Here is a 101,519-nt window from a genome sequence, read left to right on the forward strand (position 1 = left end):
ACACCGAAATCCCCAGTCGCTTCTACTCCTGCTGCTAACGGCAAAGTTGCCCACCCAAACAGCGTGCGTTAAGCGTGGCTTTAGCGTCCACCGCATTATCAAGAGCAGGCTGCGTAACTGGCTGTCTGTCCCATCCATTGATTCCCTTCTGCATGTTGGATTATTCGGTCCAACAGTGGATATCCCACCATCCACCATTACCACGCTGTACTACGCCATACGAATTGCAAGTCTAAGGCGATGATCCAGAAGACATCTAAGATCCCTCCTCATCCAATCTTCCGCACATCCTCAGAGACAGAGGATACAGCAATTGCCGCCGATCCAGGGTGTGCATCTGGGTGCATCAACTGAGGCCTCGAGCTCAACATCATACCTCAGCAGCCCCTACGCTCTCGACAATGTCGGGGGTCTGTGTTACAAAGAACTTTCATAGCGCCACTATTATACTCCTTGTATGATAGGAACTTACCAGATGCCTTAATGGAGCCGCGAATCCCGAGGGAGATGGGGGGCACCTTGGTTGAGCGCTGACTCATCATCCGCTGACTCGGGCATGTTTAATTATGGATATGCTTAGATGTGGGATATGGATATTGCTTAGATGTGTGAAAGTGTGTGCGATACTGCTGCAATGCACATTTGTACTTGTTGTTTGACTGGTGACCAAGCGGGCCTTATACTGCAAGCCCGCGTGCTTGGCCGGTTTCCTGGCCGGTTCCCAGGCCCGTTCCGCGCCCGGAAACATGCAAATCTACGCAGGAATATCGCTCGGTTTTCTCCGAAAATGCCTTCGGGAAGCTTCGGTGGGGCCCCCGAAGAAATGCTTCAAAAGGCCCCAAATCCGTTCGGGATGCTCCGGGGCGCACTATTTTTCCTTTCGGGCAAAACGGAAAAATCTCAAAAATGTTCGAGCCCGAATCGGGGTGAAGAATCCTGGTGTAGTAAGCTACATTTCCCTTATAATATTTCAACGATTACTGTTAACGATAACTGTTGACTCGTTAACGATCTGACTCGAGTTTCGTACATGTTACGAGTATCGTCACATGCCTCGAACATGGCCGTTGTTCGTAGCGAACCTAACGGGCTGGGGCCCCGGGCCCCACCGACATCATCCTAATACGGCAGGACCGTGGTAGGGAATCTCCGGCAGGTAGGCCGAGATATAAGCTACCCGGGCGGAGTGCTCTCGGCTGCGGGTACTGTGGTGCGGACCCGCAGGACCCGCCTTATTTGCCGACCGTCAGATCGATGGATTCAGGGCGATGACCAGGATCCACTTCGCCTCGCACTTTTTGATACTGGGCGATGGATGACGTACAACAAAGCAGGTTTTGGACTGCTGCTGTTCCGACAGCACACCCATGCACGCCACGCAGTCTGGGCCGTGCGATTCATTGCACAAGCACTGCCGATGGCAGGTTGTGAAGGTAGCGGCGTAGGATTGGAAGTAACTGTGGGGCAGGCGGGGATGAGGAGGTGGCAGAGGCCCGGGCCCTACACCCCTGGGTACGCACACTGTCCGCCTACCTGGAGCTCACCCACCCTGCACTCCAGCCTTGGGCTCTGACAACCACCCGGCCCACGGGACCATGGCTCGGTGGCAGAGACCTCCCTGCAGACATCAGCCGGATCGTGGGGGCACTAGGACACCTGCCGTCAGTGGAGGACATTGGCAGAACCCTACTAAAACCTGGAGATTGGTGCTGGGCGGCAGTGCTATGGGGCAACCCACTGCTGCCCAATGCAGCCAATGATGCAAACACCGAGGGCCCCAGCCGTCGACCAGGCCTGGAAGCATACCACACGGCACTGACACCATACAGGAAACTGCACACAGTGGGGGATCTGGTACGGTGAGGGAAGGGGCAAACAACGACCCAACCACCACCCTCCAGGGAGCAGCCTGGCACTCGTGGGCCCGTGAGCACCTCGACCCAGCCACAGTCCCCGCCCAGCTGCAGGACAAGGACACCACCTTTGCGGCTCTTGGCGCCCTACACAGCGACATCAGCCCGGCCTGGCTGGAGGCAGCACGTGCAGCGGAGATCAGACTGCGACAGCGGCAGCAGGTGGAGGAGGAGGGGCCCCAGCAGCAACCACCAGCATCAGCATCGACCCTGCCAGACTGCACACAAGTGATGACCATGATCATCGGGCGCCTGGGGTGGCGCCTCCCCGGGGGGACGGACACTGTGCCGCTCTGCCGTCTAACGGTCAGTCAAGTGACACAGGTACAGAACGGGCATGCCAACAAGCGGTGCATACACCTGATGAACGACTTCATGCAAGAGGCCCTGAACATGCCCTAGAACCGGGCTCAGCCAACCCCATTGCCGAGCTTAGCCGCTTTCAGACAGCTTTGGCATGCTTATGGCATGGGGTGCGCTGGGAGAATGAGAACAAGGAGACCTTGTGGCATCTTGCGGTGGATGGCGTGCCCCTACCTGGCAACACGCACCTAGCCTGGGTGCCCACTGAGCCATGCAGATGTGGGAGATATGGGGGCACCGCCGGCCGACCCTGCCCACCACGACTGCACCACTTCTGGGAATGCCCAGTCGCGCGAGCTGTGCGGGAACAGATTGACAGGCACCTGCCACACGCTCAGACAACAATAGGGACCACCACCACCCGGCAGCAGCTCTGGCCCACCCAAGCGCCATCCGGATGTGAGCAGGCCCCCTGGGATGTGATCACCCTAGCGGTGCTGTCCACCATGGAAGTAGGCACGTTCTGCCTCCGAGCAGTAACTTGGTGACAGGGAGGGGTGGGGGTGATAGCGACAGTGGGACAGCAGCAGCAGCGGCGACAGCAACCGCAGCAGGTGCAGACCATGATGGGGCAGCCCCAGCAGCAGAGATCCCGCCAGTGGGCCATCACAGACTTCTTCACCCTGGCGAGAGGTGCGGTGACAAGAGGGACCCACCCTAAACACCCAGTGGATAATGGGCCAACACAGAAAGCAGGGGCAGGAGGGGGCGAGGCGGTGGCAGCAACAGCAACAGGGGGCGCAGCAGGAGCCTCACCGCTGGCCTGCACACACGCCCGGGTTGTGGCAGACTTCTGGGCGCGCCTGCGCTCATTCACAATGCTGGAGACCCCCAGACACGGCTGGGACAGAGTCAGGCCGCAGCACCCCATCCTGGCGGTCGTGGAGGAACGGATGCGTGTGCAGCACCGGTGGAAATCACGGCCTAAATAGCCGTACTAGTGTCGGGTCAGGGGCGTTTTTTGTAGGAAGCAGGGAGAGCGAGGGAGAGGGGGAGAGAGCCAGGAGTAGGGATAGGTGGGAAGGGCGAGGGGGTGAGGAGAGCAGGGAGGCTCTGGGCAGGTGGAGGGCTGGGGGAGAGGGCAGTGACCTGGCCTAGGGTCGTGTGATGCAAATTATGGTTTTTCAAAATGTGTATTGGTCTAGCAGGGGGAGTTGCAGAGCCGGCCTGTGTGTGCTCATGTGTTCGTGTGTAAGCCCTATCCCTGGGAATTGGGGCCCGTCGAAGAGAGGGGAATAGGTTCTGTGCTGTCTGACATCAGAGTAGAGACGGTGTAGGTGGCTTGTGGGAGTGGAGAGGAGGTGGGAAAGCGGTGGCGGAGAGTGGCTTGAAGAGGGAGAGTAGGTGATGCCGGCCAGGGTCAGGAAGGGAAAGATCTCAGTGTGGTAAGCGGGAGCAGGCAGCGTCTGTGGGGCGTGCCTTCTTCGGGCTTTGTAGGGGGGCGCCGTGCTGGCTTGTCATCCCCCCCGCAGCAATAGGTGTTTTTGCTTTGTCTTGCGCTGGGCTGCGCCCGGGAGCTGGCAACCCTCAGGAGGAGGAGGTTGCCATGCGGACAAGTTTTTTGCCTCGGTTGTACGTGGACCGGTGGGGTAGTGGTGGCCGCCCTTGGGAGGTGTACGTTGCTCATGGTAGTTGAACAGCTGGCCTTCAAGGACCAGTGTGTGAGTACTCGCTTGTGTTTGCCTTGTTTGTGCAGCCGTGTCTCGGCTTATGTGGTTTGGCATCTCAGGCCTGTGGTCCTCCGTGTATCTCTTGCCTCGCTGGCTGCGTGGGTGACCTGGACTAGGAGAGCCTTCTGAGGGACCGCGCCTGATGTGGGTAGGTCTTCCCTTGCCTCGGTTTTTTGAGTGTGTAGTGGAGCCCCCTGCGTAGAGCCCCTGCCCCCGGTGGTGTTTTCTGTTTGTTCTTGTTTTGGCGGTCAAGAGGGACGAGAGTGTGCGAATAGGCTGGCCAGGCGAAGTGGGGCCATGTTGGCGATGCAAGACAGCGGCAAGTGTGAAGGCCGGAATTAGGATTAGGATTAGAATTAAAATGTGTAGGTCGACCAAAATTTTTTTTTGTGAGTTTTAGGCCATCACAGGCTTTTACCTTTGTCGCCTCTGCGTAAATACTGACAGACGGTGTGCCGTTGGCTTTCCGAGCGAACGTTGCCGTGTCTAGCTACCGCAGGACCGCTGACCGTTGCAGCTGGAGTTATCCTTCATCCATCTTTCATGTAATCTTCTTCTCCAACTACGATCCCTCAACCATATCCTCGTTAGTGCACTGCCTACGTTGCCGCTTTCGTTGGGGTTCATTGACGCCTGCTGAGGGGCTTTGCGCTTGGCCGTGCGTACGTACTCACGCAACCGGAATAGTCACTAAGTGATGGTGCTACGAGCACTTTGAGATTTACTTAGGAATCCATTGTATAATATATAAGTTTATTGAAAACTCGCGCTGCACGCAAATGTTTTGGACGGTTGATTTATAACTAACTCTTCTGAAACCATAACCACCGCTGCTGTTGCCACTTGCGGAAGCCATGCTTGCAACTGCTCCTGTGCTCTGGATGCGTTTTATGGTAGTAAATACATGTACGAGGCTGGGTTGAACTTCTTCCACCCGCATTATCGCGGCTTTTAGAACGCGAGTTCGGATACAGTTACCTGATTTCATCCCGGTACGAAAATAGTTAAGAGTTGGTTTACAAGAGATGTCCACGCACTTCCATGTGACACATGCGTTGACTCGTGGCCTTGCGCGGACTTTTGAAGACGCGCTTGCCTTGGAGCCCCCAGCCGAGCCCATTGATGTAAAAGTGGCTTATAATCAGCATGAAAAATACAACGAACTCTTGAAATCGATCATTCCAAACGTACTTGAGATTCCAGCGGATGATAGCTGCCCGGACTGCGTGTTTATAGAGGATACTGCCCTCGTCATCAGCGAGTCGCATGCAGTGATCACACGCCCAGGTAAAGCCCGCACGATCTCGTATATCTCTCGGTGTGACGTGCAAGATCCACTAAACATTTTGGGGTTTGCTTCTGGGTTCAAACCCTCGCCCCGTCCCCTTCCTCCAATCTAGGCGTGGCTTGATGACCTGTATCATTCTGCCCAATGTGAAACCGTAGACCCCAGGTGTGAACCCAAACTCGTATGCACTCCCTTACGAATGCGCTACAAGCCTCCCTCCGCGATCTTCGCGCCCCGTCTTTGTGTTTTACCACCACCGTGGCTTGGCAGCATAACTACAAGCAACAAACTCCCCCACCCACATACATACATATGTACATACATACAGGTGCACCTTCACGCCAGCGGGAGCCTGACCCTGTTGTGGAGGCGCTGCAGTCACTCGGCATTTCCCATATTGACAGACTCTGCGACCCCGCAACACTTGACGGCGGCGATGTGCTCGTACTGCCCTGGGCCGTACTTGTGGGCACCAGCCGCCGTACGAACAAGGAGGCAGTAGCGCAGCTCGAAGCGCTGCTGAAGGCCGCCGGTGGCCCGCCGCTGTACGTCTTTTCCGTACAGGATGCCGCTATCGCTGCGGCCACCACAGCCATAATGCCTGCAGCTACGGCGGCGGATGGCAAGGTCGTAAGCTCCCCTGGTCCCGACGCGAACGCCGCCGCAGTCGCTGCCCACAACAACAATACACTGCACTTCAAAAGCGTCTTGTCAGCTCTGGTGCGCCCCAAGCGGTAGTGATTTTATTCATTTAATGTAATTGTTTCCTACAGACAGATGAATTAATCAATTCCTACGGTCGGTTAATAATTCCTTCATATACAACCCCCCCACACAAATACCCCCCCGGCCCCACTCCACAGGACCCGCACACACTGCTGGTGGCCGACAGCCCCATGGGTCATGCCCTAGCAGATCAAATCCGCGCGGTCCTCCCACATCATCATCAGTTTCATCATCAGCAGCAACAACAACAACAAGAGACCCCTTCTTCCTCCTCCTTGTCCTCCCCATCACTATCGGCACCGGCACCAGCTACTGCTGCGGGTGCCGGTACGACACCTTTGGATCTCATTTTTGTACCGGACACCCTGGCGGCCAACGTGCTGAGCGCAGGCGCCCACGTGGTTATGCAGGCGGGGTTCCCCGCCAGCGAGGCCATTGTACGGGCTGCGTGTGAGGCCCGAGGCATGACGTTGCACACGCTGTCCATGAGCGAGCTGGCCAAGGCTGATGGGGCACTAACCTGCTGTAGCCTGCTGTTCAGAGCGCCGCGGAAGGCGGAGCAGTAGGAGGTGGAGGTGCTGGTGTAGGCGGAGCAGTAGGAGGTGTTCTCAGGCGGCGGCAGTGAAGCAAGGGAGGAAGATGGTTGGAGAGTTTGGAGTTGAACTTACCCGGGTAGTGGTGGAGGTGGAGGAGGAGGTGGAGAGGCACATGAACTATAGGGGTGGCGTGTGATGCGTGCACTCATGCGTTGGTGGGAGATATATGGGTAGGACGCGCGCGTGCACGGCAGGCATAGATCTGGGGAGTGTTCACACCCTCACTGTTTGTGGTGTGAAGGCGGCCTTATATAGATTCGGCAGTAAGGGGGATGTGCGTGACGCGGAATATGCATGCGGCGTTAGAAGGGGCAGTGAACGGAGGTGTCCAGTCGCGTATGTGTCGTATTGTAACGAACTGAGCCTCATCGTGCTACGTGTGCACGAGTGTAATTGTTGCCGCGTGCTACGGCACGCAGGCGGCCGGTTCCACCAGAGTCAGCATCGTGGGGATGGGGTGAGGGCATGCGTGTTTTTCTCGTCTCGGCTGTGTTGCCTCTCCACACACCTCACTCTTTGCTCGTAGCACTTTTCCGGTTCTGCTAGCCTCCCTTGCTCGCGACTACACCACAAAATATTTCGGGCCCACAAATTTGTGTGCTTCGCAAAGAGGCTTTACTTCCGGAACCTTGACTGGGTGACTTCATCGCTTAGGACTTCCACTATTTGGAACTTTGGATGCCCGTTTTCTTGTAGGTGTAGGTAGGTGGGTGGGTGGGTAGGTAGGTAGGTAGGTAGGTGGGTGGGTGGGTAGGTAGGTAGGTAGATAGGTGGGTGGGTAGGTAGGTAGGTGGGTGGGTGGGTAGACTCAACCACTCAGGGGATGAGAGCACCTGGTCGCCATCTTAACAAGCGCATGCCAGGATAATGCCGAGCGCGTCATGCCGTCATTAAAAAACACAAAAACAAACAAAAGATGAAACACAAGCGTCAAGTGAAACGTGAATCAAGAGCTGTTAGGTGATTCTGTCTAAAGAGTCGCTCATCAACCTGTCACAGACGCAACGCCGTACGGCCATGTACAGCTATCCTTGTCGAAAGTCGCAACCAACCCACTAACGGCACCGTGACGCACAGTCGTCCGGTTAGGACCTTTAGTCGGCTCAGGTGAAAATTGGTCCCGAAGGAAAATTTCCTGGGGAATTCGCGAAAGTAAAGGAAGTACCCATCAACACCATATAGCCTCGAAGAATATGACGCATGCCTGCCATGCCGGTTACACAATCTGCGCGATGGGCGCCATTCGTTTGCTAGGTTTCATTGCTTGGGTTCAGTTGGCTCTCTTGATACGCGAGGAGCAAGTAATTAGAAAACGCCATAAATGCGCACAGACAAACGAGAAGCCGTTTGCTGCTGTTTTGACCAACAGATCTATTTCATACGGTAGCCGGATTCCGTTGCCGGTGCCACCATCGCAATCCACACCTCAACAAAACCGCACTGCTTTCCTGCTCTGTACGTCGAGTACGCTACGATATGCATAAATCTCATATGTTTATTTGCACACACCGCTGCGGCCAATCTCATCGCTTTCGCTCCTCATGAATTGCTAGGTTCTTATTAACCGCCTGCCCACCGCACTTCTTCAATGCCCGGGGGAAAATGAAATCACGTTAATTTATTCCCGCAGAGTTCATTTTCCCAGGCCGAGTTCCCAGGCCATCCAAGATTGGTCATGAGTCTCTTAAGCAATATACCGCCCATCACGTTCATTCACTTTCATCAGAAGTAGCCCTTCCACGGTTGCTTTAATCTTTTTGGGACACCTTTCCCACCCAGCGCAATGCATGCGCACGCACAAAAAGCAGCACAGCACAGCACTGTAATAACTACACACACAGCACGCCGCTTTCCCCACCAGCCTTACACAACTTCGCCTGTGGGGCGCAGACGCACTACCTCCGGGCTCTCGACTCCACTCAGGCTCTTCGTACATCTGCCGTACGCACTACAACACCTATGCCGTGCACATGTTCCGTCGTGGAAAACAGGATATTTACAACAAACAACTGACAATCATCGGAACAGACAACTTCCTAAGATCCTACTGTTTATTATTCAGGCCAGCTGATACCCGACAACTGGCAACTCCCAAGCAAAGCAAAGGTTCCTGACAGCCTCGTTTTTGCAGCCAGTCAGCCCGACTTGGCCATCGCCACCGCGACTGACGTAGCTTTTAGCCGGTTACCGCCTTCCATTGTACGGCAGATTGACGACGTCGGCCCCGCTTCGCTCCTTGAGGAAATCTGCCCACAGCAGCGGCGGTCGGGCGTATCCTTGCTGGTTGCGTAGGGCCCAGCTAGGCTTGTCGTGGTGCATGAGCTCCACCGCGAAGCCCGAGTTCAGCGCTACCTGCGCACGTCGTGGAAGCTCAGTATTTAAAACAGCCTGTATGTATTTTAAGACAGTCTGTATGTATTAGAAACATTTGCATTAAAAGTCTGGGACATCGTAGGAAACCTCAGAGACACAGACACAGACACAGAGAGAGACACACACACGCAGGCACAAGGATGGCGCTGGTTAAGTTGGTTGTCATGCATACACATATATACAGGTTCAAGGGAACCCCCTCATCTGCTCAGCCTACCCTGCAATACACCGCGAGTATCTCCCGCGTCCTAAGCCCCAATGGAAGTTCCATTACATACATACATACGCCAAAAACACACACAGGTGCGTTTGGACATACGCACGCACATGTATGTGGCAGGTCCCGTACGAACCTGTACAGGCTCCAGAAAGTCCTCGTCACCGCTGAGTAGAACCACCGTGAGCTGCCCCGGATACAGCCGCGCGATGTGCGCATGCTCCGACACGAAGCGGTACAACTCCTGTGGTGCACATGCGGAACATGGATGCCCTTGGAGATGCCGTACTACATGCCAGAGCTTCCGGATGACTGAAGGAATGTTCTCCGATATCACATCACCCTAGTCCACATCACCCTAGCCCACATCACCCTGGCCATTTTAACAAGCCCCATCCACCGCCCACCTTTTTGAGCATGACGTCCGCATTTCGCTTGGGCTCCTGGGCACTTGCCACCAACAGAGTTAGCTCCGGAACCATTTGCTCCACAAAACCCGCATATCGCTTCTGGACAATGCTGAGGCTCTTGGGCGTCACAGCCGCCACAGTGCGGTACTCGACGCGCCCAGGTTCGTAAATGAAATGCTGTTTAATGTACCTGCAGCCGTTAGGTAGAGCGTAGGATAGGGCTCAATTCGTGCGGTCCGTACAGCTTGTGCGGAATGTCTGTCTCCATATTTTGTGATGTCGCTAAGTCTGCTGTCGTTTCACATGTAATCCGTGCTCAACTGCACGAATGCATGCAAAGATACGTGTAAAGTTGAATCGCGGTCGCCGTGCATCAAAATGGGGCGTGTTTCAGACGGGGCTGAGGAAGGTCCGAAAGTAAAGCAAGCCGGGACGGTGAGGAGAAGAGATGACAAGGAGGCGAGACCAGGGCGGTGAGGAGGGGAGGGCAGGCAGGGGAGCTAATGTCCCCTCCTCGAGCAACCTTCTGCCGTACTCTAGCTCCTGAACCACGCCGGCCTCTGCCCCGTCGACAGCCCCGGCCTCTGCCCCCATGCACGACGTACCCCAAAACTTTGGCCGGTGTTAGCACGGAGTCCCAGGGCCCGTTGCCCCTGGGGCATCGCACGTTCTCTATGTCCCACACAATGAGCACCAGCATACGGTGGTCCATTGGGGGCCCCGCAGGCTGTAGCTGGTGCTGCTGCAACTGCTGCCGTTGCTGTTGTGCCGGCCAAGAGCCGAGTTCCTGAGAAGGGGGAACCAGCTGCTGGTCTTTCAACCTTCCTACTGGCTGTATCAGCGCCGTCTGGCGGTCCACGTCCGCGGCTGGCTTACCGAGCCGCTGTTGTTGCTGCTCATGCTGCTGCTGTAGCAGCGTTGGTGGATGTTGTAGCGGCGGTAGCAGCGCACGCTGTGCGGCACCCGCCTGGGATGCAGCAGGCGGCAAGGCTGCACGAGCTGGAGGTGGAGTTGGGATCGTGTTGACAGCAGCTAGCTGATGTATTTTTTGGGGTTGTAAGGAGGGTGAAGGTCCATTCCCAAGAAGGGGGCCTGATGTGGGTATGCCATTTGGCTGGGCTGGGCTGCAGATGCATCCAGGTGGTTGTGTTCCGCTATCTGGAACTGACGCATCGACTAAGGCAGTAATGCCCAAGCCATCGGCCGAAGCGCTTAGGCTGGATCTGGAGTTGTTTCGAGATCCTTGTATTTGGTGATTCATCTCGTGATTTGAGCTGCGTTGTGGCCTTGAGCATTCGTCGCTCGAAGATGCTGCGGCGAGCCCGTCCGGGACGATAATTGGACGCTGCAGGTTGGTGTTCCATGTGTTCGATGTGTTAAGAATTTGAATGGGTTGGTCCTGTTGGGTTATATCGGCAGTGCCGGGCAACCTTGCTGGATTTGCTAGCTCATCGGAAGTGGTTGCCGAGTCCACCGCTTCAAGGGATGACTGTGCACAGCCCATTCTTTAATTATAAGCCTTCATATCCAAAGAGTGGCACGGACACATCCGGAGGACTTGAGGGGAGCGTCTCCAGCAGAAGGACCCGCAACCGCCATCTTTGCACTGTCATCTGCCGTAGCGTTATTCAATGAACCAATCGCATTAGTCTATTTTGCTTCTGCAAATCCAGCAATTTGAAGGCAAGCTTGTAGTACACGTTCTGAACCCAAAAAAAGGTGTTATTCTGTCCTCACAAATTTTCACCAGATTTTTTTAATGATTGGACATTTTCCACGTTGTTTAAGGTGTTACACGCGATACGATTGGTTTAGTAAGTCGAACAACCAATTTGACATGGCAGCTCAGACGGGAGAATACGCACCGGAACTAGAAGCGAAATGCCGTATAAAAAAGCAGCAAACAGATTTTTAGTGGAGTCTATCCTTAACCGTCACTGGAGCCTGATGAGGCGAACACGACGTGTCATCTCCTTCCCAGAATTCTGTTGAGATTACCAATGCCTTGAAGTCTGGAAAATACAAATTTCATACTGATATGGAAGAAGCCGCGTCACGGCCACGTGACCTTTGGTTCCCAAACCGACACAGGCACGCGTCTCGGAGTGTCGTCCGATACGTTAAAGACGGCTCGTTACGAATACTGTGAAGTAAGGATATTTCATTCTTCTATGTGAAGCCTATAACTTCATTTCTTCCAGGTTTCTTAGGAGACCTGAGAAACCCCTGACAGTGTCAAGGTTTTAAGCTTTCGTAAGGCAAGGCCACGCGCCCTTGATGCCACGCGCGCACCTCACAGTTATGCTCCCCCCCATCACGCCACGCAATAAGCGGAACGCTTTGACTGCTGCCCGATTTTGCGCCAACCCACTTACCCAAACTAACCCAAAAGATGGCTGTCTGCTCACTGCTCGTCTGACCGCTCTACATTACCTGAGCCCTTACCTAACCCCAGGGCTAATAGCCCTCGTAACGTAGCACCCGCGGACAATCTCCCCATAACCTAATCTCGATGGGTATACTTCGATACCCTTATCTGTATCACCCAACGCATCCTTTTCCCCACACACGTACACATACTCGTGATAACGTGTGCCCAGTCGCAGCCTCTGTTTTACTCTAGGCAAAGCACAAGCAGTCACGCACGCACCTTATTTGATCAGCATCACGGTCTGCTGGCCACTGTGATGGCGCAGAAACTCCACCCAACGGCACTGCGGCAACAGCTCCACAAAAAAGCCGCCCTCCGCAGCCTCCTACATGCATGCATTTACAAATAATAGGCAAAGCAAAGCAAGGCGCGCGGTGATGCTGATGTAATGCCAAGCCGGTGCAAATGTGTGGCAGAGGTGTTGTGAAGAAGGATGAAATAGCTGATAAGAGGAATCGATACAAAAACGATCATGATGATCAAAAAGTCATGCACAAACCGTAGGCATCGCCATATCCCATAACACGTAATATCGCTCAAGTTACTTCTTTCCGGCCCCAGTCACCTGCCGAATGTCCTGGAAGTGGTCATCCCGGGCCACCAGCGCGATGGTCACTTGGCCAGGGTTCTGCCGGGCGAGCTGCGCGTGCTGAGCCATGAAGCTGCGGACCTCCTATACGGGTACGTGCGAGCGTCCGCGGCGGCAACGGTGCCGGCAGTGAGTGGCAAGGGAGCGCGGCGGATAATTAATAAATGATGACTGCGCGTGGATGGGCTTAAGAAATAAATAAATAAATAAGTAAACAATAAATAAATAAAGGCAAGACACGGACCTGGACACGCGCGTGGCGACTGAAGTTCCATGTTACCTGGCCTCCCCGGGCTATAATTCCCCTGCGATCACTTAAGTTCATTCCCAAGCGAAAGCTCCATTCCCCGCTAGGCGCCAGTTACGTAGCCGGTCCCCCGCCTTGGTGGAGTTGGTCAATGGTCACCTACCATGCAAGGCTCATGCATGCTCAGATCAAATCCATTTGCACGGTTGGCTGCTGGTCCGTCGGTTGCCCGGTCCTACCCAGCAGGTACGGAACCCTAGAACGGCGTCGGTGGCCCCTACCGATCATATGTCTACCGACTGCCTGAGTGCCTGGCTGGCTGGCTGGCTGCCTACCTGGCCTCCCCCTCACCTACTTCCTGTCCTCCTCACACAGATACGTGCCCACCCCACGCCATCCTTTACCCCTGCACGCACTCACAAACAAAAAGTCAACAGCAGGGCCCTTCCCCCCCCCCCTCCCCACTATCAGCCTATCCTTGGCATCCGCTTCACTCGTTCGAGGTTCGTCTCCCCCCTTCCCCCCTCCACCTAACGCATTCAATTGTACCTTGGCAAGTACCGTGCTGGTCTTGTCCTTCGCCGCCAACATCAGACTCACATTGGGGACCGCCTGCGGGGGCCCGGAATCAACGGAGACGCCATTGGGGCGCATATTGCATGGGGCGTTCAGGGATGGTTGATCTGGCAAACAGGAAAGAAAACATAGAGCAACGCCGGACGTCGGTTTTACTGGAGTAGTGCAGCTGTGTAGTCACAAGGCCTTACAATTTCTCCCAAAAGCCCGGATCCCGGGATCTACCTCCCTCCCCGTCCTGCCCTGAACAAGTGCTTAACCGCCATCACCATACATATCAAACATATTACCAGGTAGTTTCGGGCCGCGGTTGTCGGGCCTTGGTGGAAGAATAACAGTGCTTGTAACAATGCGTGCTTAACAAGTCGATAGACACGGCACATGAAAGGTACGACACAGAAAGCACATGAGAACTGACGCACCAGCTCTACAAAGCGCTCGTGGAACCTTAGCAGCGTGCGCAGGGTCGCCGCCGAGAGTGCTGCAACCGTGCGATACTCGATGCGGCCCTTGCTGTACACAAAGTGCTGCTTCAGGTACCTGGTGCAGTGCAGGGGCCCGGGGAGGGGAGGGGAGGGCGTTCCGGGGTCGAGCTCGCAAGGCGGCAGGATAGTAGGGGCATGGCGAGGGGAGGTTGTAGGTTGTATCATGAGAGGCTGAAGGATGTCGGCTTTATAGCACGACGGGGAGCATGGCGGCCAGCCCGTAGGCGCGGAAGCGCATGTACTCGGCAGCATGCGGGTTTCAAAACACAAAAGGGTTCACTTCTCCACTATAGCCCTTTCCTAATAAATTCCTTTATTTGATTCCCTTATACCACGTGCAGCTCGTGGGGCCCGTGCAGAGTCCCTCATCCATCTGGGACAGGGTGTCCCGCTCCGCTTCCAAGCCCCCCACTCACCCTAGGACGTGCTGGGGGGACAGAGGGTGTTTCCAGGGCGGCTGTTGTTGCTGTTGCTGTTGTTGCTGTTGCTGCTGTTGTTGCTGCTGCTGTTGCTGCTGTTGCTGCTGCTGTTGCTGCAGCTGCTTGGGGACGCTGTTGCTGCCGCCGTTGTTGGTATTGCTGTTGTTGGGGTTTCCCTGGACCGTGCCTCTTGTCTCTTTCCTCTTTTTATTTTTCTTCGTCTTCTTCTTCTTCTTCCCCATGCTGTTTCCCCCCAGCATGGGGCAGCGCACGTGCTCGATGTCCCAGACGATAAGAACTAGCTTGCGGCCATCTGCCAAAGTTACGGGTGACGCCGAAAGGGACGCACCGGCGCGGGAGAGAGGTGCTTCAAATTCCGCAACACGCTCAACTTGGATTGTGGTAGCTTCCTCTCCGGGCAGCTGCGGCTCAAGTCTCCTCAAGCCAGGGGATGCCGGTCCGCTGGATAGAGTTTGGGATCCACCATCAGACTGTGAGTCCGTGGCTTTGGCGCGCTTTGACGCCGATTGATGCAGAACGCCTGATTTTTGCTGGCTCGATAGGATGGGTGACGCGAAGGCTCCCAAATGCTCCTCTTTGCGGGCTGGTTGCGGCAAGATGGCTGGTTCAAGTGCGCCAACCGAAGCAACGCCCGGAACAGTGTTCGGGAGGTCTACAACAACAAGGTCCCATCCTGCCAGGCTGATGGGATGCTTAACTTGCGCCAATCCTCGAGAGGAGCCGTTGGGAGGCCGAGCACGCAAATGGTTCGATGTTGCTGCGTCGGACTGTCCAGCGCTGGTAGTGCCTGGAAGCTGGCCAGTACAGTTACTACCACTGATATCAACTTGTTCCGACCCGAGGGGCAAACGCGTCTCAGCGCCTACTGTAGGGGTATCCAATCGTTCAGGAACCGAGCTCGCGCAACCCATCTTACAGAATAAGTTGATAATACGAATAAATGATTGGGTAACATGCCAAGATCATTTGCATTATTCAAGAACAGTACAGCGAGATGAATACGACTCACATGTTATCATCAATATAGCATGGTAACCATATGGTGAATTCACAATATAAATAAAACTGTAAGTACAGTAGGGAGAACAACTGCGCCAAAACGACACAGTACTCGTACGGCGTAACGGTACCACGACTTTTGGAAGCGGCTCTTCAAAGAAAGCAGGTAAATCTGCAGGCGATCATTTACTAAAATGACCTTATCTGCAAGATTATGTTTATATTCTATGCATTACGTGGCTGGGTGTCACACCTTCACTTTGCTTGAAAACAGGCACATGGCAAGGACAACAGCAAGGGATGGATCAAGATTTTAGTATTTGATACGTAAGGCCCTATTTTGTGCGGATTGTACTTGCTCCCTGGTATGCGGGACATCTAGCTGCTCGTAACTTGGCTAGATTTGCGTCATATGTTTTTTGCTGTCCTGACATTTACAAGTGCGGCTATCTCGAATCTTGACTTTATTGTCTTGCAGTTTTTCAACTCCACTGACATTTGCAGCGATTCCCCGAGGCATGCAATGGAGGCCGCCTGCTGCGCAGGGCCACCTCTCGCCGCCGCGATGGTGGCTCCCACCGATGCGGCAAGGAACTTACCCTGGCGCAAAGCCCAGAACGCATGCCGCGCCAGTGCCTCAACTTATGGCTCCTGGTGTCGAAGTGTTTAAAAATGCCGTGCCCGGACGTGCCCGTACACTTGTTTGGCGTAACAGGAATAGCTTCGCTGTTCTCTTTCGTCTTCTGCAAAGCCCACACGTTGCTTAGTTATCCATTTGGGGCACCGCGAATTTTCTGTTTTGCTTTAAGGCGTTGGGCTTGGCAGGAAAGCTTTCTCAAGCGCTACAGGGCGCTACCATCTACATTACAAACATCTCACGCCTGCCTCCTGCGAAACAACCAGAAATGAAGGCAGCTGACGGGTTTGCGGGGTCACCGGGCCGCACTACCTTGCTGGTTCAGGACTTGGCCAGCTTGGGGCTTTCAGCAGACAGCATGAACCGATCCGCAGGACCTGTAAGCTTGGCATGTTTTCGTCTGTGGCCTGTGGCAATCTCCTGGCAACCGTCCTCTGTCCGCTCTCTGTCGACGAAAATTTTCCCACTGTGCGTCGTTCTGCACTTGCAGGACTTCTGTGAGGTCCTTATTGGTTTCCTGGAGCCCTCCGATAGGCCCCAGCTTCAGGTAAGGTTCCTGTTGTTATCCGTGCACTTTTGTCCCGTATTGACAGTTTGCGATGATGGGAGAGCTTGCGATTGACCAGCGCAGGCTGAGGCTGCTCTGAGGCTGGCAAGTCTTGCGTTCAGCTTATCCGACGATGTAAAGCTTCGCGTCTACCGTAAGGTGGTGCCCATCTGCGTCAGTCTCATAAGTTCAGCCCCTGGTTCGACCGACCCTGACCTTCAGGAGCAGGTATGGATCAGGCAATTAGGAACTTCCATGCATGCTGACCAGTACTAACTTTGGGTGACTGTTTTCTCACAGGCAGTTGGGGCGTTGGGTGAAATCGCCAATGACTCGCCCAAGTGGCGCGACTACGCGCTCGATAGCAACGTTCTGCCGCCACTGCTAGACCTGCTCAAGCGCGACGTGAAGCTGTCCACGCTTCGCGTCGCATCGCGAACGCTTTTTTTGTTTTGTAAGGGAGGGCCATCTCCTCGTTTGCTGGTAAGTTTGGGGATGGGTTGACTACCTGTTGCAGCGGTTTGCACTCTTCCCACTCCCAGTATCACAGCCTCCTTGTCGGGTCAGCCGTTTAATTTGTCATGCCTACAGGATAAGCAAACGCTGCCGGCAATTGCTCGCCTCGTCGACCACAGCGACGGAGAAGTTATCACCGAAGCGTGTTGGGCCTTGGCGGACCTTTCTAAAGGCAACTATGCGAGTAGCTACGTCGACGAAATTATTGAATTAGGAATCTGTCGCCGCCTTCCTGAGCTCCTAAAGTAAGGTGGATTGCTTGTTGCTGCGTGATTTGGGTCCCGGACAGTTTGCAGAGCAATGCTTGTTGCGCGGGGGGACTTGCAGCTTGCGTCTCGGAAAAAGCCGCTGGATGGAACCGCGAAAACATGTGCTTGAAAACATGTGCGACTACCTTGAGCAGTATATACATTTGACTTTTGTTTCACCGCAGACATCCGTCGCCGTATGTGGTCCTCGCGGCGCTAAGCCTCGCGAGCCACATCGCGGCTGGCAGCGCCAAGCAGACCCAAGCGGTGATCGACTGCGGCGCGCTAAGCTGCCTAGTTGTCCTCTTTGCCAACCCCAAGGACAGCATCAAAGAGGAGGTGGGTCTATTAATTCAGCTGCTTTTTTTCTCATTTCGGTTCGCTACAGCAGTAGCATTAGCCACGGAAGCTCCAGTCCTGCTTTAACAATCATCGCCTCTTAAATTTTGGGACTTACGTGTTCCTGCTGGGGTCGTCAAGTACGGACGCGTACGACACTTGCCCTGCATGCAGCGGATCGTGGTATCATATATCTTTGCCCAATTGCATAGTTTCCACGCGGGCCACTCGTATGCGTGTTGAAGCACAAACAACGATTTTCCTTAAATGGGATGACCTGAGTTGACCCCGATGCACTTAGGTAGCTTAAATCTGAAGTGTTGGTATTTGATATTGATACGCGGATACTGCCTGGGCGGTAGGGAGGGAGGGAGGTATGGCATTCTGCCTATGTTTTTAGCAGGGGCTCTGCGATGGCTGTTTGCACCATGGCAAGCTCTTTAGTGCGCGCGTGTTCGGACTCGTGACTCCAATGCTTGATTAAGAGTAAATGGGTTTTGCTACAGACGGGAAAGATTTCCACAACTAAAACCCCCGGTTTTGCCTGCTCCGAGTCTTCTCCTGTACGGCTGGAAGAATTGAGCTGGTACGTATCCTGCGCTGCATCCGCATTCGCATCCGAATTCACATCCGAATTCACATCCGCATCCGCATCCGCATGGTAAAAGAGTCCTATGATCCTGCGATACTTGTTTCTAGTTGGTAGTTGCATTGAAGCGATGTATTGAAAAGCCAACCTGCCACATGGTGGCTGCTCGCAGGCATGCTTTGCCGTGTCCAACATCATGGCCGGCACCAAGGATCAAATCCAGTCGGCCATCGATGCAGGGCTTATTCCGCCGCTCGTTGAACTGATGTCGAACCCGAACATCAACGTCAGAAGGGAGGCAGCTATCGCGCTGTGCAACGCGACGCCGGCCAGCAGCATGGCGCAGATCGCGTTTCTGGTGCAGAATGGTGCGATCAGTGCGTTTTGTGATTTGCTCGCTGTCGCGGACGAGGTCATTGTCAGGACCGCTCTAGAGGGCTTGGAAAACATCCTCAAGGCCGGTCAACAGCAGGCGAGCAGCAACTCGTCGGGCGGCGCGGAGGTAACAAACCCCTTCGCTCAGTTAATCCTGGACGCGGAAGATCTCTGCACTAAGATCGAGCACGCACAAGACCACCCGAACGAGGACCTGTACTTGAAAGCGCACGGCATCGCCATAACGTATTTGAGCGCGGAGAGTGACTAACCTGCTTGGGGGTTAGACGGATCCGGTTATGCAAATCCCGCCATGCAGTAATCCGAACCTCATCGGCAAAAGCCAGAAAGCAGGCAGCTACGCAGGTCGGCAGGCAGCAGGCAGCCTGGCAGGAGAACCTAACGTGAGCAGATTAGATTACTTGCATTTTTAAAACGTTTCCTATTTCTATCAAGTTTGGCCAGAAATGTTTTAGTGTTCAATATTAGGCTTTGTGCACTGACAGGTTGCAAAAGTAATGATTTCTAATGGTATACCTCCAGATCTGGATCTATCTGGTGTCTATCTGCTAGTTCTGCCAGATCTTCTTGCGACATACCAAAACCATTAACATATTATTAAATATTAGGTCATTTCCGGCTTCTCCTAAGGCTGGTGCGTGATGGTGGTGATAGTCCCGTCCGTGAGGGTGGAGCTGGGATGGGAATCTCTCCTGGATGGATTACATCGTTCGAAGGCAGCAGGCGGAACGAGGAGTGTCTTTGGGAGAAGAAGACGTAGGGGTGAAAACGAAGGGGTAAGTGCATTTCGTTCTCATTCCTTGATGAAGAGTCTTAGCAGGATGGATTGCCCGCGTCAGCCTTTTGCACAAGTTTTGCAAGTTCCGCACAAATGTGAGGTCCATCCGTAAAGGCCAGGGGGGGACCCAAGGACGGTCAATAGCCATTATTGTGGGCCACCGAGTCAGTGGGCCACGTGTTGACGCCCTTTCCCGCTCGCCTGGGCTCATTCATGAGCTTTAACGTAGGCATAAGGAAAGGTCCATAAGGAAATTTATTCAATTTAGGCTTTCGATGATATTTAAGCAAGTTACATGTAATTCCTCGTGCATGCACCTGCCGCTTTCATTTGTATCCCTCCGGTGGTTCGTCTGCATGATTTGCCTGGTGATGAGCCTGGGGTACATGGGATTCTGTGCAGATTTCCTTCGTCGTAGGGGAATGCACGTGGTGGCCCCAACCCATCCACCATCACCACCACCACATCTACCCACAACGGAGGCACGTGGTGTCGGATGGATTGTGCGGCTTGCCATGTCCTCCCATGAACCGTTCGCCCTTTCCTGCCTGGCAGGTGTGTCAGGTAATGTCAGGTGTGGCCATGCCTTGCCAGGCTGCAATCTTACGTATGTCTATATTAAGCAGCTCCTATGGATTTCTTTTGTAATTTTTATACAGTTACGGGTTTACGCACGTGCACATCTAGTTAGTTCCTTTCCAGGCGTGAAACGTTGCTCTCTGGCTGTTCCTAACAGCAGGGGGCTGCGAGAACGGTATACACGTACACAAAGCTGTCGGTAGCATTCACTTGGCAACAAAGCCGTTGCCGTACCTACATTTCCGAAGCCCGTCAACATATCTATACCTACAGTGATAGCAGACAGCGCTGGATTCAGTGCAGCAAAAGATGAGGCAAAGACTGGAAAGCTGCATGCTGCGTGTGCTATCGCCGTAAGATGGCTAGGAGATTAATGAAGCAGATTAAGAAAGTGGGTTTTGGATGTGTTGAACGGTTCCAAGAGTCGCTACAGGTTAGGATTTCAGTACATCCTATATCTACTTGCCTTTCGTCTCCTTACAAAAACAATAGCGCATAGGTTGGATGTTGGCACCCGGTCCCGAAACCCAACCTTGCATGGCGCGAATACGAGAATATAGCCCATGCCACAGGTTAGTTATGCTTGCGCGACGTGGCGCGTATGGCGATTGAACCTGAAGCCGAACGTATAGCCGCATTCCCGCGCACCCAGCCAAGAACAGTAGCAAGCAACGGCAAGCATCCCACAAAATATGCGTCTGCAGTTGCGATAAGTAATCGCAAGCCCTAGAAAAAGACGCTTGGCTTGGCGGCCCAGGGCGGGACTGCCAAGCAGATAGAGCTATGGTACATGCCGGGCCCCACCGTTGTGCGTCAGTCTTGATGCGAGAGAGATCAATCATTGCGCGAGAACGCTCGCCTCCCGAAATCGCCGTCCTCGACAGCTAATTAAAGGCCACGCTGACAGACCACGTGACACGTACAAGCTTGTCATGTCATTAATTTGAGTTCAAGCACGGCGTTATTTAGGGACATCAGCAAAATTCACTCACTCACAACTCACTCACTTACTCACCTTCAGGCAAAACACCCTCCAGCACTATCGGCAACGTCTCGTAATCCATCCTCACAAAAGCTGGCCAATCATGTAATGCAAGCACGGCAATACGGAGGAAAAGTGTACACCGCAACCCTTGGGCTTGCAGAATGCCGTACATGCACTCCAGGGATCTGCAACTGACTCACTCCATTCAGTACGGCATAATACGGCATTCCGGTGTTTAACCATCTCAGATTTCGACTACTAAGAAATATCACGACATTGCAACGAGAAAAGTTAATAATTGCGCTCACTTAGGGAAAGTGCCCCAAGCGAGGCAAACCCAAATTAAAGAAAGGAGCGCTCTTTTAAATCACATCAGACACCGATGGCGGCAGCTGCCTTCCAGACATCCCATTCATCACCCTGGCCTTCGATGCAGCACAGTCGGTTCCTCACACGCTATAAATGTCACGACCTGACTCAACATGCAGCACACCAGTAAAGTATGTGCAGCAGTACGGCCGGTCTCCTCTTCCAGCATCGGCCCCCGCTCCAAGGGGGATATGATAATGCAAGGTCTACCGGCGGATTGCCCAAGTGGCAAACACCCGTACGCCCGCCCGCGAAACTGCCCCTACCCGCGTATACAAGACAACCCAATTCAAATTCAAAACAAGGGCGAGTCCAATGAAAACTCTCTTCGCGACTCTTCCGCTGGGTGGGTCTCTCTCTCACATCACTAAAAGTACACGACGCGACTGCAGGCAAGCAATCAATAAGCTGCCACGCGGAGCCATCGCGGCCTCATCTGTTTAAGGATGCGGGTTCGCTTTTCAGTTGCAGTAAAGCAAAAACTCCTCCTTCCTTCCTCACCATGTGCCACACAAGACAATTATTAGACGATTAGACAATAACACATACGATATTACGAAAAGGAAAAAGAAAGGAATGGGAAAACTGCGTCGCCAAATATAGCGCGAAGATCGGCGCCGCGCGCATTCTTGCAAAATCTAAAACAGAGCGAGGCGCTCATCCGCCGCGTCACTCAGCGCGCTCCTCACATCCCCTCTCCTCACACGCGGCCGCAACCCCTACCCACTCCCCCCTCTTTACACGCCCCCCTCCCTTTGCTGCCCCAGAAAAGCCTTGACCAGCTGCCGTACACCCCCACCCTGCCTTCTCAGCTGCGGCCGCTGAAAATGACTTTCAGCTGCGGCCGCTCCACCTCTAGCTGCCGTACACCCGCCCGGCTGAGACGCCAGCAGTGGCTGAGATCCAGCCACGTCAGCGAGCGAGACACTGTCAGCAGCCGCAGCGACTCGTCGGTCACGCCGCAAAGAGACAGACTCAGCCATTGCAGTGCGGGTAGCCACGACAGCGCTTCAACAGTCCTGGGGGTCAAACACGAATGATGATGATGCGCGAACATGGATGTATATGGCCGCTCGTTAATAATTATCAAAATCATGTATGTCACGATCATGTATATCCGTCAATTGACCGTCCATACGTGGATAAATTATTAGCATACATCTATGACAGCAAAAACGACGCGAAAAAACGCGTGCCAAGTATAATGAAGGCATCACGGCATCAAGGAGAGATGGACGATATAATGATCGCCAGAACAACGAGTGTGCGCACGTGCATCAGCCTTAAAGAACGGTTGTGGTTCCGTGCATTGTGGTTGGGTACGTGGGTAAAAGGTCTTATGGGCCTTATGTTGTTGAGGTCGGTTGTTACCATTCCCACCCTCCTCCTCCACTTCCCCTTCCTCCTTCTTGTGGTCCCCCTCCTCCTTACCTGTCGGAGCATTTGGAGTTGCTTCGCAGTGACAGCCGCGAGAGGCGCACCAGCGACCCCAGGGCCACCGTGCCGACATCCGTGAGCCGGTTGCAGCCGCTGACGTCGAGCACCCTCAGGGAGGCGACGGTGGCGGCCGCCGCCAGGCCGCTGTCTGTGAGGCTCACGCAGTTGCCCAGCAGCAGCGTCTGCAACGACCCGTGGGTCGCGAAGGCGCCCAGGGTACGGCCCGAGACACGGTTGCAGCCGCCCAGGTCTAGAAGCTCGAGCCGGGGCAGCCTGGCAAGGCGAGCCACACCCTCATCGGTCACGTGGTTGCAGGCTGCGGAACAAGCAGGGGTAACAAGGATACGTGTAATAAGGAAGGACAAAACGCAGATAGATCGATAAGTAGGTAGGTAGATAAGTAAGTAGGTAGGTAGGTAGGTGGGTAGGTAGATGGGTAAGTAGGTAGGTAGGTAGATGGGTAGGCAGGCATTTGAGGTGAGGTAGGTTACCTGAGCACTGGCAGGTCGGTCAACGGGGGGCAGCTAGACATGAGGATCAGCTGCTGGTCGGAGGACGAGGGAAAGAGGCGCCTTCATTTCCTTCTCCAGTTCGGCACTGGCCTGCCACGATAGTACGCTCTCGTCCGTCGTACAGCCGTACCTTCCAGGTGGATCTCAGCCAGGGCTGTAAGGCCCGTCAGATGCCCTAGCGCGCCATCCAGGCCCGGTCGCGGTGTAAGAGGCGTTGGCGGCAGGTCGTACAACAGCCCCATCCGTGCCGCCACTGACCCAGCCGCCGCAGCCTCTGCCAGGCAAGGCAACGGCGCCGCCACCGGCGGCACCGCCGCAAGTATGCTCTCGAAGCTGCTGGGGCCCCCGCCGCCGCCGCCGCCGCCGCCGCCAGCAGCCACCGTCGACGACGCCGCCACAGCGGCTGCCGCCGCGACAACTCCAACAACAGCGGCGGGGGTACAGCAGCAGCGGCCGCCGCTGCCGCAGCGACCCCCATCGCCAGAGCAGCTTGAGATACGCATTGCCTTCACCATGCTGGATAACGCCTCCACCTCCACTGTCGGCGTCACCGCAGCGCCGCAGCGCACACTGATCGGCTGCGAGGAGTACGACGACGACGACGACAACGACGATGGCCCGGTTGGCGTGTCGTACTCGGCAGAAGGCGACGACACCTGCAGCTGAGAAGCATCCGATGAGCTGCTGGGGGATGCAGAGAAAGAGCATGTAGCCGCGACGGTATCGCCGCTGCTGCTGCTGTTGCAGCTGCTGCTGCTCGAGTAGCTGATTCCACCAGGGCTACCTACAGGCGGTTAGGGAGTCGGTTAATTTAGTTGTTTGTTTAGTGTTGCTGTTCTGTGTGCGTGGGATAGAACCTGGGAGGCAGTGTGATTTTGTGCGAGTCTGGCGTTACGGGAAGAAGCCGTGAAATCTTCAATGCTTTTGGGTCCGGGGTTAGTGTTGGCTCCGGACATTGGTGAGAAAGCGCGCTAAACGCGAAAGTGCCGTACAACGGAAGGACAGCGTCCGTACCTGCACTGTACGGCATGGCAGCATGGAAAAATGGCACATTGCTGACGGCACGGCACGCCCCGCGGATTCACAACAACAACAACACCAGCGCACACCACGCGACGCAACGTAACGCCCAAAACACACACCCTGCCCCGTTCCGAGGACGCCACGGGACATGGTTACATACACCCCTTCGCTATGCCGGCCGACGTGGGTTCAAACTTCCTTTTACTCTCTCACACAATCGCACCTTGCATCAGGTCCTCCGAGCCTGCCGTAATTGCCGCCCCGCATGCAAACATCCCCGCCTCCTCCTCCTCCTCCACCTCCGCCTCCTCCACCTCCTCAACATCAGCCGCTGCATTGATTGCCGCCCCGCATGCGCGCGCCATACCTGCTAACCCGTCACGCGCCTCCGCCGCCGCCGCCGCAGCAGCTGCTGCTGCCGCGAGCGTCGGCTGCGGCTGCGGCTGTGCTGCTGCCGCCATCTCGGTGGCGAACGGTGGGCTGGTTTCGGTGCTCCGCGGGCTGCTGCAGGGACTTGGGTAGAGTGACGACGTCGCGGAGCCGCTGCAGTCGCAGCCTTCGAAGCAGGCGTTGGCGTGGCGGTTGCCCAACCGAGAAACGACCAACCGCCGCAACGCGGTGGCGCCCGCCAAGCAGGACAGCTCCTGGGGGTCCACTTCCTGCGAGTTGTAGTACGATTTCAGTACGATGTTTAACATACGATCATCAGTTAGAACGATACATGGTATACGACAGTGAGCTGTTGCCTGAAAGTCGGCAACATCAGCGCCATCCCCCGAGGCGGATGTGCATATCGCGACGACTATTGACTGGGGAAGGGCGCTAAAAAAACAAAAAACACAAACGGCGCACGGACAGGCATTTAAAAGATGATAAGGTTCCCGTGCTCGGACCAGACTCGGATTGACGGCCTCCTGCCCCGCCCCGCCTCATGGCCCGCGGGTCGCCCCCTGCCAAACCACACACCTGCAAAAACCCAGCTGCGAAGACACCGTTACAGACCACCCCACCCCCCACCCTCCGCCCCACCTGCCAGGAACCAAGGTCCAAATCCTGGAGGTGGCGCAGCCCACTGAGGAAGCCCAGACCGCTGCGTGCCTCGCGACGGTGCCCAGCACCAGTAGACCCTGACGCCGCCGCCGCCACCGCGCCGCCGGGGCCGCCGCACCCCGCCAGGTTCAACCTGGTCAGCCGTGTGAGGGCCGCCACGGCGTCCAGGAGGCCTGACGGCACGCCGCCCTGGCTGCTCATGTACGACAAATCTAAGGACTGGAGTTGATCCAGGAAAGCGAGCGAGGCGAGCTGGTTCGCCGCCGCCGTACTTGCTGTCGTACCTGCCGCACCTGGCACGGCAGGTGCCAGGGGAGTGGAGTGGTTTCGCAAGTGGCTTGCCTGGGGAGGAGGGGAGAAGGAAAGCGGGTTGGGTGGGTTTTAGCGGCATGGGGGGGTTTATTCCCGGGGTGGGGTGCGGAGGGGTAGGGCGGGGTGGGTGGATATTCTAGAGCAGCTATGAATGTACAACATGCTGAGTGTTCGTACCGCAGCGCTGGCGTACCTCTGCTTCTTTTTCCGCATCCTGCTGCCGTACTGCGGCTATACTGCTGCTGCTGCTAGTTGTTGCCGGTTGTTGGGTCCAATCCCTGGCGCTCGATGTGGGCCCCCCTGCAGCCAACCTCCCAACCTCCCGATCTCACCCGCACTTCCGTCAACCTGCTCAGCGCCGTGAGCGCCGTAATGCTCGTCGGACTGAGCTTGCTGCAGTGCGACACGTCCAGGCGTTGTAGTCCGGGCAAGCAGCGCAGCGGCTCCAAGCTGCTAAAGGCCGCGCAGTGCGACACGTTGAGGACTGACAAGGACTTGCAAGGGGCTAGAGAGCTCAGACACGAACCTACATTTTGGGGCCGGAGGGGGGGGGGAAAGAAGGGAAATACAGTTGTTGGAGTTTTGTACTGTGTGATAATGCCCTGAATTGTGACAATTAACAATTTGGGTGTCGTACAAAATCACGGACATCATTCGTCCGAATGGGAAATTCAAGCACTCGAGCACTCAAGGAGAAGCTCCTAAACGTGTAAGAGAGAACACCTGCAGGCACAGAGAAAAAACCTAACTCGCGAATGTTTAATTAATCGCTATCACACCTCCGGGGATGGTGATGTAATAATGGTTTTGTGATGGCTCAGCGCCGCGCTGCTGTACGGGTACGGGTAGGTACGGAAACAGCGATAATCCGAGAACGCGCGGCAACATACCAGTAATGGAGGTGCAGCCCTGCAGATTGAGCTCCTGCAGGCAGCTAAGCCCGGAGAGCCCGGCAGCCAGGCCCGTGTCGTTCAGCTGCAGACAGCCCCGAAGATTAAGGGCCCGCAGCGCGGGCAGGCGGCTCAGCTCCGGCATGGAGCCGTTGGTTAGTCTAACACAGGACTGCAGACTGAGGCTTGTGAGGCCGGGGATGGCGCAACACAGCTCATGGACGGCTGTGGGAGGGCAGGCAGGATGAGAGGAAGTGTGGGGAAAGCGAGAAAGTTTTGAGAGAGGAAGGTGGGGGAGGAGGAATGAAGATGTGATGTGTATGGGGGCAATGGCATGCAAGAAGCAAAGATGGTGCAAGATCAGCGGATGGTGCAATGGATACGGGAGAAGAACTGGGAGAGAGGCATTTTCACCAGTGTGAGACCAAACGAGACGTAAAAGGAGGGTTACGTGCTGGTGCAGCCGAAATACAGTCCCCTGCATTTCCCGCCACCTCAGTGGCTGTCGACGCACCCCAATCCGTCAGATCAATGCATCCGCTGAGGTCCAGGTGAGTCAGTCGAGCGGGTCGAACAGCCGCCAGCTCCTCCACCACCATTCGATCCGCAATGAAGGACAGCGCCATGGGGTCACCCAGTGTGAGGCTCTCAAGGCGCTGGAGAAGTTCAGACAGCACGGGGCCGGCAGCGGACCCGCCACCCGCAGCGGCCGCCGGCGGCGCATGTGCGTGTGCATGCACATTTTGGAGGTGGCCGTGGCCGGCGGCGACAGCAGCAGACCCGGGTGGCTTTATGCCCGCGATGTTGAGGGTGGTGAGTTTGGGGAAGTTTGACAGTTCGCGCAAGCCGGTCCAAGTTATCTGCGGGGGGAGGCGACATTTGGGTGGTGACTGCTAGGCGAGTGGCGATGTAAGATGTGCATCGAAGTATTAAATTTGCGCTTTTATCTTGTGCTCCTGGTCGGAAGGCTGCAAATCGAAACTCGATGGTCGACCCCGGGGTGCAATACACAAGATGGCGTTGCGAGAACAGTGCATAATGGCGAGGTGTCGTCATACACATATTTCCAAAATATTTGATTAGAAAAGGATTTAAGGTGGGTGCAAAGGAGGACCTGGAACTGGGGAGTCAACAATCCACATGCCACGGGGTCGCGGGCGGTCGCCTCACCTGTGAGCAGTTCCTCAAGCTGAGAGATTGAATATTTTTGTTCAATTGCTTAAGCCCGTCGCTGGTTATGTGCTTGCATCCGTCGAGCACGACTCCACGGAGATGCCGCATTTTTGAGCATGAAGCTAGACATTCATCTCGCACCAGGCCATTTACACTATTTAGGTTGAGAGTTTCCACCTGTGGGAATCTGCATGGGCCAGCCAGGGGTTGGGCGCAGTTTCCTTTAAGGCAGGCTCAACGAACCGCGCGAACAAACGAAGGCAAGCCCGTTCAGTGACGCGATTGTATTTGTTGCTGCAATTCCACCTTTCAGCGAGCATTTCCAAATCCAGCGCGCCTCCGTTTTGTCCGGCGCGAGGCCGCAAATGCCGCACCCTTTTCGTTGCAAGACCTTTCCATTCTCTGGACACCCCACGAAGTGATTTAATGGTCGCATCGCATTGCATTAATTGGGTGATCTGTTCTGCAATGTCGAATTGCAATGTCGGGCTGTCTTCTGGGTCCATTGCTGCGGGCGCCTACTCGCGACTCAAAGTGTTAATCTAAATCAGTATGCCTGGCAAAACGTTTCATGTAATTTCGGATTTTACTTACTGGCGGCCTGTTCCATACGCAAGAGACAAGGTTGGTAAAGGGTTTGCTGCTGCCGCACGTGTACGACAGCTTGCTTTGCTGCTGCTGCTAACGGTTACACTTAATCCCAGTTACAGATCTTAATATAATGTAATGTCAATGGATTTGTCTATTGGCATTAGGGTTGTAAGCACGCAGTGGGACTTAATCTCGCAGATCTTCTGTGGGTGGGATGAGGGTCCCTGAACCCAGCCACTTTCACTGGCGTTCTGCTGTTACCCATGTTTGGGTAGTGTTGCCCAAACAGCATAGTCATTTATCGCTATTTGACACTGTATTGGCTTATGGAGTAGGCGCCGACGTCCTGGTGACGCAATCGTGATGCTACCAATCGTACCTGGAATCGCACGCAAGCATTGTTGGGCCGTTATGTCGCTTGTTTTTCTTGTTTGTGCTGAGTAACTAACGAGCAGTGCGGCAACGAAGGACGCGGTAGAATAACCCCAGGCGCTGGCAACAACAAAACACCATACACTACACCAAAACACCATATACTTACAAAAAGATCAAATCCTAAAGCCGGGTGCGGCTTGTTTCATTGGTACCCAAACAGTAGTTTGCGTCTCGGCTTGCTTGGCCCCGTCCAATCGTATCCTTGTTGGCAGCTTGGACCGTGCGTGTGTGGTGTCCAGGCGGCTTAGCTACCTGGACACAAACGGATTTCCCGGAGGATTGCAAAAAGGGTCTAATCCCCAATCCTGGGGGTGGATGCTGGTCAGCCATCCTGCCATCCTGGCAGGGGCAACCGTCCCCCATCCCCCATCTTAAGGGCCGGTGCAAATCCCATCCTCATCCTACAGCTGGACCCCCCAATTCCATCCTGCCAGCCAGGGTCCCATCCCCAATCCCTTCGGCCAGGGTCCTTGGTCAAGGATTTAAACCCCATCCCTCTGGCTGGGTTCCCATCCCCACCCTCACCCCGACAGCAATCCCCATCCTAAAAGTAGTGTAGCACGCCTAATCCCCAATCCTTGCCGTGGCCCCTAAACCCAACCTGACGTCGTCACCCTACTCCCCATCCCGCCTGACCAGTACCTGCCCCCAATCCCCAATCTTTGCAACCCTCTGGACTTCCTGTCGTCTACATCTAGCAGTGGGACTCTGAGAGATAGGCCAGACAATGTCCGCGTTATGTTCACTGTTCCCTGCGTGCCTGCCACCTAGACGTGTCGGCCATAGAGGTATGTATTCATGTATGTATGTACCTCCGGTTAATGATGGGCTGGACCTGGATATCCGTTTGTGGCCTCGGTCAGATTCAAGGGACCTAGGACGTGTGTACGTAATTGTCATGTGATTGTCATCACAATACTTGCTTAGGTGCTTTATACGGCGTTATATACCTGCCTGGTGCTAGGCAAGCTTTGGTCCTATTCAGGCCTCCAGGCATGATGCCCAAGCGCCTGGATCCTAACTAAACAGGCGTGGAATCGATCAGAAAGCTACGTGCGCGGAGCCGCTGAGCGGCCAGCCAACCAAGTGGCATGGACACCGTGTTCCACAGAAATATAAAGGAAACAAGTTTTACGAAGAGCAGGTCTAGGTTACAATAAGACAATGGCCCGATGAGACATGTGAGGTCTGCGTAATCAGCACTTCAGAAAGCAAAAAGCAAAGACTTAATAACAAGCGCACCTTTTCGCAAACATGGCCCGGTAAGGGACACATGGGGCAATACTGTACTGGTGCCGCAACACACCTGGCGGGACCAAGTGAGGTGCACGTGGCCGGTCGAGGGGCAACAGTCGCGTTCGTGTGAACCTACAGCTTTTTCGCTTACAACATTGTGCATAACTTGATAGGCCGATTCTGATTCCGATGCGTTTTATGTCGCTGTGATTGGCGTACTGTACTGACGAAGCGTGTCCGAGAACCTGTTGCGCCCAATCCGCGGCTTCTGGTATGCTTGATTTTCGCTCTATTGTGTACTATTGTGCCACCGCAAACATGCTGACTTCTAAAGTCGTTTTTTAGGCATTGATGGCGCGTTGAGTCACGCTCTGAAGTAGAAAGAAGAACAATAGAGAGGGAACCGCCATCGCAGCCTTCGGGATCACATAAACATGAATAGAGGACATCAAAAGCCCTTATGGGCTAAGCCATGGCAGCAGATGCATAGCGGACGTCCATTAGACTTGCTTCGGCCCCTGTCGGCAAGACCGCTTGCATCAACCGCAGCGCGCTCACAGACCATACCTATTGGCTCAGCACCAGCAACGATCCCTACTCACCACCGGCTAGCCGCACCAACAGTGCAAGCAATGGACTGCCTGGCGGCGTTGTTCGCCTCACACATCCGTCCTGGAGATTGTTATTGCCTCTTCGGAGCCGTGGGAGCCGGTAAAAGTGTCTTCAGTCGCGCTTTCATTCGCGCGGTGGCGGAGGATGACTTCCTTCCGGTACCATCTCCTACATTCCTGCTTCAAAACACATACGACGAGCACCAGGGCCCTCCCATCCACCATTTCGACTTCTACCGGCTAACATCAGTCCAGGACTTTAACCGGCTCGACCTCGAGGGTTCCCTAACGCGCGCGGTGTGTCTCATGGAGTGGCCCGAGCGCCTGCCCGCACTCCCGTTGCAGTGCCTTGCGGTACAAATCGAAGTCGTGGATGAGGACGCGATATCAACGCTGCAGGCGCCAGCCAGTGCTGCTGCTGCCCACCTCTCCTCACCCAACGGAGGGTCCCACCGCAAACGCTCGACCACTCCGGCTCGCGGGCGCGCCTTCGCCGTCGACGGCAGCTGCGACAGCGACTGCGAAACCAGCTACATGCCGCCCGTCGCATACTCCCCTGAAGACGTCGAGACTGAGGAGGATGCAGACGACTATCGGGACCGCCGGCCGCGGCTCGTGACGCTGACCCCGTACGGCAGCTACTGGGAGAGCCGTGCTCGAAGGATTATAAGTTATATCTCGGCGCACAGCCATGCGTGTGACGGGCTGGTGGTACTGGGGGTGGAAGAGCCTGCTCTACCCGCGGCCGCGACCGTGCCTGCCGACTCCTCCTCCGGGGTGCCCAGTGCCTCCTAGGCTGTAGCGGCGGTAGAGCGGCGATAGAGCGGCAGTACCCAGCCCTCAGCTTTGTGATGTGCGTCGTCAGCAGCAGCAGCAGCAGCAGCAGCGCAGTACCACCAGCAGCGAAGGCCGCAACCTCAGATGCCACCGCGGTGTGGGCCTCAGCCACCATAGCAGCCACCGCAGCAGCAGCCACCGCAGCAGCCGCAGCCGCAACAGGCAGTAACAGCCACAACATTTTTTCAGTAACAGCGAAATGTAGCACGAGCCCCCAGCGGGCTGGCAGGTCGGCACCGCGGCACTTCCCCAGTATACAATACAAATTGATGAAGGCCTCCTTTCCTGTAAAAAGGGTCAGGGCCCCTCTCTCTTTCATTTAACACGCACGACATCATGGGTAGTCACAGCTCAGGCCCGCGCCCGCCTTCAGGGGTGCGTTTCCCGCCAGCCCCCCCACCCCTCCCCGCTGGGGCCCTACCACCACCCCCGGCCAAATATCCCCATAACGACCACCAAGGGGTAGACGTACGACCACCCGTACGGCGACCTTCCGGGAACATCTCCTCCCTGGAGCCGCCACCCCAACCCCCGATAAGCAGCCGCCATCATCACCCGGTTGGGGGGGGGAGGGGAACGAGGGGGCGGGGTGAGGCGGGAGAAAGAGGTGGGGCGAGCGGCGGCCGCGCCGGGACACAGGGGGTCGGGTCGGGAAGCATTGCAGGAGATCTGGCCTAGGCGGCCGAAGAGGCCGTGGTGGGTTCGGCCGTTGCGGATGTAGGAGCGGCAGCAGCAGCAGGAGCAGGGGAAAAGCAGAGCCCCAGGGATGATATAGTCGCGCGGTCGCAATCGCAATGTCAACGCACACACCGAAAAAGCCACAACAACAACAACAACAACAACAACAACAACAACAACAACCCCCAGGCCAGGACGCACCAAAGTGTGAGCCGCGCGCTACCCGCACAGCCTATCGACCCTCGCCGGCAGCCAACAACCCCAGTGCCGCCATCCGTCCCCAGCCCCCGACATAACCCCAATCCCCACCTTTGCCTCACACCTACCCCCGGCCAGCCCCGACAGCCCCCCAGCACTTCCCCAACCCCATGCGCGGTCTTCCCCCCAGCCAAAGTCCCCTCCCCCAGCCCGTGCACAGCCCACCTCACCTCACGATCTCAAAGACCTGTTGGGACAGTTCCGTGAGCTGCTCGGGCAGCCAGCTGCTCGGGCTGCCGTCTCCTCGGCTGTGGATGTATACTGTGGCCTTCCAGCCCACTTGCTCAGCTGCCGCCATCAGATCGGAGATAAAGTGCGGGTCGGTGGAAACTTCCCCCATGCAGTCGGCCAGCAGCCGGGATACGGCACCGCCCTGGTGGAGTTGATGAGGATTGGGGGAAAGCGGGGGGAATGGCGGGGAGTGAGTAGTGGAGAATGGAGATGGGCGGCGTGCATGGACGTGTGAGATCTTCCTGTGAAAGACGATTTGTTGTGAGTGGCAGTGAAGTGGGGTGCGGTCCCGTAAGGGCGAAGCGACCAGGGGGCCAGGGCTGGGAGATGGGGAGAGGGGGCCGCTAAAGGAAAAGGATGCGGGCGGGAGGGAGGGATTGGGGGATGGGGGAAGGACGGGTGAGGGTGACCGGGGGCTGACTAGATTGAAGTGGCTGCGCGGCGGGATGCGTGTGTCGGGGTTCCTTCGCGCCGGCGTTATTTGGGGAGTTAATAGGAAAGAGAGTGCCTTAAAAGAGCTGGATGGGCTAAGAGGGTGCGTAGCTGGAGGTGCGAAGGTGGGTGCGCTGCGTTGTGTGTCTGGCGGCAGTGGAGTCCGGATGGGCAGTCCGGATGGACACAGGACTGGCGGCCTGTGGGCTTTATGTGGCGGGGGGGACTCTATGTATGTATGACTTGGATTACACTGTGGGCCGCGAGAGCCGGGGGCCGAAGCCGAAACACAGCGCAAGGGTCGGGAGCACACAGCACAAGTCGGTTAGTCTATGTATGTATGTATGTATGTATGTATGTATGTATGTATGTATGTATGTGGTGTGTGTCGTGATGGTGGTGGGTGCGGTGGAGGTTGACTGGCTTTATGGTGGAGTAATGTGTGGGGGTGGGGTGGGGTGGGGGTGGAGGGTGCTGCTGGTGATGATGTTTGCCTGCTGTATACATGATGTGGGTCGTCACCCCACAGAGCTCGACTACCTGAACAGCAACTGAGCTTGAAGTCTTTCGAGGCGGGCTAGAAGATGGACTGGGTTCACTGCTGTGTGGCATGAACTGTGCTTTTCGGGGGGGTTGCATCGGTTTGGGGGAAGGGGGGAGGGTGGGAGGAGGAGAAAGGGCCTGTTGATGATGCACCCTCTCAGATCACACCTTTTAGCATATCTCTGCGTCATTTCCCTGGGAGTAGTACGGTGTACGGTGTACGACTATGTACGTTCTAAATTCTGTGTAATGAGCGTGTGTTGCCATGCTGGAACATATCTTCTCAGCGTGTTTGGGTATACAAATGTATGTATGTGTGTATGTATGTGTGTGCATCTGTATGTATGTACGTATGTATGTATGTATGTATGTAGATGTGCAAAGATGCATGTACCCAAAGAACTGCCTACGTGCCCTTGCTGACTTTGCCGGGGTTTTCCCGAGCAGCCCTAGCAGCGAAAGGACTCTTGGATTTGCTCGCACTTGCAGGTATGTACGGATTGGTTTGGACTTGCAAATGTGTACGGACAGAAGTGTACGGATATACAGTACGTGAAACTTTTTCGCTGTGGAAAAACCTCGCCGCAGCGAAGCTGGCCGCGTATGCTGGGGGACGAAATACTGGAGCGCACCAGCTACGGTAGCCGTCTTTGAACGCAAGTCCTTAGATTAACCTGGCCGCGTGAATGTGCCCGAACGTGGGATCACGCTGAATACATCGATACGTGTGTAACCTCAGCGCAAGGCACCACGCGGCGGGGCACAATTCACGTGCCGTCGCCGGCGTTGGTGACGCGCGCGCGCGCGTGTGTGTGTGTGTGTGTATTGCCGTACTTATATACTGCTGACTGGGTAATTCGGCTCCTGACGGTGCCTTTTATGTGTATATCCGTGAGATCGCCCCTGGGTCACATGTCCTCTGACAGCCACTTTTGTATAGTTGGATTTCTCTTCGCACAAACGCTGCATTGATTATCGAAATCTGTTAATTGAGCGGTGGGGGCGGGGGTGGGGGCGGGGGTGGGGGTGAGGGTGGGGGTGAGGGTTGGGGTGGGGGTGGGTGCTTTGTGATGAAAAGTCAGGGAGGGGCAGAAGTCAATACAGTGCTCGAAGGAAAACTCAACGGTGAGTATATGTGAGCGTTTGGAGGATGTTTTTGCGTATGTATGTATGTATGTACCATATGCTTGCGGCCTGTTTGGGGCCTGTCTGTGTGCGCAGCTTTTGCCTTTCCCCTTCTCCTCCCGCCCCTCCTTAACGTCCCTGGGGACGGCTTTCCCGGGTGTTTTTTTTTGAGGGGTGGCTGCGAGGAAGTGGCGCGGATTTCACAGGACCAACCTACCTTCTTGGTGTTTGTATGTATGTACGTATGTATGTATGAAAACATGGTGTGACGTTGGGGCGCCAGAGGAGGCGGGTCTTTGACAGGAGCCAGAACCCGATAGCGGGAAGATAACGGGCCGACGCGAGAAACAAACATACATACCCGCATACATACACACACACTTTTTCTCTCTCTTTTAGCTGAAGATGCGGTCTCGGCTGAGGAGGTGCGCGTGTCAATTCGCTTAATTTGGCGGCGGCCTTACCGTTTTTGGAGCCCTTGGGGTGGCCCCCGAGTGAGGGGGAGCAGGGGGAGGGGGGGATTTTGCCGCGGGAATGTACGACAAGAGAAAGCCCTAGGGTGAGAGACAGGGAGCGATGAAGTGAGGTATTTCCAGACTCACTGATTGGCAGTACGGAACAGCAACACAGCGTCAGAAAGGCCCGGGGGCTGTGTTTTCTCTCTGTTTTTTTTCAAAAAAGCGTTGAAGATGTTAAAACGTCCTTGTACTTTTTGCAGGAGCAATGGTGGTGGTGATAGTAGCAATGGCGGTTAAATGACTACGATGGTTTTGGTAAAGGTGATGGTGATGGTGATGGCTATTAATCGTTCAGGGTCAAGCGGCTTTGTGTGGATGACTTTAGGGCAGCTATTTAATTTAGATACTGCCGCTGGCGGCTAGCAGAGGCTATGGGCGCATGTATGTATGTATGACTTGGATTACACTGTGGGCCGTGAGAGCCGGGGGCCGAAGCCGAAACACAGCGCAAGGGTCGGGAGCACACAACACAAATCGGTTAATCTTGTGTGCTCCCGACCCCGATGTATGTATGTATGTATGTAGGCATGTATGTATGTAGAAAAGTGTTTATATATTATGACCGGTGCCGCAAGACGTAATAGCTATTCGTGTGTGTTGGGGGGGGGGGAGAGAGAGGGAGGGGGTAAAACACGTCGGCAACCCCCTAAGCTGACAGGCTCAGACACTGGGATCCCAACTCCGGTGTGAATGAATGAATGAATGAATGGCATTGATGAAATAAATGGATATTGTGGTGTTGCAGCGGATTCGAACGGACGACTTCACCAATGGTGGTGATGGTGGTAGTGGTAGTGGTGATGTGGATCTTTACTGTCCCTACACTAACATCTAAACAACGAAACTCCTTACACCTATCCCAGCCAGCCAGCCAGCCAACCAGTGAAGACTGATTCGACGGTGGTGTGTCGTGTCTTCCTCTCGCCCGCCTGATGCTGCCCGGGCGCCGTTCTCGTGTCCCCTAACTGCAACCCGAAAACTGCCCTTAGGGGGTCACCGCGTTTTACTTCCTGTTATTGCATCACTCACTTATTGCTGCTACTGCTGCTGCTACTGCTGTTGTTACTGCGACTGATGCTGATTTTGTTGTAATAGCACACGTGTGGGGTTCTGTTATGGTTGTTGTTGTTGGTGGTGGTGGTGGTTACCTGGGGTGTGCGGCACAGGGTGCGTGGTGACACCAGGAATCACCCTTCCTGGTTATATGCCGTACACGCGCAATCACATACATACATACATATCTGTACGACCGCGCATATGTATGTAAAGAGTATGTATGCGCTTTTCTGTCGTTTGTGAGCAGTACTGACCGCATGCAAACCTAAAAGTCGCCAAATAGCCGATCAGCTAGCCGATCGTTTCCTTTCCTAGTCGAATCCGTTGTATGTCCGTCTGTCCGCCTTTACCTCCACTTTAAACTCACCTTGAACGCCTTTCGGACCTTTCGCAGCGTCTGCCGTACCCATTGTAGTACTGCATCCGGGTTGGCCGCCAGCAGCTCCGGAACCACATCCCAGCCTCGGCCCGCTGTGGACCCCGGGTGCGTGCTCCAGGGGGGCCCACGGGGTTGGGGGGAGGAGGGAGGTGGTGTGGGTTGGGCGCAGCCCAAGTAGAACGGAGGAGGACAAGGGAAAAAGGGACGGAGGCGTGAGGTAACAATGAGGGAGGCAGGAGAGGCGGTTGCTTGCAGAGCAAAAGGGAGATTGGCTCTGATGGGAACGTACAGCGCAGCGACAAGCTCGTAGCGAGGAGCGGAAGCGGGGAGACTCAGGGCCCCGGCCTGTTCCACCTTTTTCTTTTCCCGCGAACCGGCGCATGCGGGTGCACGTGCGGGTTCAGGTGCTCCCCGTCTATTCCCCGGGCACCTCACCGAGCCCACCACCCGGCGCAGCCGTGACCTTGTCCAGCAGCTGAGTCCAGTCCCGGTACACCTCCCTTGCCAGACTGGAGGCAGTGCATGGGGGATGGGGGATGGGGGGAGTTGGGGGGCCCAGGAGCAACGTCAGCGAAGCCGGGAGAGGAGTACAGCACGGTTTGCAGTACTCAAAAACCCACATACAACAACCCTTTCCAAAGTTCCCCTATCTTTTTCTTGGTTTGAAGCCCCATGAAGACATCCTCCAACCTCTGGAGAACCAAACCCACTGACCTCTTGTGGCGGTAGAGGTCCATGCCGAGTGCGGGTAACCCGCGATACAGCCCGAAGAAGCTGAACCACTGCCTCAGGGAGTCCACTCGGGCGGCTCCCGCATGGTCGCCTCGCGCAAGCCGCAACTCCTTGAGCACGTCCAGAAGGTTACCTGGGAAGTAGGAGGGAGGGAAGGTGGGGAGTTGGGGTGCGCGGGTGGGGGCGTGTAGGTGTCGGCTGGGTTGGAGGAGGTGGAGCTGAAGGGAGATAGGAGGGGAGTTGATGGGATGCGAAGAAAAACGATGTGGGTGAACGGGATTAAAAGGGGAAAGCTGCGGTCTAGGTGGTGACTCAGGAGGACGTTACCATTAAACAATGTAGGGATTACTCCAGGGAAGCCTGAGGAGCTGGCGGAGCCTCTTGATGGGCGAGATGGCGGTGCGGCATGGGCGACGGGCTGCGACTGGAGGAGAGTCAATGCCACAACGATCGTCAGAAGCAATGCATTAAATCGCCACGATGTTAGTCTTGGTAAGTCGCTTGATCGCTTCATTTCCGGTCGAGGAAAAAGACTGGGTGACTGTAACGTCGTGCGCGTGCAGTTTGATTACTCCAATCGTCTGTATATCCAGATAATTAAATTAAAATTAAAAAGAACAAGATATAATTGTGGAAATGTGGGCCCTAAGCGGGGCAAACCTACTGAAATATTTATGAAATCGGACTGCTGGACACCTTAGCATCCGTACTGGTTTCAGGCTACGCTCATTAATTAACTACAAGGCTCCACACAAGCCTAGCGTACTCAGAATTTTGGTCGTCATCGCGCTTGTAAACCTGGACCGTGATCGTCGTACAGCCTGAGTAACCTAAGCGTGGTCGGTACTATAGCCACCTGAAAGCCACCGTTTCTGCCGTAAAATGGTGCATTGTGCTTCTGCTTTGGTATCAAATTTAACAAGTGTACTTCATTGCCAAAGGATTAGGTGACTAAACATCTGGCCATTGCAACACCTGTCGCCGCTTGCGTCCAGACCAGCTCTAAATAAGATATCCTCATCATAAGACAGGTCAAATTGCGCTAACTATTAGAGTATTACTGCTTGCGCGTGTTGTAGTATTATGTCAGCTCACGCTCCCAGCACCTCAGGAAGAGTCGTCATGCGCGCCTTTCAAGGACCCGCAGCAAACCTGCGACGACGGACACCGCCTTTATCTAATCCACCGTCGCGGAGATTCTCTACAACAAAAGGGTGAGCTTTCTCAGACCCCGCACTAATCACATCGCCACCAGAAACATCGCCACCCACAAACAAGCCTCAGTACTGAACCCCAGAACGTCCTGTGGGACTGTACATTTGGGCAGTCACGAATGGCGTATTGGCAGATAATCAACAACATGGTTACGAGACCGTAATGAGACACAAACATGGTCGGAGCCCAGTCACAAGCCCCTTCATAACATTGATCCCTTCCCTTCCCTACTTCCAGCGCCAGTGCCAGTGGTGGCAGTGGCGGTGGAGGTGGCGGTGGCGGTGCGGTGCTCCGGGAGGTCCTCTCTCGTCCTGAGCGAACCAAACTGGACGGAGGGGACGACCTGGCCTTCTACGGTGGGTCGGTGGGTCGGCGTGTCAGTCGGCTTCCCCGCCATAGCCACCTCATATCCCTTCCAACTCCTGTCCGATGCAGACACATACACCCAATGCCGCACCTCTCCCTCTCTCCCTTCCCCCTTGTCCGAGTCCGTTTCCCTTTCCTTTAATTTCCTTACCTTTCCACGCGACGTCGCCGTCGCAGATGTTCCCCGCTTCGTAAAACACGTGGATGCGGACTTTTTGGACAAGGTCACGGAACTGTACCGCCAACGTATTCCGGAAGGCGCTGCCGTATTGGTATGTGCGCCGTACATCGTCTTCCTCCATTTTCCTTTCCCTCACCACCCCACTGCCCCACTCCGCTCCCACACATAGCTTTTAAAAGCTGTGTCCATTACTTATCTTTGATAACCAGCTAAGAGTCATGTTGAGTGCCGCCCCGCCTCCCTGCCGTACTTTTGTCGTACCACTGCTGTGCTGTCCTTCCCTTACATCACATCACAATTTCCCAACAGGACCTTTGCAGCAGCTGGGTGTCACACTTACCACCGGAGGTGTACTACAGCAAGGTACGACAGTAAGACCACTCTCGTTGTCGACCCCTATTTTTATTTGTCTGTACGGCATGTCTGCCTATCTGCCGGTCCGTGGTCGGCCTGTATGTTTGCCTGAGACCTTTTCTGTCTGTTTGTTTGTCTATCTGTCTGTCTGTTTGTCAGGTAGTGGGTCACGGAATGAACCCCTCGGAGTTAGCTCGCAACCCCCGACTGACAGCCGCCTTCGTTCGGGACCTGAACAAGGAGCCGGAGGGCTGGCCACTGGAGGACAGGAGCCTGGATGCGGTGGTGTGCTGCGTCAGGTGGGGGGGTAGGGGCTCAGGGATTTCTTTATTTACGGGTTTAGGGTTAGGGTAAAACAGAAGGGGTGAAGACGAACCACAGACGAATGATGCTGATACCAAGAGGTAGAAACATACAGAAGGGGTAGTGGAAAGTGGAGGGATGGAAAGTGGAGGGAAGTGGAGGGATGGAAAGTGGGGTTTCAGCCGGCCAGCAGGTTCGGGTCTCGAAACCCGCCTTCAAATGTAACACCCTCTTCGTGTCTTTATCAGTCTTGCTTTCCTGTAACCTTGCAACACGCTTCGTAATCACGTGTTTTCCTGTGTCTCCCTTTCTCATCTCTGACCGGTGCCGTACGTACGGCACGCAGCGTGCAGTACCTCCAGCAGCCGGAGCGCGTCTTTGCCGAGATTTACCGAGTTCTCAAACCGGGGGGTGTCTGCATCATCACATTCTCTAACCGCATGTTTTATTCCAAGGTACGTTCGACACCAAGGCAAATGACGTACGTTGCCGTACTGTACGAATCAGTTGCCGTAATCGAAGGGCCAAGGTCGTAAAGGAGGCATTGCATCCTCCAAGGAAGCAGGGTTCGACACTGACCTTCCTGAAACTTGCGGGCTCCCCCGTACCTCCCAAATTTTCCTTACGGAGGGGCCCCCGTACCAGGCTCCTGTACCGGCCGAAAACCTTACGGGGGCCCCCATAACCCCCGCAAAACCTTTACGGGGGCGCTGTCCTTGGCTGAAACGCTGTGGAAAGTGACGCTTTGCATTTTTTTGCCCTGTAAATCGTTATTTTCGTTATTTTCTCGTGAACCATTACACTCGGGGACACGGCACACTCAGTGAAAGCCAAGCGCCTTGGCCGCCACGGCCGCCCATCCCTTCTGCTCCTCAACATGATCTTCACCCGATACGTCCGTACTGCTATCTGACATAATACTAAAGAATGGGCTTTCACGGATTCGAACAAGCTGGGCGGCAAGGATGACTTCGCTCAGAGCGCGCATAGCCGTGACGAAATAGCGGTACTGGTTGTACTTGAAGTGGATGCCCGGAAGCCCAGACGCCGTTAGCATGAGAAGCATGCTCGGCAGCTTAAGCATGGGAATATGTACCGTACGGCCTCTTATAAATCCTTACGGGAGCCACCGAAAAGTCCTACGGGCCCTGACGGGGATACCGAAAAAAAGGCCATTTTCTTACGGGCCCCGTACGGGGTGTCGAACCCTGCAAGGAAGATATAAAGCCCAAGTTAGCTAGCGACAACATGCTATGTTATTGGTAATGTCGCAAACCAGCAAGGAGAGCTGTTCTAGTTCTCCTCACATGTTTTGATCTTTAGTCAAGACAACCTCCCAACACCACACTGGGTAACACAGCAAAGGTGGAACCCGGGATGCTCAGGTTGGCTTTTTGCGTCGTTACACACACATACGTAGTTCCCTCGCTCATTTCGCCGACTCGCAGGCGATAGCAGCATGGAGGGATGCCTCAGGCTACGCCCGGTGCCAGCTGGTACGGCAGTATTTCCAGGTAGGGTTTGTCGTATTGCACCTCGGGTGGCTGGTGCCGCTGGTGCGGGCTGAAGGGGGACGTGGGTACGCGTGTCCCGGCGGTCCAAGATGTGAGAGTATGGTATGGCTGCGTTTGTGCCCCGCGGGGATGAACGACACGAGATGACAACCCTGAAACCCCTAAAACGCTGACACGCTAAGCACTACACTTAAGGACGATAACGGGCCCTCACACCGTACACTTGATTGGATTTCAGTTTCATCCTCACCGCCCTGCACTCAATGCTTACCCTATTCAAACCCTCAGTACTACTAGTACTACTATTGCACTGTTGCCACTGCTGCCCGTACACTCTGCCGTACAGGCTGTGTCGGGTTTCACGGAGCCTCAGGTGCTGACGGAGGTGACCCAAGCGACCGGGACCGGGGCCAAGTCCAGAGAGACCCTGGGAGAGGCCGGTAGCCTAGTGGGCCGCTTGTTAGGTCCCTTGACCCGGCTGCTGCAGCGCAGCAGCTCCGACCCCTTCTATGCAGTGGTGAGCTACCGCAACTTCCGGCCCGAGTGAACCGTCCCCTCTTCCCGCCGTGCGCGCGAAGAGATGAAAGTAAGGAAAGTAGTGTAGTTCCTAGTAGTGGTAATGGAGTTGAATCTAGCAGGGATTGACCGCCTGCGTTCTGCGGCAGGGAAGCGGCTTGGGCAGTCTTGGGCGCGTGCGCGGCATCGGCAGAGGATGCCAGGCAGCTGCGAGGTTTGCTCAAGAGGTCGGTTGGTGCGCTTGTTGGTGATGGAGACGAGACGAATAGCGGGATAGAGGCAGGAAAGTGCAGACGGGGATGTGGAGATGGAGGAAATTGAGTTTGTTTATGGTGGTGGCTCTGCGGTGCTCTGTGGTTTGCTGGCCGCTGTTCTCCAACAGTTTCGCCATCGCAGACCCCTGGCCTCCAAAAGGATAGGAGGTTCTGTCACGAAAACTAACCAAATCGCAGAACCATGTAAGCAATCCACATTATGGAAGACGCGATTGGGCGCACTGAAAATGGCGATCGTGTTGATTTATTCGAGTATCGAGAAGAATTCCGAGACATGGCTGCCGTCGCGCAAGAGAGGGCTCGCTCTGCAGCAGGGATGGCCGCCTGCTGGGGTCCTACAGCTCTGTGGGCGATTTCGCGATGTGCAGGTTGCTTTGACAATAGTTTGTGGTAATTTTTATTATCTTTCGAAAAGTTGCATGGAAGGCTCCGATCGCCAGACCTTTCTGGGGCAGGAAGAGAATGTGTAAAACAGAGTAAAACCTAGGCGCTGCTCGTGTCAACCTCCGATACGCGGAATTTCTGATCCAACGCGATTCACAGTCTTTTGTTCACGCTTTCACAGTCTTTTGTCGGCAGACCGGTAAGCATGCATGCGTTGACCAGCAGGGTCTGCCCACAACCATCACGAGAGTGGAAAACGAGATGCCGGTCCCGATTGCAACTTTAGGAGACATTTCTAGAAGTCAGGCTTTACCCATTCCGAGCAAGAATGTGATCCATGCAGGCGATGTCGACGCAGGGCCCCCTGAAACGCTCCATGCAGGCTGATGCCAACAGATAAAAGCCGCGGTCGTCCCAACTTTTCGGTATTAGCTTATTTTTGGTAGGCCTCTGCTGTTGTTCTCGCGATCCTTATTTTATTTTTGCTCAAGTGTTCCAATAGCATCACCCACTTTGGACGTGGCCACCTGCTAAAGCCTGCAGCGCGGATTTCGGCCGCTCAGGACGCAAAGCAGGTAATGCGTAGCTTGTTTTGCTGCAAGGGATAGATCGCTTTGTGCTACGAGTAAAATTGGCGGTCAAGAGACTTAGGACAGCTGGTACGCACACTGTCGCGCACCGACTATTGAACTTCCTTTTTCAAAAACATCCAGAGCTTAATCCGTGCCTGTCCCTACGCCAACGGGTATCGCAGGAGTTCATGAACCAAGGAACATTGTCAGGCAGCAGCCGACAAAAAATGCCGACCCTGAACCGCAGTTCCGCGCAGCAGCAGCACCACCAACAGCACCATCAGCCATCGCGAGCGGCGCCCCTCCATCATCATCACCGTCAAAAACATAGCCGGGATCGCTCCGGGCCGCTCAACGTGGCTACTGGCTCCCGCATTTCGCAGCATTCCAACCGCACCGCCGACAACTCTTCCATTATAAATACTACGCCCTCATACTCTTCCTCTTCTTCTTCTTCTTCTTCTTCTTCTTCTTCTTCTTCTTCTTCTTCATCATCATCATCCATACGTGCAGCACCATCCGCGCCCTCGCCCCTAAGCTCGACCCCTTCTCTTCCCGCTGTGCTCGCCGGCGTCAGCGGCTGCTTGCTCTTGGGCGCCGCTGCGTTGAGCGCATACGGCCCAGACCAGACCCCCCTCGCGTTCGGAGCCGTGGATTCCTTAATGGACCTCGGAACTGCTGACGTCATTGTTCAGGGCTTTGCCCCCTCGCGGCCACTCTGGTCAGCACTGCTCGCGCATCACCAAACCGAACACGCGGCCACAGCTGTGACATCACTTGAGCCGCACAGCACGGTGCTACCACATGCACATGACGTTGCGGAGGGCGCTGCGTTGGCGGTGCGCGGCGCCGTGGGCGGCCTGTGTGACGACTACAACCGGTGGCTGAAGGTGAGGGCGGGCGGGAGCCCCGCACCCAGCTGGTAACCCAGCAACCATTGCGGCTTCACGGATATGGTTCAGGAGAGTGTCCCAACATCTGGGTCATGACGATTCTTGTACAGGATGGGATCCTGGATTTTTGGATCAGGACATGCTCTTCCCACGGGGCCCAGGGGGGACCTGATCGAAAGCGTGAAAGCTAGATATAAAGATTAAAGCTTCGGGCGGCAGGAGGCCTTCCTTGTGAGGATTCCATTCTGAGTTGCTCTGCTCCTTGTTTGAATTGCGTACTGGGATTCGGAGCTGGGGTTTGGTAGCCGGTAGGTTCAGGCCCAAGAACCTCCGTCGGACCTTAGTTAGATCTTGTTAGTTGGTTCGTTGGTTCGTTGGCTGACGATGACGATCTGGGTTTTCCTTGACCAAGAGCTATCATTATGTTTGTTGCTTTGGTTCGACAGTTTGCACACGTGAGGTAGGCAACACCTAGGTAATGCTGCATGATGGCGGCAGTCAGGTGCTTAGAATTTTATTTCGCCAGTTTCGCCAGATGGGGCTTAAACCCAACATCATAGCTAATACGCCTTTGATAACTGCATGCGCGTTACGTTTATAATATGCAGGAGAGTCCGCTCCTTTGCAAGATCGTGACGGGCAATTTCTTCACCGTTGCCGGTGACATGCTGGCCCAGCTGGGTCTGGGTGGCTGCGGCGGCCATGGCGGCGAGGCGACGGCCAACGGTGGTGGCGAAGATCGTCGCAAAGTGGACCTGGCGCGCACCGGGCGGCTGTGCCTGGAGACGTCCGCAATCGGCACTCCACTGGGACACTGGTGGTGAGCTACGTAAATGCATTAGATAAGATTTTAATAATAGTCGACCCACATGGTGTTTCATTAACAGTCCTAACGATTTCCCGCTGCTTCCGCTACTTATTTTATTTTCAGGTTCAACTTGTTGGATTCCAACATCATGCCCGACAACCCGCACTGCCCCACGGCCGTGTTGACCAAGATGCTGGCGGACCAGGTTCTGTTCGCGCCGCTGGGGCTGCTCATGTTCTTTGCCGTCATCAAGTGTCTCGAGGGCAAGCCACGAGACCTGCCGCACACGCTGCGAAACAGGTACATAGCGGACTTTAGCAAGGGTCATGTCCTAAGAGGATGCACGACGTGTCCGTTATTTAGGCTTACTTACTTTTCCTTCCATTTGTGCTGTTTGCAGCTACGTGAAGACTCTGCTTGGCGGCTACCTTTTGTGGCCTCTGGCCGGCATTCTCAACTTCGCTTTGCTGCCCAACGAGTACCGCCTGCTGTTCAACAATTGCGTCAACATCATCTGGACGTGCTTTCTGTCAATAGTGAGTAGGGCAATAATGTTTGATGTGGCAGGGCAAGGGTGCTGGCTGGGGAGCACTGGGAATATTGGTGCACGGAGGCTACGGAGCTGGATTGTGTTGCTAGTGAGTAGGGCATCAATGTTTGCTGTGGCAGGGTAAGGGTGCTGACTGGGGGAGCAGGTACCACGGCCGGGTGCAGAGACGCAGTGGTGCGCCTCGGTTGCCCCCGGGGAGGAGGCGAGCTGCAGACACGCACACGCACAGGCGCATACACGCGCACATGCATACAAAAAAGAGATACGCGGGTATGGGGCGGGAGAGCAGGATAGCCTGATGAGGGCCCTGTCACGTGAGACTGCGACGACGTAGCTCCGGCAAATGTAGCCTGCGGTTGAGCGCGTCAAACAGTCACGACATGGATGCAGGTGGAGGGGGCCAAAGTAGACGGTTGGGCAAAGACTTCCCGTTTTCCTTAGCCTGCCCTGCTTTGGCTGTGCTACCCTTCTGCTGTTCCCTGTAATGCCAGATGTCGACCAGCGGCGCGGGATCCTCGTCCTCGGACACCGTTGACAGGGCCACTGTGAAGAAGGCGGAGGTGCTCAGTTCGGCACCCGCCAGCGGTGATGCCGCCGCTGCCGTCGTTGCCTCGCCGACCCTCAGCTCCGAGCCCTCCTCATCTGCTACTGTATCGCTGAAATCTGGCAGCGTCAGCGTCACCGCGGCAGCACCGCCGGCGCTGGCGCCTGTGTCACCATCCTCAGCAGCATCGTCCGGTTGCGTCACATCGGGTGTCGCACATGACTTGACCACGGCAGCCGTGGCGGCCGCCGCCATCAGTGCCGCCGCTGGTGACCGGCCCGCGTTTGGCTGCGTGGCCGGGCTTGCCGTGGCAGCTGTGGGGGTGTCTTTGGAGGCTCATCAAGGGGCGTTGCTACAACAAAAGGCTGTTGCGTCGGCGCTGCCAACGGCGCAACAGAAGCAGTTCCTGGTTGAGCGTGGGGGAAGTGGCTTTGGAGATTTCGCCGGCAACGTGATCTGAGCGTTTTTAACTAAAATTATAGCCCCTTTGGATAGGGCTGCCTTCTACTTGTGGCAGCGTAGGCTTTTTTCTTTTGGAGGGGGACGTGCCTTCCTGTCGATTCGTTCCCCTGTGGATGCCTGAACACGTTACTTGGAACCGTTGAAAAGCTGGGAGAATTTTTTTTCGAGCGTGGACAGATAATCCGCCCGTTTTCTCCAACCGTTATTCGTTCGCGAACGAATAATGGTTAGCCGATCGGCTAGCTACTGCTAGCTCGAGGAGCGGTGTTTGCTTGCTGGGGAAGTCGGAATGGAGGGTCAAATGTCCATAGATAAAGCGTTTTTTCCTCGGCGAAGATTAAAAAAATTGCAGGAGGACGTTACTACTAAGTTTCTATCCGTTAGTAAGCTAGGCACGTTCATGTACTGCGTTCGAAATCGTTCGAATCACAACTTTTGCTCACCTTGCCCAAGTTTGGTAACGGTATATTGCCAGATTTTGTGTATGCGATACGACATATGGGGAAAGGCTGCAAAATTAAGCGGCAGTCCTCTTTAAACGGACGGGACGCTGTCGGAAAGTGGAAACGATGTGCGAGATATTGGACGGTTGTCCGAATGAGCCCGTGTCGTGACACGTCCGACTGAGGCGGTGCGAAATGGTCTTTCGAAAGGTTCACTCTGCATGGGTTTTAAAGAATATTGCATATTTGCAACAGGCCTGCTTTATAACCTTGGTTACCTTGGTTACCGTCGTCTTTTAACGACGTCTACACCTTCCTCCAGCTGCTGATGTCGTAAGAAAATGTAGTACCTATATCGCGCGGTAGGATGCCGGCTATGCACGGGGCACGATGGATGGTTTTGTTATAACGGAGCGGGTGGGAGCGGTTGATCTGCGCGCGCAGCGCCCGGGCTGATGCAGCCTTTCGTTGCAAACAGACAGCATGGCACAGGATTGTACGACTATTATATATAGAGGTAGAGTCGCTTACGAAAGCAAGGCGTAGCTTGCCGTGGGATGTGCCGGGTGGGATGTCGTAGAGTGTATTGCCTCGGATCATGTGTGAGATCTTTTCCCTGAGACAAAGCACCAAGAATAAATGCATTAGAATAATATGGGGGCTGCGGGCCCCTCTTCTCTCCAGCATCCCTCTTGACGTGGAAGAATAAGGATTAAGGGTGCGGGGAGCGCGGGGAGTGTTGCATGGCATGCTGGCGGATTGTCGTGTGCCAATAAAACCTTGGCTTGTGTTAAAGGAATAATCTTGTCCATCGACGTCCATCGGCTTTATTTGTCTCGCGTAAAAGAACGGTTTAGGCTTAAGAGTATGGAAGAAGAGACGAGACGAACGAAATCCATCCGTGGGGCAATCAGTACAGCAGCAAGGAAATAATGTGGAACAGATCCCCAAATAGGGGGGTCCTTGTGAAGCAGCTGCCCGCGTTTCCAAAGCCCGTATGGTGTTGGATTGTAAGTTGCCCAAGTACGTTTGCGAGGAAGAGAATGTGGCCAGGCTGGAGAGGAAAGTGCAGTGGCATATTGGAATGTGAGATTAGCGTAAGCGAGTTACAGGGCGTTTTATTGCACGGGCGAATTTACGTGCAAATCTTTCACCGTAGCATCAGTCCTCAGTTCACTTCTTGGAACGAACATCAGCATAGGTCCAAGCCCTCTCGCTTGGAGGGATATGCAAACAAACATCCTGATAGGGGTAAACTCGCACGCTACCGAGCATTCAACCGAGCACATGCATGCTTAGTTGAATGGTGAGATGCGACCCCCCCTTCATTTCGTGCTCGGCAAGCCTGCCACCGCGTACCGGATATGTTGGCGATGTTACAGAACGCTGCACCTTGGTTTCTGTGCGCATTGCGTACGTTGCTCGACCCCGCCGACCAAAATTACACGTGCCCAACTGAAGACATTCCCGGTGGTTGTGCAGCAGCTCTTGAGGCTGTTGCTGGCTGAAATCCATCCTGAGCTGTTGCAACACGGTTAACGCGGGCACGTCCCTATGCACAGCAAATAGCTGTTCCAAGCCAACAGCGGCGTCCTTGTCACCGACAAGGCTCTAAACGTCTTATCTGTTCTTATGTTTAATTAAGTTTATGTATGTTATACTTTGCGCAACTTTGTAATTTCACTTTACTCTGAACAAGGTGCTGCATACAACTGCCTCTTCGCCAGCGCTTCATCTTCCGCGGCAGTTTCAAGAGCCCAGAGTTGCAAGCTACGACGTTGGCTTTCGGTGCTTTTATTTACTGCAAAGCATCCACGCAATAGTCCAGCGTGCGGCTATGGCCAACATGCTCACCTGCGCAACGCGCTGGCGCACCTCGTCCTCATCCGCCAAGAAATTTTATATACACTTGTACAGGCGCATTTTGCGAATCGCACGCGCGCATCTGCGCGGCAAAATTCGCTCCTGACTTTTGGGACGAGATGTACGGATTCTCTATTCGCGAAGTACGACCGGACACATTTGTGCGAGAGGCTGCTTAACAAGCGCAACGTTGCCCCGTCTTGATGCATATGGTTGAGCAAATCGTCTTGATACTTTGGTAAATCGAGTAACGGAGGTCCGGAAAGGCGGCAGCTTTCCCTGACATGTCTGTGTACGCGCACACCTAAGTTCAGCTCCTCTAATCGTCAAGCCAAGGAGCTGCAATTCCAATCGTGGACCTCGGTTCTGGAACACGTGCGTATACCATAGAGGGCACTAGCGTAGATAGAGGATGAGTTCCTGGGTATTGTGGATAGTATGTATGTAAGCTCTCATCGGCTTCGCCACCGGCCACATCGTTGGTGAGGACAGCGCACGCCAGCAAAAGTAAAGGTTTATGCGTCCGTACGGCACCGCAAAACCCAACCAGTAGTGCTAGGGTAATGTTTACGGCAGTCTACTACCTACAGTGCATCCTATGGATCGTCCTCTTCTACAGGGGGCACATACTGCATACCGTATTGAACTCGACACGCGCCGATTTGCGATAATCTATAACCATAAAATGTTTTTGTGCATTCCCGGCTATCTGATACATCATGTCCCACTGCGTTGTATCGATTCCCTAAAACTCGTTTTGATGCACCCAACACCGCGTCCTGCTTTTTATTAGGCTCTGCTACGGCTATATATATATTATATATAATATATTATATAATATATATAATATAATATAATAATATATATAATATAATATATATAATATATATATAATATAATATATAATATATATATTGCAACGTAATCAGCGGGGCGAACATCTTGTACGGCATCGTGGATGCTGTGGTGGTTTCAAAGGAATGGTCAGTTCCCAACCCTGCAAAAGCTATACACCAACCCTCGCACTTTATCCCGAATGACACAAATATGCCCCCATGGAATTTGCGCAGCAGCTTTTACTACCCTAACCTAGGTGGTAAACCAACGGCAACAGACCTACAGCAGGTAGAGCCATAATCCTTGCTCCAGTTCGGGATGGCGCATAACGGAGTAACCAGTAATTTACAAAATGAAATGGACTTCCCCTGCGGATGAGTCTAAGCAGAAGTAGCCTCAATGCGCACAAAGTAATAGATGCTTCACCGCACCGGTGATTGTTGTGGTCCCTGCTGGTCGCGACGCACATCAGGCCTGGCGGATTAAAGTACAGTGCGCCACGTCACGTTTTTGCCTACCCAAACCCAACCTCGCTCTCCCAAATGCGCCTATATCTCCTTTCCCCCTCCGGGCTCCCCTCCAAGGCTTCCCCTCCTAGACCCCTCGCAGAACACACTTACACAAGGGAAGACGAGACATCTGCCGGCCGGGTGGTCGCCTCCGCCACCATCACCGCCACCCCCTCCTCCGCATCCCCAGGGGCTGAAGACCCGGCGACGGCCTCGCGACCCTCCGGAACCATAACAGGAGCAACCGCCGGCAGCTCCCCCGCCGGATCATACGGCACGGCTTTCGCCGGCGCTACCGTATCGTACAACGCCAGCGCGGCGTCGACGGCAGCGGAGGCACCCAATTCCGGCCCTGCGCCCGCCGGCAGCTCACCCGCCCTCCCGCCATCTACACACCCTTCGGGTCCACTACCCCCATTCCAGCCGCCGCTGCCGCCGCCGCCGCCGTCACCGTCCCCGCCTCCAGACCCCAACAACTGCTGCAACAACGCATCTAATCGGGCTTGCCGCTCCTCATCCGTCTCCTGGAGATTCCCCCCCCCGCCACCGCTGCTGACGTCACCGACGTCGCCGAAACCCAAAGCCCCGCCGCCGTCTCCGCCGCGTCCTCCGTCGCCGCTGCCGGCCGCAGCATCCTCCGGCGCCGCCGCGACCTGCGGCTCCGCGGCAGTTGCCGCCGCCGCCGCCGCCGTTGACACTGGCAGGCCCCCCTGCGTGCCTGGACTGCTCGTCGACGACTGCACCACCAGCTCCGGCGCCACTGAGACGAGCGCAGCTGCGGGGTCCGCCGTCGCCGCCGTTGACGGCGATGATGACGTGTCCAACTCCGCCGCCGGGCTGATGGTCGCCAAGTGGTCGCCAAGCGAGAACGACGGCAGAGAGGCCCCTGCGCCCGCATCGTCGTCCCGCAACTCCCCCGGGGCGTCAGGCAGTAAACACAAACTGAAGTCCTCTGGCGCCGCAGCCGCCGCCGTCGCCACCGCCGTCGCCGCCAGCGACGATGCAACGGCAGCGGGGCCCTCGCCGGCGCCGCCAGCAGCAGCGGCGTCGGTGGGCATCGCCTCTTCCTGATGTGTGGGGCTGTACGCTGGCGACACCAGCGCCAATGCTGACGGCAGCGTTAGTGGCTCCAGCGGCGGCGGTGGCGGTGGCTGTGGCGGGGACAGAGTCGCCTCTAGAAAGAGCGACGGCGCAGCGGCGCCACCGTTGTCAGTTGGACCTTGTCCGTCTGTAGAGAATGACGCGGGTGCGCCATCCGACAGGAGGGACGCAGCGGCGTCGCCGCCGCCGGCGGAAGCTTCGCAACTGCCGTACATCGCCTCAGCGCTGGGCGCCGCTGACGGTGCAAGCACAGCCGCTGCCTCATACATGGCGGCAAGGACGCCGTCGTCACCTTGTGTCGAAGGAGCTGTCTCGGCTGCTGCAGCGGCAGTAGCAGCGCCCAGCTCCGCGACAGAGGTGTTCCGTACGGAGCCTGGTGGCGTCAGCTTCTTGTAATCGTCACCTTCGTCCTCTCCACCAAAACTGATGGACGGGGAAAGCTGCTGCTGCTGCTGCTGCTGCTGCTGTAGTTCTTGGTCAGCTTGCTGGTGCTGATGATGATAGTGCTGGACAGACTCCGCGGGCGAAAGCGGCGAGGGGGAGGACTGCGTCGTCGTCGTCGCCGTCGGAGGCGCCGGAGTGTAGTCGGATAAGAGGTCGATCAAAGGGGCGGCGGTGGCGGACGCCGCCGGCGCCGCCGGCTGGGAAATGCCCGTAGGAGAAGCAACGACTGCAGCAGCCGCAGTGGCAGCTTCCGCTGCCTCCGCGGCCGCCATCACCTCCGCTTCATACGCATACCCCTCGGTTTCCAACTGGTACGACGGCATGTACTGCGATAGGTCCAGGGCCAGGCCGCGGGCACCGGCTGCAGAGCGGGTTCGGGCGGGCTCCGGCGGCGGCGGCGGCGGCGGCTGTACGGCGGGGACCAGGGGAGCCATTTGCACTGATGACGGATAGTGGGATTGCGGCGGCTGTGGCGGCTGTGGCGGTGCATTGCCACAACGCCGTGAGGTGAGATCTTGACCCGGCTCTGGCGGAAGCCGTTGAGACGGCGGCGGCGGTGGCGGTGGCGGCGGGGGAGCCGCCGACCATGCCGCCGCCGCTGTCGTACCCAGCGGCTCCGTCGGAAGCCCCGCTTGAAACGCCTCCAGTTCCGTAAAGTACTTGACGACATTGTTCTCAACCGCCTGAGGGTGTAGCAAAAAGTACGGCACACGAAAAAATATCTTAAAAAAGAGTGCTGATAAAGTCTTAACGACTGAATATGTGACGACGGGAGCTTCCTGCTTTCACCGTCAACAAACAACATGTACGGCATGTACGGACCCCGATTACCCACCAACCTGCGCCAGCGTCTCGTACCGCAGCACCAGCTCCTTGTACGACACGAGCAGCTGGGACACGTCGTGCAGCGTCAGCGACTCTTTGATGCAGTACAAGTACGGATACTTGGCCCGTAACTCTCCCGCCGCCTCCGCCTTAATCACCAAACTAGTGGTAATGCCGTGTGTGGGTGTGTGGGGGGGGGCAAAGACAAGCCAGGTAGAGGTCATATGCTTCAGCAAGTGGGCGGGTATTCAATTACAGAAAGGGGAGGGCAGGTGAGTACGAGTACGACTGGATAAATCTGAGGGTGCCCTATGGACGAAGGTATGGTTTCGGAGACCACGTGTGTGTAACCTTTTGAGGTGTCGTCCTGCCTTCCTGGTCGCCCTCCTGACCCCCCGGCGTTTTTCCCTCGCCTACTTTCATCCCTCCCGCCCTCCCTCCCTCAGTTCCGCCCTGAGACTATTTTAAAAAATGTAACATTCAAACTTTCAAAAAATCACTCACCGGATGCCGTCGCGTTCCAGCTCCGAAACCGATTTTGGCCGTGGCGGAATAAATTGCTTCTGCTGCTGCTGTACGGCCGGTATCGCAGCTACGGCGGCAACGGTAGCCGTGGTAGGCGGCGGTGGCGGAGTGAGGGGCGGCGGCGGGGGGCCCGGCGGCGGCGGCGGCGGGGCCGCGGCGCCTGCGACCGGAACAGGCGCAGGCGGAGACACCGAGGTGACAACGAAAAAAGCTCTCAAGCGAGATCTGGAAGGTTCGGACCTGAAAGAATGCATGTAAGCGGTGGCCCCCAATAACTAACTAACTAACTAAACCCCCTACACGTTAACAGACCCACATAACAAAGTGGTTGATGACCGCTGCCGTCGGATCCATACGTTCAGATGTCAACCATCCATGTGAGACACCGGAATTTTTAAGATTTTAGGTTGTTTGGTTTAAGGTTTTTTAGGTTTAAGGTTTTAACGTTTGGGTTTTTTTTCTCTCTTTCTCTTCTACGACTCCTCTCTCGGATGTTCTTTCCTGGTCGACTAACCGAATTGCAACCGCCAACTGCCAATTGCACGCACAAACTGCATACCCTGGATTGGTGTGGGCCCAACGTGAATCACCTTGAAAGCCCGAGGCCCGAGGTTCACTGCACGATGCCGTACGGCATGCACAACACGCACCAGGCGATGGCGCCGCCACCCACGGTTGACTGTACGGCATCCCCACAGGTGTCGTCCCATACTGCACATAGTACGGCATCGGCTGGCTATACAACACTGTCCCGGGCGGATAACCGGCGTAGTACGTTGGCTGCATGGGGTGCTGTACGGAAAGTTGCTGCTGCGATGGCGGCAGCGGTGGCGGCGGCGGCGGCGGCGAGACACCGCCGCCGACCCCGTACACGGCTCCTTGACGGTTAATAAGCATCGGGTTACCGTACACTGGCGCAGGCGGCGCCGCCGTGGTGGCTGCCGTCGCCGCCGCTGCCGCCGGTACGGCGGCCATGGCGGCGGCGGAGCGCCGCCGTTGCGCAGCGACCTGTTCCCCAGCAGCACGTGGGCAACCGACCCTGATTATTTGCGCCCTCATCTCTCCCCCGCCCCCCAGGGGGGGGGGGGGCAGCACCAGGAGAGGTACACACGCACACATGAATACGACCGGGCGACCATTTTATTCCAACGGTAGCCGCGAAGCTCCATTACCGCATCCACCTGGTTGCTGTGCAGCACCTGTATGTATGTCCACTGGTACCAAATACGTCAGCACCCTCCCCTCCCCTCCCCTCCCCTCCCCACCTGCTCCTCGCTGAGCTCCTGCTCGCTCATGGCCCCGGCCGCCAACATGTGGGATATGAACTCGTCCGGCTCACACCCGGCCAGAGAGGTGGGGCTCAGGGTCTCCAGGAAGGCCACCGCACCTTGCTGCACAGCGTGCGTATGTATGTATGTATGTATGTATGTATGTATGTATGTATGTATGTATGTATGTATGTATGTATGTATGTGTGGGACAGGGGGGCCATATCTTCACCCGCGGCCGCTACCCGGCGAAACCCTGCCATCCCCGGTATTTCGGGGCACCCTCATCCAGTCACCCTAGACAACTTCTCAGTGGATCGCTCAGGTTCCGCACCCACCACCGGCACCCAACGCGTATGTATGCATGTATGTATGCATATCTAAGTATGCGTATGTATGTACGCGTACATGGGGGGAGAAACCATACATGAGCCAGAACAAATCGAAGGATCAACCGCCGTACTCAAGCCCAAAGCCTCCAGCATGGGGCGCCGGGCGAGCGAGCGAGCGATAGAGGGAGGGGTAGGTGCGGGGGCGGGCACGTACGGCAATCAACCCGGCCGAGGCACGTGCGCGGGCGACCCCGAGGATCACTCCTTCTAACGTCCCCTCGCAAATACACCGCAATCCATCACCCCACCCCACCCTACCATCTGCACAAAGAAGTACGACGCCTCCCCGTTCAGCCGGGTGCTGTGGCGGTAGCGCTCAATGAAGGACAAGTTGGAGGCCAGGGCCTGAGAGTGAGTGAGGGGAGAGGGGAGGGGGGGAGGGCGTGTGTGTGTATGTGTATGGGGGGAGGGGAGAAATAGAGAGTAGGCGGCCGGGTGCCCGGAGGGCTGAGGGGAGGGGGGCGGGTAGGTCCCCCCCACCCCCTCCCCCACCCCCAGCTCCTCCCGCCCCCCACCTTCACCCCCACCACGTGCCCAGCCGCCCGCCCACCACCCCAGACCTCAACAAATCACGCCCGCATGCACGTGGCTCATGCGCACTAACCAACTAACCAACCAACCATGCGTCCCGCTCCCCGACCGCACCTCCGGTTGCGCCTTTATCGTCACGTAGATCAGGGTGGGCGTGAAGTCATCGGCGCCTGAGGACGGCGCCAAAGCACACAGCACGAGGGGGCGGGCGGGGGGGTGAGTGGCACCGGACCGCAACACGGCACGCGATAACAGCAACAACAGCACCGCCGACCAAGGGTGAGGAGGGGTTGCAGGGCACAGTTATGGGATTAGGGTTGGACATGTGGACAGACAGACAGATGGACAGACAGAAAGGAAGACGGACACTCACCCGCTCCTGCCCGCCTGCTGGTGATGAAGTCGCTGATGATCTTACAACAGTTGAGGATCTGGACGAGCTTGTCCCGGGGGCTCTGAAACCCCGGGGAGGGGAGGGGACGGTTGGCAGGGCGGGGAAAACACAAGGCCGTGCAGGACAGACACGTTGTCGACCGTGTCGGCGCATCAGCAGCACGACGTGGCGAATGAAACTTATTGCGACATAAGATATGGGGAAATATTTTGGATGAGAGCTCAATGGTGGCGGCTTAGGGTTGCACCCGCCCATGCGTGCGTGTGTATGTGTGTATTGTTCTAGGGCCGGGGGGGGGAAGGGGGGAAAGACGAACCACGAAGGGGGGAAAGGCGGGGGAGGAGGAAGATGTCGCTGGGTCTGAAACAAAGGAGGAAAAGTTCCAAAAGAGACCTCCACACCCTCACCCGGCGTTCTCCCTCTAGCGACTGGCGATCTCCCTCAACCCCCTTCCTCCCCTCCCACACGATTTCTTGTCTGTCGTACTGTCGTACTTCGCAATGAAGGCAGTGTTCCCTGGACGAGTGAATCAATCAGCCCACCAGCCTAATTGGGTCCCAACTGATAACCTTTAAAGCCCCATGCAGCCCACACCGCCGCACTTCCACCGCTACCACTAACATGCCTCAAACAGTGCTCCTAAAACACACTCCCACACTCTCCCCACCCGCATACAACCCCCACTTCCATCCATATGCATCCCTCCCCCACCTCCACACCTTGTAAAGCGACATCTTTTTGAGTTCCTTGCTAGCTGCCACCACATGGCCCCCCTCCCCGGTAGCCAGAGGAACCTGAAGTTGCTCCGAAACCTCCAGATGAGCCGGCGTTATGAAGCCAGCCAGCGCTGCCAGCCGCCGGGACAGTACGGCATCGCGCTCGCGGTCCAAGGGATCCAGCCCAAACGTTCTGTCGTACAGCTTTGTCAGAAGGTACTTTTCGAGGCCCTATGGGCGTACCAGCACGGAGGGGGGGGAGGTGCATGGGAGGGGTTTTATCTGGGTGGGTGAAAGTGTGTGTGTAGGGAGGGTGACGCCAGGGGGGAGTGGGAGTTGGCGGCCATTCCCCCTTGCTCAAGGAGGCGATGGGGAGGCAGGAACAAATTCAACCTGTACTAAGACGGAAAAGCACCTCACCGAACAGTATCTCCTCCTTACCTCAACAGCATTGTCCAGCTCCGAGCGTGTGCTGCCGGCCCACAATGGATGCCGAGCAAAAGACTGCTCCATCGAGGTAAGAAATTCTTGCACTTCCCGGGAGTCGATTTCGTTGACAGGGGGACGCGATCTGAACTTTTTCATAAATCTAGCAAAGGGGAGAACAAGAAGCGGAGTTAGCGACCCAAACCAACGATCGATTTGCGTTTTCGGGGAGCGTACTTACTGGTTTATACTTCGGACCAAATCTTTCGCCTGATCCTGATTGATTGTGTTAATAAATTTCTCAAATGAAAGCTGCGATGTAGAAGCCTGAAACAGTTCAGGGTCCGCCATATTGCTTGGCTTAGTACGTGTCTGTATGTGTCTTTTTATAAGTTGTCTTCAGTCGTTGTGGCGTCCCAGCTTCACTCGTTAGAACTATGCATGATCAAGTCCACGACCGTTGCCTAATTTTCTCTAGTTCTCGTTTACTATCATCTTGTACTTTGTGCAACAACTTTACAAGTAGCACGTGCACGAAGCTTATCCTAATGCTGCGGGACTGAGATATGGGCAAGCAATACAGGTGTTGCACGGGAACCTGTGCCGTGCAACGAACATGACACATTTGTTTACGCCCTGAGCCAGACCCTTCAGCGACTCATAAAACATATGAACATACCCATCTTATGAGCCTGCAAACGAACCTGCCTACTGAATCCTCTCGCTAGGAAGTGACGCGCTCCTTTATAAAGCTATGTCCATCCCGCCATTCCACATAGCCTTCCCAGTCCATGACATCCAAGCAGCTAGAGACTTCTACGGCGGGTACGATTGGTACGAAGTCCCTTTTTTCACTCCATGAAACTCAGCCCCCACGAAAATCATCGTCACTCTTCCATCATCTCTTTCCTTTCTTTGGGAAAGTCGCCAAGCGCCCAATACAGCTAGCACTGTTAACGACTAAGTAACAATCCGCCCGGAGGGCTCCGTCACGAGAATCCAACCTGACCTCTTCAACTCCCTTCCCTGGACCTGAAGCCCCTCCCCCGCCCCCCTCCCTCCTTCCCCGCCCCCTACCGGGAGCCCTTCGCAGAGTCCTGGGGTGTCCCGAGGGTCGGTCTGCAGCCACGTGGGTGGATTTCAATCTTTACGGGCATCAGGTAAACCCACTGCCCAACCGTGTGATCACCGTGTATCACAGATTGTTAAGGGACAACCCCGGGGGGTTCCCCCATCTGTCCCCCCTCACCCACCCGAAACCCCTCATACTTACACACATGCTTACATATGTACATACATGCACAAGTACGCCCATAAACTATCTTTTCCCTCTACTTATTCCGTTTTTTCTTAGCCACCGTTCAAAGCCACATCACACGTACACATACACGCACACGTCATGCTGACACGCTCCGAAACCACATACACACACACGCGCGCGCACACGCGTTCCGAAACCTCCAGATCGTGGCGCACCTGGTTCGCGGCTACAACGCAGCTGCCAGTCACAATGCGGTGGATGGGGACCCGGTTCCCGTACCACATTTCGGAGCGGCGCTCAGCGTGGAGCAGTTCCACAAGTTGGCGGAGAGACTCAAGGTGTGGATCTGCCAGCGGGCAGAAGGCCGCGGCGGGGGGGAAGGGTGGTAGGAGGGATGATATGCAAGAAGCGGAGAAGCATAAGCTGTGTGTAGGCGGTGGGTGAGAGAGCGGCTTGGGTTGTGTCCCGGTACAAGACAACCCGGTTCGTAAACGGGGGGAGAAGTAGTGGGGGGATGTGGATAGTGTCGGAGGGGGGGGGCCTTGGTTAGAGGGAGTGTGGACCCGGGGGGGGAAACTCCTGGTCTGTGGTTGGGTGAACTGTGTTGCTATCTATCTATCTATCGATAGATAGATAGATGCTCCGTACATGCTCGTACATGCCATGTGTGCAGGAGAAGGACGTCAAGTTTGTAATTGAACCTCACTTGCGCTTTCAGGGCAAGCCCGGAGAGCAGGTGGGGGCCCTGTTTGTCTGTCAGTCGGATTGCTGTCCGGCTCTGATGTGCCTGTCTGCCTGCTGACTGTGGATGGGCCTGTAGAGTGCACTTCAATTGCATTTCTGTCTTTCTGTCAGTCTGTCTGTCTATCTGCCTCCCGATCTATTTGTCTGTCTATCTGTCTGTCTGTCTGTCTGTCTGTCTACACTTTGCACCCACAACCATACACCAGGCAAAACATACTCTGCCGCCCTCGTCCTCACCACACTCCCGTCCGCACTCTCCCATCCATGGCCCGACTGCGGGCTGCCTACACCCCCGCACGCCTGCATCCCCACTGGTGACGTGGGCCGCCTTGGCTCCCCGCCATTCCCCTTCTTCCCCCTCCCCCGCCTTGACCTACAAACCGGCGTTCCCCACACCACCCCTTATCCTCCAACTGGGGACCCCATCCGTTTTGGATGTTGGCTGTTGTCTCCCTCCGGGGACTTTTGCATGTGTGTGGTGTTCCGCCTATATCCCCCACCCACCCTATATACATCCCCCCAGTACCCACCCACCCACCCCACCCACCCTCCACACACACACACACCCCCACCCCACCACCACCGCCAGTGGACCCTGTTCTTCACCGACCCCTCGGGCAATGCTCTGGAGTTCAAGGCGATGACTAATCCGGAAAACCTCTTCGCCAAATACACCGTCACCGACTGACAGCTGGACGAACAAACAAACAATCAACAAACAGGCGCACAGACAGACAGACACGCAGACAGAGAGGCGTGTATATAGAGGCCATGCAAAGGGAGGGATGGCTAAATGGGTGGAGGGGCTGACATGGCGGCAGGCATTAGCCAGCATGAGAGAGTGAGGGTCGGCATCAGGCTGATGAACCAACCTGCTGGTTCACGGGCTATACAGAAGATGCACCGGTCGGCGGATGCCGGAATCGCGTGATGATACGCCCAGCAGGATACAAACAACATTCTAGGTGCATTTTCTGTAGCTGTGATGCAACTACTAGAATCGAGACTGGTAACCCTGTCCCGACCCGGGATCGAATCATGCCGGGTGCGGTTCTGAACGGCCGCCACGGAGACGGGCTAGGTCGAGGACGCCCTCAGCTGGAGGGGGGATAATGTTGTATCCTGTAGGGCGTATCATCACGCGATTCCGGCATCCGCCGACCGGTGCATTTTCTGTATAGCCCGTGTGAAGATATGACCCCCCCCTGTCCCACACACCATAAAAGGAGGATGCGTTCATCGTTCTTGCACTACTCGGACTACGTATGTACGTATGTACGTATGTGCACGGGCTCCCGGAGGTCAGTCGGTGTCGCCGTGTTTGTCACGGCTACACGCTATCTGGCAACCTGAGTTAAGGAAGTGGGTCGCACTGCTAGCGCCCCCGTAAGGGCTTGAAGTCACGTGGATGGGGTTTGCCCACATTCCTCCCCCGCCCCCGAAAATGGTGACTCCTTGCGACCGGTACATTATTGCTCACCCAGGCGTCTTGTGTGTAACGCAACTCTGACCGTAGCGGATAACTGTTAACTGTTGACACAGGCAGTAGCTGATTAGCTGGCAGCGAATGCCCGGATGCCGCGGGTGGGGGTGGGGGGCTTCCCACTAGTGAAGTGGGTAAGGCTGCGGTGTGGAGGGGATGAGGAGTTTCTCACTGTTGACTTTTCAATGCTCGGGCTGCATATCCATCTCCGAGATGCCAACGGGTCACGTGATGGAGCCGCATGCGGGAGCCCTGATCAGGCAACCTGGGAAAGCAGTAATAACGGTACTGTGGATTGCTTTGGCCGACGGGCTCTGTGCCTGCAACTGTGCCGGGGTACTAGACTTGCTGTTCTTAACGGGCGCGTGGAAGGGGAGGACAGGCCCGCGGCCTTAACTTAGTCTGATACCGTGTCAGCCAGCGTTTCATTGGCCTATCATGTTTGGCACCATCGTACAATTTGTGGGAGTGTGTGATCTTTCTCTCAGAGGCCACTGCAGCAGCTCCATCGGGCTGTCCGGGCCTTTTCCCAGCTGGAGGGGCCCCCGGGGGGGGGACAATAATGCGCCACCGAGCGTTGGTTTCAGATCTTGGGCTGCCGGTTGAGGGTATCCCTACTGATTGCAGGGAAAGGTCAGGAAAGGTCCTGGCCTTCCTCTGGCCGGTATGGGGGCGTTATGGGCCCCATATGAGGGTGGCATACAGGCAGACGCTTAGAGGGATTCGGTTGCTCATTACGCTACCGTTAAGCTGCATATCGGTGATATTCTAGGGGGGATGTTATCAGCACACCGGCCCCAAGGGGCGAGCCGTCCATCACCGCGGCTAGGCCCCGCCAGTCAGCGAGCCTCCTCTGGCCTCCAAGACGGATTAGAAGCCGTATCAAACACATACAGGCTTAGTGGTTGGCTGTGGCAACCGAGGATCATTTCGTTAGTTTCGTTACCCAAGGGAAAGAAGGTGATAGCGACTTATCGACTGGTATTCATGAAGGTCCAGGCGGGGGCCGTACAACGTGCCGTACTGCGTCATGACGTGCATTCGCTGACCTTCAAACCTACGGCAGCACATGGCGGCGTGTTCTTGTGAAGTGAAGACCAAGACTCAGGTGCTAGCTATGATGCATTTCGCTGAGAATTTTTTCGCCGGCCAAGTCTTTGAGTCACGACATGACGCTTGCCGTACTAAATAGTACGGTTCATCAGCTGTTTTCCATGCTCTACATGGCTTCAGATCACAATATCCCTTTGCCATAATGCATCGCATTTCCTGTAGCAATTCCGTCCGGACAGTGTTTGTGATCCTTCTGTTCGCGGCCGAGGCTTGGAGCTTGGGCGAGGTGCAGCTGTACGCAAACCAACCGCTAGAGCGTCAAGTTGCAAGATTGGATGGCCACCCAGAACGGTGCGCTTTCACCAAGACTATAAGATCAGCAAGGCGGATGTCGAGATCCTGCTTCGTGCTTTTCAGGTTCCAACTGAAGGGCCTGCGGCCGCAAACATCTTACGAAGTTCGCGTATCTTACCCAGCGACGGTGCGGTTGACGAATACTAAAGATAATTTGCGGCCTTTTCATGTGTTCAAACCAAATACTTGCATATGCATCCTTTGCAGACACCGGCAACAATCCAGTTACGCCTTTTGGGGGCAGACGCAGTACGCCTTAGGCAAGTTGTCCACGATGCATAGCCCCAACATGATATGTAGCAATATACATATTACCTTTTTCGTAGGCGATTGTTGGATACAGAGAAGTTAATCTTCAGGACGGACGACTCAGGCAAACCGCAAGTAAGACAGCGATATGCTGATAGCATATACGGAACAAGGTTATGATTGCTAGTATCTCATCTAAAATGTATTTAGGAGACAAAGGCATCGCCTTCCTACAAAATTCGCAGGGTTTGGACGACGCAAAAGTTGAACTCCGCGCGCGCGGCCGGTTCGTGCATCGGGACGGGCCCGGCGCTGGGCCCCTGGTGCTCGTGTACGACATCGGTGGGTGGAGCCCTAGACTTTCCAGAGCTTGGGAGGAGGCGCCTCCAATTGCACACGGAACACACACACACACACACAAACACTCTCAGACACACAGATAAGCACCCCAAAAATTAAGCACCCGCTGCTGCTGTTCCACCTCGCAAACGCACTCGACACCTCGCAGCGCGGTTCTGCATGTGTACATGTCCACGTGCCAAACGCGGCCAGGAGACACTGCATACAGGGGGGAGCTGGGCACCCAGAGGACACCCCGCAGAGCGCACAGAGCTGCGCGCACCCAGACCCACTTTGGGGGTTGGGGCCCTACTCCCTCCCACCTTGGGCTATCCTTGTCAATCGGATAAGATTCTGCTTTAAGTAAAATGGAGATAAAATCAACACTCCCAACCCGCTTTTTCGCCTGCATCAGTCAGCAGCACTCTTTCCCTCCCCTTCACCCCCTTCCTTACCGCCCGGCTTGCAATGGGCAGTTTGCCAGGAGGTACTGTACGGTGCCGTGCCCTCGGACTCACTACCGGTCATTGGCGTGTGTGTGGTGTTAGTGGCGGTGAGAGTGGGAGGGAGTGCAACCGGAGGAATAGGACGAAGCACAGACGATAGACGCTAGATGATCCAGGAGAAGACAAATACGGCATCAGGAATATTTATTTGACCCGCGATGACGTGAATAAGGAGGTGTTGACAGCGACGAATCCAGCTGAGTTGCGAAACGTAAATTTAGCTGCCATCCCCAAGTCCAAAACAGCCAGATGGGATAGTGAGAAGACTACCTAGCCACCGAGGTGAAAGGGAAGTCTTAAGGAAAGCAGAAAAGCAAACGAAAACGCAATGGTGTGAAAAAGTGTAGAACTAAAGGCGGCGAAGGGAAAAGGAAAGTGTAAGGTGAAGTAAATGGAAGGTCTACGCCGACGTCGCGGTGCAGGTCGTAAAGTCATTGGGGGAGGCGGGAAAGACGAACCACAAACGAGTGAAGCTGCTGGAGGAGGGGGGTCTGCAATGGCAATTCCCATGTGCATATAGAGTCTCTATAATAGAGACCCCGGCCGCCGCAAACCAAAGCCGCAACCCCAGCCCCCCCTTGAAACCCCCTGAATCCCCCCTCCTCCTCCCGCCTTTCAGGCTGCCTGGTTCTTCGCGGGCTTCTTCTCCCGGGTCCAGGTGCCCAGACTACTGCGCTGGGTGCTGTACGGCAGTGACGGCGGCGTCAGCAGCGGCAGGCGCACCGTAAACCCCAGCTCCTAAACCCATATACATACATACACGGCATTACCCATCACATCCAGCCACGCAGCGCCCTGAACCCAGGCGCCCCTCAGCACCGTTACAGTCGTAATTGTTTACAACCCCTTATCCTCAGACACAGCACGAAACACAATACGACAGCAGTAGCAGCAGTAGCAGCAGTAGCAGCCACCCAGGAAGCCCCGGCGAGGAGAAAGAAGGAAATTCGTTGGAAACGGCCAGAGAGAGAGAGAGAGAGAGAGAGAGAGAAGGAAAGAAGGAAAGCGACATCCTCCCCCCCTCCTGGTCCTCTGAGTGAGGGGGCCTTCAAAAGAAAAGGAAAAGCGAAAGGACCGAACACCCCGCTCTTCGACAACTGGGCACACGGAAATGAACCCCGACAACTGCGCACTTGCGTCAGGTCTGATTTCCCTGTCGTACATACGGCAGGGTGAGCAGGCGCTTGCTCGTCGTCAGCGGTTGGTTAAGTCGTTGCTGTCCAGCCGGCGGTTACCGGAAAGAGGCTGGGATGAGGCCACCATTGAAATGCTGATTCGGGTGTGTGTCGGGTGGGGGGAGGGATGGGGGGATGGGGAAGGCCGAACTCGCCGAACTCGAGGACGATGGGACTTCGAGGTGATGAGGAAAGGGGTTTACTTAATGAAAGATTTTCAGGGAAGACGCAGGTGGGGGAGGGACGGTGTAGCTTGGGGCCCTGGGGGTTCTGGACAGCGAGGTGAAGATTTTGGTTGGCTCCCTACTTACAGGGCAGAGTAACACACACATACGCACACACTCTTACATGCGAAATGTCTTTGCATGTCATGTGCATGCTTTGCAAGTTTTCTGCAGTGCTTTAGGTACGTGTGGTTATGCTTATCTATCTGAATGTGTCTGTCTATCTGTCTGTCTGTCCATCCAGCTGTTTGTCTGTCTGTCTGTCCGTCACACGCACCCACTCACCCCCACCCAGGACTGTTCCGCCATGGACTCGAACAACTTTCTGGATAACGTGGGTCTAGGGGAGCGGGAGGGGCGAGTGGTGTGTCCTCTGGTGGCGCGGCGCCATTTCGGTCTGGCGCACGGTATTGGTCGCAGCGGCGACGTGGCGGCGGAGCAACCCAAGGCCGCGGGGTCCTCGCTGCTGGCCGCCCTCACCAACCACCTGGCGGCGGATGCACTAGGGATTGCGGGTGGGTGGGTGGGTGGGTGGGTGGCTATTGGTGGTCGTGTTGGTGTTCGGATATCCCCTCGCGTCGTCAGAGCTGTCGGTCATTTGTTTACCCCCCCCCCCCGAGGCCCCGTCCCACCCTCACCCGGCCCCAGTCCTGTGCACTCTTCACTTCTTCTGTCATTCCCAACCCCAACCCCAACCCCAACTCAACCGTTTCCACGGGGCATCGGCACCGTTGCTTCTCTTTGACTCATATATTGTCATCAAAGTACCATCGTCATAGTCATCATCATTATCATCAACATCAGCTGCAGCAGCAGCAGCAGCATCTTGACTACATGCTTCTTCACCCGCCACCCTCCACCATCCCAACTCCCTCATATCTTATCTCCCGCGGCACCCACATACACCCACATACACACCCACACGCCCCAGGCCTAACCGGTATCGGACCCGTCACTACCCTCCCCCTGGCCACGGGTATGGCCCTGACGCTGGTTCTGCTGGCGCTGAGGTCCACGCGGCCCCCGGGTGCCGACCTGGTGGTGTGGAGCCGGGTGGATCAGAAGACGTGCCTCAAGGCCATCACCGCTGCCGGGCTGCGGCCGCATGCGGTGCAGCTCCGGCGCCGAGGGGACGAGCTGGTCACGGACGTGCAGGTTCGGAGTTTGTGGAGGTTGGGGGATCACACTTGTGTTAGGGAAGGTGGGGAAGGGAGGTCGTGAGGGGGGTTTCGCTGCACCGATCCACTCCTTCCTTCCCGCTAAGCTGCACGGGAACGTCATCCTCATATCGCCTCTCAAATCCCCCGCTCCCCCCCGGGCCCCTGCTGCCCCCGCCGCCGCCTCAGGCGATCTCCCAGGCAGTGGACTCCCTAGGCCCGGACAGAATCGTCGCCGTCATCACCACGACCTCGTGCTTCGCGCCCCGTGCCCCCGACGATGTGACGGCAGTTGCTCGACTCTGCGACACCGCTGCCGTGCCGCACGTGATCAACAACGCGTACGGCGTGCAGAGCCGGCAGACCTGCCGTGCCGTGGCGGCGGCGTGGTCGCGCGGCCGCGTGGATGCCGTCGTACAGAGTACGGACAAGAATTTCATGGTGCCTGTCGGCGGCGCGCTGGTGGCGGCACCGGCTGCGCGGCCGGGGCTGGTGGCGGCGGTGAATGGGACGTACCCAGGGCGGGCGAGTGTGGCGGCGCATTTGGATTTGCTGATGACGTTGCTGCACTGGGGCGCTGCGGGCTGGCGCAAGGTGCGTGGTCCGCATCAACCGATGAGAAGCTGAGAGGTTTGCGGCTTGTTGGGAGGTGGAGGGGGGCCACCTTAGGCAATGGGGGAGTAGACGCAGGGGAGGAGGAGAGTCCTTTCCTCTCCCCTCCAACCATTCTCCTTTTTTTATCTCTTCTCTCTTTTTCATATATTCTAGGTATATGTGTTTATATTCTACATGTATATTCTGTATAGATATGTGTATTTATTTCTCCTCAACAACGTGCAGTCCTTCTCTATTCCCCTTGCGGTGGCGTGTGCCGCCCCACACAGACTCACCGTGTGTCTACCCCCGAAACCCGGTGGCCCCAACGCGGTGGCCCTCCTCCCCTGCCGCCTCCCCCTCCTCCCCCTCCTCCTCCCCCGTGCTTTTCCGTCCCGCGGAGGACAAAGCGGTTTCCTACAGACCAATGAATACCACCGAGACAATAATTACTGAGTCCACTTTTTCACCCTGCCTGGCTGGCTGGCTGGCTGGCTGGCTGCCTGGGTGTATGTGGCCGGCATGCGGCGCTATCCGTCTCCGCAGGTGCTGTTGGAGCGCGAGGAATTGGTGCCGTACCTGCGGGACAGGTTGCGTCAGGTGGCGGCACGCCAGGGCGAGAGGCTGCTGGATACCCCCAACAACCCCATCAGCATGGCGCTGACGTTGGACACCCTGGTGACGGCGGCTGCGGCTGCGGCGGCGGGGCCGGTTGTTGGGAAGGAAGCTGCAGCGGCAGCGGCGGCGCTGCAGAATGCTGCTGCTGCTACTGCTATCGCTGCCGAAGCCGATAACGGGGACGGTGATGGCGCTGACGCGGCGGCGGCGGGGAACGAGGACTGTGGCAGGGGAGCTTCCGCCGGACCGCATCACAAGCAAGAAGAAGAACAACAACAACAACCGCAAGAACAGGAACAAGGCTGGCAGCAAGAGGGAGGAGGAGGGGGACCTGACGGGGCTCCAACGGCGGAGGCGGCCGCCGCGGTGCCGACGCGCGCGGTGAAGGCTGTTGTTGCCGTAGCGGCGACGGCGCCGCGGCGGCCGCCCGATGTGACCTTCTTTGGCGCCATGCTTTGGTCCAGGTAGGTGTGTGTGAGTGTGTGGATGGATGGATGGCGGTGCCGGGTGGTTTGGGTGGATGGATGGGTGGCGGTGCCGGGTTGCAGCAGCCCCATCAAGGGCGATATAGGGCAGTGTCGGGGAATTAAACCGCGGACAGGATTGTGAGCTGGCAAGGTGGTGTGTAATGGGTGCCGCGACAGCACGGGGAGTGGGTTGTGAAGGTGCCGGGTTGGTACGGCACGCTGGCTTAGCACCACACATGGCTTTGCTTTTGCCGCCGGGAGGGGGGCCCTGCTTCGGTTATTGGTTTGGTTTCCGTATCGGCTGTTGACCACGTGTGGCGCGGCTGATGTTGCTGTACAGGTGTGTTTCGGGCACGCGTGTCGTGGCACCCGGCAAGACGCAGAGCGTTGGTGGCGTGGCGTTTCGCAATTACGGCTCGCACACAGAGGTGCCGTACCCGAGCACCTACATGACGGCGGCAGCGGCGCTAGGGACGACGCGTGCTGACGTGGACGAGCTTGTCGTACGATTGAACCGCTGCTTTACCGAGTTCCGTAAGAAGTGCCACACCGCCGCCGCTGCCGCCGCCTTCACCGCCGACGCCGCTGACGAGGCCGGCGGCGTTGCAGAAGGAGCTGCGGTTGTGGGTACGACGGGAGGTGTGAGGACCCGGCGGGTAGAGCAGGAGGATGCGAATGGAGATGCCGCTGGCGTTGTCGGCGGTTCCATGGGCGGGGATTGCCCCACTGACGGCCAGGAAGGTCAGGTGGCGGAGGACAAGGTCGCGGCGTCAGCAACTAGTCAGTGAAGGGTATGGCAATGGCAGTGTGGCTGGCATAGCCGCGCCGCCATCTTTACCAGCCCTCCAGAGTGTGGGGACGACATTCGCAAAGCGGTGACCGCAGCCCTGGCGCCACACACGCACAGCCATTTGCGCACTTTCCCGTGCCGGCTGCGTCTGCGTGTGCATGTGTGGGTGTGTGCGGGGCCCCTGTGTTTTTTTATGTATTGGGTGCAGAATAGGACCGGTGCCTCCTGAAGCTCCGTAAGCAGAATACATGAGGGTGTTGGTGGTGATAAAGTGTAGCGACGCCGTATGCCTCACCACCTTCTGCCCATTCAAGTTTAGTGACGCAACCCTCTATTGCTGTTTGTTGCCTCCGTTCCTGCTCAGGGCGTCCGCCCGCAGGTCTGTAAATCGCACGGGTGGAGTTTTATTTGCGTTCTGGCAGAGCTTTTGGTGTACTTTTTTCGTTATGCGGCCCAGAGCTAATGCTACCGCTGCTCTCACTCACCCCGAAAACATGTTTTTCCGCAGACACAAGAGTGTGTGTGCGTGCTTGCATGAATGTTCTGCGTGCATGCGTGCGCCGGACGGCTGCGGTGGGGGCCAGCGGCGGCCTTTGCGGGTCCGCACTAGGACAGCTGTGGGGTTGGTTTGGCATTAGGGTCTCTGCTGTGACATCTGCTGCACATCGCCACGTCTCGTGATTCGGCGCAAGCACTTCTCCGCGGCGCATAAGACTTAATATATATTAATGTACCTATACACACATGTTTGTATGAAATTAAGTATCATTCTTGGTACGGGAGTTTAGATCGGCTTGTAACGAACGAACTTGGATAGGTAGCGATATCACGCTACCGCGGAGGGTAGGAGAAGCACTACCCTTCTGCCAAGCCTTTCACATTTGGTGCACTGGCAGGATAGGCAACCAGCAGAGTCCTCGCTGGTGGTTGCTCTGAACCTCCGCTTGCTGTCCAGTGGGACCAAGGGAAAAATGGCGGAGGAAGACAGCGCTTCACACCACGCCATGCCTTGCGGCACGCTCCCACCAGGTTCCAACGAGCGAAGGCCACAACACCCGTCCCCAAGACCCCTACAACATCCGTTAATGAAATACTCTCTCCCGGCGGGAGCCCACCGACTACAGACCAGATGGACTATAACAACGGGTCGTCGCCTCCTCGCTCCACCCCGCTCGATGAAATACCCAGCCAGCAGTGCAAAGAAGCGACATGTCTTATGTCTAGTTAGTTCAGTAAGAGGACATCAATACAAGTAATGCGATTGTATACATGGGGGTCACAGATGGACTACACGCCCCCTCCTCTGCGGTCGCATTCGGCCAGGCTGGGGATGTGGGACGTCGCACCGCTCCATATGCTTTGGCACATCCCCGGAGCGTGGTGATGAAAAAGTTAAAAGACATAGGAGATGCATTTGTTCCACGCCGGTGAGTTATCATAGCCAGAGCGCACATGAGACAGCGCTCAATTACGTGAATGTGCGTGCAGCGCGCGTACGCGGTCCTCAGGAAATGCTCTGCGATGAATGAACACGTCGCTCGCGAGAAGGTGCGCGACAGAGTGACGCGCGATGCGTTTTTGCTTGCGTGCATGCGCGAGCATGAAGGTGCTCCATCCCGCCAAGCTCCCTACCCCCCTCTTACCCTGGCCCCCCCCTACACGAGAGCATCAACCACGTGAAAACGAATATGTGCACTGCGTGTGAGAGTGTGTAGCTGAGTGTATGCACTGGTTTATGCTACGAAACCCAGCCGCATGCTGTGGCGACTGTGCTGTCGCGCTATGCACACCCAACATCACATGGCCTCCCAATCGCAGAAGCCGCCGACAGCAGGCGCCAGAACGCCAGGTACACACCTTCCAGGGCCCCCCGTTACCAAGGCCAGGCTAGGCCAGGCCGCAATGTCGGCGCCAACAACAGCGCTGAATTGGGCACAGGTTGCCCTAGAGCCTAGAACACCCACATCGGCCCAGCCCACAACATTTGCACACTCCATAGAGCACCCTACTATCTACTACTGAGCCTGCGATTGCCGCCTCTACCCTACAGCCTAGCGCTCTAACACAGCGCAATTGGCGCCCATATGTCCTCATCTACGCCCCCCATTGTAAGCAACCCTTGTGAGGGTCCCAAATCAAATCCCTCTCCTGTTCCGGAGCCTACCCCCAGTCGTCCTCCCTCCTTCCTTCCTTCCTTCGGACAGACAGACAAACAGATTGACAGGTTGACGCACCTTCGGGAGACCCCGACTAGATGAAACAGATCTCGAAGTCAGGACACAGGCAAGCTGTCATTAACGCGTCGTGCATACGAACGTATGTGCAGGTACGACATTCCAAGCACACCTTTTACCCGGTCCTTGGCGGTCGTGTCAGCCAACTGCCAACCACCACCCGAAATGCCCCCACCTGCTCACCATCTTCGTCCTCATCCTCTTCCTCAGGCTCCTCGTTCTCCTGTCCCTCAAGCATGACTCCACCGGCCTCTCCGCCGCCAGGGTGGGGCACCTGCGCCTCCCACCATCCCGCGTCCTTGTCCAGGAGTTCCTCACTTGCTGCCGAAGGGTAACGGCCCAGCTCAATAGCCTCATCCCGATGGCCGTCCTCCGCCTCCCCAACCAGCATCCCGGGACCGCCCCCTTCACCTTCCCCCCTTTCACCTGCATCGCCAAACGCAGCCGACACCTCCACCGCACCGCCGCTGCCACCGCCGCCGTCCGCTTCGGCGAGAGCGGCAGCAACGCCCGGGCTTAAGCCACTAACCCTGGCGCCGAAGGTACCATCCCGCATGTAAAACCCATCACCCAGCCCCGGTCCAGCCGCGGCTCTGGAATCGGGCCACGACATTGGCTGATCCTCGCCCTCGTACAGCAGCTCCAATCCCCGTCCAGACGACGAACCGGATCCGGATTCAACTCTCAATCCATATCCGGGCTCAACCGTCCCCTGGGCCCCTCCGTCGCCAGTGTAATCCTGATCCCCAGCTTCCGGGAACGCAAACACATCCCCAGCCTCAACCCCATACACATGCCCGCCGACGCCGCCGCCATCACCGCGGGCGGCCACGGCAGAGGCAGCGGTGGCGGCGGCGGAGCTCCCCGATTGCAGAACTACCGCTGCGGCTTCCACCGCCCAATGACCGTTCGTGCTACCGGTGCTGCTGTTGCTGCTGCTATCGATGAGGCCGCTGAGACCATTCAACCCGGTCCTGACGCCGCCGCCGATGTCCGTTTGCCTTTGTTGATGCAGATGCGGCTGCTGGTGGTGCTCATAGCTGTGAAGACGAGGCGGCCTGTGCAGCAGCTGCTGCTGCTGCTGCAGAGGCGATGGTAGTGGTGATGACGCTGGTGGATCGTGCTGGAGTCTTCCACGCGCTGCTGCTGCTGCAGCGGCGCCGCCACCGCCGCTGTTACTAGGGAAGGGTCCCTGGCTGCCGCTGCTGCTGCTTGCTGCAGCGACTGGCGCCGCGATGGAAGACATCGCCACCACCGCCGTTGACGAGGCAGCAGCCGGCCCAGGCTGACCAGTCATACCTTCAGAACCAGAACCGGTCGCTGCGGTTGTTACGGTCGCCACAACCCACGAGGACGGTGATGCTGATGTTCCCGCCGCCACCGCGGAGCTCTCCTCCCCAGCAGACCGACTATGCGAGCCGGTGGCCGATGCCGGCGGTGATGACGCCGACGATGCCGACGACGCGGGGGAGGACGGCACGGACGCCGCCGGGTTCCTGCCCCCGCGCAGCAGCGCCACATCCGTGACCGTGGGCGCGAACTGCACACGGTTCTTGTGGTGTTGGTGTTGGTGGTGGTGGTTGTGATGGTGGTGTGCAGCCGCCGACGTGGCGCCCAGGCGAGCTCGCCGCTCGCTGGACGATGGGGCGGTGGTGGGTCGGGACACCCCCTCACCACCTGAGGGGGTTAAGGAGTCCGGGAGAGGAAACATGAGTTAGTGAGTTAATTTTGAGTGTTGGCCACTCCCTAACCATGCCGGAATGCAAGGAGCAAAACGGAATGGAACGGGTGGGTGCTGGGTGGTGTAGCGCCAGCAGCCCCATGGAGGGAGCACAGCTGCGGCCCCAGCCGAGCATGGATATGGGATATTTATTTGCCCGAAGAGGAGATTCCCCCGCCGGGGCAAGACAGGGTGCGATTCCTAGATTTTCCCCCTTCGAGATGGAGGAAGAAGAGGAGGAGGAGGTATGGGTTATTCCTTATACCTGTGCCACATACACCGCTGCCCCTCGAGGTCCATGTGCACCACCACCACCACCGCTGCGACTACAGGTCCCAACCACTGTCACGCCCCAACACCAGCCTGCCCGCCACCCACCGCTACCTAGCCAGTCCTTACCTCCCTACCTCCCCCTACAGGAGCCCCACCCCATTGCTCCTCCTCAACCTCCTCTTCTAACTCACCCGACTGGAACTGCGCCACCATGTGCAGCAGCAGGTCGGGCACCGGGAGCTCCACACTGACGCGGCCCGCAGCCAGGACGGAGGGAACGGCGCTGCTGGGGCGTGCACCGCCCTCGTCACCTGCGCCGCCACGGCGAAGGCAACAGACGTATGAGGAATCCATGGAAAGGAGCGGGAGGTGTGCCGGGATGTGTGTGTCGGGGGGAAGGGCTGCGGGGAGAAAATCCTATGCAATGAAGCAAAGGTTCAACTGCCGACGGGGTTGTGGGGGGCCCCGTCCGAGAGGTAGCAGGATGATAAAATGGGGTTGCGAAACTTCTCCATACCCAGGCCAGGATGAAGCTGGCATGAGGTGACGTGATGCAGGGAACATGCGCGCGTGAGGTGAAGGGCGGCGACCACGACAATACGCCATACACACAGCCGTAGTAACTACTGCCACAGCATGCCAGCCCTCCCCCCTGCCCGCATTCAAACGCCTGATTAATCACCTGTGTACTGCAACATGTACGACAGCACCTCAGGCGGTACCGGCAACTCCCGCACTGCTCGTGCACGGAGAACTGACGGCGAGGCCGTGCTGGGCCGTACGTCGCCTTCCCCGCCGCCTGTGTACTGCTCCAGGTACGACAGTACCTCCGGCGGCACGGGCGGGCCGCGGGCGGCTGCATCGGGTCGGAGGGCCGACGGCACTGCGGTGCTGGGACGCGCCAGGCCCTCGTCGCCCGCGTACAGCGCCATGCGCTCTAGGACCTCGGGCGGCACCATGGGACCGTCCACAGGTCTAGGCACTGCAAAGGGCTGTTGCTGCTGTTGCTGCTGTTGGTCGCGTTGCTCCCGCCGCCGCTGCTGCTCCTGACGGTGATGGGACTGGTGGCTGTGGCTGTGGGATCGACGCCCCTGGTGATGGTGGTGATGATGATCACGATGTTGTTGCGCGTCAACCGTGTCGCCTTGTAGCTGCTGTAGCTGCTGTTGTTCCTCTTGTTGCTGCTGGTGCTGCTGTTGGTGATGGCCCTGGCGTTGGGCGCTGGGGCGGGTGTGGGGATACTGAAGATCAACAGGGGACTGAGCCACAGCCAGGGGCAGTAGCGGTAACTCAATCGACATCGAATCGTTCGGACCGAACAAAGCGCCGCCGCCGCTGCCCCTATCGTCCTCTATGTCGTCTGGAGTCGCTTCATCAATCTCAGCGCGGCCGGGGTTAATTTCCGTAGTGCCTAGGCGCGGCATGGGCCGGAAGCTGCAGGTCGTGTGGCGGGGCGACAAGCCTTGACCGGCCGCAGCTGGCGTCGGTGGCTGGCTGGCGGCAGCCGTCGCCGCCGCCGCCACTGGCCCAGCAATGCCTCCGCCTGACGCCGACGACCCACTCTCAGTGCCGTGCGACGACTCTGTCTCCGAGCGGAATCTGTCCTCCAGGGCAAGGCTGCCGTCTCTCCCATCGCCAGTACTGCCCAACTCTCCGTCTCCGTCTTCCTCCTCCTCGTCGTCCTCGTCATCCACCTCCTGCTCCTCGCCCAGGTGTCCCTCCTCCTCGTCCTCCTCCTCCTCCCCTAGCGGATCGTGCTCCTCCTCCTCCTCCTCCTCACCAGGGGAGCTGTCCAGGGAGGGCGTCCTGTCCGGCGTGTGTCCAGAGGAACTCGCGGCCTCATCCCGGTCGTCCTCCGTATCCTCGCCGACACCGTGGTCATGCGCCCTCCCTCGACCCACCCTGCGCCCCCGCCGCCGCCGGCCATCCGCCGCCGTTCCGGCCAGGTCAGGGTCGGGATAAAAGCCCACATCCACAGTCGTGGCTCTGTCCAGGAATTGGGAGGTCTCAGGGCCCAGAGGGAAGAAGGGCGTGGTGGAGATGAACAGCTCGCCGGAGCGCTGTGGGCCAAGAGGGGCACCGCCGCCGGAGGCGGCGCCAGCGGATGCCCGGGACTGCTCCGAGACCGCTGTAGGCGTTGCGGCTGCGGTCCCGGGGTTGGCCGGGACCGAACGTACGGATGTGGGCGAACGCCTGGATTGCTGCTCCCGATGACGGTGGTGATGATGGCGATGACGATGCTCCTGTTGTTGCTGCTGTTGTTGCTGCTGCTGTTGCTGCTGCTGTTGTTGTTGTTCATGGTGCTGGTGGTGTTGCTGGAGTTGATGGTGATGCATGAAGTGATGCTTGCCGTGGTATGACGGCGACGGCGGTGACAGGTGCAGGATCCCCGCAGGCCGCCAAGGAGGTGGGTGGTCTACGGACCCCTCACCGCTGCTATGCTGCTGGCAGGGGTGCTGACGTTGCTGCGCGCTACCAAGAGGGGATCTAGATCTAGATCTGGATTTAGACCTAGATCCAGATTCAGACGTGCTCCGGGAGCTGTCATATTCGCGGCACGCTGGCGGCTGTCCTGGCGCCAGAGCAGGCCGGCGCGAGGTTGAGTTTTGTTCCGTCTGGCCCTGCGGCGACGAAGGCGACGACGACGAGGACACGGAAGGCGAGGCTTGGGTCCAAGTTGACTGCAGCTGTGGTACGCCCTTTGGCGCCGCCTTGCCTTTGCCGAGTGCCTTCTCCTCGGCTCCTCCTGCTGCTACTGCTCCGGTGGCCGCGGAGCTGTCCTTCCTCGTACTGTTCGCGGGGGAGGACTCCACAAGCGGGTCCCAGCTAGGTGTCAGCGGCGTCCTGGGCTGAGCAGCAGCGGCCATGCCTGCATAGAAGATCAGTAGCGGACAAGACGGACCGGGAGAAAAGCGGGCGCGGAGGGAGCCGCGAGGCGAAGGCGGGGCGTGGGCGCTGCAGCGATAACGGGTCTGTGCGAGGATTGAGCATGGGTCAGTGCTCCTATGTGTGGCCGAAAAATTTATATTCATACATTCCCCGCGACTAGGCGATTAATTTTACGGACACAGTCACCGCAAGAACCCGCACGGTCGCAAGGAGTCCGTCCTTGTCAATGTCCTTCCCCTCCTCCGCCTCCTTCTCCCAGCACGATACCGCCAGCGGCCCTTTCCTCCCCTCACCTCCCCGTGCGGTCGTTCTGTCCTACCAGCGCAGTCGTACTAACCAACAAACCAACAACAGTCCGGAAGGTCACGGCGCCGGCCGAGGTGGCGTGCACCCTATCGCACCCTATCGCCCCGATAGTGCGAGTCTCACAATTGGGGTACATAAGGGACCAGGGTTGGCGGGGAGTCCTGGGTGGTTCATCCCGAGGACTTGCGCAGCGGCAGTGGTCGCATTACAGCCGAGGCAGGGGGTTGCAGGGGCGGTGGTGGTCGATAATGGCGGGCCCCCTGGAAGGCAAGAGCTGCCACCGCCAGAAACATTACACCTATATTTTCGAATAATACACGTTCAATGATTGGTGAGCTATGCACGTTGGGTGGGAACACTGCGTACGTCACAAAACAGTAAGCAAAAACCAGTATTATCGGAAGTGCAAGTGATGGAGAGCTATACACTGCTAATGGGCTTCCCCACACGCACAAACGCACATATGCACAAGGACCGAAAGGTTCAGTGAGCTTCAGTACTATGAAATTCGCGCATGCCAGGCGCGGAAGGCCCTAGGCTTTACTTCGCCAGCTGCACTACAGTAACAAGCTCCCGCAGATGGCGGTGTCCACAGGGTACGACTTTTATTTTAGGGACGCCCGGAGCCCCAGCCCAGGCGCCAAAACTCCACTCCTGCCAAATTCAGCCCATCAGCCAAGCAACGAGCATAATATGGAAACGGCTGCTCTATATCCCCCCCTATTCGTTCGCCCCCTCCGTACATCCACCCGTACATCGTTGTCATATACACCACACGGCATTGCCTGATACAAGAAAACGAAAGGAACCGCATCAACCCAAACACCTATACCCAGAGAAACTAGTACGGTACTCGGTTCTAAAATTATACACGGAAATGCTGTGCAGGGCTGCAGTATCAAACGTTGTCGACGAGCAGCAGCAGCAGCAGCAGCAGAGTGGCAAAGTATCGTTCATGTTCATGTGCCTACTCCCCACCAGATCCGTTCATGTACGTGTTCATGCCTACTCCCCTCCAGGTCCTGCAGACGCAGTAACAACCGCCAGCACTATCCATTATGCGACGCACGCTGTATCACCGCCTCGCTCAACGCACTGAATTACATCCGGCCTCCTGCGCCTGTCACTCCTATCATTCCACCAAAATGGCCCCCTGCTGAGAGCCCCGCAGAGCTGGGAACAGGGCCGTAGCTTACGGACGTTACATAGCTCATTGCCTTTCACACGCCACTACCGCCTACCGATGGTTTTGCCTGCTTCGAAAATCCCCCCGCTAACCTGTCTTGTGCCACCACCCGATTCACGCACCCGAAATCCGCTGTACAGCCTCCTGCAGCTCCTGCTGCCGTATCGCCTGCAACTCGTACCGCGCATGCAGCTGTGCGTATTGCGCTCGGAGCAGAGCAAGCTCATCCGCCATCGAGTCGTTCTGTGGCTGCTCCTGCTGCTGCTGGTGTTGCTGGTGTTGCTGCTGCTGGACCCGATGCTGCTGCTGGCAGGGTGGCGCCTGCCACTGCTGCTCCACCGACGGCGCCGTCCCCGTCACCGCAGCCGCCGCCAGGCCTGCACGGAAGGAGACCTCACTGTTCGAGTCAGCCGCCCCGTGCTGCTGCTGCTGGTGCTGCTGCTCATTTGGGAAAATAGGCCCCAACGGCGGAACTCGTGGCTGGCCAGCATAACCGACCGTCTGCTGCTGCTGATGTGATGATGGCGGCGGCGGTGGCAAAGGATAGGAAGACCGCGGCGGCTGTGGTGGTTGCAGCGGCGGCTGTCGGAGCAGCTCCCGTCGTGCCGCCTCCAGTCGCTCCCGCCGAGCCTGCTGCTCCATCGCCGCGGCCAGGTCCGCTGCACGGTCGGCCGCGGTGTAGACCGGGGGACTGCTGCGCGGTGGCACTGGAGGTGCGGCCCGCTGGGGGCTCAGCAAGTCGCGGTAGGGTGACGCGATTGGAAGAGGATCTTCCATGGAGCGAGTCAGGCGGCTGCGGCCCTGCGGCGCATAGACATCAACTTCAACAGAGCTGTGGACCCCGCCAGCGGAAAGTGGAGCCCACGCAGATGACGACGGGGCCGCAGAGTACGCGCCGCTGACGGGGCTGCTGCCGGACGCGCTGGACGGCCCAGCGGCGCCGGTGGCAATCCGCGCTGCGACAGCTTCGTACGGCGACAGCGGCACGACTGTCAGGTTGGGCTCGTGGGAGTGCATTTGAGCGGGTATTGAGCACTGTAGCTGCTGTTCCGGCTCGACCTGGAAGCTCACCCGCATGGGTGACCCGCGACGCGAGGCGTCACGGACGCTGTGGGAGGGGGAATGCAGCGGGGAGACGGGGTCGAGGCCGAGACGGTCCTGCTGCTCCTGCTGCTGTGCTTCCTGGCGCAGCCGGATCTCAATCACCTGCGGTCAAATGCAGCAGAAGTGGGGTAGAGCAGCGCCCAGCACATTCAGCTGGCCGTGCCACGTAAACTCCCGGTTTTGCGCGACACACCACATGCGGCAGAGAACGCGTAACAGCAATACGTGTTCGTGCAGCATTGCGACCACGCCACACAGGTTCAGAATGCACACCTGAGAGGTGATTATGGAATTCTGGTGCGTCAGCGCCGCCAGCTGTTCCTGCAACGAGGCGACGTGGCTGTTCAGAGCCCCGGTGTCTACACCCTCGCCGTCCGGATCCCCACTGCCCACGCTTGCCACATCTTTCCGTCCGGCAGTGCCACGGGCTCCATCGGCACCGCCGCCGCCGGCGACACTCTCACTTCCGACTCCCACGCTCCGTACGCTGCCATCATTACTGACACGTGCCGCGGCTTCCAAGCCGCCCACGCGCCTGTCGCTGCGCATGTGGGGAAATTTAGGCGGTGACTTGGCGACGGCCACGTTCTCAAAGCTCAGGCTGCGCCGCCGGCCCGGTTTCTGCCCGGAACGCATGTCGTCTGCGTTGCTGGTGCATGTCGCATCGGACATACGGTAAACCGAGGCCTCGTCCCAGCTGCATCGGGCCTGGTCGGCCCTCCGTCCCGCATCCGAACCGCTGCGGCTGGAGCCAGCAGAATGCCGCCGGCGCCGGTAGCCCTTTTCCCCGCTGCGGCCGCGGTCTGATGAGCGCCACCGCCATCGGCCCTCATCATCGCTACTGTAGGACCGTCTAGGAGTTCGGCTGCGGCGCCGCTCTCCTCCTTTACCATAGGGCCGCGGTGGCGTGCGAGTCCAGGTATCCCCACGCCGGCCGGCGCTGCGATTGCGACCCGGCAATCGGCCGTAGCAGTCCTCCTTTTCCCACCGATCTCGGCCCGGATGGCTGCAGCCCCGGCTATCACGATAATCGCCCTCAGGTTTGGACGACAGCGAGCCTGCATCGTAAGGGCTAGCGCCTGCATTGCTGTGGGTTTCAGGTCGACCGTTGCTACGGAGGGGATCCGTGGCGCCTTGCATCACCGCGGGTGGCGTCTGACGAACGACAATCACCACTCGGCCCGCGCCCCGCTCATCATCGGCTGACAAGGCGGCGTGCTGCAGCAAGGAAAAGGAACAAATCAGAATAGGAGGCGAAGAAGTCAACAATTTAAGCACGGCGCAGGGCATTCGGCACAGTCCGGTGCGGCGACTTCCGGTACTCATAAAGGCATGATACATTACCAGACGGTACGTGGAATCGGACATAGGGAAGGAGTGCAAGTCGACGGCAAAGGGGCGGCAGCCATAATGGTGTCCATCGCATGTGCTTCGTAACCCTCTCAGTCCACTCAAAATCACGCCGGCGCACCTATCTGCAGGCTGCCCCAACCACACCACCACACCTGCTCACACATACCCGCGCTCACCTGCCCGGTGCTGTCAGCCGCCACTGGCTCCGTCTGAGCGCCCTGCTGTCGAAGCTGTGGCTGTTCTGTGGCCGCTGACGCGTCGGCTAGCATTGGGCCCGACCCGCAGATCCGACCTGGCGCACCCGCGCCCCTTCCACCCGCTTCACTGCCCAGTGGCGGCTGGGCTAGCTCACGCTGGCATTGGGACACGATCCTCTCGGTCTCCACCGCAACGGACCTGGCTCGAGGGGCGGCCCGCAGGGGCATAGCTTCGGCGACGGCTGCCGCCGCCCAGGCGGCAGCCCTGCCATGCGCATGAGTAGATGCTGGAGTCCGTTCTCGGACACTTCGCGGGGGGGGACGCACCAAGCCCACAATTGAGTCCGCGACATCCTGTGATGGGGTTGCAGATGACAAGTTGCTGGCAGCGGCAGCGAAGCCATCGAGTGGCTCTACTTCGGAGATGGATGAGGAGAAGGGTCTCCGCAGGGGCTCCTGGAGGCTGCAGCTGCGGGTGGTGTTGGTGCCGGTGGCAATGTAGGTGCCGCCGATGCGGGGCCGCGAGGCCGCTGCTAGCTCCGCCGCTGAGGCCAAGGCGGCCTGCTGCTTCCGCTGCCCCGCCTCCGACGTGGAGGAGTCCAAGGCCCTGGCGACGGCGGCCGCAGTCAGCCGTTGTAGCTGACCCTGTCAAGGACATGGCGACGACCAACAGGGTAGGACCGTGTGCAAAATGAGGACAGACAAAATGACAAGGATCGCCCACCTGTCGTTACAACGTAGGAATCTGCATCCCAACCCGCTGCTACGAGGATAGTGATGTTGAAGGCGGGGCCGGCCTTGACATCTAGATAGCGAGAAGAGCTACCGCGCAGCCACTGAGTTCGAGAGTCTAGAAGTATGATCATATGGATCATATGCAAGAAAGGAAGGATCAAGTCCGCCCTTACACCCGCGCAATTCCCCTCACGATTTCCACACGCCTTGTATGTTGTTCGCGGGTTTCATACGCCTTGTATGCTGTTCACTGTTACCACACGCCATTTGCTTCAGGTATATGGTCCATCACATGGGGCAATGGCAATGTCAAACGTGCCAGTCTGGCCACCCACCTGCAGCCGTGCATTCTCCTCCTGAGCGGCTTCCAACTGGCTTCTCACCGACACCACTTCACCCTGGGCTTCCTGTGGATGCGACACAAACGATACCGGAAATTTAAAAACGAAGATCAAACAATGAGATAAGCTCCCACAGTGTGCGCGTGTCCATAGTCCATCATCAGGAGCCCCATACATAACCTAAACCCTGATAGACCTTGCAATTAGATCAATCCCAGGATACTGCCGACTAGACGAATCGCAACGAACAGGCCGGCGCGACCCCGGCCTCCTGGTGCTCTCCCAGCGAGCGGTTGCTGATCCCCGCCATGGGCATATTAAACCCTGGTAAGCCCATAGCCCTGCGACACACTTGCTCGCACCTCATAGGCCACGCGCCAAACCTCGACCCGGCTCGCCTCGCCTGCAATGGGCACGGAAGCCGCCGCTGCATGGCTCCCAGCTGCATTGCGCAGGCCCCTGGGCACATCTTGCTGGGCCTTCTCCATCAGCGACAGCTGAGCCTGCAGCGTTCGAAGCTCCTCGCTGTATGCGTCCACCACAAGTTGCAGCTGCAGCTTGACCTCGGCACGCAAGGTGCTCAACTATGGGCGGGAATGGGATTGTGAGGACAGCATCAATCATCAGTTGGGTATTCCGGTAGTGGTAAAACTAGGGGAACTAAAGTTCATCCCCGAAGGGGAACATCCCCTTTAGGGGATGTTTTTACCAACCATCCCTGAAATGTCGGGGTGGCAAAGGAGAGACGTATTAGTGCGTCCCATCCTACAACCTTACGGCGGAATGAGCATGTCACCAAGCTTAGTCGTTCCCCGTTTTGCAATGGCTGGCCTTGGCCCGCGGGATAACACACCTGGGCCTCGTAGCCGGCGGCAATACGCGCCGCATCCTCGCGCTCCGCCTTCAGCTCGTCCTCCAGCTCCTGCACCAATATAAGCGCCGCAGCGTTTGGACAGATAGTGACACATGGTACCTACATTGTGTTAACATACATGACAAATTGCTGGTAATGACGTTGTTGCTAGCGAAATGATTTCGCTGACAGAGGAGCCCGACATAAGAGATCAGGCGCCCGACAGCCGGGAGGACAACCCGCTGCCAAATGTCATGCACTGGGTGTCGACGATTCCTGAGTTTCATTCTCGACGGCCCAACGTTGAAGTACGAGAACGACGAATCGGGACCCATAATCGCCAGTCACCCCCCTCATCCAGCGTGGCCCCGTGGACCCACCACGACGCGCCGGGAGACGCCCTCCGCGCGCGCTTCCACGGCCTCCAGGTCGTCCTCCAACTCTCCCATACGCTGCGCACGCAGCCTCACGGCGTTCAGATCCTCCTCCAATCGCCGCGCATGCAGCCTGGCGGCGTCCAGGTCCTCCGTGAGCCTCCCAATATGTTCGGCCGATGCCGCCGCTAGCTGCTTCGCTTTGCGCACTTCAGCTTGCAGGTCCTCCTCACCCCGCTGCTGCACCTGTTGACGCGACACGGCGCAGAGGAGAGCTGGGCGTAAGGGTTCAAAACAGCCAAAGTAACGGCACGGCCTTGGACTCCATTCTGCGTAATGTGTTTGCCTGGCTAACTTACGCTAAGTCTTTGATACATTTAAAGCCAAGCACCTCTGCTAAATCGAAATCACCTCAACACGTCAGCGCACTTCACCAGCCTGGGCTGGTTTTCAGTGTGGAACTCGGTTTGTACTTGGGGCACAACCATGCCAAACTGGCAACACAAGTTTCCCCGTCCCCTCCCCCGCCAGGTAGAGGCAGCCCGATAACTGCATGAAGGACGCGCCGGCATGGAGCTACCTTGTGACCGCATGGCTATGGGCAAACCTTTGGGTTGCTGCGAAACGTTTGCAGGGCAGCCATGCAGAACATTTCACAGAGCTCACCTGCAGCCGTTCCGTTGATTCCGCCAGCCTCTCCTCCAGACGCCGTATCTCATCAGCCAGCTCGGCACAGGTGCTGCTTTTCTCCGCCTGCACACATCGCGACACGGAACAATCGCTGACCTGTGCTTGCGCCTCGATATCCCATCCTGCATATGTCCTCCTTCGCGTGACCCTGTCTCCCCAGCACGACTCTGACCATATTCATACGTCATCTGGTGCCTGCCTAAGAGGTAACCTAGGCAAATAATACACGCAATAATAATAATAATAATAATAAATAATAATAATAAATAATAATAATACACGCAAGACATAAGCCTAGGCACGCTGTGCGGCAAATGCCAGGAGCACGTCTCGCGGCCACCGCGTATCTCCATTCACCCACGGTAAGCTGACAGCGTGCACTCAGCGGCCACTCCGCCAGCGAATGACCTACCTTGGTCAGCAAGAGTCTCTCGCGCAGGTCCTTGTTTTGCGCAGCCATGTCCTCAAAGGCCGCCTTCAGCTTCTTCCGCATTGCCCGCATGCGGGACTGTAGCGCTGCATTCTCCTGGCGGAAGGACAGACGAATGCAACACTGTTCGGCAGGCCAAGAAGGCGTTCAAGTAGCTGCACTGCCAGATACCGCCCCGACAGGGATAGTGCAACAGGCCAAGCCGCACTTTGACCTAAGCTGACAGGACTGTCTCTTCAGCCCTCAGGCTAGCCCTGCACTTTTAGGTTTTAGGAGGAAAGCAACCTCTGCTTGCCACCCAACAACAAGGATCCTCAACCCGGTGATAAGGACACCTGTTCAGTGGCTGAATACTCGCTGTTTAACTCTGGTCCTCTACCAACGTGCATGCCCATCAGAGCGTGACTCAGTTTGACCCAGGCACACACCTCACGCTCCTTGTTGAGCTCCGTCGTGAGCAGCTGCACCTGCTCCGAGGCGGCCGCCAACCGCTGGTTCTCGTGCAACGCTGCGTCCAGCTGTGCATCACGTTCCCCTGCTTGTGCCTGCACAGTGAGGGCTTGCTTCGGTGATCTTTGTCCTTGTGATGAATAGATCAAGCCTGGAAATGCTGGGTTTTCAGCGCATCTAGTTGCCTCATTTCCATCTGACCATTCCAATCTGGGCATGGCCTTTAATGCATCACACTAAAACTGTCCATGAGCAGCAGTGTTGCACTCCGATACATGAAATGGTAAACCAACGCCTGCAAACCGAGACACCACAAAGATGCCAGGCCTGTTGTGGCCCATCCCGCACCTCCACGAGCGCCAGTCGTGCAGCGTCCGCTTCCGCCTCGCTAGCCAGCAGCACCAGTGCTCGCGCCAAACCACCCGCCTGCTGCTGCAGGTGATGCACGACAGGCACCGGAGACATCAGCAGCAGCTGCCGCTCCGACCGCGTGTTGTTGGAAATGTATTCCCGCGATGTCGCCAGCGCGTCCCGCACACCCTGGAAGTCACAGCCATGCGTGAGAAAAAAGCAAAATGCCAGTTTTTCGGACGATAAGCGAACTCTGGGTCCTGCCCCTGCGTGGGCCTTCTACATGCCCCCTTTCCTTACAGCACACGTAGCATTAGACTGCAGCGACCCGCGGAAGCTGGCTCCAACACTGCACGTATGCTGACCCAACAGGGTTGCAGCAAGGTGCAAAGCACCGGAAGCCCGAACTGTAAGGACCTTGCAAGACCCAGCCCTTAGGGAAGGCCCTGCACCAGCAACGCACCCGCAAGTAGCTTAAGCAAGGTTCCCGCGAAAAGTCCACGCCTGCCGCAGCTAAAACTGCGGGACTGCCGCCGCTCGTCCCCAGCCTGATGCCGTCGTGTCCCGCATCACCCTGTCCAGTCCATGCGTCTGGGTCGTGACCCGCTAGCAGTAACAGGCGGCGACGCAGGGCGGTGTCAATGCGGGCAATGGCCACATCAACGTCCGAGAAATGAGAAGCTAGGCCGGATAAGTCCCCCAGGGAGAGCCGATCCGCAGTATTGGAGGCCTGTGGAGGCAAGATCAGATGCGCCTAGTTATTGCCTGGAATGAGGCAGGCACGTTTAAACATGGCAGCTGGACGCGTCACACGGCGCCCGGGTTTACTGGTGTTAAACATAAGAGTCAAACAGTTTAAGCTGGAGAGGGAATGGGAACAGAGCAGACAGCAACATGCGGGGAAAACAACCCCTCCCAGCGGCCCGCCACCAAGGGTGATGGCACCTGCCAGGGAAACGCCATAAAGCCACAAACATTTTTTCTTTGGTTTGAAAAGCAGCGGCTGGTTAAATTTTTGACCTTGAGCTTCCTTCTCAAGCGAACAGCATTGTGTAGCATAGCTTGGATGTCCACCTCACTTAACGCTTCTGGCTCGCAGTTCCAGAAGTGTTGGTGGCTAGGGAACCAGGTTGGGACATAGATAACTGCCACGCGGCGTGTCCTGCCACTCCGGTTTGCAGCGCAACAACTCATTGAGGCAACTTAATGTGGGTCACGTTCGGATGGGTTCCTTGGATACGCTCAACCCCAACACCAGCCCCGCAGTCTGCACCTTTCGTGCCTCCAGCTCCCGTTGCCTTTCTTCTAGCTCCCGCTGCTTTTCTTCAAGCTCACGGCGGGCACGCTCCAGGTCGACCTGATCTCTGTCAAGCTGTACTGACCCAGCCGCAACTGTGGACACGGCTTCCAGCACCTCCCAGCGCTCAGACTCCAAGCGATGCAGCTGCTCGGTCGTCGACGCAAGTTTGTCCTCCAGTTGCTGGATCTGCAAGCCAAGCGAACGCTTGCTGTTGCTCCGTGAAGTTTCTATACGTGAAGGCCGCGGCTGTCAAGGGCTGTCGCACTGCTGTACGCACGGCTTGTAAACGTATCTGCCCGTCCACGCTGCATGCTTCCGGAACCAATATTTTGAGAAGAAGATGTAATATGCAAGGGCCACGAATATGTCGCTCCTGATACAAGTCTCACAAGTAACGCCCGTGTCAGGCTGTACGCGCGCCTAGTTACGCTGTGCGGACCCGTAACCCCATCCACCAAACCGTATGTAGACGCACCTGGCGCTGATAAGCTGCGCGACCCTCATCCTCCCTCGCTTCCTGAACGTTCAGCTGCCTTTGGAGCTTGGCAATCTGGCTCTGAAGGCTCACCACGATCCTCTCCTTAGCATCAAGCTCCTTCACCAAGTTTTGCAGTTGGGACCGGTGCTCAAGGGATACGGCGCCTGAAGCGACTGCGCTGAGATGCGATTGATGCTGGACTGCCGCCATCGGCTGTGTGGAAGGAGAATGACGGCGAGGTTGAGGCGCCCCGGCGTCGCTGGTTTTGCTTTGCCCACCCGGGGATATGGCAACGCTGGCTAGAACATCTTGCAATGGGGGAGCAAGAAGCTTTATATGTGACACATGTTCCTCTTTTCGGTAACTGTTGTAAAGCTTCTGGAACTTAGCCAGCTTTCGCTCCGCGGATGCGACGTCACCGCCGGACCTTGGGTCCTCCGTTGCATCGCTAGCATCAGTTTTTCGAGACGACCGCTGGGCCATTAATGAATCAGCCGCTTCTCTTCCCGTGTAACCAACAAGCGGCCAGCTTCAGTCGCAAACTTGTTTGACCGGTGGCCTAACCGGAACGGAAGTCCGCAGTCTAAGACATCATTGCACTTCGACAGATATGTCGAGCAACAAAATAATTGCAGATACGAAATGGAAGATGGTAACCATGCCGTCGCGCAACAGCGCAAGACCATTTGGGTACGACAGCGCAGCTCACCTGGAAAGAAGCAAACCTGTCTTTAACTTTACCCGGCGTCGAGGCGCTCTGACTTGTGTATGTTATCAGCAGGGATGGCAGCGTCGTTAACAAGCCCTTTTATGTCGTTTTGTGGTTGCGCAGTGCAGCCCTCCAGGCACTATCGATCAGGCATCGCAGCTAAGTATCCAGTAGTCCAAGATAACAGAAAAGCTTATCTTTGTCGACCTTCTGGACGTGCGTTCAATCCTGTTCTTGCTCGGGCTTCTGACCGCGGGCCAGGATCTTTTGGTGTAGATAATAGCAGTGATATTGTCTTCATCGGCAAAATCGCTGTAATCAGCGCCGCTGGTGCGTGGGTTGGCGGATAACTTGTAACTTTGCTGTGTCGAACTGCTGCCATAAATAAGACTAGCCATGTGCAGACCATGCAGACATAATGTCTGTGAGCTGCAGAATGGCCACCTTTGATATACGCTGTCCGTCTTATCGGCTGGTGACAGGAGACCGACTTACATCCTTCCAAACACCCGAACTCCTTCAGGCGCTGCTGCTATCAAGTATGGTTCCTTGATCATCGATGTTCCCTTCCAGCCAAATGCATTGCTAGCAATGCTGCTGGTGCTGGGGCCGCCAGTTGTGTACGGAACCTTGCTACTTGCAAATTCTCCCCCGAAGCCCTGACGCCGGGTGCGTGGCGGCGGGACGGTGGGCTGCCCCGCATATCCTTCCTGCCTTTGAACATTTACCCTGGATTCCTCCTATAAGCCGTCCTTCTATGAGCCAACCGGAGGCACGGCCATTGTAAACGCTCATGGCAACTGTCCAAGTGACATGTGTCGCAGGCCATATACAGCATGATTTGCCGTGCCACATGCATATGTACTACTCACTAGCTTGAGACCCTCGACACGATTAAAACTGGACGGGATTCATCCACCTGACATTAACGCACCAGCAGCAACCGCAGCCCAGCGGCAGTGTTAGCTGCTGCTGCAGCAGCAAGAGTAACATCCCAGCAACACCGTCGGCGGCAAGAGTAGAACCCACCACGGCAAATACCGACGTGGCCTGCAGGCGGTGGGCGATCCACGTAATCCTTGCTTGCCTGCATATTGTGGCTGCAAATGACGCTTTTAAAATTTGTTGTATATGCCTGGGCAAAAGTACCTGCGACGGTCCAGCAACAGGGTTTGTATGTACCAGCTTGGCGGCTGTTTAGACTTGCAAGTATGGCATTGTGTCGCATTCATCCCGCGCAGTCCTCGGATGCTGTGATATTCAAGCTGCCCAGCACGCTCGGTAGCCCCTACCGTCTGCACACCGTGCAGCCTGTAAGTGCCTATCAGCCATTGGCAACGGCCTATTGCCAAGCTGCCGTCTTCACGACCCCATGAATGTGCATCACATCGAAACCTCATGTGCCTCTGGCAGCTTAGTATGTAATGTACTCCTGTGCTCTGACGGAGTTGTGCATGGTTTGCCATAGTGAATGTCCTCACTAAGTTGCAACAATTTCCAGGGTTGTTGGGTCTGCAATGCCCTGCCTACTAATATGCTGATGACCCTCGTTGGGCTTGCGACTCGTGATGGCATGGGATGCCGGAGCATGAACAGCAATGCAGGCAGGGATGTGCCTTAGTAGATATTTAGCATACATGCCGCTGTAAATATATATTGCATACAAGCCGCTTTGATGCGGCAAAGAAGTTGCACAGTTATGCGTAATCTTGCTCATAACAACTTGCACACAAACTTGGAGCTGAGAAACGTTTCCTTGGCTTGTGTGTGTTACATGGGTGTGTGTGACCCCATACCTGTAGAACTACCCATACGAGCCAAGGCCCAAGGGCAAGACATGAACGCCTAAAAGCCACGAAGTAAAGGAAACACCGCATTTTCAGCCCAACTAGCACCCAAAGGGGATAACTGAGTTATGGTGAGCCCACATACATTCCAACATCCTCGCCAGATGTGCTGGCTCCGGAGCCCATTTCATGGCCCTCAACATGCTCTGTTGATAATTGAATCTTTCTTCCGCATGAATATCAATATACGTTTTGTTTGAGCACATCAGGGCAACTGGTGATTTTCCACAGCAGTTTACCAAAACGGTGGTATCCCCTATTTTGAAGAAGGGTGACCCGTTGGTGGCAGGAAATTATCGGGGCATTGCAGTTGGAGGAGCACTTGCGAAATGCTATGCGTCAGTCATCCTTAACCGCCTGGTACGTGCTGGGGAAATACTGGACCTGCGGCACCCATGCCAAGCGGGTTTCAGGCGGGGTTTTGGCACTGCTCACCACCTCTTTGTCAAGCAACACCTGGTCAGGCGGCATCGCATCGGGGGACAACAGCCGTTGATAATAGTACAGATTTACTTTGAGAAGGCCTTTGGTAGGGTGCCTCGCGAGCACATGTGGCTTCGGTTGCAGGAGAGGGGGATTAGCGGCCCCATGCTAGGTGCTCTGAGAAAAGCATACGAGAAGGTGTCCATGGTGATGAAGGTAAATGAGAAAGTGGGGGGAGAGTTTGAGTCTAAGCAAGGAGTGAAGCAAGGGTGTCCTTTATCTACGGAGTTGTTTGGACTCTTCATCGAGACATTAGCCGATCTGATTGATACTCATGACCTTGTAGAAGCTGGTGCACGTAAGTATGACGCACCCCTTGCGGACAGCAAGCGCGTCTCCATACTGTTGTATGCAGACGATGTTAGTCTGCTAGCGACGTCACTAGAGCGAATGTCTGAGTTGCTACATCTTGTGGACTTGTTTTGTGAAGCTTTTGGGATGCGACCAAATGTCTCAAAGTGTGAAAGGCTTGTTTTTGCATGTGACGGCACGCAGCAGTCGGAACTTAGCGGGAGATGTCAACAGTTACGGCTATCAGGCCAGGTAGTACCTGCCAAAGATAGCGCTCGCTATCTGGGCTTGGTATATGGGCCAGAACGGCCTTTTAGTGCGTGCCGTCAGCAGTTGTGTGATACAGGTCGGTCCGCTATGTTTTCCTTAAGCGCAAAGCTGGACAAAATGAAGCTGTTTGCCCCCGATGTGCGAATGCGGTGTTTTGCAACCCAAGCCCGAGCAATTCTGTTGTATGGCTGCCAGGCGTGGGGCCCTTTTGCGCTGGCAGAGGTTGTGGACAGGGCGGGAAGGCGGCGGGATAAAGCCAACCTTGCGGAGGGCATGTTCGAAGCCTGTTTGAAGGATAGTGCAGTCCAGCTGCAGATTCATGAGGCAGGTAGTGGGGACGGCACGGCCATCCCACAGGCTGTTGTACGCGGAGCTGGCTGAACTCCCCTTACAATATTACATGGTGAAGCAGATTCTCCGTTTCTGGAACCGCCTTCAAAAGCAAGTGGGATCCATTGCTCATGCCGTTTTACGGCAGGAGATAACCGATGCCCTGACCAACCCGGAATGGGAGGGTTGGGGAATCTCAATGTTACGACTGTTTTCCTTCTTGGAGTGCGACATTTGGAGCGGAATACCGCAAGAAGTCGTGGGGGTAAAGGAGCGTGTTGACTGGTTGAGTAGACCTCTACCCGAAGGAGCGATAATAACGGCACTAAGAGAGCGTTTGATGAGTGGCTGGGACCATACGCGTCTGACTGTCTTGCCAGAGGAGTACCCATCAGATGGGAAGCAACCGGGAGTGCAAATGGCGAAGTATGAGCACTGGATGGGGCTGCCCTTTTCGGGAGCCGCAGCCGTCATGTGGCCAACACATGCTAAGGTTTTCATTCCTCGTTTAGCACATCGTAAGCTAATGCAGTTTCGTTTATGTTGCTGGGCTTTGGAGGCAAACAGAGCACGAAGGGGCAAGTACCATGTCCCCAGGGGGCAGCGGTTTTGCCACTGTTGTGGTACTAATAGCCGAATTGAGGATGAAAAACACGTGTTATTGGAATGCCCAGCCTATAATGATATTCGCGCTGAAGAGGGATTCGATCATCAACAGAGCATGTTGGAGGCCATGCAATGGGAACCCGCACGTCTGGCGAGGATGTTGGAACGTATGTGGGCTCACCGAAACTCAATTACCCCCTTTGGACGCTAGTCTGGGCTGATGTGCGGTGTTTTTTCTTTTCTCCGTGGCTTTTAGGCGTTGTAGTATTGCCCTTGGGCCTTCGGCTCGTATGGGTAGTCTTACAGGTATGGGGTCACGCACCCCCAACCATGTAACACACACACACACACGCAATGGATGCGAGACTTACGCCTACATCCCCTCTATGAGCCTCCTGGATCGTCTGGAAGCTATAAGCTCTTGCAACAAATAAAACAAACATGCACGGAAGCAACAAGCACTCCACGTCCTCTACCTTTTTAGTATCCTGGGTATCACGGGATCTGACATCCGCCGATCGGTACTTTTCCTGGAAAAGACGTGATACAACAAACTCCCCATAATTTCCTCACCACTACTCCACATGTGCAGGTTATGGCAATATCTGACACAAGTTATGTCCGGTATGGTGGACCTTGCAACAACCCATCACACACCAAGCGACCGCAAACTCACACATACATCGTGTTAAATGCACTCACAGTGTAGTTTGCCTTGTGAGATGATGCTATCATGGTGATTGCGGGCGTCGACACAGGCTCCACAGCATCACAAGTTACAAATTACAAGTTCCACACAAGTGCGGGGGTGTCCGTAAAATCCAGGGGGGCCATAGACGGTAAATCGTTCTAAGTGCGGTTACGTGGTGGACCATCATCATCCTCCCTCGTCCGCTTGAGGACGAAGCGCCTTAGAGCAACGTGCCGGGTCTCACAGACTTCCGAGAGGAACGTGGCTACCGCCAGGGGTGGGGCCTCGGTCATAATCGTGCGCATGTTGCGCCTTGAAACGCGAGGTCACGTTCGTACTTAGCCCGTGTACTAGTGTACGCCGGGCATTCAAAAAGACATGCATTTCGTCTTCAACCGCCCCGCAATCACAGAGCCTGCAGGTGCGCGCTGTGCGCTCACAGCCGTTAGATCGGTTAATCTCTAACTCCCAACAGCCTAACCGGAAACGCATAAGCATTTGATGCAAACGTTGGGGCATGGCGATTCCAGCGTGGGCCAACCACTTATGCCGCGTGCCCCTAAGTGGGGGCGCCCCCATCCAGTTCAGATAGCGACATGCCTTGACGCCAGTACTTCCACTTGGGAAGGTGCGTGGGTCGCCTAGGGTATCCGAGCACTCCCACCGGGCGTCGAGACGCCAAGCGAAGTCTTTAAGTAAGCTTCCCACTGGCAACTTAACGGTGGCGTAATGCGCATCGATGAGGTCGTCACCTCGCAGGCCGGCTGGGGGCTCAGCTCCCAAACTCCTAAGGAAAGCTAGGACCTTGCCCGTCCAGCACTCAGTAACACCCCCCAGAGCCAGCTCAAGGTCGACAATGAAGGCCCGGTGGCACAGCGTCCCCGGCCTCTTGACAACAGTGTTCCAGAACCTTAGCACAAGATTGGCCCAATGGAACTGGAGCGGCCTCTGTGACAGCTCGCGATAAAGCGAAACCATACTCGGGCTCCTCGCTCCTACCACTGACCGCATGTACGCGCACTGCTCCTGCACCATAGGGTTCGTCATTGCGCGCTCGAAATTCACACCGATAAAATCAGGTCCCCAAACTTGCGCTCCATACGAAAACACCGGCACAAGAGCGCGTTATAGAGGGACATGCACAGCTTAGGGGTACTAATTTTCTTATCTCGACACAGGGCACTGAGGCCAAACGTGGCACGTTTCCCTGCTGCTAGTAACTGTTTGGCGCAGGCTGAGAACTGTGTGCCTGGGCCGTAATGTAGCCCGAGATATCGCGCCGTCTCGTTACCAGCCAGTACCCTCAAACACGCCCCACATAACCGGTACTCCGCTTCCATAAGGCGCTTCTGTTCCCGTGCTGTGCCCCCAAAAATGAGGACCTCACACTTGGCTGCGTTCGCGGCCATTCCCGTCGCCTTGCAATAGGCCTCGAGGAGTCCGAGTAAGCATTGGCCTCTCTCGTGGCCAGTTGCAACTTATGACGCATCATCGACAAAAAGCAATTTGGTGAGCTCACCGCCCGCCAGGCTTACACCCTGCTCACGGAGGATGTTCCATCGGTCAGGAAGGCGCGGCAGTCGGTATCGTGGACCTGGATGTAAATGAGCGAACACCTCAATGAATAATCCGAAAAGGGTGACACTAAGGGGGCACCTTTGCTTTACGCCCCGCCCCACGGAGAATTCAGGGTCCAACTGACTACCCAGCTTGACCCGAACCTTCACGTCTGCGTCGCTGGTCTTCAGTGGATGTAGGATACGACCGTGTAACCCGTACGACTCAAGGAACCGCCAGAGCATCTCGTGGTCGACCGAATCAAACGCCTTACTGAATCAATTTGCATGATGATAAGCGGCTTAGCTCCGGCCGCCGTGTGCTAAGCAATGAGATCCCGCAGCGTAAGTAGGTGGTGCTCAGTGCCGAAACCATGCCTACAACCCGCCTGGCGAGCGGCACGAAGCCCATTGTCTTCACAAACTTTGGTGAGCCGCCTCCCAACAAGGTTGGCGTGGAGCTTGCACAAAGGATCCCCAACCGCAATACCACGATATTTATCGCAACAGGATGCGTCACCAAGGACAGGGGAAAGGGGGCTGGTCGTGAATCCTCGCGGGTACTCACCTCCATAAATACGGTTGTACAATGCCGTCAAGTACGATGCCAAAGCGAACACGGGCCGCTGCCCTTCACTCTCCCTGATTGCGTACTTATAATACTCAGCCGGGATTCCCTCCAGGCCCGCGGATTTATTATTACGCATGGCGCTGAGGCCAGTAATAATTTCAGTTTCCATGAAATCAGTGTTAAGCCACGCCGACAACCTTCGACGGTGCTCTACTCGATCCACATTGATCCAGCTAAATTGGCTATTTCCTGCCCAACAAGCCTCTTCTACACGCTCCTTGCCTGGTCGAAATTCATCACAGCGCAGTATGTGGGCAACCAGGGTATCAGCCTCGCCACTGAAGGCGCGACGCTCGTCCCACTACCGTTAAGCACTCGTTGCTAATGTCTACCTTCTCCCATACACCACTGCCTGGCTCAGTGAGCGCCATTAGGTGTGTGCCCCGCCATGAGGGTGCCCGCTGCCTGCCGGCCAAGTGCCGGAAAACATCCTGGTACCCCCTCTTGTACGACTCACCGCTGGCCGTAAGCACCAATGTCACCCGTACCGCCGGGAATGACTCCCCCGTTCCCTCGCCCTCCGCATCCAGGCCCAGCTGTTTCCGTATCCCGTATAGTGCTTGGTACGCCGCTGGGGTTGTTGTGATGCGAGCCCGTTGCGTCGTTCGCTTACTGTTGCGTGCGGCAATACTGGGGTGTCCCTCAACAGTGCAGTCCTTGAACGCGACCCTGATGCTCATCAGTTGCTCTACCCTCTGCTGCAGTTGCTGAAGCACCTCATCGTGTGTCCAGTCAGCTGGTAGTAGTCCGTTAACGGCTAGAGACAAATGGCGGGACGGCACTCAGGCTGGGATTGGGGCCTTACACTGCAGGCAAGGGAGCTCGCCGACTCTCAGGGTACGAAAACAAGGACAAGCGCTCACGCAACGACCGCGGAAAAAGCGCACGAAGGCGCGGTCAAGCGCCTGGGGAGCGGTCTGACGCGACCCACAAAAAAGGTTGCAACTTACACTCGGCAAGAGACACTAACGCCGCCTCTGGTTACGGCGCTAAAGACACTCCCACGTACGGGAAAATAGGGGTGCGCCAGCGGCGCTTAAACCGACCTCCCTGCGGCTGTTGCCGCCGGGGTGGACACCTAAACACACGGCTGGGAAGAAGGCTACCGGCAGGCGTGACGCTGTACGAAGAGAAGGGGAGCGCCTCGCGGTGAACGAGAGGTGTTGGTCGGCCGCTGCCCGCCACCGTGCCTTGTGGCCCGTTCTCTACGCGGATTGCTGCAAGCTGGGCCAAGCGGGACTAGCTGGGCGGACGGGGGAATGTCAGAGCAAACAGAGCTCCGGATAGTGTAGGCAGAATGCCCAACTACAGGAGCGAATGGCTATAAGGAATTGTACGATGTCCGGTGATCGGTATCACCGGTGCCAACTAATTAACTGACAAGCCGACAGGCTACCGTTCAGAACCTAACTTAGAAGCTCTAGTCGCTTCCCTCCTGCCCCTTTTTAGTAACAATTACTAACGGCGCTGCCCCGTGCTCCGTCCCCAGCACGTACCAGACGGTTCAGAAGCACTGACACGTAGCACTTTGCAAGCGCCCCTCCAACTGCAATGCCCCGATAGCTTCCTGCCACCAACGGGTCTCCCGTCTTTAAAACTGGGGATACCACCGTTTTGGTAAACTGCTGTGGAAAGTCGCCAGTTGCCCTGATATGCTCTCACCTTGGCTTGTGCTCTCTTATAACCGTTGCGACCAAAACCCCTCCGCTAGGCTGACACCGACTCTCATCAATGTACTGGAGTGGTCTTGCTGCTGGATGGCCTGAAGTGGATACATTATTTTACGTCACCATGGCTTCAGCGCATAACGAGGAAATGACTTGCTACATACGCTGGCGTACAGGACATACATGCATAGCAGTGAAATGCTGGGACAAGCTGGAGCACTTCCTCGTTTCCTTTGTTTTTGACTACTATAGTCTTCGTCGGCTTGTAAGAAAGCTGACATTGCTGACTGTATTGCTGGGGACGGCAAACGGCACTTAGGGCTAGGATGTTGGCCTAACAGTGCAGAAATAATGTAGACGGGCACCACAGCTCCTGATCGTGTAGACAGGAGGCTTACTGACAACAGCAGTAACCACTCATACAATATCCCAGTCATCAGCAGGGTGATAACCGAATTTAGTCGCTTCCCTCCTGCTGCCGTCGAAGTCCGGTTACAAATGTTTGCCTTTGGCCCGAAGCTGTGCGGACTGGCGAAGTCGTACGGCTTACAGTGACGGATGACGCAAAAAGAAACCCCTGGTTGACCATGTTTGATTGATCTTGAAGCCTTAAAATCTGCATGCAAGGTCATGCAAGCTCGCATCTTGTGACTCGTGTACCACGCGCCCAGGAGAAAGGGGGTGTTTCCACTTGGATTAAAAGTCGAGGATTAAGGCTTAATCCGTCGCATATGGAAACATCGCGCGGATTAGGACGGATTAGGCGGATTAAGGTTGGCGCGATTAGTTAGAGATTTCCGTCCGTATTCACCCGGCTTCGCGGAATAATTATAGATTAATATGCTATGAAATGCGAGCTTTCTGCCCCTACAAAAAGCTCAAACTTTGGTGCCAAAAATTTGCTACCTGTGGGGTCCACCGGGTATCAGAATTGACAATCTCCGAATAACCCTTTTTCCCACCCCCTCAAAAAAAGCTGAGTGATAGGTTGGAAGGTTATCCTTTATAAAGGCTGTAGGTGTTCCTAGTTTTGTGGAAGCTTTGTGCTTCTTGTTCGGCATTATGCACCACACCGTGGGTGTCGTTCAAAGGTGCTACAAGGCCTTCATGTTGATACTCGATAGTCTTTTAAATGTCTGGCAATACTCGTTTTTGCATTTTATGCACGGAATGAGCAAGTGTCGTACTTCAATCCGTTTCTTAATCCAGACGTATGAAACACTCCGACGGATTAGCGGTGGATTGGCGCGGCTTAAAAATACCTTAATCCGCGACTTTTAATCCAAGTGGAAACACCCCCAAAGACTCCCGAAGAGCGTAATGAAGAGGCCCAGTCATTCGTAAACGTGCAATCTAAGCGACTGTTCGCGTGATCTGGGGGTAAATTAAAACTTCGACGTTGCCATCGAATGGCTACATACAAGATGCTAACGCGTGCGGACAACACGCGAATATTGGACCAGAGCTATACATTAAGCAACCTTTCGTGATTGTCTCTACATGAGGAACTTAAAGACAGATATGTCAATGCAACCGCTGCTATGGTTTCAGGCCGTACAACGTGTTACTAAAACGACAACAGGGGCAGCTGGGGTTGCAAAACGGAGCGATTCGTTCCTTCAAGTCCCAGAGTTTCCTGAGTTTCTTGTTACATCGACAGTTCCATATGTAGTATCTTTGCCAAAATGCACGCTTAGGCCGTTCCGCTCGCGGTTCACCGCTTTCGAGGTTTCGTACGGGCCAAGGATGAGATAATTCATAGAACTCAGGAAGGCTAGAGCAAATTGAAACAAGCCGAAGGTACGGTAGATAGTCGAACACTCCGAACTGCTCTATCCACTGGGCCATACGAGCCTGTTTGCGACGAAACAGGAAACTTCTTTGGTATCATTTCTGATATAACCTTTATGAAACTTATGCCTAGCTCAGTCTAACTTTAAAAAGGTTATTCCGTTTCAATAGGAGCGCACCTGTTGAGAGTCTGGCATCCGACCCTGGCGACACTTCATAAAGGTCTAGAAGACCTTCAATAATGACATTATCCACGACAATGGTGCGATTTGCAGACGTTTTTGTCAATTGTTACGTGCCAGGCTGCCTCCTATGGTTTTTTTGGTGCAATTGCCACGTCTTTTGACACCGTCTAACCATATTTCTACTTGCCCAGCAACGTGCGCATAATTGCCGCGTTTACAGCGCGCAAGCCGTTGGTTGTGCAGCGCGCGTCTTACGCCAACACTCTCCGCGCACCGCCTCTATGCGTGCCCTATTGCAGCATGCCAGTAAATTTGCAAGTAAATGGGCCAGCGTTCTTGCCGGCACAAGCTACAACTTGGATATTTTTGATCCGCAACCGTGTGCCGTTGGCTTCCTTACGGCCTGCCAAACTGCGGAAGCTGTGGAGTGCGACGCGCGCGTTGAGCACATCGCTTCTTCGCAAGGTTTCTTTCCACGAGTCTGCCCAGTCGACGCCTCGTGGCATCCGGACGGCTTTCCACGTGGCCCTATCGCTTGCGACGAGCTGGATGCACTGCTTGAAGGTATGAATCTACTGCTGGGGTGGTTCCAGTTTCCTAAAAATGGTGCATTCCGAAAACATGCTTGGTAATGCATCTATATGCATAATTCCAATGAGATAAAGTCAACCGTGGCCAATAAGCAGTCATATGAGCAATCGCGCACACGAAACAGCTTCGAAACGCACGGGGCGCTGGACAACAAGCAAGCGTTTGCACGATTGCGACAGTGGCATATAGAAATCCAATAACACATCACTGTCGCTTCCTATCTCCATTCCGCCTATCCGACATCCAAGGCCCTGTTCAGTGATAACCCACGCACCCTCATAGCCGCCGCACACTCCCAGCCAATAACCAGCACGGCACACCCCAAGAAGGAGTATTCCCAAGGGAGTACTCCGTGCCGGCATCCCGCTACCTAGCGGGGTCTGCCATGCTGGTAATCTCGTCCCCCTTACCTCACAACTCTGCCTGCCACCTACATCTCGCTAACAACCTCCGTGCGTCCTCGTCCGCTGTACAACACGCCAACCCCCTCCTCCTCCTCCTCCTCCTCCTCCTCTTCCACACGCTGCAGCATCCCAAACTCCCGTCCGCCCTCCCCATCGCCTCTAAACCATCTCACAGAGCTCGCCCGGGACGCCTCCTGTCCTTACCTTCGAGAGCTCACGGTGCCCAGCCTCATAACGGATCCCGTGACGCAACCCTGGGATTACGGCCCCGCCGCCGCCGCCACCGCCGCCGCCGGCCCCGCCACTGGCACGATCTTTATTAAGCCATCAGGCCTGGCGGACCGCGAATGGATGCTAGGCCTAGAGCCCCTGCCGCGGTGCTCAATTGTGGACGCACAGCACACGCACGCGGCACACGCCCAACACGCCAAGGCGGCTTGGACCAGTATGTTGCTGAGCTACAGCGACTCGATATCCGGATCGAGGGCTGAAATCGCGGTGCAGTGCAGCTCTATGGCAGCAGGAGCAGCAGAGGCGGCGGTAACAGGGGATACGCAGCCCTGCAGCCCTCCTTTCGCCGCAGTGCTTGCCGCTATAGAAGGCAGCGGCTCTGGAAGCAGCAGCGGGGTGGCGTGGGCTGACAGCGGTGACGCGCACGTAGCGCCGCATGGCCTGATGTTCTTGTCACAAGGCACGCGCCGCAGGTCGCGCCGGGCGTTGACATCGCGGAATGTGCAACCCGGCGCCGGCGCCTGTGCCATAAACTCTGCACCAGGCGGCACTGGCGGTGACCAAGGGTGTCGCTGCGTCCCAGAAGAATCCGTACAAGAGCCGTACAATTGCAGGCAACGGTGTGTGTACGGCGGCGGCGTGCAGATACATGCAGAGAACATGGTGTCCACCGGCAAGGGGGGCTATACCGACCAGCCGGCCGCCAAAGTAAGTACAGCAACAGGCAAACAACGGCAACAGGCAAACAACTGAAACATTTGCTTCGCGACGCGAAAGGACACGAATCACGCGACAGTGGACAGCCTTAAGGATTGGAATATCGGAATGCGCCGCAACCCGCAACGTAGGGGCCGATCTTTGGAACACGCCGTCCTTACTGCCCCCCCCGCCCCCCCGCGAAAACCCTAATGACACTACTGCTGGGTCCCCACGCCTCCGTCACACCGATTCTAACATCGTAATGCAAGCCACCGTTTCGACAATACCTTTCGAAGAACAATCAGAAAATCCCTTTTTCTTTCCTTACAGGGAATCCAAACCACATATCCACAACCCTAGTGGCGCCTTTCCTCCGCAGGGTACGCAGCAGCAGGAGCTCTGGCTGTCTAGGGGCCTTCGTCGCCTGAGGTCATTCGTCAGGATGAGGGGCAGCAGTGGCAGTCCGTCAAGGCCAGGTATCACGGCTGCTGCCGCCGACACTGCCGCGGCAGCAGCAGCAGCAGCAACCGCAGAAGCAGCGGCGGCGGGTGCAACGATTACGCAGTCGCTGTCGCCGCCGCGGAGGCCTGCTACTGCTCACTGTGGCGCCGCCACCGCTGTAACTACAGCCGGCCTGCCCCACCACAATGCGGGCCGCACCAGTAACCGGAGTCGCTGCAACCGCGGCGGCGACGGCACCAGCGGCGAGGCACCAGCGGCAGTCATGCCGGCGGCAACCGAGGCACTGAAGAGCCAGGTCAGGCTTGGAGAGTGTGTGTGGGATAACACCCGATATCTTAGTGCTCATGTCGTTTCGTCTGCGGCCCTCTTTGTCTTGCCTCACTGTGTTGCGTGTTATGTTGTGCTTTTTTGTTTCCTTTCGTATTTATGTCGTAGGCAGTCTTTCGTGTTATGTCGCATCGTGTGGTGTCGTATAATGTTGTGTTGTATCGTACGGGTCTTTTGGATTGGCAGGGATTCTCCCCGCTCAGGTCTCACTCTCCAGCTTAATCATCCAACCCAGTCCCCCTGTGTCGCGGCCCCGGTGCTGGTCCCAGCAGGTCATGCTGTTCACTGCTCGGCTGAGAGGAATTCAGACCGCCAGGCGAAAGTCACAATAGCCGCATACGTGGCCGTCATTGCGCGTCGATGTCCTGTTCCCCAGGACTCACTCTGTGCGAAGGGAGCAGGATCCCCTTCTGCTTATGGCCCTGCCTGTGATGACCGGATGACGGGAGCGTGCTAAAGGCGGCTGTCTGCGCTTGGTCCTGTCCTGCACGCAACAAGGCGGCCCCTGCAGCTGCGGTGCTGACGACGGTGCATTGGTTGCACTCTCCTCACCCATTCAGTTTATCTCGGCCGCCAGCGCGGTGCAGCTGTAGCTGCAACGACTGTGGCGTTGTTATTGTTGTTATTGTTGCTGTGGCGGCGGCTTTGGCGGCTGTGGCGGCAGCAGCGGCGGGGTGGCCCATGGTTTGGGGTTTGTGTAAGACCTGTGAGCTGACCCGGCGTGCGAAGCGGAGCAGCAAGGGGGGGTTGTAAACATATTTTTGCCAGATAAGCATGAGGTGCGTGCGTGCGTATGTGCGTGCTTGTGTTGCATCCGGGTTGCATCCCGGGCGCATTGAGTGTTGCAAGCCGCTGCGAACCTGAGGAAAGGTTCGCAGGCGGGGCTTTGTGTCTGTTGCTGTTCTTGCAAAGTAGAGGCTTGAATGCGATGGAGGGTGTTTCGATCGGGTTTGTGGGAATGGCGCCTAGCGGACTGTCTTGACGGTGCACTGGGCTCCATTAGAGTCTTGTTGGGCGCCACGGCATTATTGGTTAAGGCCTAGCAATCGCCGGCCGTGTGATTCAAAACGCGCTGAGGCAAGTGCGTTGCCGAAGGAAAAACAGATTTTTTTATTTCGAGACATGTTTTGCAATGACGCGCTTTCGTTTTGTGATGAATCGCGTTTTGCACGAAAAGATAAGATGGCTTTGTTGTTTATGAAGCTTTTATTATGATGGCCTTACTTTACGAGCTTTCGATACGCGTGTCGGCGCGCGTTAATGATGAAGCTGTTTTGACTCAAAAATTGCGGCACATAGGGTAAGGATAGGTTTGTGTGTGCACATATATATGCAGGTATTCTAGGCAGGAACAGGATCAGGGTGGATCAGGGCAATACCTGTTTTATAAATACCATCACGCAGAGGGATTTCTTCTGCGGACTATACAATTGCTATTCATTCGAGCCGCATGTTGCCAAAAGAGGGCGTTAATGAGGGTTATATCGCCTGTAGGCTGCACAGGGCTGCGTGGGCAGTTGAAGTGAAGTGGGACGCGAGGCGCACTGGGAGGGCGTCCTCCTTATTGGCGAGGGGAGCGCCCCATGTTGCAGATGAAGCAACTTTGGGCTGAAGTACAGGCCGAGGCGTGTGTTCCCGGCCAATTACTAGTGCTAGGAATGATGCCTGGGAATTCCACTGCTGGCAAATTCGAGAGGAGCTGTATGTATGTATGTATGTCATGGGGCCGGGTCTGGCTTGCAGCAGAACGGTGGATACCCCCAAGTTGCCTGTGAGGAGTATCAACAATACGAACCATTTTAACACCGAGTTAAAACGAGCTATTCGTTGAACGACATTCAAAATCTTATAGTCAATGGTATTACTAGGAATAGTAGTCCGTTGTGGTTGGAGGTGTCACCTATGTCCTAGGGTTTGGAGGGCATAGAAGGTGGCGTATGAAGGTGGCCGCAACGAGTGCGTCAGCCATGGTGGCCGGAGCGGTGCGGAGCAGGGCGTTGACGAGGAGGCGATGTGCCGTAATTTGTACAGCTTGTTGACTCGCAGGCGAAGAAGCACGAAGAAGCTATTCAACCTATGTTCCTAGCCAAGGGTTGCATGCCGAGGACCACCTGGTAATCATAACAGCAAAACGCTGTCGTAGCAGGTGTATTTGTTTTTTTACCTTCTACTCTGGAGTATGTCGCAATTTGTTGGTTGGCATAGCCTGCCCACAACGCCGTACAATCGTACATGTCTTGCTGTATTCCCTTACGCACAAGCCGCCCTAATGTCATATGACATGCGGAAGTGCAGTTCGGAAACATGCACATGCAGGCGCGCACGCATAGGGATGCAGACATGCAAGGTAACGATGCGGCTGGCTGTTTAAATGGGATGTGCGTTTGTTAGTTGAGGATGTCGTTGGCTTATGGGTAATATTGATGTTCTGGTGAGCGTGCGGCGTTTTAACGAAACGGACGAGTTCCTTAGTAAATGGCGCTAGCGAGTGACTCATACCTTGCCCACGCGTTCCTCAGTATTCTTGTCTGTTGTATGACTGGCGCTGACGCGGTGATGACCTTACCGTTTGAATATTTATGACGCCGCACCTCGTACGGCGCAGTTACAATGCCGGCAGGCTCTTGGTTTTAGTTTTGTCCTCTCTAGGTGTCGCGCACTCACGTGCTGTGTGTGCATGTGCATATCATGGTGTTGGTTTGGGTACGGTAAGCTGTTAGCTGTTAGCTGGAAGGCTTGGCACTTAAATAAAATATGGTGATTAATAGGCAATTGTTGATGATCGTATGATTGTCATGGTTGGATGGCCTTCTCCCATGTTTCGAGGCTTCTTGTTGGCCACGTTTCCGTTGATAGATTTGTATGATCACACACAACCTGCTGGTTTTTTCAGG

The 101,519-nt window shown here is 56.3% G+C and overlaps 13 protein-coding genes across 13 annotated transcripts; 7 read left to right on the forward strand and 6 right to left on the reverse strand.

Moving 5' to 3' along the window:
• The first annotated feature begins 4,838 nt into the window (after positions 1-4,838).
• VOLCADRAFT_107179 (uncharacterized protein) lies at positions 4,839-6,923 on the forward strand. Its single transcript, XM_002956293.1, has 3 exons — positions 4,839-5,233; positions 5,563-5,861; positions 6,098-6,923. Exons 1-3 carry the CDS (start codon positions 4,972-4,974, stop codon positions 6,524-6,526), a joined length of 990 nt encoding a protein of 329 aa, XP_002956339.1. The 5' UTR covers positions 4,839-4,971; the 3' UTR covers positions 6,527-6,923.
• A 1,817-nt stretch (positions 6,924-8,740) lies between these two features.
• VOLCADRAFT_97315 (uncharacterized protein) lies at positions 8,741-15,235 on the reverse strand (the record flags this gene model as incomplete). The annotated part of the gene is made up of 10 exons (XM_002956352.1): positions 8,741-8,908; positions 9,283-9,390; positions 9,554-9,746; positions 10,162-10,523; positions 12,553-12,660; positions 13,373-13,435; positions 13,822-13,939; positions 14,301-14,311; positions 14,576-14,616; positions 14,653-15,235. The coding sequence occupies 10 exons, from the start codon at positions 15,233-15,235 to the stop codon at positions 8,741-8,743; spliced, it is 1,755 nt and encodes a 584-aa protein (XP_002956398.1).
• Positions 15,236-16,228: 993 nt separating this feature from the next.
• On the forward strand, positions 16,229-18,845 carry VOLCADRAFT_97316 (uncharacterized protein; the record flags this gene model as incomplete). The annotated part of the gene is made up of 6 exons (XM_002956294.1): positions 16,229-16,339; positions 16,451-16,507; positions 16,808-16,990; positions 17,099-17,268; positions 17,457-17,610; positions 18,372-18,845. 6 exons carry the CDS (start codon positions 16,229-16,231, stop codon positions 18,843-18,845), a joined length of 1,149 nt encoding a protein of 382 aa, XP_002956340.1.
• A 3,269-nt stretch (positions 18,846-22,114) lies between these two features.
• On the reverse strand, positions 22,115-28,693 carry VOLCADRAFT_97317 (uncharacterized protein; the record flags this gene model as incomplete). Its single annotated transcript, XM_002956353.1, has 11 exons — positions 22,115-22,325; positions 22,738-23,059; positions 23,386-24,039; positions 24,502-24,937; positions 25,308-25,540; positions 25,622-25,670; positions 25,973-26,166; positions 26,420-26,755; positions 27,045-27,390; positions 27,701-27,890; positions 28,674-28,693. 11 exons carry the CDS (start codon positions 28,691-28,693, stop codon positions 22,115-22,117), a joined length of 2,991 nt encoding a protein of 996 aa, XP_002956399.1.
• A 1,904-nt stretch (positions 28,694-30,597) lies between these two features.
• Positions 30,598-31,371, forward strand: VOLCADRAFT_119353 (uncharacterized protein; the record flags this gene model as incomplete). Its single annotated transcript, XM_002956295.1, has 2 exons — positions 30,598-30,985; positions 31,022-31,371. The coding sequence occupies 2 exons, from the start codon at positions 30,598-30,600 to the stop codon at positions 31,369-31,371; spliced, it is 738 nt and encodes a 245-aa protein (XP_002956341.1).
• Positions 31,372-32,515: 1,144 nt separating this feature from the next.
• VOLCADRAFT_97319 (uncharacterized protein) lies at positions 32,516-38,256 on the reverse strand (the record flags this gene model as incomplete). The annotated part of the gene is made up of 6 exons (XM_002956354.1): positions 32,516-32,722; positions 35,145-35,234; positions 36,622-36,725; positions 37,069-37,142; positions 37,348-37,563; positions 38,222-38,256. 6 exons carry the CDS (start codon positions 38,254-38,256, stop codon positions 32,516-32,518), a joined length of 726 nt encoding a protein of 241 aa, XP_002956400.1.
• A 604-nt stretch (positions 38,257-38,860) lies between these two features.
• Positions 38,861-41,845, forward strand: VOLCADRAFT_66880 (uncharacterized protein; the record flags this gene model as incomplete). The annotated part of the gene is made up of 8 exons (XM_002956296.1): positions 38,861-38,936; positions 39,124-39,218; positions 39,437-39,490; positions 39,641-39,780; positions 40,131-40,239; positions 41,233-41,298; positions 41,645-41,683; positions 41,723-41,845. Coding segments are annotated over 8 exons (702 nt in total), but the record flags the coding sequence as incomplete, so codon positions are not given.
• Positions 41,846-50,697: 8,852 nt separating this feature from the next.
• Positions 50,698-56,927, reverse strand: VOLCADRAFT_119357 (uncharacterized protein; the record flags this gene model as incomplete). The annotated part of the gene is made up of 11 exons (XM_002956355.1): positions 50,698-52,182; positions 52,339-52,486; positions 52,829-53,009; positions 53,500-53,659; positions 54,115-54,240; positions 54,768-54,854; positions 55,155-55,210; positions 55,414-55,495; positions 56,154-56,381; positions 56,592-56,739; positions 56,818-56,927. Coding segments are annotated over 11 exons (2,811 nt in total), but the record flags the coding sequence as incomplete, so codon positions are not given.
• A 403-nt stretch (positions 56,928-57,330) lies between these two features.
• On the forward strand, positions 57,331-59,269 carry VOLCADRAFT_119358 (uncharacterized protein; the record flags this gene model as incomplete). Its single annotated transcript, XM_002956297.1, has 5 exons — positions 57,331-57,401; positions 57,670-57,736; positions 58,041-58,175; positions 58,511-58,573; positions 59,171-59,269. The coding sequence occupies 5 exons, from the start codon at positions 57,331-57,333 to the stop codon at positions 59,267-59,269; spliced, it is 435 nt and encodes a 144-aa protein (XP_002956343.1).
• Positions 59,270-63,676: 4,407 nt separating this feature from the next.
• On the forward strand, positions 63,677-67,588 carry VOLCADRAFT_66969 (uncharacterized protein; the record flags this gene model as incomplete). The annotated part of the gene is made up of 7 exons (XM_002956298.1): positions 63,677-63,844; positions 64,260-64,479; positions 64,896-65,119; positions 65,311-65,715; positions 66,262-66,393; positions 66,721-66,797; positions 67,141-67,588. 7 exons carry the CDS (start codon positions 63,677-63,679, stop codon positions 67,586-67,588), a joined length of 1,674 nt encoding a protein of 557 aa, XP_002956344.1.
• Positions 67,589-68,465: 877 nt separating this feature from the next.
• Positions 68,466-76,432, reverse strand: VOLCADRAFT_119359 (uncharacterized protein; the record flags this gene model as incomplete). Its single annotated transcript, XM_002956356.1, has 5 exons — positions 68,466-68,537; positions 70,000-71,501; positions 72,009-72,128; positions 72,500-74,686; positions 76,321-76,432. 5 exons carry the CDS (start codon positions 76,430-76,432, stop codon positions 68,466-68,468), a joined length of 3,993 nt encoding a protein of 1,330 aa, XP_002956402.1.
• A 15,534-nt stretch (positions 76,433-91,966) lies between these two features.
• VOLCADRAFT_35014 (uncharacterized protein) lies at positions 91,967-92,140 on the reverse strand (the record flags this gene model as incomplete). The annotated part of the gene is made up of 1 exon (XM_002956357.1): positions 91,967-92,140. A coding segment is annotated over one exon (174 nt), but the record flags the coding sequence as incomplete, so codon positions are not given.
• A 3,827-nt stretch (positions 92,141-95,967) lies between these two features.
• VOLCADRAFT_97326 (uncharacterized protein) lies at positions 95,968-98,957 on the forward strand (the record flags this gene model as incomplete). Its single annotated transcript, XM_002956299.1, has 5 exons — positions 95,968-95,988; positions 96,211-96,475; positions 97,082-97,845; positions 98,216-98,593; positions 98,898-98,957. 5 exons carry the CDS (start codon positions 95,968-95,970, stop codon positions 98,955-98,957), a joined length of 1,488 nt encoding a protein of 495 aa, XP_002956345.1.
• Positions 98,958-101,519: the final 2,562 nt, after the last annotated feature.

Source organism: Volvox carteri (assembly GCF_000143455.1).
Source record: "Volvox carteri f. nagariensis unplaced genomic scaffold VOLCAscaffold_60, whole genome shotgun sequence".
Taxonomy (NCBI): Eukaryota; Viridiplantae; Chlorophyta; class Chlorophyceae; order Chlamydomonadales; family Volvocaceae; genus Volvox; species Volvox carteri.

What these genes read in the sequence shown, in the direction of transcription:
- VOLCADRAFT_107179 (XM_002956293.1), top strand. Translation starts at nt 4,972, where the DNA reads ATGTCCACGCACTTCCATGTGACACATGCGTTGACTCGTGGCCTTGCG. An exon ending in TGCAGTGATCACACGCCCAG is followed by an intron (nt 5,234 to 5,562) that starts GTAAAGCCCGCA and finishes ACATACATACAG; the next exon opens with GTGCACCTTCACGCCAGCGG. An exon ending in CTACGGCGGCGGATGGCAAG is followed by an intron (nt 5,862 to 6,097) that starts GTCGTAAGCTCC and finishes CCCACTCCACAG; the next exon opens with GACCCGCACACACTGCTGGT.